The 114,541-nt window shown below is 42.5% G+C and overlaps 5 protein-coding genes across 15 annotated transcripts; 1 reads left to right on the top strand and 4 right to left on the bottom strand.

Annotated features, from left to right (window-relative positions):
• Positions 1–11,028: 11,028 nt before the first annotated feature.
• On the bottom strand, positions 11,029–26,184 carry LOC117667071 (membrane-spanning 4-domains subfamily A member 8-like). Of its 4 annotated transcripts, none has more exons than XM_087881496.1 (7): positions 25,756–26,176; positions 24,201–24,448; positions 23,349–23,471; positions 23,112–23,168; positions 21,659–21,778; positions 16,594–16,707; positions 11,029–13,698 (listed from the first exon to the last, which is right to left on the bottom strand). In XM_087881496.1, the coding sequence occupies exons 2-7, from the start codon at positions 24,414–24,416 to the stop codon at positions 13,585–13,587; spliced, it is 744 nt and encodes a 247-aa protein (XP_087737622.1). In that variant the 5' UTR covers positions 24,417–24,448; positions 25,756–26,176; the 3' UTR covers positions 11,029–13,584. The 4 variants fall into 4 exon arrangements, with proteins under 4 accessions (XP_087737622.1, XP_087737623.1, XP_087737620.1 ...); XM_087881497.1 differs by having other exon boundaries at positions 25,632–26,116; XM_087881494.1 differs by lacking the exon at positions 11,029–13,698 and adding an exon at positions 15,614–16,037 and having other exon boundaries at positions 25,756–26,184.
• A 4,332-nt stretch (positions 26,185–30,516) lies between these two features.
• On the bottom strand, positions 30,517–52,382 carry LOC148116528 (membrane-spanning 4-domains subfamily A member 8-like). Of its 3 annotated transcripts, XM_087881500.1 has the most exons (7): positions 44,863–45,323; positions 43,229–43,476; positions 42,378–42,500; positions 42,142–42,198; positions 36,612–36,746; positions 35,122–35,235; positions 30,517–32,669 (listed from the first exon to the last, which is right to left on the bottom strand). In XM_087881500.1, exons 2-7 carry the CDS (start codon positions 43,442–43,444, stop codon positions 32,556–32,558), a joined length of 759 nt encoding a protein of 252 aa, XP_087737626.1. In that variant the 5' UTR covers positions 43,445–43,476; positions 44,863–45,323; the 3' UTR covers positions 30,517–32,555. The 3 variants fall into 3 exon arrangements, with proteins under 3 accessions (XP_087737626.1, XP_087737628.1, XP_087737627.1); XM_087881502.1 differs by lacking the exons at positions 42,378–42,500; positions 43,229–43,476; positions 44,863–45,323 and adding exons at positions 51,353–51,475; positions 52,167–52,382 and having other exon boundaries at positions 31,864–32,669; XM_087881501.1 differs by lacking the exon at positions 44,863–45,323 and having other exon boundaries at positions 31,864–32,669; positions 43,229–43,568.
• Positions 52,289–73,557, bottom strand: LOC148116527 (membrane-spanning 4-domains subfamily A member 8-like). 3 transcript variants are annotated; one of them, XM_087881505.1, is made up of 7 exons: positions 72,916–72,975; positions 71,417–71,664; positions 70,565–70,687; positions 70,327–70,383; positions 64,881–65,015; positions 63,362–63,475; positions 52,289–52,414 (listed from the first exon to the last, which is right to left on the bottom strand). In XM_087881505.1, exons 2-7 carry the CDS (start codon positions 71,630–71,632, stop codon positions 52,406–52,408), a joined length of 654 nt encoding a protein of 217 aa, XP_087737631.1. In that variant the 5' UTR covers positions 71,633–71,664; positions 72,916–72,975; the 3' UTR covers positions 52,289–52,405. The 3 variants fall into 3 exon arrangements, with proteins under 3 accessions (XP_087737631.1, XP_087737629.1, XP_087737630.1); XM_087881503.1 differs by lacking the exon at positions 52,289–52,414 and adding an exon at positions 58,719–60,887; XM_087881504.1 differs by lacking the exons at positions 52,289–52,414; positions 72,916–72,975 and adding exons at positions 60,354–60,887; positions 73,066–73,557.
• A 3,151-nt stretch (positions 73,558–76,708) lies between these two features.
• Positions 76,709–90,893, bottom strand: LOC148116526 (membrane-spanning 4-domains subfamily A member 8-like). 2 transcript variants are annotated; one of them, XM_087881492.1, is made up of 7 exons: positions 90,612–90,671; positions 89,127–89,374; positions 88,275–88,397; positions 88,037–88,093; positions 81,467–81,601; positions 79,977–80,090; positions 76,709–77,512 (listed from the first exon to the last, which is right to left on the bottom strand). In XM_087881492.1, the coding sequence occupies exons 2-7, from the start codon at positions 89,340–89,342 to the stop codon at positions 77,399–77,401; spliced, it is 759 nt and encodes a 252-aa protein (XP_087737618.1). In that variant the 5' UTR covers positions 89,343–89,374; positions 90,612–90,671; the 3' UTR covers positions 76,709–77,398. The 2 variants fall into 2 exon arrangements, with proteins under 2 accessions (XP_087737618.1, XP_087737619.1); XM_087881493.1 differs by lacking the exon at positions 90,612–90,671 and adding an exon at positions 90,765–90,893 and having other exon boundaries at positions 76,984–77,512.
• Positions 90,551–111,456, top strand: LOC117667066 (membrane-spanning 4-domains subfamily A member 15-like). Of its 3 annotated transcripts, none has more exons than XM_034420236.3 (7): positions 90,551–90,658; positions 99,155–99,396; positions 100,482–100,598; positions 103,861–103,917; positions 104,506–104,634; positions 107,727–107,840; positions 110,806–111,456. In XM_034420236.3, the coding sequence occupies exons 2-7, from the start codon at positions 99,187–99,189 to the stop codon at positions 110,917–110,919; spliced, it is 741 nt and encodes a 246-aa protein (XP_034276127.2). In that variant the 5' UTR covers positions 90,551–90,658; positions 99,155–99,186; the 3' UTR covers positions 110,920–111,456. The 3 variants fall into 3 exon arrangements, with proteins under 3 accessions (XP_034276127.2, XP_034276128.2, XP_034276126.2); XM_034420237.3 differs by lacking the exon at positions 90,551–90,658 and adding an exon at positions 98,198–98,316; XM_034420235.3 differs by lacking the exon at positions 90,551–90,658 and adding an exon at positions 98,310–98,502.
• Positions 111,457–114,541: the final 3,085 nt, after the last annotated feature.

Here is a 114,541-nt window from a genome sequence, read left to right as displayed (position 1 = left end):
AGAGAAAAATAAAGGCAAAAGTGCAGAAAAAAATATAAAAAGTGAAGACAAAAGCTTCCTATTTTTTGTGCAGCAAATATAAACATAATTACAAAATTATCTCTTACTCTATGATTACCAAAAAGGTCACTTTTTCTACTATGTATTTTTCTTCTAATTATGAAAAAGTCTAGTCAAAAGTTCATTTTAGGAGCCCTGATGGCACAGTGGTTAAAGTTCAGAATCGCAGATAAACTCTGTCCACAGTCCGGAGTTTGATCTTAGAGGGGCTCAAGGTTAATTCAGCCTTCTATCCTTCTAGGGGTCAGTAGAATGAAGACCCAGATTGTTGGGGGCAATATGCAGATAATGCTTCAACATTGTAAACTACCCAAAGAATACTGTAAATCACTAAAGGGTGGTTTATTTATTTAGCATATGGCTGGTCACACACAATATTAAAACACTTCATTTTTACAGGTTAAAACAATTAGAACAATTAAAAAAAAAGTAGTAAGAAAACCTAAGAGGAAAAACAGAAATAACATTTCAGAGTTTAATGTCGAGTTTGGAGATCCAGTCAGTAGCTGTCGTTGTTACACAGAGGAAGTCCCTAAAATCTCCTGGATAGCTTCTGTTAGAGCAGTGGGTCTCAACCTTCCTAATGCCATGACCCTTTAATACAGTTCCTCATGATGTGGTGACCCCCAACCATAAAATTATTCCTAAGACCATTGAAAATATGTGTTTTCCGATGGTCTTAGGCGACCCCTGTGAAAGGGTTGTTCGACCCCCAAAGGGGTCCCGACCCACAGGTTGAGAACCACTGTGTTAGAGCATTCCCTCACTATATGTTGGATAGTCTGTGGGGGGGGGGCGCAATCACATTGTGCTGAAGGTGTCTTTTGGCACACACCCCATGAGTCGTTCTAATTCTATTGTATGTCACCCATATGTGTCGGGGTGGATTAAATCCTGGAGGTATACTATTAGGATTAATATGCTCAGAAATATCTTGGGGGGGGGGGAATAGCTACTCCACGCTTCTATCCACTTTTGTGTGGTGTTCTGATGATTGGCCAGCAGCTTAAGCGCTGTCAAGAATGGTGGATTTCTTGACTTTAATCGGCATCTTAAGAGATCAGGAATGTAGCCATGAATGGGTAGAGAGGAATTTAACAGGATCTTATTATGCTCCCGAATGAGAGCTTATTGTCATCGTAAGTGCGGGGGAGGTATGTGACTAAGAACTGGTAGCCAGTAACTAGGTGTAGATTTTATGCACCCAGTAATTAGCCTCATCGTATGGTTAAGTTGAACATCAATAAGTCCTGTATGTGAGTTGTTTATCCATACAGGTGCGCAGTATTCCGCTGCAGAGTAGCAAAGCCCGAGGGCTGCACATCGAAGAGTTGGGGCTGAAGCTCCCCAAGTTCTTCCGTATAATTTTTGTAGAATGTTATTTCTGCTGTTGACCTTGGCAGCCACATTCTGAATATGTTTTTTAAAAGACAGAGTCCTGTCTAAGGTGACCCCAGGTATTTTGGTGTTGCCTCATATGGGAGCAGTTTGTTGTTTAGGTATGCATTGAGTCCTTTTTTTGCCAATTTGTTGTTAAGGTGAAAACATGATGTAACTGTTTTACTTATGCTTGGGATTAACCTCCATTGGTGGAAGTAGGTGCTCAAAGTTGTAAGGTTGGCTGTAAGTACGCCTTCTGTAGCTTCGATGTCCTTGTGGCTATATGCTAATGCCAGGTCATCAGCATAAGAGAACTTTGTTGATAGCGTGGGTGGTATATTGGAAATATATAAATTAAATAGAGATGGGGCCAGCACGGAGCCCTGAGGGAGTCCGTTATTCAGGTGTCTTTGCTTACTGATTTGGTCACCCATGATGACTTGAAAGGTCCTTGCTGAAAGCATGTTATTTATTAGGCAGCCCATAGTCCTACATGAGACAGCGTGGAGGAATTTATGTAATAGGCCCTCCCTCCATACTGTATCGTATGCTGCTGTGAGATCCACAATTACAACAGATGTTTTCCAAAAGGGTAGTATATAAGCCTAAATACTATTCTTAATGCTATTTTTTCTGTTTCATGCAAAATTTCTGAGAGGTTTCCAGTCTGTCCAGTCTTTTCTCTAATCAAGGAAGTCAATTTAGCCTTGTCTGCAAGTTCCATCATTTTCACCAACCATTCCTCTATTTTTTTTTTTTTGTAAAGAATTTTTTATTTTTTTTCCAACATAAACATAAAAAATAATTTTTTTTTCAAGAACGAAGTCTTGGTCCGGTCACAAACGGGTACACTATTTTAACAAATGAAAAACAATCAATTTTAACATAAATTCCAACATCTTAATAAATGTTTCTATTATCTCATCATACATCCTAATCTCCTACTAAGGCAAAACTCCTTTTTATATTCAATTATAAATTCAATTATAAATCAAAATTCAATACCGCTTTATCTAAATTTTTTATCCCTTGCTCCTTTTAGCATCAACATTAAACACAAAGACAATCAATTCTATTAATCTATATACTTACCTTACAATTTTATCACCACAAATCTTAATTTCCAAGTGTATACAACTCAATTCTTATTTCAATTTTAATCAAAAAATTTTATTTTTCTCGTTTTCTAAACCCAATCTATCCTATCATGTTCTTAATCTTTTACACAGAAATCTCAAAATTTACCATTTCATTTTTAATTATTACCCAACATTTTCTTTTTCACCCCTTATTAATAATTATTCTTCAATATATTCTCCTTCTCCTCCTCCATTACTCCACCTATTATTTGGCTGATTTCCAGCATAGCATATTTTGGCTGAGTTTTCAGTATATTATCCTCCTTAACTCCCCCTTTTATTTGGCTGATTACCAGCATTTTCCATTGTTTTGGCTGATTTCCAGCATATTTTGTTTTGGCTGATTAACAGCATTCTCCTCCTCAACTCCACCTATTATTTGGCTGATTTCCAGCATTTCATTATTTGGCTGATTTCTCAGCATATTCTCCTCCATTAACTCCAACTTCTATTCTACTAACAGAATGGTCCAGAATGCGGCCGCGCGGGTGGTTATGGGCGCAACTCGTTGTGCCCGCGTGACACCCCTCCTGCGCGAGCTGCACTGGCTCCCAGTGATCTTCCGGGTGCGATTCAAGGTGTTGGTTACCACCTTTAAAGCACTCCATGGCATAGGACCCGGGTACCTTCGAGACCGTCTTCTGCCACCAATAGCCTCCCACCGACCAGTCCGCTCCCACAGAGAGGGTCTCCTCAGGGTGCCATCAGCCAAGTTATGTCAGCTGGCGACACCCAGGGGGAGGGCCTTCTCTGTGGGAGCCCCAGCCCTGTGGAATGAACTGCCCCCGGAAATACGCAAGATCTCCGACCTCCGGGTGTTTCGTTGCGCATTGAAGACCCTGTTGTTCCGCCAGGCCGGGCTATCGACATGATAATTTTAAATTGGGGTATTTTAAATTTTTGGGGTTTTAAATCGGCCAAATCTATTTAATTATTTTAATTTTTAATTATTGTTGTGTCTTGTGTTTTTAAATTGGCTGTACACCGCCCTGAGTCCTTCGGGAGAAGGGCGGTATAGAAATAAAATTATTTATTTATTTATTTATTTTATATTAAAAATTTCTTTTTCCATGTTATCTATTAATCCACTATTTCCAACTATACTCTTCCAGGGTGTTTCCCCATTTATTTCTTAATATTAATCATTCTCAACATATATTAAATGCAATCATAATGATAACTTCCATTTGTGTACCTTAATACATAATCAAAAATCATTAACAATTAATCATAGTTATCATCCACGACTTTGTTATCAAATTAAAACTAAGCATGTTACAAGTTATGCTTTTATGAACATATCACTTTTATTTTATTTTATTTTATTTTATTTCAAATTTATATACTGCACCTTCTCCCAAGGGACTCAGGGCAGTGTACAGCCAGATAAAAACATACAATACAAACATTAAGAACAATTAAAAGAGTATATATTAATTTGGCCCCAGTTTAAAATGACAAACCAGTTAAAAATTTAAAATTTAAAAATATGTTAAGCCAGCCCGGCTTGATGAAAAAAGAAAGTTTTAAGGGCACGGCGGAAGGCACCAAGGTCTTGGATTCTCCTTATCTCAGGGGGCAGCTGGTTCCATAGGGTAGGTGCCCCCACAGAGAAGGCCCTCCCCCTGGGGGTCACCAGCCTACATTGTTTGGCTGATGGCACCCCAAGGAGGCCCTTTCTGTGGGAGCGCACGGGTTGATGGGAGGTTGTCGGTAACAGCAGGCGGTCTCGAAGATAACTAGGTCCTATGCCATGGAGCGCTTTAAAGGTGGTAACCAACACCTTGAAGCGCACCCGGAAGACCACTGGGAGCCAGTGCAGCTCGCGCAGGAGTGGTGTTATGTGGGAGTGCCATGCAGCTCCCGTAATTACCCACGCGGCTGCATTCTGGACCAGTTGGAGCCTCCGGGTGCTCTTCAAGGGGAGCCCCATGTAGAGAGCATTGCAGTAGTCCAGGCGAGAGGTGACGAGGGCATGAGTGACTGTGCACATGGAATCCCGATCAAGAAAGGGTCGCAACTGGCGAATCAGGCGAACCTGACAAAAGGTCCCCCTGGCTACAGCCATCAGATGTTCCTCCAAGGACAGCTGCATATCCAGGAGGACTCCCAGATTGCGCGCCCTCTCCGAGGTGATAACATATCACTTTTAGTCACCTTAGCTTCCCATTTCTATTTTTATAATATTTCTATCTTTGTTTACCATAAACACTTCTTGTTTTTATTTAAAGCTCATTTAAATTTTGAAGCATTTAAACAATTAAACATTCAAACATTGCTATTTAATTTATCTATTTTGCTTTTTCTTTACCTTATCTGTCCATATATATTTCAATTCAAAGTCAATACTTCCACGCTTAAAACTCTGCATATCCTTTTGATTCCATTATAAAGTCTATTTCCAGTAAAACATCAGTTTCTCAATTTCTGGTCCTGCGCCAAGACTTCTGTTGCTGCACTAGTTAGTTAAAAGTTTATTAAACATTGTATTTCTTCTTTCTTTGCAAAGCCATCAAACGACAGAATACGAATCTCCAAAGTTCAAAAAGCCATAGTTCTTTTCAAGGTAATCCACAATATGTAACAAGTCAAATAGGTTTTTTTCAGAAAAAAAAAACAAGTTTCTACAATCAATACTTTCACTTAGTCACTTAGTCACAGCTTCAATCGCCATTTTGAAGCATTTATGTAGCAATCTGTTTGACCTCTTTGTCTGGCTTTTAAAGGTGGCAAATCCTTAATTTCACTTTTCTCTTTTCAAGTTCATTTCAGTTTTAGCAAAACAGTTCAAATATCCAGCTCTATTTAGTTAATAAGCAATTCCCTCCAATTGAATAGTGGTGAAATAAGATTCTTAAAGGGTTTAAAACTTCTTTCCCTTCTTTTTCCCCAAAATCTTCAAGCCCCTCAGATCTTCAGCCGCTAGTAAGGCTGGGGGTCTTATTTGTAAATGTCCTCATTAACGCATTGTTCTCGCCTGGGCTGGTGTCACTCACCTGGCTCCGAAGCACTTCGTCCTTTCTTCCTTCCTCCTGCACCATTCCTCTATTGTGGCTTATGTTAAACCTTTCCACTTTTGAGCATATTATAATCTCCCTGCAACAGTCATATATAAAAACAAAATTCCCTGACTTCTTTCTCCCTGTCTGTCCGCTCATCCTGAAGAAAAGCATCTGGTTTTAATTGTATCTCAGTATTAAAAAATCTTCTGAATTTGTGTGGCATGGAGACATCAGGAAGTTGATAAAAGTTTCCTTATGGTTTCTAATCCTCCTTCCAGTGGTGAAATCCAAATTTTTTTACTACCGGTTCTGTGGGTGTGGCTTGGTGGGCATGGCAGGGGAAGGATACTGCAAAATCTCCATTCCCACCCCACTCCAGGAGGATATTGCAAAATCTCCATTCCCACCCCACTCTGGGACCAGCCATAGGTGATATTTGCCGGTTCTCTGAACTGCTCAAAATTTCTGCTACCGGTTCCCCAGAACCTGTCAGAACCTGCTGGATTTCACCCCTGCCTCCTTCCCTATAACTTGTCCTCTCAATTCATCTTCTAGGAGAGGAAGGATACTTGAGAAATAAATATTTTTTAGCCAACCTAGTTTCCCAGAGCAAATAAGATGCCTATTGGACCTTTTCACTTCCTAGTCCAAATCTGCCTCCTCAGAAGATCACAAATTTACACCATTAAATTATAATTGAAATATCTACAAATTAATGAAAAAAATAAAGGCCATAATCATGCAGGAAGCTGAAAACTTGTGAGATCACATGAGACCACTGAAAGGGATTAGACTGGAAGTGTTGCGGTGAGACAGTCGGGGAATTCGCGGGCTCTGATGAACTCCGCGATAACCCGGGCTGACGAATCGCTGCTGAGGGGTCTTTGGAGCAGAACCGTCCTGTAGGGACGGCGAAGAAGGAGAGGCACCTCAGAAGACCAAGAGGAACAGGCAAATTCCTCGAAGGTCAGAGGAAACTCTCTATTATTCGGCGGCGGGGGACAGCAGCCATTGCGGCTGTCACGAAGCTGGGGTAACCGGACTAAGCATTGAGCAGGAGTGATGAATTGAATGGAGTTTTTTGAAGCTGGGTGAGTAACAGCCAACCCATGACTGAAACAACAATAAGGAAAATTTTTTTTAACTTTAAGACCCCTAGCAATAAAACAGCGGCTAATGAGCAGGGGAGGGGGGAGAGAAGATTTTGAAGCATAATCTTAAAGGGACAAACACCCAATGGAAAATTGACTTTTGAACAAAATTATTTGGAAATAATTTTGAAAATTTTAAATAACTAGAGAAATTTCCCCAAGATTGGTTAAAGGATCGGAAAGAAATAAATAGATCCTTTTTTTCCCCTTTCATTTTTGAATTTCAAGAAAAACAAAAGAGAATGGACAATAAGCCCTATAACAGAAGTGTTGTATAAATAAAAGGAAAAAAGGAAAAAAGAAGTGAGAAGAGCTGTTTAAATTTGGACTGGACTATAAAACTGATTTGATATTTTTAAAGCTAAAAAGAAAAAGAGAAGCTAAGTAAGATTGTTAATGTAGATTGAAACAAAATGGATATTTGTTAGACAATCAGAAATTGTGGATTGCAGAGAGACACCTTCAGGAGTAAAAAGGAATATTGCAACTTGGTCTTTGCTTTGGAAAATTGTGAACTTTACAGATAACAGCTATGAGAACTTTTGGGAAGGATTTCTTTGTCTGCAAGTGGCTTGACTTTGGGGGGAAAATGAATACAATGGAATTTTTAAAATAGGAATAATATTAACTCAAAAAGAATAAAATGGCGCAGGAAATTAGAGAAATGATTAAATCAATGTACTTGTCATGGAAAATGGAAATAAGAGAAATAACTACAATGTTACACAGAGGATTAAAATCTGAGGACACAAAAACTGAGATGGAACATACGCAAGCGGACAAGGAAATGAAGATGGAGAAGCAAGACATAGAGGCTGAAAATAAAGAAGATAAAGACAATGTGATTAAATATGAAGAAGTAACTGAACATGTGGATAGTAATAATAAAAAGGAGGTTTTTAGAGATTACATTGGGGTTAACAATGAAAAAAATAAAGAGGATGGAAAGAGACAAATAAGGAAGGGAGGATGGAACAGAAAGAATATAAAAAACTTAAATGATTACACTGGGATTTACAGTGAAAAGATAAGAGAAAAAGGGTGGAAAATAACAGGAAATATAGGGCAAAATAGAAGAGTTCAAGACTTTGAAATACGAAATGATAATACTGGGATAAATAGTGGGATAAACAGTGGTGAAACAAAAAAAAGAGAAAAGAGAGGGGGAACAACGGGAAATATAGGGCAAAACAGGAGAGATCAGGATTTTAAGGCACAAAAGGGAAAAAGGAGAAAGGGAAAGGGAAAAATAAAAAGGGAAAGGGAAAAAAGGAAAGAAATGAAAGAGGAATATGATGTATATGACTAGAATTGAAATATTGAATTGTAGTAAGAAATAATGTTAAATCATGATGGTGAGAATGAATTGAAAAATAATTGGCATAATAATTGAAATGTTTTTAATGGTTTATGGTGGTGTGTGTACAAACGATTAAGTGATGATTTGGAATAATACAGGGGAAAAGCTTTATGATTAGAGGATAATAGAATATTTTTAAATTCAACTAAGGTTTTTTTCCCTTCTGGTTCATATATAAATGAAAAAGATATCTATATAATCAATTGATTTATATTAAAAAGTTGGAATGTATTAGTTAAGGAAATGTATGTTATAAAATAAGTGTGTTTATTATTAATATAAGAATTAAATAACTGTAACACCACATAATTAATTAATTTGATGATATAAAAATTAGATGATAATGGGAAGGGGTTTAATATAGAATAGGGAAAATGGAATTTGGTCAAAATTAGAGATGAAAATGAAGGGTAATATTGGTACAAAATAGATGAAAATAAATGTTATGGCAAAAAAGGAGGTATAGAAATTTAATTTCAGTTGAAAGGACTAAAACTTGTTTAAATTTGTTAACCGGCTGAATACTCTGTTCAGCAAAAATACATTATATGTTTGTGTGTGTGTTTGTGTAAAAAATTTAAAAAAAACTTTACAAAAAAAAAAGAAATCTCATTAGAGTTGGCAAACTCAAAAGGTATCAGCCTTTTTAACAATAAAACACATTTTTAAAAAATCAATTTCATTTTCATTTTAGAAGTCATAATTGAAATTTTAGTGTGGATAAATGCCCAGATGTGATCTGTCCCTGCATTAGAAGCTATCAATGGAAGGTAACATTAACATAGATGGTCAGAGGGTCATAGTTTTCACTAAGCTGTCTTTCAAGTTGAACGAATGAACCAGCTTACTTCATAGGGACCTATCCTGAGCATGTTTCACATCCTTTCCTCCAGTCAGGGAGATGGTTTAAAGGTATGCTGATAGATTTGCTCCCTCTGCATAGCTGCTCTGTACTTGGAGCTGCCCTAACAGTATATGCAGGGAAAAATTCTCAATTGTTCCCTCTAAACTAGGTGCTTGGAGGAAGAGGAGGAGGAGGAGGAGGAGGAGGAGGAGGAGGAGGAGGAGGAGGAGGAGGAGGAGGAGGAGGAGGAGGAGGAGGAGGAGGAGGGTTTTGAAAGAGGGCTGGAGTGGCTGATTTAGCTATCGTTCAACCTTAGTGATCTTGGAATAACCAGCCTGTCCATCCATTGCAAAAACCAATGGCCCATCAGGCAGATCCCTTCATGGAGTGCTGTGTCTACAGAGGTCCGGCTCTACTATTTTTTCTGACTCTAACAGAAAGACCACTGAGGAGAAACCTGGTCACAAGGAATGCCTCACAGGGTGACTTGCTTATTGGGCCTTTCCCCCCCTATCCAGAGCTGTCATTTTAGAGAGGGCTTAATGTATCACTAGTACAGCCTCATGAGTTATAAAGAAAGCAGTAAAGAATAACCTTCCTAGAGTGACCTGCCTGTCAGTGAGACAGAAACGAAGCCAACCCACAGAGCAACTGGTCTGCTGGAAAACTAAAACTGATCTACTGGGAGGTGGCTCTCCACCAGTTCTGGTTTTGCTTTGCTACAGTCTTGGTGGGGCTGCTCTTCCTCTGGGATCATGTCTGTCCAGCATCACAACCCCAGATGCCCCTGGAGGGAAGTCAGCAGCCATCCTATCAGTGAAGCAATGCAAATTATGCCTATAACAAGGGCCATGTTAACATGATTTCCGCATTGAAAGCCAATGGTAGCTGCCCTCAGCTATGGACTGGAAATGAGAGGGAGGCTCTATCACGCAGATGAGTCCTTAAAGAATGATTTCAAGAAGCCTTTGAGGCAAAGTCAGGAGACTGTGTGGATGTGCTCATTCTCTCATTAAGCAATCTCATTGTGCTCAGGGTGAGATAGAGGGTCTTCCAGGACTCAAGCTACAGGCAGTCCTCATTTAACAAGGGTTCAGTGTTACACCAGTGACAGAAAAGCAACTAAGCCTCACATTTATGGCTTTTAATGGTCGGCAAAGCAAAGGAAAGCTGAAGAACATAAACACAATAGTGGTTTCACTTGGAAACCACTTTGCTTAATGATCGACAATTCCAAGTGTGGGCGCCGAACAAAGACTCTCGGTATAACTACATTACTATTAAACCTCTGAGTCTAACTCAATAAGTATAGTTTCAGTAGGTGCTCTTTATGTTGCTGTCTATGGGGTCTATAGAGTTAAACTCGTCAAGCAAAATGTTTGAACTTTATCTTTATTTAGCAAATTTCTCTCTTGCTCAGAAGATTCACCCTGCACCATTATACTACAAGGGGAAAAGCTATCCAAATATTTTGACACCGAAGCAAAGCACCAAGTTGTATCTGTGATACAAGCCTCATATCCTAGGACCAAAGCTTTAGAAAATCTTACTGGAAGCCTTGAGTATCAGTTTTTGTCTTCTTCCAATCCCCCGTCTTCTTCCATCCGCTTTATTGTACTACAGGGTGGGGTGGTACTAGTTAAGATATAGGTTATTACCTCTATCCCTATTCAAGCACATTGAGGAATCAACATAAATCATCCTCTCAGAAAGTGTCATCCAGAGATCCTCCACAGAGGATCTTTTAGACAACATAAGTGCATCCCAGAAGTGGTCTTGAATCTCTCTGCCTTTTGTAATTTAAATCTGGGAAAGCTGAGCTGAAAGAGAATAATAAGTCTGGCTCAGGGTGAAATCCTCCCGGTTCAGACCGGATCGCCTGATCCTGTAGCGATGGCAGGTGGTTCGGGGAACCGGTAACAAAAATCCCTGCCCTCCCTCCATTGCCCAAGCTGAGCTGAAAGCGAATAATAAGTCCGGCTCCAAGGGTTGATTTCTCCAAAGAAAATGGGCTGGGACTCCTATAGGAGTAGGAGTAGGAGTAGGAGTAGGGACAGGGACAGGGACAGGGACAGGGACAGGGACAAGGATAGAACAGAACAGAACAGAATTCTTTATTGGCCAAGTGTGATTGACACACAAGGAATTTGTCTCCGGTGCATAAGCTCTCAGTGTACATACAAGCAAGAAGTGATAAATCATGATCATAATCATAAAATACATTCATCGTAAATCATAAGATACAACACTCAGTGATAGTCATAGGATACTAAATAAGCAATCAACACAAATCATACTAGGATACTAAATAATGTAATTAATATGATACAAGCAACAAAGTTATAGATATAAAAATATAAAATACCATGTCCCCCGAAAATAAGTGTGCACCTAATATAAGCCTTACCCCTAAAATAAGCCCTAGTGAAAGGTTGTATGTGGCTAGGATAGGAGGCAGTGAGTACGTGCGGGCTGACGTGTCTGGCAGCAGTCGCAGCCCACACAGCACAAATCAGTTGATTATTTGTCCAAGCAGCAGGTGAAGGAAGAGGCGGGGGGGGACACGTGACCTGCATGTGCCGTGTGGTCTGCAACAGTTGGTGAGCTGGATCAGCGGGTGGCTGTGGGAGGCTCATCTTTGCATCTGTGGGCTTGCCTGTGCCCCACATGGCTCATAGGATCCTCTGCCTTTCACCCTACACCTCTCTTGCTGCCAGTACCTTTACACAAGATGAGCCTCCCATGGCCCGCGCCAACCTGACTCTTGGCTTCCCCACAGCCCAAGCGCTGGATCTGGATCATCTGCCTCCCCCCGCAACGCCTCTGCCTCTGTCTGCTGCTTGGACAGGGAATCAACTCACCTGTGCTGCGCAGGGTGCGCAGCCCCAAAGTATGCTAAGGGACTGGTGGGCTGCAGCTGCTGCCAGATACCATTGGTCCCTGCACACCTGCTGCCTCTTGTGTGCACACTAAAGGCGCTGATCACTCTGAAATTGTATTTCCCCAGAAAATAAGCCCTAATACTTATTTTGGAGCCTGCCAAAATATAAGACCGGGTCTTATTTTGGGGAAAATACAATAGGTAATAGGAAAGATGAGCAGGATAATAGTAATAAGCCCTACTAGGTAGTTTGACAGTGTTGTGGGAAATAGTTGTTTAGCAGAGTGATGGCATGGGGGAAAAACTATCCTTGTGTCTAGTTGTTTTGGCATACAATGCCCTACAAGATTGTTCCAGCTGCATCACAAAGCTAGTTGTTCAACTTCCCATCTGTATGCAGATTCATCCAAGAAAGGAAGTAAGAGTGACATCATTTCAACTGAGCTAGATTATATGCAGGATACTGCCTATCAACTTAAACCTCAAAAACTGTGCAAATGTACATTTTGTGCATCTATAAAATCATTGCAGAAGTCAAACTTTTCACCATGTAATTATGGATAAGGAAGCCATGAATCTTCCCTGCATTCCAATTGAGTGTCTTGAGGCATATACAGTAGAAGGGATGGGCAACTCTGGCACCTTTAGGAACTGCAGACTTCAACTCCAAGAATACCTGAATCAGCCCTGTAAGCTCAGGAGTCGAAGTCCACAGGTAGCAAAGGGATCATAGTTGCCCATCCCCTAAATATACCTTCCCTAAAAGTATGAATGGCTTTGATTTTGAAATTGCATGTTTACACAACTGTAAACTCTTCAAGGATACAGCTAATGAATGTCTTTACAGCTTCCCCTGTTGAAGATGGGATGATAGTAAAAAAAAAAACAAAAAATGGCAATTTGCATGGAATCTGTGTTTTTCATCAGCTTCTGCGCCCTAACAATACGGAATACTGTAGTTATATGCAACTTCTTCTGTTTTGGGATCATAGTCATTATGCAACCACTATTACAGGTAGTTCTCAACTTACAACTGGTCATTTAGTGACCATTCAAAGTTACAACAGACTTGAAAAAAGTCACAGGTAGCAGCCTCCCCATGGTCATGGGATCAAAACTGAAGATGCTTGGCAACCAGCATGTATGTATGTATGACAGCATGCCACAGTGGGGGATTATTATTTATGACCTTCCCAGTTGGCTTTTAAAAAGTCAATGTGGGAAACCAGATTCACTTAAGGACCACATGAGTCACTGAACAACCAGTGTTAATTCACTTAACAGCAATGGCAAAAAAGGTGATAAATCAGGCACAATTCCCTTAACTGCCTCGCTTAGCAATGGATCTTCTGGTCCAAATTGTAGTCGTAAGTCAAGAACTACCAGTATTTTTCAATTAGGTTTTAATTTTAGTAGCTGTTTTTCTTTTCTGCAGCATCAGATTTCCTATTTAATTCCATATTTGTCATAAAAAACAAACATCATCCAGAGTATAAAGAAGAGAGTGATAAACAGCCTCCATCATCCACTGCAGGGAGTGTACTTCCTCATGAATATGCCGATGAATTCTTGTTTCTAGGGAAGTGTTATAACTATTAAGTAAAATCAAAGAACTTTTAAATTTGTCACCATTTAATTTGGTGTTTAAAGATTGAAATTGAAAAATAAACAAGCAAGCTGGACAAAATAAAGTAATATGAAATGCCATTGCTGTTCCTGAAACCTCTGTTGCAACCCTTCTCATATTTCCTTCCTGGTGCTCTTGTTTTACTGAGATTTGGTAATAACGTTATCGTAAGTCGGTGGAGGAGGAGGAGGATTTGGTTCAGCTGCAACTTCTCCACCTCCGATGACTTGGTAAGGCACAAAAAGCACCGTTGGCTGTAATAGAAAATAATAGTCAATACAAAATATACTCAGGGACGCATCTGTTACTCTAGGTGGGAGGACTAGATTCTCCAGTTGTGTGTGTTTTAACTGTGATGCTGGCAGTCTCACCAACAGGCTGAAATCCTTGATAGCTCAAAGTCCTGATAGAGAATTCTTTAAAACTATAAATTAAGAGGCAAATGATGGGCATTTAAGTAACTTTTCCTGATCAAATCTGCCAGCTTTATGCCCACATTCAGAGAATGTCTGCTCAGGATCTCCCACCTACCAAGAGGTGTGACAGGAAGCTCCTCCCACCACCCACCCCAGTCAGTGTTCCCTGTGTGGAATAGATGCCCTTCTGAAATAAAGATGGAATCAACTGAGATGGCCCTCTGGAAAGTGGTAATGACCTGGCTTCTCCTGAGGACCTTTGGAGACTGATTTTATTTTGGGCCTTAGTTTTTATTGCAGTTATATATTAGTTATATTTTAAGTTTCTGTATTCGTACTGTTGTAAATCTTCTAGAGTCCTGCTTAATTGAGGAACATAAAGAAATAAATAATATTCTCGTGATTTATTCACAAATGCTCTCAGAGTATTAATTTATTTTAACAATTTCAAGGCCCGAAGAAGATGCATTTCCCTCCAGGGGAGGTTATTTTTTTATTTCTAAAATGGCTTCAATTGACAGTTCCTGTGAACTGATGCAGGTATCGATAAAGAAAAAATTTTGGAGCTCAGGGTTGAAATAAGGGGACCTTGATTGGTTATTTTTTTGCAGATGTTTTATTACCCAACTAATAAAACTGATGATGTTAGCTAGTTTGAGTAATGAAACATCTGCAAGAAAACAAGCAAGCTAGAGAGCACCATGGACCCTAAGACAGGTATCTCTGTATGCTGACTTAGCTGCTTGCAATACAGTAGTGGCCAAAATTGTGGAAACCTTTTGGGAAAAGTATATTTTCTAAAACTAGCTAATAACACCACATTTTTGGGGGGGAGTAGTACCATAAAATTATATATCAATGGAAAAATAATTTAATCAAGAATGTAATGCAATAACCTTTATGAAGGATCTGCTACAGTATTAGAATAGCAGTTACGGTATAAAAAAAAAGTGAAATATAGAGATTTACAAAAAATATCACCATAGAAATAATGAGATATATAAAAATTATCACATCAGTTGATACTTAGTTGGGTAACCTTTAGCATGAATTATGGCCTTATAATGTCTTCCCATGGAGTGAACCAAGTCTTTTAGTTCTGCAGCTGTTAATGTTGAATTATTTCTTCCATTAACTGGGTTTTATTGCTGGGTCGCTTCTGACTAACAAGTTTCTTTAGTTGGCTCCAGTGGTGAAATGTAAAATTTGTTACTACCAGTTCTGTGGGCGTGGCTCGGTGGTGGTGGTGGTGGTGGTGGTGGTAATGCGACTGGGTGGGCGTGGCCAACTTTTTTTTTCTACTTTTTTTTTCTACTGAAGAGATTGTAAAAAAAAATGCTTTTAAAAGGTTCTGACAATCCCATCTGAGTTGCCTGATTGTCAGAGGCTTTTGTTTTCTTTTAAAAGCATTTTTTTTTTGCATTTTAAAAAAAATGCTTTTAAAAGACACTGATGATGCCAGCTGATCTGCACAATCATCAGAGGCTTTTTTTTTTACTTTTAAAAGCATTTTTTCAGCTCAGCTGGGCATGTGGGGGGACAGGGATTTTTGCTACCGGTTCTCCGAATCACCTACCGCCATTGCTACCGGATCGGGTGATCTGGTCCGAACCAGGAGCATTTCACCCCTAGTCAGCTCCATAGCTTTTCAATTGGGATAAGGTCTGGGCTATTTCCAGGCCATTCTAGCAATGGAATAGGATTCTCTTGAAACTCCAAAAAAAAGTGGTGTTATTAGCCATCAAACCTCAAAAATACACTTTTCCCAAAAGGGTTCCATAGTTTTGGCCACTACTGTATTTTTAGAGTTCTTCTGTTTTGTCAGGTCCAATCATATTTACCCCCTTCAGTCTTTCTTCTGTCCCATTTTCTCCCTCTCAAATTAATCTAAAGCATTTCTGAAAGTTTGAGAGTATGTTTGTTATTGGTACAAAGGACTGTCTAACAAGGGACAGACGTGGCTTTCTGACCCACCACAAAACAGGAGCCTGGTGGTGCCCTGAGTCTCCAGAGAAGGGCAGCATATAAATCAAACTAATAAATAAATAAATAAATAAAACTTGCCAATGCAGAATGTAGGTACGTGGATGGTAATTCAATTGTTTCCAACTGATTTTTTTCAAAGGCTTTCGTAGTGCTGACAGAACCTCTTTATTACCAGATCTATATATGGAGATCTTAGGTAGCAAAAGGTGGTCATGTATTCAGTTGTTTGAGAATTAACAATAATGTTATTTTTTTAAAAAAATGAAAAACACCTATTTTTTTAAAAAAAATGATAGCATTGAGAGAAAATGTAATCAAGTGACAGAGACTTTAAATTAATGTAGTCACACTACTAAAGTAACAATATTTAGAACCGAGCCCTCGAACATGGAGACATCAACTTCTGCATCACTGAATTATAAAGAGACCACACAAACTGTGTTATATTCATGACATTCACTCTCTAGCAAAACAGAAGCTGGGAAAAATTCACATCATCCAATTATTCATATGCAGAAGCAAATAAATCACAGGATGTTAGATCACAATTGAAACCTCTCCTAGTTATAAAGGTTACTGGGTAAACCGAGTAGCTAATCTCACCTATTATTCAGGGTAATAGCAAAGAAACAAGCAAAAGGTCAGGTTGGGTGGAGCGCAAATATAAAGAACAAAAATGGACAATCTTCTTTACATTCTTTAACAATGAGAACTGCTAAAGCTATTATCAAAGTATCAAATATTTACCTGGGCATCACTACGGCAAGTGGCCTGGCAGCCGAAATGAGCCAATGAAACAGCGATGCAAAATTCCAGCAGGCTCAACAACAACAGCACAATGGCGAAGCCATAACCGACACTCTGTAGAGTAGGAAGACAAGTGGAAATATAGTTGTATTCTGAGAAATTAATGTAATGGTATCTATTTTATTTTATTGAATGAGTTACAGTCACACCATTAAAAGGGACTCCCAGCTGCTTCCTTGTGAAACATTGGGAGGAACAACTGTATTGGGAAAAACAACGACACTGTACAGGTAATCCTCGACTTAGAACCACAATTGGGACCATATTTTTGTTCTGTCCCCGTACCACGCACACACCCACACAGACGGCCCGGAGTTAATAAGCCACACGACAAAACTCTTTGATGATAAAGCTGGCAGCAACCCAGTGGCTAGCTGCCAATTCAGACTTTACTCACACAAAACGAAGATTAGCCTGCCAGCATTCCGATAAAACAGGCAGAGTTTTCAACAATACCAGAATTAATCCAAATGCAGTCCGATAAAGCAGGCAAAGTCCAGTAACGCAGAAATCATAGATTAGTTCTAGTTTTTGCTCGTCACAAACTGAACTGGCCACCACACCCACATTTATATCCTGTGGGGTGTGGTCCAGTGACTCAGCTAATCTCTGCCATGCCTTCCCCTCTGCTGTGCACACGCTTCTCCCTGTGCCTCTGGTGAGGGTCCAGCCAGCACTTATCTTCCTCATCACTGTCCACCTGTGGCTGCGGGGACGTGCTTGGCTCTGAGCCTATCGTTTGGCCTTCCGTGTCCTCCAGAGGCATTGCCAGAGAGGAGGGTCCTGGAGAGGGAGGCCTTGCCAACTCCTCCTCCTCACTCTCAGAGTCTGCATCTGTCGATAGCCCAGGCTCAGGCAACGGAGCCACAACAATTTTCCACTGCTAAACAAAGTGATTGTTAAGTGAGTCGTTGCGTAATTTTACCTTTTCTGCCACTGTTGTTAAGCAAATAGGTGCAGTTAAGAGAATCATATGGTTGTTAAGTGAATCCACCTTCCCCACCCCCACTGTCTTTGCTGATCAGAAGCTGGCTGGGAAAGTCGCAAAGGGGATGCTGCAACTGTCCTAAATAAATTGTTCGTGTGACTGTGGGGATGCTGCAAAGGTCGTAAAAGCAAGGAGTGGTCATAGCTTTGAGTGCCACTGAAACTCTGAATGGTCACTAAATGAATCGTTGTTCATTCAGTTGAAGACTGCCTGTACAGCCTGTGTGATATGAGAAAACCGCATCAGGGAACATTAGTAGCGTCTCTTATGTTTTGCAGCGTTCTAAGGGGAAATTCCAGATATCACTGAGAATCAAGTGGGGATCAGCCTTATTTCAGATTCAATAAGATCGATGATCTTATTTCAGATCAATAAATTAAATCATTGCACAGTAGCAGGTATTTCATTGTTTCTTCTTTATGCACCACAAAATGCTATTCATGTAGGATGAAGCAAAGAAGAACAATTCAATTCTCAGTCTAAATCACGGGATTTAAACTCAAGGCTTGTGGGCCAGATCCAGCCCACGGGATGCTTAGATCTGGCCTGTGGGACTGCCCTGGAAACAACAAAGGATTGGCTCACAGTGCCTCTGCCAGCAAAATGGAGCTCACGCGAGCTGTGTGAGGCCCTCCCAAGCTCTGTTTTCAATGGTGCAGGGTTGCAGGAGGCTCTAGCAGCCAAAAACGGAGCTTGGGAGCCCATTTTCATTGGCAGAGCACTCAGGCTATCAGAGGCACCTCCCAACATGAGTGACATCGAGTTGACTATCCCCACCCTGGCCATGTCCAGCCTGGCTCCCTGAGGTCAAACACAATACTGATGCAGCCCTCAATGAAATTGAGTTTGACACCTCTGGACTGAATCATTAGTTTTACCAATGCAGAAATTCACAGCTCTCCTAACAAAACCGGCTAAAGGATATTGATCATGCTAGACAGTGATGTAGTGTTAGCAGAAAAAAATCAGATTGGATTCCTTGGAGGAATGTGGGAGTTGGAGGCCTTAGGTCAGATAATGGGAAGGACATCCCATAGTACTGTCAAAAGTTACCTCCAAGCTATGTAGGCCATAGTATGATAAACATTACTTTATCATTCTTATTCTTACGTTCTAAGCATATTTAACCCATAATCTTTCCTAATTCTAGGTTCTTTGGCATTCTGCTGGCCACATACCCAGTGATCACTCTAGCTTTGCATGTCAGTGAAAGATGCTTTCTTTTGCTTACCTCCAATTCCTCTGCTTCATTATTTAAAGGGACATGTTCCCCACAACAAGGTGTTCAGGTTAGGATGACCCAAACACATTAGAACATTTTGGGTGTATGTTCTCCTAAATTACCCCAAGAGTCACAAGGGACAGAACCCACAGCAGTGAAAGCAAACTAATTCATTCTGCACCTGCACATTTTCCTTATTTGGGAAATATACCATCTCTGTTCCTGTCCCCCTGGACCGCTTATAATCATTCAGATAAAATCTGATTTGCACTTTTTGCTTTGGAGGAGCCTTGTTTCCAAACTGGTGTGCGTAATTTATCCTTCAGTCAACACCATCAATAATGAAAGTATCAAATCCCTAGTCCCTATTGCCAGTCCCTTTCCTGCCCAATGTTGCTTTGGAAGAGCCCTGTTTCAATGTGTGGTATTTCCTGAATCTAATCAACTGAGTCAAAGTACTATGTGTGTAATTTTTCCTTGAGTAAACATCAAACATAATGAAGGCATCAAATCCCTAGTCCCTATTGCCAGTCCCTTTCCTGCCCATTGTTGGACCTGTTCTGATTTACTCTTGAATGCTATTGCCCTGGCTTCTAAAAACCCCACCTGTTACAGACTGGTTTTCTCCTCTGACTTTGCTGCCATCCATTTTCAGCATATCATCAGTCAATAAGGAAAACATCCATCAGGGTACTACAACAGAAATGGGGTATCTGCTTTACCTTCCTTCCGCCCTCAATTTGGGCATCTCTCAAATTAGATTTAAGGTAAAATAAAGATACATATGAAAAGATATTGCGTATTAATAGCCCAAACACTACTAATTTTCTGAAAAGAGGAAAGCAGCTCATGAGTCAATTAGATGTATCTTGCAAGGTAGAAGAGCTGAAACACACAAGATGAAGCCACCGTTTCTGCCAGGGATGAGCAGAGAGATTAAACCATACTACAAATAGATTTATTTTACTTATTTATCAAATGTTGATACCGCCCACCTCACTGTCAAAGTAAATAGATGCAATTTGCTTGCCCTCCATTTTCCAATAGGAAATTTAGAGGGTCTGTTTTCCTGCTGCCTGGAGAGAAGTAATGGAGGAGAGAGTCTAGGGAGATTCTCAGTCATCTAGGTCATGGTTGTCCTAAAGGTGCTTTTTCAAGAGGCAACTGGACTTTCTTGTTTTCCTGTGGAGACATTTTGCTTCTCATCTAAGAAGCTTCTTCAGCTCTGACTGGATGGTGGGGAATGGAAGGATTTATACTCCTTGCAGACAGCTGGTCATTTGCATCCTTTTAGAGAGTTGTTGAGGCCACCATCAGGTCACAGGGAAAGTCCAGTTGCCTCTTGAAAAAGCACATTTGGGATGATGGAGGAGAGAGGAGATGGATAGCAAACCTCAAGAAACAAAGCGCTGAAGGGAGAAGGAGAAGGAAATAGTTAAGACAGAGGCTGGCTAGTCCAAAGAGGAAAAGCAACAGGCTTCCCCACTATCATAACATATCCATTCTTGGTCACCTGAGATTTTCTCCAAGATAAGGGGGGAAGGGAAATAGATTTTATACACCTTGAGGCTGTGGTTGGATGGGCTCAGAATAAGAGGAGAGGAAAAGACTAGTTTTATACTAGTGCATCTAATGATGACTTAAGGCTTGGAGTCTTACTCATGGGCTGAGACAAGGTAAAGATAACCTCACGGGAAAATTGGGGAAATTGGCATCGACAGAGTATGGTTAAGGACAGCAACGTGATTCAGAATCAGCCAGTCTAACGTATAGCAACAGCAATAGCACTTAGACTTATATACCGCTTCATAGTGCTTTTACAACCCACTCTAAGCGGTTTACAGAGTCAGCATATTGCCCCCAACAATCTGGGTCCTCATTTTATCTACCTCGGAAGGATGGAAGGCTGAGTCAACCTTGAGCCAGTGAGATTCGATCTGCTGAACTGCAGCTAATAGTCAGCTGAAGTAAGTTGCAGTACTGTACTCTAACCACTGCACCTCTTATATTGTTTCCCTCATCAATAAGGATGCGGCAAAATCTATTTTATTTACCCAACTTCTTTCCAATCATCTGTCAGACTGAAAAGGAGAAAAGCCTTGGATGTGATACTTTTATCATATAACCCTAATAAGAAAGCAAAGGACAGCACTTTACAAAATGCTAAAAATTCAAGCCATTGATCCCAGGTATCGGTGTGGTTCTAAACTGTCCACACTTCAGAACTTACCTAAATTTCTATTTTCTAAAACTGGGTGGAAAATGCAAAGAAGGGATGAGGAGGTGGGGGTGGCAGGAAAACCTGGTATCGATTTCAACATGTGCAGCTGTATTCTATGCTATATAGAATTCTCAAGCATTCCTTTGTGTTGTGTGAGCACCCAAGCCCTACTGTAAAACAACCAAATGTTTACAGGGACATAGTCAAACGATATGTCTAAAACACATTTACCATTTAAAAAATAATCTATCCCCCTACCCATCCAAAAAACCCCAAAACAAAACAAAAATTGGAGAAGAAAGAAGAAATCTACAAAGTCCTACACACTTTTTACCTCTATGACCAGAAGATTGCTTGCCCTTGTTTAACACACACACACACACACACACACACACACACACACACACACACACACAGTCAAATGAAATAGAACAACTCTCTTTGGGACTGAGACTTATTCAAGGAAAAGATTTCAACCAAAAGCCAACGGTCTGGGATATCTCAGCTACACACATAATCTCCTTCTGGATTCTGCGCGTGAAGCCAAAATTTAAGAACAGAGTGGTTTCCTTACGATTGTAACTGTAGGGTTATATACAGGAATAGCGTTGGTGATCATCTCGCCCAAGTACAGGATAACACCAACTGATGCCATTATAGCACTTGTGATGTTCATTCCTACACTGGATTTCACCTGAAACAGCAATACAGCAGAAAGAGAGAAATTAGTTACAGTGTCAGCATAAATCTTATTAAATACAAAGCATAAAAATAATTAGCCCCAAATATAGAATTCAATCTGTGTGTGTGTTTAATGACACATAACCAGTCTGTGGTGAAACCAGACAACATCCACGGAGATCATAGGAATCAAACAGCAGCAATAACAGAGTTTTCCACAATGGAAAGGCAACTGCCACAATTCATTTGAGGGCTTTTCTGTCAAATCCCTTCTTTCTCTTTCTCTTTCTAGATGTCAGCCTCCATCGAAGGCCAGGTGGGTAACAGTGACAGGAAAACTGGTAAGGATTATTCATCCTTAACATTTTGGTTAAAGAAATCCCACAGTTTATTCCAGGACATGACAAACTCTAAGCATTAAATGTTAACCTATGCAACATTACAGAGAGGCAACAAGAGAGGTGGGAATAGAGAAACCCTTGGAGCCAGTAGTGAGAGTACTAAAAATTTAAAAATTCCTCTTTTTTCAGTTCATTCCTTTCAGGAATGTCGTGTTTTTCCATTAAGATGGATGTTTTTCTTCTCTTGAATTCACAGAGTGTTCCTTTACAGGACAAAAACATTTCTATGTTGCTATCAATACACTTTAAACCAAAGAGAGACAGAGGAAAAGAATGCAATGCAGGAGGGCTACCATCAGCTCTCTCTTTGATTCCCAGAGGGATTCCCACACATGTTCCATACTTTTACTCCTAATACACCGGCTTCTTTCTAATGTTGCTTTCAGGTAGGAATACTTCTGAAACTGGACCCCATCAAGATGGAGGAGGAGGAGAAGGAGGGGGTGGCATGTGGGAGGTTTGGTTCAAGACTAGAAAACTCAAGAAGACACTTTTGCTCAGGACTAGCACCATTACTATTATTTATATTACTACTAATTACTATTACTAGTAGTAACTAGGAAAGCTCTGGCAGAACAAACACCCACATCATGGTCATTGACTCTCTCTGGCTTCTCTTGTTTTTGCAATGGTACTATTAGGACCTGCAGTGTTGCAGGTTGCACATCAGGAAAGGAACTTGGCAAGAAGCCCATCACAAAATGGGGACCAGGGGAGGCTCTAATTCTGGATGGTTCAACATTCTCTACTGTTGGGGTAGGCAAAGCTTGGAAGCAAAAGTTGATCAAAGAAGGAAGTAGGTGGGGCTTTTGAGTTTGCTTCTATTCTCAAATGTTGATTTAAGACTGAGCAGTATCTGAAGACAATAGAAAATATAAAGAGTGCTAATGAGTGATTATGAAGAAACAGCAGAAAAGAAATTAAAATGCTATACAGCTTTCTCACCAAAGCACGATTTGGACGGTTCGCAACTGATACACACAGTGATCCAGAAGAAATGAACTATGAAAAAAGAAACAGAAAACTATTTTTGTCTACTGGAAATATCAACAAAAAAAATATCAGAAAAATCTGGCACCCATGAGAAGCCAGGAAGATTTCCATGCAAACAGGACTTTTATATGTATGCCGTAATCATTAATACCATGGTGCATGGCTGAATAGGAATTTGCATATACTTACAAATATCCCTCCCCAAAAGGGGTAACCTCCAAATCCAGACAAGGTAATACACTTAGCAGAAAGGAGACAAAATGAGATAACCCCAAAGCCAATGTGGATCAGCCCAATCACGATCTGAATGGCCTAAGGAAGGAAAACACACAAAATAAGATGAATTGATTATCTTAATTTGAGCAAGAGAAACATTCTAATTTGTTAGCACCCCAGGAAAAGCATCACTTTCTATCCATCTTTGAAAGGTCCTTCAAAGGAGTTGGGAGTTTCTAAGCTTGCAGTGCAGGTGTTGACCCAAGGCCTGGTTTCCTATGGTGACAAATCCAAATGGGGAGAAGGGAAAGATTGGGACACCATTGTCACTATGGACCGGACATTTACTACAGATTATGATCTAGTTTGACCCTCCGTGGGACTGCTTTTGTCAGGAAGGAGGTCTGTAAGAATATCATGATGGGCCTTTGAGAGAAAACTGACACCTCTTACTACAGGTTCATCTGCAGGAGGAAGTTGATCACAGTCATAAGCACAAAGTGACTTCAACCAGCTTGGGCTTGAGCCAATCCGTGACCAGGTTCTTCTGGAGAAATGCCCAACAGTTGCACTTCTCAGAGGGAAGGGAGAAAAAGAGATCTGGCTGAAACCTTGGCTGAGCTCCACTTTCTCAGTTAAAGAGCAAAGCAAAAGAATGCATATATTTTATAGAAACACAAATGAATCTACCAGGAAGAACAGAGGTTTCTGGAGTATATTCCCGAACCAAGCAAAGTTCCAGGACTTCAACATGGGGCTCTCAGGTCTCTACATAGCTCTAAAACCTTAATGGATTCAAACAGGCACAGAGCAATGCATGCGTACCCCAAGCACTTTGGGTTCAGCCTTGAGGAATCTCTCCAAAGGACCCTTTTGTGGGACTTGCTGAGGAGCACTGGTGGGAATTCCAAGTTGCTGAGTTCCATACATAGGATATGGAATTGCTCCAGATGCCTGAGGAACAACACTGGGCAATCCAGGGGTTGTTTGGATCATGTTTGCTCCATTAGAGGGGAGGAAAAGTGTGGTTTCACTGGCCATTCTTGCTGGAAGTGTTGCCACAACTAAATTACCTGCAAACAAACAAGTGAGGAAAAGTTAATGTCTTAACATCAAGGAGGCAGATTCTGGGTCTTAATCTCACTTTGTGAGATAACATTTGCCTGCTGTAAAACTGAAGAAGATTGCCAGAAGGCTTCAGGGAGCACAGTAGTAAAAACATACAACTTTCTCAGGGATAGAAATCCTTCCTTTCCCCACCATTCAGCCACAACCAAAGAATCTTCTTGGTTGAGAAGCAAAACATTTTCAAGGAAAAAACCCCAAATACTCCAGTTGCCTTTTGGGACAACCATTATCCTAGAGCAGGGGTAGGCAACTGTGGCCCTTTTACAACCTGTGGACTTCAACTCCCAGAATTCCTGAGCAAGCTGGCTCAGGAATTCTGGGAGTCAAAGTCCACAGGTTGTAAAAGGGCCACAGTTGCCCACCCCTGCCCTAGGCCTAGAGGGTTGAGAATCTCCATAGATATCAGCGAGAAAAGGTTAATCAGAAAAATGGAGAACATGCTTATATTAGCTTTTTCAAGGCAAAAGGTCTCTTTCTCATCTTAGTATCACCTCAGATCCACCAAGCCAAATGTCATTTCTCATTTGGGCATGGTTTTATTGTACTTGCTGGATGATCATGCTGATTGACACCTTCCAGCAAGTACATTCTGATTTGGAGATAAGTTACTGGGAAGGACACAAGAGTCGGGACCTGTATCCCACCTTTGCTTCATTGATGTGGGGAGGTTTCTTATCAGAACACAACTGGACCACCGCCTGAGTTTTCTAACAAAATTCCCGACAACCCCAGAAAGCAGTGAAGCGATTCAGTAAAGTCCCAACTGCCATCGACCTCTAATAAGGCTCCGGATTTTTAAAACTCTGACCAAAGGGCCCGAATCAATCCCACCAGTTAGAATTTGTACAGACTTTAAGAGGAAGCTACTTCCTTCTTGAGCTGTATTAATTGGAAATCATTGGAAGTTTACATGGCGCCTTTGCGCGTATTGGGCACTTCCATCACGGCAAGATTGACTGCAAGCTCTTTCCTGGCCGCTAATTCTCCCCTGAAATCCTCCCATCTAGAAGACCTGCGGTGGCTGAGAAGACCGCGATGGATGGATGGTTGCAGGGGAGAACCGGCAGGCACAGGATGGTCCAAATATAATTCCATATTATTTTTTAAAAGTAACCAGAAACTACTCACGACAACCGCTCAAGACGAAGTATACGGAAGCCCAGGAAAAACCTTAACTGGAAGCCCAGGAAGTACCTTAACTGAAACTAGTGGAGGGTGGGGTTCCCCCGACTACTAAAAGATTTACTCATACCTTAATCAAGGACTCTTGACCGTTTCACTGTAGCAACAAAACTCTCCAAATTTATAATGTCCTGTTATTTCAAGGCTAAAAAGAATCACTGAACTCAACCTCATCCCTCGGCGTCTCTTTCGCTTCCCTCTTTCTCCCAAAGTACGCAAGTCCCGCGCTTGGAGGGGCTCATTTTCAACCCCTCGGAGGCTTCCACAATCTTTGCAGGAATCGCCAGAAATAAAAAGAAGGGGACGCGCACTGCGATCACAGCCTCCCACTCCGTCACCCCCCCGCCCCCCAGCTCTTTAAGTAGTCCTCGTCCAGCGGAGGATTTCCCTCCCCCTTTCCCTCCACCCGCGCTCTCTGTAGCTTTCGGGTTGCTCTTTTTAGCGCTTCAACAGGCAAAACCACAACGGCCTGAAGGGGAGGCTGGAGGGATTGAATCCCAGCCTCCGATTGCGCTCCTTGCGAAACTCTCCCTGGAAACCACAGAGGCCGCTGAAACATCTGGACCGCATCGTTTAGCCAATAAGCAGATGCCAGAGGGAAATCCTCTCTGTGTAGAGGCAAAGTTAGGATGGGTAAATCTATTATGTTTCCTTTTGCACTTAAACTGAACACTTGCTTGGGGGGTGTCCAGAACAGGTCGCTTCAATGCCTATAATAGTGTTTTGGAAGGGAAGATGCTTGTGATCTCCTTCCCCTTCCATGAGCTAAGCCAGGGGTGAAATCCAGCAGGTTCTGACAACTTCTGGAGAACCGGTAGTGGAAATTTTGAGTAGTTCGGAGAACCGGCAAATGCCACCTCTGCCTGGCCCCAGAGTGGGGTGGGAATGGAGATTTTGCAATATCCTTCCCCTGCCACACCCACCAAGCCGCACCCACCAAGCCAAACCACGTCCACCAAGCCATGCCCACAGAACTAGTAATAAAAAAAAAATTAGATTTCACCGCTGAGCTAAGGGATTCCCATATGTCATCTTTTCAAAAAGCAGCTTGCTGTTATCTCTTTAGATCTCTTCTAGATCTCTTCTAGATCTCTTCTAGATGCCAAGATAATTTCCCTATATTATGATATTGGCTTTTCAGTCTTTAGTTCAATTCCTAGCAGTTCATTGCAAGGGGAAATTAGACAGGTATTTCAATCAATGGGATGATAATCAGATGTGAGTGTGGCAGGTCCTGTTAGCTGACAGACTATAATTCTGAATTTAAGAAAAAGCTAGAGAAAACCCAAAATGTTTTGGGTGAAATAAAAATATGAGTCAAATAATTACCTAGAGAACATAAATCTGTCAAGAAATTAAGATTTTATAGTAGCAGTTATCTATGTTAACCATAAGAGAACTGGAAACAGACATTTTCAATTTGTGAATAAACCAAGGAAATGGTTATTTTATAAACTGCAAAGAGACAAGAAAATTTGAAATACAAGAGGGAGATAATGTATTGATGAACAATGTGGCTATATAAAAAATTATCAATATTTAATTTATATAAAGGACATATTGCATTGGAGGAAACAACTGAGTATCAGAAATACTAATACAGAGTAAAGAAAACAAAGAGAAAAATAAACGCAAAAGTGCAGAAAGAAAAGATAAAAAGAGAAGACAAAAGCTTCCTATTTTCTCTGCAGCAAATATAAACATAATTTCAAAATTATCTCTTACTCTATGATTACAAAAAAGGTCACTTTTTTCTACTATTTATTTTTCTTCTAATTTTCAAAAAGTCTAGTCACAAGTTCATTTTATGAGCCCTGATGGCACAGTGGTTAAAGTTCAGTATCACAGAGAAACTCTGCCCACAGTCTGAAGGTTGATTCAGCCTTCCATCCTTCTAGGGGTCAGTAGAATGAGGACCCAGATTGTTGGGGGCAATATGCACATAATGCTTCAACATTGTAAACCACCCAAAGAATACTGTAAAATACTAAAGGGTGGTATATAAGCCTAAATACTATTATTAATTCTATTTTTTCTGTTTCATGCAAAATTTCTAAAAGGTTTCCAGTCAGTCCAGTCTTTTCTCTAATCAAGGAAGTCAATTTAGCCTTATCTGCAAGTTCCATCATTTTCACCAACCATTTCTCAATCGTTGGTTATGTTAAACCTTCCCACTTTTGAGCGTTTTGTAATCTCCCTGCAACTATCATATATAAAAACAAAGTTCCCTGACTTCTTTTTCACTGTCTATACGCCCATCCTGAAAAAAAGCATTTGGTTTTAATTGTACCTCAGTATTTAAAAATCTTCTGAATTTGTGTGGCATGGAGGCATCAGGAAGATGATAAAAGTTTCCTTATGGTTTCTAATCCTCTTTCCCTATAACTTGTCCTCTCAATTCATCTTCTAGGAGAGGAAGGATACTTGAGAAATAAATATTTTTTAGCCAACCTAGTTTCCCAGAGCAAATAAGATGTCTTTTGGACCTTTTCACTTCCTAGTCCAAATCTGCCTCCTCTGGAAATAATAACCCTTACACCATTACATTATAATCGAAATGTGTACAAATTAATGGGTGGGAAAATAAAGGCCATAATCATGCAGGGAAATTTCATTTTCATTTTAGAAGCCACAATTGACATTTTAGTGTGGATAAATGCCCAGATGTGATCTGTCGCTGCATTAGAAGCTATCAATGGAAGCTAACATTAACATAGATGGTAAGAAGGTCATAGTTTTCACTAAACTCTCATTCAAGCTGAGTAACTGAACCAGCTTACTTCATAGGGACTTATCCTGAGCATGTTTCACATCCTTTCCTCCAGTTGGAGAGATGGTTCAAAGGTATGCTGATAGGATTTTCTCCCTCTGCATAGCTGCTCTCTACTTGGAGCTGCCCTAAAAGTATATTGCAGAGGAATATGGAAAGCTTGCTAAAAAATCAATAAGAATTGGTAGACTAAAATGAATGAGAGATGATGGGTCTAGTCTATTCCTCTAGTCTAGGAATAGACTACGCACCAATATAAGATATGTGTAATTAAAATTTAGAATAGAGGTAGGAATTAGAAAGAGGAAAAATATTGTTATGTATACTTCTATATGTTTTAAAATTAATATGTAAAGGGAAGGATCAGAAGCTGAAAAATGTATTGTATACCCTCAAATAATATTATTAAGGTTATTTTGGCTATTAGCATTGAGTAAGATAAAATAATATTGAATAACCAAATGATGAGGGATTATGCACAAGGTGGAGTAAATATTATAACATAAACAACTTTAATTGTATACTTATAATGTCACAATGGCAGAAATTAGATAGGGGGAAATATTACGATGAATGTTGTTATCTGCCATGTTAAAATCAGCAGGTACATGAAAGGAGAAGAAGTTGAAAGATGACTGTACTCTGTATAATATGATTAGAAAGATGGGAGTATGATTAATGTAGGTGATCACAATTGTTAATTATATTATTGTTGTTGGGTATCAGAACCAATACCCAGAAGCCATACTGCTCATGTATTTAATATCCATGCACATTTAAAAATAAGAAAAAACCTTAATTAAAAAAGAGTTCACAATTACACCAATGATGGAAAAGCAACCAAGCCTCACATTTACGGCCGTTAAGGGTCGGTAAAGCAAAGGAAAGCTGAAGAACATAAACACAATAGTGGTTTCACTTGGAAACCACTTTGCTTAATGATTGACAATTCCAAGTGTGGCTGCCAAAGAAAGACTCTCGGTATAACTACATTGCTATTAAACCTCTGAGTCTAACTCAGTAAGTATAGTTTTAGTAGGTGCTCTTTATGTTGCTGTCTATGGGGCCTATAAACTCATCAAGCAAAATGTTTGAACTTTATCTTTATTTAGCAAATTTCTCTCTTGCTCAGAAGATTCACCCTGCACCATTATACTACAAGGGGAAAAGCTATCCAAATATTTTGACACCGAAGCAAAGCACCAAGTTGTATCTGTGATACAAGCCTCATATCCTAGGACCAAAGCTTTAGAAAATCTTACTGGAAGCCTTGAGTATCAGTTTTTGTCTTCTTCCAATCCCCCGTCTTCTTCCATCCGCTTTATTGTACTACAGGGTGGGGTGGCACTGGTTAAGATATAGGTTCTTACCTCTATCCCTATTCAAGCACATTGAGGAATCAACATAAATCATCCTCTCGGAAAGTGTCATCCACAGAGATCCTCCACAGAGGATCTTTTAGACAACATAAGTGCATCCCAGAAGTGGTCTTGAATCTCTCTGCCTTTTGTAATTTAAATCTGGGAAAGCTGAGCTGAAAGAGAATAATAAGTCTGGCTCAGGGTGAAATCCTCCCGATTCAGACCAGATCGCCTGATCCTGTAGCAATGGCAGGTGGTTCGGGGAACCGGTAACAAAAATCCCTGCCCTCCCTCCATTGCCCAGCTGAGCCGCGCAATCATCAGAGGCTTTTTTTTTATTTTTAAAAGCATTTTTTCTACAACCTCTTCAGCCGAAAAAAATGCTTTTAAAAGTTTTTTAAAAAGCCTCTGCTGATCACGTGGCTCAGTTGGGATCGTCAGAGGCTTTTAAAAGCATTTTTTCTACAACCTTTTCGGCCGAAGAGGTTGTAGAAAAAATGGTTTTAAAAGTTAAAAAAAAAATTGGTCACGCCCACCCAGTCACATCCCCCCCACCAACCAAGCCATCTCCATAGAACCGGTAGTAACAAATTTTACATTTCACCACTGGTCTGGCTCCAATGGTTTATTTGTCCAAAGAAAAGGGGCGGGACTCCAGTTGAATTAGGAATAGAACAAAACAGCCCAGCACAGAACAACAGAAAAGAATAGAATTTTTTATTGGCCAAGTCTGATTGGACACACAAGGAATTTGTCTCTGGTGCATAAGCTCTCATTGTACATACACACAAGAAGTGATAAATCATGATCATAATCATAAAATACGTTCATCGTAAATCATAAGATACTTATGATTCTAAGTATCCTATACTTATAGGATACTAAATAAGCAATCAACACAAATCAAACTAGGATACTAAATAAAACAATGTAATTAATATAATTAATTTAAGATACAATATATAAGATAAAATAATGATAAAAAATTGTGGATGGCTGCTGCTATGGAACTCTTCAAAAACTCTGTGCAAGGCATAAGGCTGCAATCAGTTGCAGAAGCGGCTGGAGCAGTCACCATAAGACAGCTGTATGCGTAGATGGGATGTCCTGCTGTGACCCTTCAGTAAGTTTGTGCAAGGCGCATGGGGCGCATCATTCGGCCTCCTGCTGTTTTTGTGGCTGCAATCATCTGCAGAAGGAGCCACGCTTGCTGGAGGCAGCGGCCGGAGCAGCCTCACGGAGGCAGCTGTATGCATGGATGGGATGGCTTGCTGCGACCATTCGGTAAGCCGCTTCAGAGGATATGGGACAGATCACCCCCACCTCATACTGGTACATGGGGAAAAAAATTAAGACATGCCCTGAAAAATAAGGCCTAGCGCTTCTTTCGGAGCGCAAAAAAGAAAATATGACCGGGTTTTATTTTTGGGGAAACATGCTATGTTGTCTAGTATGAGGTGGTAGAATAGGAGGGCTTCTCCTAAAATTTAGTATCATTTCTACAAGTTTGAGGCTAGTTGTTCAACTTCCCATCTGTATGCAGATTCATCAAAGAAAGGAAGTAAGAGTGAGATCAGTTCAACTGAGCTAGATTATATGCAGGATACTGCCTATCAATTTAAACCTCAAAAACTGTGCAAATGTACATTTTGTACACCTGTAAAATCATTGCAGGAGTCAAAATTTTCACCATACTGTATAATTATGGATAAGGAAGCCATGAATCTTCCCTGCATTCCAATTGAGTCTCTTGGAGCATATACAGTACCAGGGATGGGCAACTCTGGCACCTTTAGGAACTGCAGACTTCAACTCCAAGAATACCTGAATCAGCCCTGCAGGCTCAGGAGTCAGAATCCACAGGTAGCAAAGGGATCATAGTTGCCCACATCTTAAATATACCCTCCCTAAAAGTATGAATGGCTTTGATTTTGAAAGTGGATGTTTACACAACTGTAAACCCTTCAAGGATACAGCTAATGAATGTGTTTACAGCTTCCCATGTTGGAGATGGGATGATAGTAAAATAAAAAATAAAAAATAGCAATTTGCATGGAATCTATGTTTTCATCAGCTTAAGTGCCCTAACAATATGGAATATTTTAGTTATATGCAAACTTCTTCTGTTTTGAGATCACAGTGATTGTGCAACTACTATTACAGGTAGTTCTCAATTTACAACTGGTCATTTAGTGACCATTCAAATTCACAACAGACTTGAAAAAAAGTCACAGGTAGCAGCCTCCCCATGGTCATGGGATCAAAACTGAAGATGCTTGGCAACCAGCATGTATGTATGTATGACAGCATGCTACGGTGGGGGATTATTATTTATGACCTTCCCAGTTGGCTTTTTAAAAGTCAATGTGGGAAACCAGATTCATTTAAGGACCACATGAGTCACTGAACAACCAGAACAATTCACTTAACAACGATGGCAAAAAAGGCCATAAATAAGGCACAATTACCTTAAGTGCCTCGCTTAGCAATGGATCTTCTGGTCCAAATTGCAGTCGTAAATCAAGAACTACCTGTATTGTATCAATTACATGTTTTAATTTTAGTAGCTGTTTTTCTTCACAGTCATTATGAAATCACTATTACAGGTAGTTCTCAACTTATAACTGGTTATTTAACCATTCAAAGTTACAACAGACTTTTAAAAAATGGTCATGGGATTGCTTCTCCTGAAACCTCTGTTGCCAACCATTTTCAGATTTTCTTCCTTGTGTTCTTGTTTTACTGAGATTTGGTAACCATGTTATCGTAAGTCGGTGGTGAAGGAGGAGGATTTGGTTCATCTGCGACTTCTTCACCTCCGATGACTTGGTAAGGCACAAGAAGCACCGTTGGCTGTAACAGAAAAGAATAATTAATACAAAAAAATACGCAGGGACACATCTGTTACTCTAGGTGGGAGGAATAGATTCTCCAGTTGTGTGTTTTTAACTGTGATGCTGGCAGTCTCACCAACAGGCTGAAATCCTTGATAGCTCAAAGTCCTGATAGAGAATTCTTTAAAACTATAAATTAACAGGCAAATGGTGGGCATTTAAGTAACTTTGGCTGATCAAATCTGCCAGCTTTATGCCAACATTCAGAGAATGTCTGCTCAGGATCTCCCTCCTACCAATCAACAGGTCCGACAGGAAAACAAACCCCTCCACCCCACCCCACTGAGTGTTCCCTGTATGGAATAGATGACCTTCTGAAATAAAGTTGGTACCAACTGAGATGGTCCTCTGGAAAGTGGTGAGTGGTAAGAGAAGTCAACTGGCTTCTTCTGAGGACCTTTGAGGACTGGTTTTATTTTGTACTTTAGTTTTTATTGCAGTTTTACATTGCTTATATTTTATGTTTCTGTATTCATATTGTTGCAAATCTAGGGTCTAGTTTAATTGAGGACCAAATAAATAAACAAACAAACAAACTTATGATTTATTCACAAATGCTCTCAGATTATTAACTTATTTCAACAATTTCAAGGCCCGAAGAAGATGCATTTCCCTCCAGAGGAGGTTATTTTTTTTGGTTTCTATAATGGATTCAATCGGCAGTGCTATGAACTGATACAGGTAACAATAAAGAAAAATTTTTGGAGCTCAGGGCTGAAATAAGGGGACCTTGATTGAAATAAGGGGATCCTGAGCTTGGTTGTTTTTTCGCAGATGTTTTATTACCCAACTAATAAAACTGGTGGTGTTACCTAGTTTGAGTAATGAAACATCTGCGAGAAAAGAACCAAAGTAGAGAGCACCATGGACCCCAAGAGAGGCATCTCTGTATGCTGGTTTAGCTGCTTACAATATTTTTAGAGTTCTTCTGTTTTGTCAGGTCCAATCATATTTACCCCCTTCAGTCTTTCTTCTGTCCCATTTTCTCCCTCTCAAATTAATCTAAAGCCGTGATGGTGAACCTGTGGCATGCATGCCAGAGGTGGCGCACAGAGCCCTGGTGAGCATGTGCACCGGCCAGCTAGTCTTTGCGAGTGCTGGAGCACCGGAAACCCAAAGATCAGTTGGTCGGTGCACATGCATGCGTCAGCCACCTGGTCTTTGGGTTTCCGACACGCACATGAGTGCTGGCCAGCGGGTCTTCGTGCGTGCCAGAGCCAGCTGGTCTTCGGGTCTCTGGAACTGTGGCGCACACGCGTGCCTGCACACACACACAAGCACATTCTGGTTTGGGCACTCAGCGCAGAAAAGGTTTGCCATCCCTGATCTAAAGCATTTCTGAAAGGTTGAGAGTATGTTTCTCATTGGTACAAAAGGAAGCTAATCGTCATTTCTGCCGAACAAGGGACGGGCATGGCTTTCCCACCCATCACCAAACTTGCCAATTCAGAATGTGGGTACGTGGTTGGTAATTCAATTGTTTCCAATGGATTTTTTCAAAGGCCTTTATAATAGTGCTGTTAGAATCTCTTTATTATCACATCTATATTTGGAGACCTTAGGCAGCATATGGTAGTCATGTATTCAGCTGTTGTCTGAGGTTTAAAAATAATGTTATTTTTAAAAAAATGGTAGCATTGTGGGAAAATGTGATCAAGTGACAGATACTTTAAATTAATGTAGTTACACACTAAAGTAACAATATTTAGAATTGAGTTCTCGAAAATGGAGACATCAACTTCTGCATCACTGAATTATAAAGAGACTACACAAACTGTGTTATATTCATGACATTCACTCTCTAGCCAAACAGAAGCTGGGAAAAATTTCCATCTTATTATTTATTTATTTATTTATTTATTTATTTTATTGGTTTGATTTATATGCCGCCCTTTTCCGGAGACTCAAGGCGGCTTACAATGCATTAAGCAATAGCCTTCATACTTTTGTATATACCTGCTTAGTAGGGCCTTCGCCCCCCCCAAAAGTGGTGTACTTTTTTACACAAAGTCAGCTTATTGCCCCCACAAACCGGCTCCTCATTTTACCTACCTCGAAAGTATGGAAGGCTGAGTCAACCTTGAGCCTGGTGAGATTTGAACTTTCAATAATTGCAGGCAGCTGGTGTTACTTAACAGTGCATTAGTCTGCTGCGCCACCAAGGCTCTTATTAATCATATGCAGAAGCAAATCACAGGGTGTTGGATCAGAATTCAAACCTCTCCTAGTTATAAAGCTTATTGGGTACCCTGAGTAGCCAATCTCACCTACTGGTCAGGGTAATAGCAAAGAAACAAGCAAAAGGTCAGGTTAGGTGAAGTGCAAATATAAAGAAGAAAAGTGGACAATCTTCTTTACATTCTTTAACAATGAGAACTGCTAAAGCTAGTATCAAAGTATCAAATAGTTACCTGGTCATCCCTACAGCAAGTTGCCTGGCAGCCGAAATGAGCCAGTGAAACAGCGATGCAAAATTCCAGCAGGCTGAACAAGAGCAACACACTGGAGAGGCCATAACCAACACTCTGTAGACATGTGGAAAGATAGCTTTAATCTGCTGGGAAATTAATGCAATGGTATGTATTTTATTTTACTGAATGTGCTAAACCATTAAAAGGGACTCTCAGCTGCTTCCTTGAGAAACACTGGGAGGAACAATTGTATTGGGAAAAACAAAGACACTGTACAGGTAGTCCTCGATTTAGAACCACAATTGGGACGAGATTTTCCACTGCTAAAGAAAGTGATTGTTAACTGAGTCATGAGTAATTCTACCTTTTCTGCCACTGTTGATAAGCAAATCAGTGCAGTTAAGAGACTCATACGGTTGTTAAGTGAATCCACCTTCCCCAACCCCGCTGCCTTTGCTGATCAGAAGCTGGCTGGGAAAATCGCAAAGGGGATGCTGCAACTGTCCTAAATAAATTGCTAGTAGCCAACTCCCCCAATTTTGATCATGTGACTCTGGGGACGCTGCAACGGTTGTAAATGCAAGGAGCGGTCATAATTTTTTTTGAGTGCCATTAAAACATTGGTCAGTAAATATATAATTGTAAATTGAATAATTGTAAATTAATTGTAAAGACTACCTGTACAGCCTTTGTGATCTGAGAAAAATGCATCAGGGAACATTAGCATCTCTTATGTTTTACAATATTCTAAAGGGAAGTATTCTCACTGTTGAAATAATTAGATGTAATTTGCTTGCCGTCCATTTCCCAATAGGAAACATAGAGGGCCTGTTTTCCTGCTGCCTGGAGAGAAGTAATGGAGGAGAGAGTCTAGGGAGATTCTCAGTCATCCAGGCCATGGTTGTCCCAAAGGTGCTTTTCCAAGACACAACTGGACTTCCTTGTTTTCCTGTGGAGAAGTTTCGCTTCTCATCCAAGAAGCTTCTTCAGCTCTGACTGGATGGTGGGGAATGGAAGGATTTATACTCCTTGCAGACAGCTGGTCATTTGCATCCTTTTAGACAGCTGTTGAGGCCACCATCTAGTCAGAGCACTCTTTGTTTTTCACTACCTAAGCCCTACTGTAAAACAACCATTTTTTTACACTGTACAGAGACAGTGTCAAATAATATGTATAAAACACATTTAGACATACTTTTTTAAAAAAAAACCCTCCCCACCAAATAAATAAACTGGAAAAGAAAGAAGAAATTTACAAAGTCCTACTCACTTTGTACCTCAATGACCAGAAGATTGATTCCCCTGATTGAACAAATATATTTTAAAAAGCATTCAAATGAAATAGCACTTGTGTTTTTGTGACTTAGACCTATTGAAGAAAAGATTTTCAAACAAAGCTCAAAGGATTTGGGGTATATTTCCTGTATATATATTCTCCTTTAGAATTCTGCACATGAAGCCAAAATTTAAGACCAGATTGTTTTACTTACAAGTAAACTATCATTGTCATATCGATGGTAATTTCTTATAAAACCACGATTGAAGATCAGCTCACATAGGTACAGGATGATACCAGTTAATGCCATTACAGCACTTGTGATGTTCAGTCCTACACTAGATTTCACCTGAAACAGCAATACACCAGAAAGAGAGAAATTACAGTTACGGTGTCACTATGTTACAGCATAGGTTTATGCAAAGCATTAAAACAATTAGCTAGTAAAAACAGTGACAAAATTCAATCTATGTGGGTGCTTAATGCCACATAACCAGTGGTGGGATTCTGCCGGTTCTAGGGGGTTCGGCCGAACCCTTTGTTAAATTGCTGGCTCGCCCCGCCCCTTGCCCCGCCCCTGCGCACTACTATTTATTGCCAATAAATGGGGCGAGCGAGCCAGCAATTTAACAAACGGTTCGGTGTTCTTTTGCAATTTTTTTTTTTAGATTGCTGGCTCACCCGCCCCTCACCCTGCCCCACCACTATTTATTGGCCAGGCAGCACACCGAACCGTTAGTTAAATTGCTGGCCCACCTGGCGCCCACCCCTCACCCCGCCCCGCCACTATTTATTAGCCTCCCTCGCTGTGTTGCAAAGCTTGCCTTTGTGACACACCGAGGCATAGCTTCTTTTCGTCTTTGGCTCCTCTCAACCACGTGGCCCAGCCTGCTTTCCTACCTTTGCCCGCGGCGGCCTCTCACTCTGTTCCCGAACACCCACCTCGGACTGCCCCGACCGCTCCAGCAGCAGAACAGGCAAGTACAGCCGAGTGCTGCCCTCGGGGAAGCGGGGCTGGGAAAGGTGGTCGACCTGTGGCCACCCGGCTACCGGCCACAGCCTACCCTTTTTAAAAATGTAGGAGCAGAATCTTGGTGAACTGGACAGGATAATAAAATTATATTTTGGCTTTTTTTTGATTCGTGATCTCCATGGTGGGGGTAACCAGCAAGGCGCTTGGGTGGAGGTAGCCCCACCCAAGCCTCGTTGGCCACGCCGGCTACCCCCACCATCCACCCAAGCGCCTCGCCGGCTACCCCCACCCAAGCACCTCACCGTTTACCTCCAAGCAAGCGCCTCACCATTTACCTCCACCCAAGCGCCTTGCCGTTTACCTCCACCCAAGCGTGTCGCCGCCTACCCCCACAAAAGCGCCTTGCCGTTTACCTCCAAGCAAGAGCCTCGCCGGCTACCCCCACCCAAGTGCCTCGCCGTTTACCTCCAAGCAAGCGCCTTGCCGTTTACCTCCACCCAAGCGCCTCGCCGGCTACGTCCACCCAAGCGCCTCACCATTTACCTCCACCCAAGGTAAACGGGTGGACGGTGGGGGTAGCCGGCGAGGTGCTTGGTTGGAGGAAGCCGGTGAGGCGCTTGGGTGGGGGTAGCTGGCGAGGCGCTTGGGTGGGGGATAGCCGGCGAGGTGCTTGGGTGGGGGTAGCCATTAAGGCGCTTGGGTGAGAAAGCTGGCGAGGCACTCAGGTGGGGGTAGCCGACAAGGCGCTTGGGTGGACGGTGGGGGTAGCCGGCGAGGCGCTCGGGTGGGGGTAGCCGGCGAGGCGCTTGGGTGGACGGTGGGGGTAGCCGGCGAGGCGCTTGGGTGGATGGTGGAGGAAGCCTGCGAGGCGCTTGGTTGGAGGCTTCCTCCACCCAAGTGCCTCACTGGCTTCCTCCACCCAAGCCTCGTTGGCCATGCGGCCGCCAGCTACCCTACCCCATCCAGTCGCGGAGGGGCCGATCGAACGCTTCTCCTGGGTCTTCTCAGCAAATTCTAATGCTGCCGAGAGCAGCTCCCGAAAAAACTTACTGGCCGGTCCTGATTGGACGGCACGTGACGTTGAGGCTAAGCTCCGAGTATGGGTCAAAGTGAAGTCGTGCAGGTGCGTGTCTTGCTGTGGTCGTGGGGAGGTTGCTCCCCTGTCACGGGTGGTGCCAGTGCCAAGCACCAAACTCCCGGACCCCCTCGGGAAAGGAAGGGTCGTCGGCAGAAGCAGAGACTCGGCAAGGCAGAAGGGGCGGTGTTGGCAACTTGTTGCACACTCTTAACACTGTTGTGGTAATGTTGGCATTATATAGTTGTATACTGAGAACTGATCATAGCTAGATTGAAGAAAAAAAGACATAACACTATTCCCTGTTTTGTCAGACACTAAAAGGCGTTTTCTACCTGTTGCCCATTTTGTTACCTAAAATATTGCCAGATATGTTCTGAAGAAGCTATTTGTAAGCTCCAGAGTTTTCTGTAAAAGCAAGGTTACCATGTTACCTATTCTTCTGAACAAATATTTTTCAAGGATAAACTTGGTAGGAATACATTCCACAGACAATATGCTTTTAAAAGCAAGACTGAGCTTGCGATGAACGTGTGGTTGATTTCCATTGCTTTAAATTATTCTACTTTTAGAGTATGTGGCAGTATTCTAAAAAATGGTGGATCTACCCCTTTTTTTCTGCAGTTTATTTAAACCAAATTTACTGTCATCATAAGAGCTGCACTGTAGAACAGCTTCAATGCATTCCAGAACCTCTGGTTGCAGAGCTGTTCCATTGGAACAGCTGAATAGGGCAGATATACTGTATGGATTAAGTTAAAAGGCGGGATGAGTTTTTTGTTACTCTGAAAAGGGGCTACCAGATGTCTACTGTTAAAAAGGACATTTTGAACAATAAGGGGACACTATTTACAAATTATTTTTAACTTTACTCACATGAGAACTTGAAACATTTTGCAAATCCTCACAGATACTCTATAGAGATGGTGCTTCAGGCACAAACAACAGAAGAGCTTATTTTCTTTCAATACAGAATACATCATAAAAGTAAGCAAGGAAAGGTGAATATACAGGCAATCCTTGATTTACAACCAGCATTGGGACCATAATGTCCATGACTAAGCATTGTGGTTGTTAAGTTTGTAGCACCTGATTTTATGACTTTTTTTGCAGAAGTTGTTAAATAAATCACCATGGTCATTAAGCAAATCTGGCTTCTCCTATTGACTTTGCTTGCCAGAGGTCTCCTGGGAAGGTTGTAAGTGAATTCACATTCTTCAATGCCGTCATAACTTTAAATGGTCATTAAATGAATGGTCATAAGTTGAGTACTTGAATAAGGTGCATAAGAAAACTGCATGGGGCAGCCATGTAAAAATGTATCTGCCTAATGTGGACATCATAATTATCCAAACTTCATTTTGTGAAAAAACCCTTTAGATCTTCAATAATGGACTGTAATAAAAAGATAATTTTCCATTGGCCTTGGGGGAAAATATGGAAAATCGGAGATAAAAATCAGCTACAGTAAAACTGGTTTTTTTGGAGTAGGAATTAGCTTACTGCTATGATATCAGAAAATCTAATGTAAAAGTCACAGAGCTGACAATAGCTACATTTCCTCTTAAACAGTTTTCCATTACTATTCTGCTATTGCTGAGTAAGTAGCGGCTTGGTGGAACAAGGCCTTATCTGCCAGGAACAACATTTATGCTCCACACCCTGCCCTTTGAGCCATTCCTGTTTCAATGACAACTATGTTCAGACTCATGACTAGAATAGATACTATTTGGGCCAATTTTCCCTCTAGGTTGAGTGTTTAAAGTTGCAGACCCCTGACCTACCCCACCCCATTGCTTCACCTTGCAGCCAGCCCTGTAGGCCTGCGCCCACCTCCCACCTGGGCAGCAACAGCCTACCTATCCTGGTTATATCACCTTGCCCTGCAGCAGGTCCAAACGCCCACCTCGGACTGCCTCCAACTGCTCCAGCAGCAGAAAAGGTAAACACAGCCAGGTGCCCCCTTGTTTAATTTTAAATTTATTTATTTATTTTATAAAACTGGTGTAGCTATGTATAGTTTTGATTCATATTGTAAAACTTGTATAGTTTTGAATAAATAGTTTTTATTCATATTGTAAAACTTGTATGGTTTTGAATAAATAGTTTTTATTCATATTGTAAAACTTGAATGGTTTGTATAGTTTTTCATTCATATTGTAAAACTCGTAACAAAATCTAGTTCTGTGTACTTCTTATTCTTAAGTATTAAATACTTATGAATAAACAACCTTTTGGTATATCTTTTTTATATTTAAAACAGTAATTGGGGAAAAGAAATGATGTCGAGTTGGCCACGCCCACCCAGTCACATGGCCACCTAGCCACGCCCGCCCAGTCACATGATCACTTAGCCACACCCACCCAGTCACATAGTCACTTAACCACACCCACCCAGTCACATGGTCACTTAACCACACCCACCCAGTCACATGGTCACTTAGCCACGCCCACAAAGCCTGTTGTTAAATTATTTGAATCCCACCACTGCACATAACCAGTCTGTGGTGGAACCAGACAACATCCACAAAGATCATAGGAATCAAACAGCAGCAATAACAGAGTTTTCCACAATGGAAAGGCAACTGCCACAATTCATTTGAGGGCTTTTCTGTCAAATCCCTTCTTTCTCTTTCTAGATGTCAGCCTCCATCGAAGGCCAGGTGGGTAACAGTGACAGGAAAACTGGTAAGGATTATTCATCCTTAACATTTTGGTTAAAGAAATCCCACAGTTTATTCCAGGACATGACAAACTCTAAGCATTAAATGTTAACCTATGCAACATTACAGAGAGGCAACAAGAGAGGTGGGAATAGAGAAACCCTTGGAGCCAGTAGTGAGAGTACTAAAAATTTAAAAATTCCTCTCTTTTCAGTTCATTCCTTTCAGGAATGTCGTGTTTTTCCATTAAGATGGATGTTTTTCTTCTCTTGAATTCACAGAATGTTCCTTTACAGGACAAAAACATTTCTATGTTGCTATGAATACACTTTAAACCAAAGAGAGACAGAGGGAAAGAATGCAATGCAGGAGGGCTACCATCAGCTCTCTCTTTGATTCCCAGAGGGATTCCCACACGTATTCCATACTTTTACTCCTAATACACTGGCTTCTTTCTAATGTTGCTTTCAGGTAGGAATACTTCTGAAACTGGACCCCGTCAAGATGGAGGAGGAGAAGGAGAAGGAGGCGGCGGCATGTGGGAGGTTTGGTTCAAGACTAGAGAACTCAAGAAGACACTTTTGCTCAGGACTAGCACCATTACTATTATTTATATTACTACTAATTACTATTACTAGTAGTAACTAGGAAAGCTCTGGCAGAACAAACACCCACATCATGGTCATTGACTCTCTCTGGCTTCTCTCGTTTTTGCAATGGTACTAATAGGACCTGCAGTGTTGCAGGTTGCACATCAGGAAGGGAACTTGGCAAGAAGCCCATCACAAAATGGGGACCAGGGGAGGCTCTAATTCTGGATGGTTCAACATTCTCTACTGTTGGGGTAGGCAAAGCTTGGAAGCAAAAGTTGATCAAAGAAGGAAGTAGGTGGGGCTTTTGAGTTTGCTTCTATTCTCAAATGTTGATTTAAGACTGAGCAGTATCTGAAGACAATAGAAAATATAAAGAGTGCTAATGAGTGATTATGAAGAAACAGCAGAAAAGAAATTAAAATGCTATACAGCTTTCTCACCAAAGCACGATTTGGACGGTTCGCAGCTGATACACACAGTGATCCAGAAGAAATGAACTATGAAAAAAGAAACAAAAATATTTTTGTCTACTGGAAATATCAATGAAAAAAAATATCAGAAAAATCTGGCACCCATGAGAAGCCAGGAAGATTCCCATGCAAACAGGACTTTTATATGTATGCCGTAATCATTAATACCATGGTGCATGGCTGAATAGGAATTTCCATATACTTACAACTATTCCTCCCCAAAAGGGGTAACCTCCAATTCCAGACAAGGTAATATACTTAGCAGAAAGGAGACAAAATGAGATAGCCCCAAAGCCAATGTGGATCAGCCCAATCACGATCTGAATGGCCTAAGGAAGGAAAACACACAAAATAAGACGAATTGATTATCTTAATTTGAGCAAGAGAAATATTCTAATTTGTTAGCACCCCAGGAAAAGCATCACTTTCTATCCATCTTTGAAAGGTCCTTCAAAGGAGTTGGGAGTTTCTAAGCTTGCAGTGCAGGTGTTGACCCAAGGCCTGGTTTCTTATGGTGACAAATCCAAATGGGGAGAAGGGAAAGATTGAGACACCATTGTCACTATGGACTGGACATTTACTACAGATTATGATCTAGTTTGACCCTCAGTGGGACTGCTTTTGTCAGGAAGGAGGTCTGTAAGAATATCATGATGGGCCTTTAAGAGAAAACTGACCCTCTTACTACAGACTCCTCTACAGGAGGAAGTTAATCATGGTCATAAGCACAAAGTGACTTCAACCAGCTTGGGCTGGAGCCAATCCATGACCAGGTTCTTCTGGAGAAATGCCCAACAGTTGCACTTCTCAGAGGGAAGGGAGAAAAAGAGATCTGGCTGAAACCTTGGCTGAGCTCCACTTTCTCAGTTAAAGAGCAAAGCAAAAGAATGCATATATTTTGTAGAAACACAAATGAATCTACCAGGAAGAACAGAGGTTTCTGGAGTATATTCTCGAACCAAGCAAAGTTCCAGGACTTCAACATGGGGCTCTCAGGTCTCCACATAGCTCTAAAACCTTAATGGAGTCAAACAGGCACAGAGCAATGCATGCGTACCCCAAGCACTTTGGGCTCAGCATTGAAGAACCTCTCCAAAGGACCCTTTTGTGGGACTTGCTGAGGAGCACTGGTGGGAATTCCAAGTTGCTGAGTTCCATACTGAGGATATGGAGTTGCTCTAGATGCCTGAGGAGCAATACTGGGAAATCCAGGAGTTGTTTGGATCATGTTTGCTCCATTAGAGGGGAGGAAAAGTGTGGTTTCACTGGCCATTCTTGCTGGAAGTGTTGCCACAACTAAGTTACCTGCAAACAAACAAGTGAGGAAAAGTTAATGTCTTAACATCAAGGAGGCAGATTCTGGTCCTTAATCTCACTTTGTGAGATAACATTTGCCTGCTGTAAAACTGAAGAAGATTGCCAGAAGGCTTCAGGGAGCACAGTAGTAAAAACATACAACTTTCTCAGGGATAGAAATCCTTCCTTTCCCCACCATTCAGCCACAACCAAAGAATCTTCTTGGTTGAGAAGCAAAACATTTTCAAGGAAAAAACCCCAAATACTCCAGTTGCCTTTTGGGACAACCATTACCCTAGAGCAGGGGTAGGCAACTGTGGCCCTTTTACAACCTGTGGACTTCAACTCCCAGAATTCCTGAGCAAGCTGGCTCAGGAATTCTGGGAGTCAAAGTCCACAGGTTGTAAAAGGGCCACAGTTGCCCACCCCTGCCCTAGGCCTAGAGGGTTGAGCATCTCCATAGATATCAGCGAGAAAAGGTTAATCAGAAAAATGGAGAACATGCTTATATTAGCTTTTTCAAGGCAAAAGGTCTCTTTCTCATCTTAGTATCACCTCAGATCCACCAAGCCAAATGTCATTTCTCATTTGGGCATGGTTTTATTGTACTTGCTGGATGATCATGCTGATTGACACCTTCCAGCAAGTACATTCTGATTTGGAGATAAGTTACTGGGAAGGACACAAGAGTCGGGATCTGTATCCCACCTTTGCTTCATTGATGTGGGGAGGTTTCTTATCAGAACACAACTGGACCACCGCCTGAGTTTTCTAACAAAATTCCCGACAACCCCAGAAAGCAGTGAAGCGATTCAGTAAAGTCCCAACTGCCATCGACCTCTAATAAGGCTCCGGATTTCTAAAACTCTGACCAAAGGGCCCGAATCAATCCCACCAGTTAGAATTTGTACAGACTTTAAGAGGAAGCTACTTCCTTCTTGAGCTGTATTAATGGAAAGTCAACGTTAAGCGAAAACTGACCCATCCACCCTCCTCTTTAAACGGTGAACTTCAAATACTGAATCATTGTAAGTTTACACGGCGCCTTTGCGCGTATTGGGCACTTCCACCACGGCAAACTTCCCTGTCCGCTAATTCTCCCCTGAGATCCTCCCGTCTAGAAGACTTGCAGTGGCTGAGAAGACCGCGGGTGGATGGCTGCAGGGGACAACCGGCAGGCACGGGACGGTCCACATATTAATTCCATATTAATTTTTAAAAAATTAACGAGAAACTACTCACGACAACCGCTCAAGACGAAGCACACGGAAGCCTCAGGAAAAACGAAAGTAAGATAACAGGGAAAAGTGGTGGGCGGAGTTCCGCTGTCTACTAAAAGGAGGGATTTACTCAGAGCTTAATCGAGGACTCCAGGAAAAAAAACATCTTTCTTACCTTTTAATTGTTGCAATAAATAACAGTTTGGGGTCAGGAACTTTCTGCTTGTTCAGAGATGAGAGGGAAACTGTCCAAGTTTATAAAGTCCTGTCATTCCCAGACTAAAACGAATGACTGAACTCAACCTCCTCCCTCGGCGTCTCTTTTGCTTCTCTCTTTCTCCCAAAGTACGCAAGTCCCGCGCTTGGAGGGGCTCATTTTCAACCCCTCGGAGGCTTCCCCAATCTTTGCAGGAATCGCCAGAAATAAAAAGAAGGGGACGCGCATTGCGATCACAGCCTCTCCATGTCCCCCCCCCACCCCCGTAAGTAGCCCTCGTCCAGCGGAGGATTCTTTTCCCCTCCTTTCCCTCCACCGGCGCTCTCTGTAGCTTTCGGGTTGCTCTTTTTTGCGCTTGAACAGGCAAAGCCGCAGCGGCCTGAAGGGGAGGCTGGAGGGATTGAATCCCAGCCTCCGATTGCGCTCCTTGCGAAACTCTCCCTGGAAACCACAGAGGCCGCCGAAACATCTGGACCGCATCGTTTAGCCAATAAATAGATGCCAAATCAAATCCTCTCTGTGTAGTGGCAAAGTTAGGATGGGTAAATCTATTACGTTTCCTTTTGCACTGATTTAAACTGAACATTTGCTTTTTGGGGTTGACGCCTCCCTACTATACATTTCTGCTCTATTGGAGAGTCCCCCCACTTCTTTCACGATGTATGTTACACGGGAGCGCCCTCTGGAGTCTTGAGCCTCCTATTGCTATTTGGTATTGGCCTGTTCTACGGACGTCTATAGGGGTGTGGAGGGCAGGTCGCTTCAATGTTATAATCAGTGTTTTAGAGGGGGAGACGGCTTGTGACCTCCCTCCCCCTCCATGAGCTACGCTATTCCCAGATGTCATCTTTTTAAAAAGCAGCTTGCCGTTATCTCTTTTAGATCTCTTTTAGATCTCTTCTAGATGCCAAGATAACTTCCCTATATTATGATTGGCTTTGCAGTCTTTAATTCAATTCCTAGCAATTCATTTCAAGGGGAAATTAGACAGGTGTTTCAATCTATGGGATAATAATCAGCTGCGAGTGTGGCAGGTCCAGTTAGCTGACACACTATAACAATAGCACTTAGACTTATATGCTGCTTTACAGTGCTTTCCAGCCCTCTCTAAGCGGTTTACAGAGTCAGCATATTGCCCCCAACAATCTGGGTCCTCATTTTACCCATCCCGGAAGGACGGAAGGCGGAGTCAACCTTAGCCTGGTGAGATTTGAACTGCCAAATTGCAGGCAGCTGGCAGTCAGCATAAGTAGTTTGCAGTACTGGTCACCAACCAGTACTGGCACACCCAGGTGAAGGAGCTGCTCCGGGATGACCAAAGGGCCACTCCTGTGACTAGAGCTCTGAAATATGGGACTGGCCAGGCAGCTCATGGTGGGTCTGGAAATCTCCACCATAGAGGGAGGAATGTGCAACTTGCAACTTTGTAGGAGGTGCAATGTGCAAGGATTAGCGCAGCCCCTGCTGGCCATAACAAGGTAATGGTGCTTTTGCGGCAAGGGGGAGTTTGCAGCGCAGGTGGGCCAAAGCATCCAGTGTCGGCAATCCAAAGCTCTTTTGTCCCCCTGCTGTGGCTTCCTGTCAGCTGAACCAACCACTGACTAGTCCCACGCCTCACCCTCCCCTCCCACTCACTCCTCACCTGGTCTGAGAAGGGAAGGGCGGGGGATGGAGATTTGCTCCATATTCCAGAGTGGGAGTGAAGCTTCATCTCTTATTGGATCTTGCGGGTATTTCTTCCGGCCCTTGTTGGTGCTGCACAACTGGGAGATGCACGACTTCCTCTCCACTCCAAGACACTGGCTGGCCCGTAAGATGAGAGAGAGAGAGAAAGAGAGAGAGAGAGAGAGAGAGAGAGAGAGAGAGAGAGAGAGAGAGAGAGATTCAGAGAGATATGAGAGTTATAGAGAGAGAGTTACAGAGAGAGGAGAGAGGAGAGAGAGATGAGAGAGATGAGAGAAAGAGGAGAGAGTGATACAGATGGATACAGAGAGATGAGAGATACTGAGAGAGAGATGTCAACTAGGGTGGCATGTGTTTCTCTGGTATGGGAGAAATACGGCACATTGATATTTCTAAAGACATTATGTAAGAAATACACTGTTATCAGTGTGGGACAAAATTAAACAACAAAACTATAGGGAAATACCAGTATGGGTCTTCACCTTAGAAGCAAATCTTATAAATATGAAAAAAATTGTTTCTTATAAAGATATATTAAATGAGAATGGTGAATTGAAAACCAGATTAGAACTAAAAAACCAAGGGGTGGAATTAGAGTGCTGGTCGAACCCGCAGATACAATCGTGTTATGTGAAAGATGTGAAAACATGGGGTTTTTATAGAGAACTAACAACATTGGACAAGATATTAGTGGGGACTGATGACGAATTGGTCAGGATATTAGACAATTATCTATTAAATTATAAAATGGAAGAAGAACAAGTTAAAGAAACGATGATAGTATGGGCCAAAAACTTTAGATATAATATAGATTTGGATAAAAGGCAGAAGGTTTGGGATAGAAACCGGAAATTGACATTGGCTACATCATATAAGGAAAACCTCTATAAAATGTTCTATAGGTGGCATCTGCCCCTGGCAAGATTGGCTAAAATGTTTAACAATATGTCCCCAAACTGTTGGAAATGTAAACAAATACTTGGCACATATTACCACATGTGGTAGACTTGCATAAAGGCAAGGAAATTTTGGACACAAATCCATACATGGCTAGAAAAAATGATCAGACAACGTATAGATTTTAAGCCAGAATTGTTTCTGTTAGGCATTATATCAGATGGTTATGACAAAGGGACAATATATCTAATATTACATCTCTTGACCGCAGCAAGAATTTATATGCGCAGCAGTGGAAGAATGAAAACACCCCTTCAGAGGATGAGACGATAAGGAAGATATTACATTGTGTGGAAATGGATAGACTAACGCTAAAAATAAAAGATAAAGGAGATACAGAATACTATTCAACATGGAATAGATTCTATCAATGATTAGAAACACGAGGTAGAAGTTGGAATGCAAAAGAATCAGGTTAGGTGGACATGGAAAGAGATATTATTTTTAATTATCGATATAGGAATGTATTAGGATGATAGATAAGTTGACATACTAGAATATGATGGTCAGAAACTATTGTACAACACTAGCACTGTTTAAAATAGTATATATGTTATTCTGTTTTTTACTTTTGTTTTATGGTAAGTGGAATGCCAGGACAATTATACTGTAGTCAATATATTCATATGTAAATAATAAAAATATATCTAAAAAAAAAGAATTGGCTAGTCTAGAGAAATGAAGATGAAATTCAAATATTTTGGCCACCTAATGAAAAGGACGGACTCACTGGAGAAGAGCCTAATGCTGGGAACGATTGAGGGCAAAAGAAGGGGATGGCAGAGAATGAGATGGCTGGATGGAGTCACTGAAGCAGTCGGCATGAGCTTAAATGGACTCGGGGCGGATGGTAGAGGACAGGAAGGTCTGGAGGAGCGTTGTCCATGGGGTTGCGATGGGCTGGACATGACTTCATGATTAAAAACAAGTTTAGAGAAAAGAAGGACTAGGGTGACATAATAGCAGAATTCCAGTATTTGTGAGGTTGCCACAAAAAGGATGGGGTCAATTTATTTTCCAAAGCACCAAAAGGGAGGACAAGAAACAATGGGTGGAAACTAATCAAGGAGAGAAGCAACCTGGAATTAAGGAGAAACTTCCTAGCAGTGAGGGCGATTAACCAGTGGAAAAGCTTGCCTTCAGAAGTTGTAAGTGTATGTTAAGATTTACCATTGATTTCTCTCTGCCTCTCCTTTATTTGCATTGTTATCCTGACATGGCACTGTCTTTTCAAATACATTGCTCAAAAAAATAAAGGGAACACTTAAACAACACAATGTAACTCCAAGTCAATCACACTTCTGTGAAATCAAACTGTCCATTAGGTAGCAATGATGATTGACAATCAATTTCACATGCTGTTGTGCAAATGTAATAGACAACAGGTGGAAAGCGTAGACAGTTAGCAAGACATCCCCAATAAAGGAGTGGTTCTGCAGGCGGTGACCACAGACCACTTCTCAGTTCCTATGCTTTCTGGCTGATGGTTTGGTCACTTTTGAATGCTGGCGGTGCTGTCACTCTAGTGGTAGCATGAGACGGAGTTTACAACCCACACAAGTGGCTCAGGTAGTGCAGCTCATCCAGGACGGCACATCAATGCGAGCTGTGGCAAGAAGGTTTGCTGTGTCTGTCAGCGTAGTGTCCAGAGCATGGAGGCGCTACCAGGAGACAGGCCAGTATATCAGGAGACATGGAGGAGGCCGTAGGAGGGCAACAACCCAGCATCAGGACCGCTACCTCCGCCTTTGTGCAAGGACGGACAGGAGGAGCACTGCCAGAGCCCTGCAAAATGACCTCCAGCGGGCCACAAATGTGCATGTGGCTGCTCAAACGGTCAGAAACAGACTCCATGAGGGTGATATGTGGTGGGGGTTGTGCTTACAGTCCAACACCATGCAGGACGTTTGGCATTTGCCAGAGAACACCAAGATTGGCAACTTCGCCACTGGCGCCCTGTGCTCTTCACAGATGAAAGCAGGTTCGCACTGAGCACATGTGACAGAAGTGACAGGGTCTGGAGACGCCGTGGAGAACGTTCTGCTGCCTGCAACATCCTCCAGCATGACTGGTTTGGCAATGGGTCAGTAATGGTGTGGGGTGGCATTTCTTTGGGGGGCTGCACAGCCCTCCATGTGCTTGCCAGAGGTAGCCTGACTGCCATTAGGTACCGAGATGAGATCCTCAGACCCCTTGTGAGACCATATGCTGGTGCGGTTGGCCCTGGGTTCCTCCTAATGCACGACAATGCTAGACCTCATGTGGCTGGAGTGTGACAGCAGTTCCTGCAAGATGAAGGCATTGATGCTATGGACTGGCCCGCCCGTTCCCCAGACCTGAATCCAATTGGGCACATCTGGGACATCATGTCTCACTCCATCCACCAACGCCACGTTGCACCACAGACTGTCCAGGAGTTGGGGGATGCTTTAGTCCAGGTGTGAGGAGATCCCTCAGGAGACCATCCACCACCTCATCAGGAGCATGCCCAGGCGTTGTAGGGAGGTCATACAGGCACGTGGAGGCCACACACTACTGAGCCTCATTTTGACTTGTTTTAAGGACATTACATCAAAGTTGGATCAGCCTGTAGTGTTTTTTTCCATTTTAATTTTGAGTGTAACTCCAAATCCAGACCTCCATGGGTTGATAAATTTGATTTCCATTGATAATTGTTGTGTGATTTTGTTGTCAGCACATCCAACTATGTAATGAACAAAGTATTTACTATGAATATTTCATTCATTCAGATCTAGGATGTCTTATTTTTGTGTTCCCTTTATTTTTTTGAGCAGTGTATAAAAATACAAAAAAAAAGAAGTTGTAGGTGCTTCGTCACTGGAGATTTTAAAGAAAAAAACTGGAACTTGTCTGACATGGTATAGGGTCTCCTGTTTGAGCAGGGGGTTGGACTAGAAGACCTCCAAGGTCCCTTCCAGTTCTATTCTAATTAAAGAGAAGCAGCTTCCTCTTAAGGGATGTAAAAATCCCAATTATGTTCTTAATTTGGGCTATTGGATCAAGGTTTAGAAATCCGGAGGGCCGCTAGATGTCCATAGCATTTGGGACTTTGCTGTATCACTTCTTTCTGGGGTTCTCCATATTTATTTATTTTTTAAACCAGGCTGATGCTCTAGTTGTGTTCTGATAAGAAACCTCACCACATCCGAGAAACAAAGCTGGAATACAGATCCCTGCTCTGTAAACAATGAAAAGAAAAACAAATGATTGTAGCCCACTGGAAATAAAAGGGGGAAATTATCAGAAAATGACCTAAGCATAGTCCATAAAATTATCTGCCACAATGTCCTACCTGTCAATGACTACTTATGCTTCAACCACAACAATACACGAGCACACAATAGATACAAACTTAAGGTAAACCCTTCCGAACTCAATTGCAGAAAATATGACTTCAGTAACATAGCGGTCAATGCCTGGAATGCACTACCTGACGCCTTCTTTCCCAAACCCCCAAAACTTTAACTTTAGACTGTCTACTGTTGACTTCACCCCATTCCTAAGAGGTCTGTAAGGGGTGTGCATAAGTGCACCAGCATGCCTACCGTCCCTGTTCTAATGTTACTCTTTTACTCTTACTCTTTTCATGTATTCAAATTATGTTTATACTTTTACCTGTTATCTTATATATGCTTGACAAATAAAAATAAAGAAAATAAAAATAAATAAATAAAACCTGGCACTCAGGAGAAGGCAGACAGGCTCCAATGCAAACAGGACTTTTATAGGTATTCTTTAGCCATTACTACCATGGTACATGACTCAACAAAAATGTGCACATACTTACCAATATCCCTCCCCAAAAGGGGTAACCTCCAATTGCAGACAAGGGAAGATAGGAAGAAGGAAGGAGACAAAACGAGACAGCCCCAAAGCCAATGTGAGTCAGACCAATCATGATTTGGACGGCCTATGGGAGGAAAACACACAAAATAAGACAGCTTCATTCACTGAATCTGAGAAAGACAAACATGCTAATTTGTTAGCAACCCAGGAAAGGCATCACTTTCTATCCATCTTTGAAAGGTCCTTCAAAGGTCTTGGGGCTTTTAAAGCTTCCAGTGCAGTTGTTGACCAAGGCCTGGTTTCCTATGGTTAAAAACTCAAATGGGAGAAGGGACAGTTTGAGACACCATTGTCACTATGTACCAGGCGTTTGCTCCAGATTATGATCTAGATTCTGAGTGATCTACAGTGGCACCGCTCTTGTCAGGAAGAAGGACTGCAAGAATATCACGATGGGCCTTGGAGAGAGGAATGTCATTTCTCTCACTACAGACTCCTTGGCAGGAACTTAATCACTGTCATAAGCACAAAGAGACTTCAACTGACTTGGGCTGCAGCCAATCTACGACCAGGTTCTTCTGGAGAAATGCCCAACAGTTGCACTTCTCAGAGGGAAGGAAGAAAAAGAAACTTCATATCGGAGTCAGAATTTTTTGTAGAAACACAAAAGAAACTACCAGGAATAAAAGAGGTTTCTAGAGTATATTCCAGAGCCAGACAATAGCCAAACTAACTTCCTTAACTTCAACATGGAGCTCACAGGTCTTTATATAACCAATAAAATCTTAATGGACTTCAAAGCAACGCATGCGTACCCCAAGCACTTTGGGCTCAGCATTGAAGAATCTCTCCGAAGGACCCTTTTGTGGGACTTGTTGAGGAGCACTGGTGGGAATTTGAAGTTGCTGAGCTCCATACTGAGGATATGGAGTTGCTCCAGATGCCTGAAGAGCAACACTGGGCAATCCAGGGGCTGTTTGGATCATGTTTGCTCCATTAGAGGGAATGAGAACTATGGTTCCACTGGCCATTCTTGCTGGAAGTGTTGCCACAGCTAAATTACCTGCAAACAAAAAGAGCCTTGGTAGTACAGGGGTTTAAGGCACCCTGTTATTAAGCTGGTTATTAAGACCAGCTGCCTGCAATTATTGCAGGGTTCGAATCTTGCCAAGGCTCAAGGTTGACTCAGCCTTCCATCCTTTCTAAGGTAGGTAAATTGAGGACCCAGTTGTGGGGGCAATAAGCTGACTTTGTATAAATATACAAAAGGATGAAGGCTATTGCTGAGCACATTGTAAGCCGCCCTGAGTCTTCGGAGAAGGGCGGCATATAAATCAAATTAAAAAACAAAACAAAAAAACAAACAAGTGAGGAAAAGTTAATGTCTTAACATCAAGGAGGCAGATTCTGATCCTTCTCCTTAATCTCACTTTGTGAAATAATATTTGCATGCAATAAAACTGAAGAAGATTGTCAGAAGGGTTCAGGGAGCAGGGTAGTAAAAACATACAACTTTCTCTGGGATAAAAATCTTTCCTTTCCCAACAGTTCAGCCAGAACTAAAGAAGTTTCTTTGTTGAGAAGTGAAATGTTTTCAAGGGAAGAAAACCCAAAAAACTCCAGGTGCCTTTTGAAAAGCTCGTTTGGGACAACCATGACCTGAAGGATTGAGAATCTCCACAGATATTAGGGAGAAAAGATTAATCAGAACATGGAGAACATGCTTATATTTAATTTTTCAATGCAAAAAGTGTCTTTCTCATCTTAGCACCACCTCAGATCCACCCAGCTAAATAGCATTTTTCATTTGGGCAAAGTTTTATTGTACTTGCCCTCCTGTCCTGTTACTGGCAGATGGATCTAAAGGCAATCAGGCATGGATGAGCATATGATTGCCACCTATTCATACCCAAGTTCATACCCATTTGGACAGAACAAGTTACTCTGAAGGACACAATAACAGGGACCTGTATCCCTCCTTTGCTTCATTGATGTGGGGAGGTTTCTTATCAAAACACAACTGGACCACCAGCCTGAGTTTTCTAACAAAACTCAGGACAACCCCAGAAAGCAGTGAAGCGATTCAGTAAAGTCCTAACTGCCATCGACCTCTAATAAGGCTCCGGATTTCTAAAACTCTGACCAAAGGGCCCGAATCAATCCCACCAGTTAGAATTTGTACAGACTTTAAGAGGAAGCTACTTCCTTCTTGAGCTGTATTAATTGGAAATCATTGGAAGTTTACATGGCGCCTTTGCGCGTATTGGGCACTTCCATCACGGCAAGATTGACTGCAAGCTCTTTCCTGGCCGCTAATTCTCCCCTGAAATCCTCCCATCTAGAAGACCTGCGGTGGCTGAGAAGACCGCGATGGATGGATGGTTGCAGGGGAGAACCGGCAGGCACAGGATGGTCCAAATATAATTCCATATTATTTTTTAAAAGTAACCAGAAACTACTCACGACAACCGCTCAAGACGAAGTATACGGAAGCCCAGGAAAAACCTTAACTGGAAGCCCAGGAAGCACCTTAACTGAAACTAGTGGAGGGTGGGGTTCCCCCGACTACTAAAAGATTTACTCATACCTTAATCAAGGACTCTTGACCGTTTCACTGTAGCAACAAAACTCTCCAAATTTATAATGTCCTGTTATTTCAAGGCTAAAAAGAATCACTGAACTCAACCTCATCCCTCGGCGTCTCTTTCGCTTCCCTCTTTCTCCCAAAGTACGCAAGTCCCGCGCTTGGAGGGGCTCATTTTCAACCCCTCGGAGACTTCCACAATCTTTGCAGGAATCGCCAGAAATAAAAAGAAGGGGACGCGCACTGCGATCACAGCCTCCCACTCCGTCACCCCCCCGCCCCCCAGCTCTTTAAGTAGTCCTCGTCCAGCGGAGGATTTCCCTCCCCCTTTCCCTCCACCGGCGCTCTCTGTAGCTTTCGGGTTGCTCTTTTTAGCGCTTCAACAGGCAAAACCACAACGGTGTGAAGGGGAGGCTGGAGGGATTGAATCCCAGCCTCCGATTGCGCTCCCTGCGAAACTCTCCCTGGAAACCTCAGAGGCCGCCGAAACATCTGGACCGCATCGTTTAGCCAATAAGCAGATGCCAGAGGGAAATCCTCTCTGTGTAGAGGCAAAGTTAGGATGGGTAAATCTATTCTGTTTCCTTTGCACTTAAACTGAACACTTGCTTGGGGGTGTGGAGAACAGGTCGCTTCAATGCCTATAATAGTGTTTTGGAAGGGAAGATGCTTGTGATCTCCTTCCCCTTCCATGAGCTAAGCCAGGGGTGAAATCCAGCAGGTTCTGACAACTTCTGGAGAACCGGTAGTGGAAATTTTGAGTAGTTCGGAGAACCGGCAAATGCCACCTCTGCCTGGCCCCAGAGTGGGGTGGGAATGGAGATTTTGCAATATCCTTCCCCTGCCACACCCACCAAGCCGCACCCACCAAGCCAAACCACGTCCACCAAGCCATGCCCACAGAACCGGTAATAAAAAAAAAAAATAGATTTCACCGTTGAGCTAAGGTATTCCCAGATGTCATCTTTTCAAAAAGCAGCTTGCTGTTATCTCTTTAGATCTCTTCTAGATCTCTTCTAGATGCCAAGATAATTTCCCTATATTATGATATTGGCTTTTCAGTCCTTAGTTCAATTCCTAGCAGTTCATTTCAAGGGGAAATTAGACAGGTATTTCAATCAATGGGACGATAATCAGATGTGAGTGTGGCAGGTCCTGTTAGCTGACAGACTATAATTCTGAATTTAAGAAAAAGCTAGAGAAAACCCAAAATGTTTTGGGTGAAATAAAAATATGAGTTAAATAATTCACTAGAGAACATAAATCTGTCAAGAAATTAAGATTTTATAGTAGCAGTTATCTATGTTAACCATAAGAGAACTGGAAACGGACATTTTCAATTTGTGAATAAACCAAGGAAATGGTTATCTTATAAGCTGCAAAGAGACAAGAAAATTTGAAATACAAGAGGGAGATAATGTATTGATGAACAATGTGGCTATATAAAAAATTATCAATATTTAATTTATATAAAGGACATATTGCATTGGAGGAAACAACTGAGTATCAGAAATATTAATACAGAGTAAAGAAAACAAAGAGAAAAATAAACGCAAAAGTGCAGAAAGAAAAAATAAAAAGAGAAGACAAAAGCTTCCTATTTTCTCTGCAGCAAAAATAAACATAATTTCAAAATTATCTCTTACTCTATGATTACAAAAAAGGTCACTTTTTTCTACTATGTATTTTTCTTCTAATTTTCAAAAAGTCTAGTCACAAGTTCATTTTATGAGCCCTGATGGCACAGTGGTTAAAGTTCAGTATCACAGAGAAACTCTGCCCACAGTCTGAAGGTTGATTCAGCCTTCCATCCTTCTAGGGGTCAGTAGAATGAGGACCCAGATTGTTGGGGGCAATATGCACATAATGCTTCAACATTGTAAACCATCCAAAGAATACTGTAAAACACTAAAGGGTGGTATATAAGGCTAAATACTATTATTAATTCTATTTTTTCTGTTTCATGCAAAATTTCTAAGAGGTTTCCAGTCAGTCCAGTCTTTTCTCTAATCAAGGAAGTCAATTTAGCCTTATCTGCAAGTTCCATCATTTTCACCAACCATTTCTCAATCGTTGGTTATGTTAAACCTTCCCACTTTTGAGCGTTTTGTAATCCCCCTGCAACTATCATATATAAAAACAAAGTTCCTTGACTTCTTTTTCACTGCCTATACGCCCATCCTGAAGAAAAGTATCCGGTTTTAATTGTACCTCAGTATTTAAAAATCTTCTGAATTTGTGTGGCATGGAGGCATCAGGAAAATGATAAAAGTTTCCTTATGGTTTCTAATCCTCCTTCCCTATAACTTGTCCTCTCAATTCATCTTCTAGGAGAGGAAGGATACTTGAGAAATAAATATTTTTTAGCCAACCTAGTTTTCCAGAGCAAATAAGATGTCTTTTGGACCTTTTCACTTCCTAGTCCAAATCTGCCTCCTCTGGAAATAATAACCCTTACACCATTACATTATAATCGAAATGTGTACAAATTAATGGGTGGGAAAATAAAGGCCATAATCATGCAGGGAGATTTCATTTTCATTTTAGAAGCCACAATTGACATTTTAGTGTGGAGAAATGCCCAGATGTCATCTGTCGCTGCATTAGAAGCTATCAATGGAAGCTAACATTAACATAGATGGTAAGAGGGTCATAGTTTTCACTAAACTCTCATTCAAGCTGAGTAACTGAACCAGCTTACTTCATAGGGACTTATCCTGAGCATGTTTCACATCCTTTCCTCCAGTTGGAGAGATGGTTCAAAGGTATGCTGATAGGATTTTCTCCCTCTGCATAGCTGCTCTCTACTTGGAGCTGCCCTAAAAGTATATTGCAGAGGAATATACTTGGAGCTGCCCTAAAAGTATATTGCAGAGGAATATGGAAAGCTTGCTAAAAAATCAATAAGAATTGGTAGACTAAAATGAATGAGAGATGATGGGTCTAGTCTATTCCTCTAGTCTAGGAATAGACTACGCACCAATATAAGATATGTGTAATTAAAATTTAGAATAGAGGTAGGAATTAGAAAGAGGAAAAATATTGTTATGTATACTTCTGTATGTTTTAAAATTAATATGTAAAGGGAAGGATCAGAAGCTGAAAAATGTATTGTATACCCTCAAATAATATGATTAAGGTTATTTTGGCTATTAGCATTGAGTAAGATAAAATAATATTGAATAACCAAATGATGAGGGATTATGCACAAGGTGGAGTAAATATTATAACGTCAACAACTTTAATTGTATACTTATAATGTCACAATGGCAGAAATTAGATAGGGGGAAATATTACGATGAATGTTGTTATCTGCCATGTTAAAATCAGCAGGTACATAAAAGGAGAAGAAGTTGAAAGATGACTGTATTCTGTATAATATGATTAGAAAGATGGGAGTATGATTAATGTAGGTGATCACAATTGTTAATTTTATTATTGTTGTTGGATATCAGAACCAATACCCAAAAGCCATACTGCTCATGTATTTAATATCCATGCACATTTAAAAATAAAAAAAAAAACCTTAATTAAAAGAGTTCACAATTACACCAATGATGGAAAAGCAACCAAGCCTCACATTTACGGCCTTTAAGGGTCGGTAAAGCAAAGGAAAGCTGAAGAACATAAACACAATAGTGGTTGCACTTGGAAACCACTTTGCTTAATGATTGACAGTTCCAAGTGTGGCTGCCAAAGAAAGACTCTCGGTATAACTACATTGCTATTAAACCTCTGAGTCTAACTCAGTAAGTATAGTTTTAGTAGGTGCTCTTTATGTTGCTGTCTATGGGGTCTATAAACTCATCAAGCAAAATGTTTGAACTTTATCTTTATTTAGCAAATTTCTCTCTTGCTCAGAAGATTCACCCTGCACCATTATACTACAAGGGGAAAAGCTATCCAAATATTTTGACACCGAAGCAAAGCACCAAGTTGTATCTGTGATACAAGCCTCATATCCTAGGACCAAAGCTTTAGAAAATCTTACTGGAAGCCTTGAGTATCAGTTTTTGTCTTCTTCCAATCCCGCGTCTTCTTCCATCCGCTTTATTGTACTACAGGGTGGGGTGGCACTAGTTAAGATATAGGTTATTACCTCTATCCCTATTCAAGCACATTGAGGAATCAACATAAATCATCCTCTCGGAAAGTGTCATCCACAGAGATCCTCCACAGAGGATCTTTTAGACAACATAAGTGCATCCCAGAAGTGGTCTTGAATCTCTCTGCCTTTTGTAATTTAAATCTGGGAAAGCTGAGCTGAAAGAGAATAATAAGTCTGGCTCAGGGTGAAATCCTCCCGGTTCAGACCAGATTGCCTGATCCTGTAGCGATGGCAGGTGGTTCGGGGAACCAGTAACAAAAATCCCTGCCCTCCCTCCATTGCCCAGCTGAGCCGCGCAATCATCAGAGGCTTTTTTTTTATTTTTAAAAGCATTTTTTCTACAACCTCTTTGGCCGAAAAAATGCTTTTAAAAGTTTTTTTAAAAGCCTCTGCTGATCACGTGGCTCAGTTGGGATCGTCAGAGGCTTTTAAAAGCATTTTTTCTACAACCTTTTCGGGCGAAGAGGTTGTAGAAAAATGGTTTTAAAAGTTAAAAAAAAAATGGTCACGCCCACCCAGTCACATCCCCCCCACCAACCAAGCCATCCCCACAGAACCAGTAGTAACAAATTTTACATTTCACCACTGGTCTGGGTCCAATGGTTTATTTGTCCAAAGAAAAGGGGCGGGACTCCAGTTGAATTAGGAATAGAACAAAACAGCCCAGCACAGAACAACAGAACAGAATAGAATTTTTTATTGGCCAAGTGTGATTGGACACACAAGGAATTTGTCTCTGGTGCATAAGCTCTCATTGTACATACACACAAGAAGTGATAAATCATGATCATAATCATAAAATACGTTCATCGTAAATCATAAGATACTTATGATTCTAAGTATCCTATACTTATAGGATACTAAATAAGCAATCAACACAAATCAAACTAGGATACTAAATAAAACAATGTAATTAATATAATTAATTTAAGATACAATATATAAGATAAAATAATGATAAAAAATTGTGGATGGCTGCTGCTATGGAACTCTTCAAAAACTCTGTGCAAGGCATAAGGCTGCAATCAGTTGCAGAAGCGGCTGGAGCAGTCACCATAAGACAGCTGTATGCGTAGATGGGATGTCCTGCTGTGACCCTTCAGTAAGTTTGTGCAAGGCGCATGGGGCGCATCATTCGGCCTCCTGCTGTTTTTGTGGCTGCAATCATCTGCAGAAGGAGCCACGCTTGCTGGAGGCAGCGGCCGGAGCAGCCTCACGGAGGCAGCTGTATGCATGGATGGGATGGCTTGCTGCGACCATTCGGTAAGCCGCTTCAGAGGATATGGGACAGATCACCCCCACCTCATACTGGTACATGGGCAAAAAAATTAAGACATGCCCTGAAAAATAAGGCCTAGTGCTTCTTTCGGAGCGCAAAAGAAAATATGACCGGGTTTTATTTTTGGGGAAACATGCTATGTTGTCTAGTATGAGGTGGTAGAATAGGAGGGCTTCTCCCAAAATCTAGTATCATTTATACAAGTTTGAGTGTATTCGGTTCAAGATTGTTCGGGCTGCACCACAAGGCTAGTTGTTCAACTTCCCATCTGTATGCAGATTCATCAAAGAAAGGAAGTAAGAGTGAGATCAGTTCAACTGAGCTAGATTATATGCAGGATACTGCCTATCAATTTAAACCTCAAAAACTGTGCAAATGTACATTTTGTACACCTGTAAAATCATTGCAGGAGTCAAAATTTTCACCATTTTCAAATTTTCTCTGCATTCCAATTGAGTCTCTTGGAGCATATACAGTACCAGGGATGGGCAACTCTGGCACCTTTAGGAACTGCAGACTTCAACTCCAAGAATACCTGAATCAGCCCTGCAGGCTCAGGAGTCAAAATCCACAGGTAGCAAAGGGATCATAGTTGCCCACATCTTAAATATACCCTCCCTAAAAGTATGAATGGCTTTGATTTTGAAAGTGGATGTTTACACAACTGTAAACTCTTCAAGGATACAGCTAATGAATGTGTTTACAGCTTCCCATGTTGGAGATGGGATGATAGTAAAATAAAAAAATAAAAAATAGCAATTTGCATGGAATCTATGTTTTCATCAGCTTAAGTGCCCTAACAATATGGAATATTTTAGTTATATGCAAACTTCTTCTGTTTTGAGATCACAGTGATTGTGCAACTACTATTACAGGTAGTTCTCAATTTACAACTGGTCATTTAGTAACCATTCAAATTCACAACAGACTTGAAAAAAAGTCACAGGTAGCAGCCTCCCCATGGTCATGGGATCAAAACTGAAGATGCTTGGCAACCAGCATGTATGTATGTATGACAGCATGCTACGGTGGGGGATTATTATTTATGACCTTCCCAGTTGGCTTTTTAAAAGTCAATGTGGGAAACCAGACTCATTTAAGGACCACATGAGTCACTGAACAACCAGAACAATTCACTTAACAACAATGGCAAAAAAGGCCATAAATAAGGCACAATTCCCTTAACTGCCTCGCTTAGCAATGGATCTTCTGGTCCAAATTGCAGTCGTAAGTCAAGAACTACCTGTATTGTATCAATTACATGTTTTAATTTTAGTAGCTGTTTTTCTTCACAGTCATTATGAAATCACTATTACAGGTAGTTCTCAACTTACAACTGGTTATTTAACCATTCAAAGTTACAACAGACTTTTAAAAAATGGTCATGGGATTGCTTTTCCTGAAACCTCTGTTGCCAACCATTTTCAGATTTTCTTCCTTGTGTTCTTGTTTTACTGAGATTTGGTAACCATGTTATCGTAAGTCGGTGGTGAAGGAGGAGGATTTGGTTCATCTGCGACTTCTTCACCTCCGATGACTTGGTAAGGCACAAGAAGCACCGTTGGCTGTAACAGAAAAGAATAATTAATACAAAAAAATACTCAGGGACGCATCTGTTACTCTAGGTGGGAGGAATAGATTCTCCAGTTGTGTGTTTTTAACTGTGATGCTGGCAGTCTCACCAACAGGCTGAAATCCTTGATAGCTCAAAGTCGTGATAGAGAATTCTTTAAAACTATAAATTAACAGGCAAATGGTGGGCATTTAAGTAACTTTGGCTGATCAAATCTACCAGCTTTATGCCAACATTCAGAGAATGTCTGCTCAGGATCTCCCTCCTACCAATCAACAGGTCCGACAGGAAAACAAACCCCTCCACCCCACCCCAGTGAGTGTTCTCTATATGGAATAGATGACCTTCTGAAATAAAGTTGGTACCAACTGAGATGGTCCTCTGGAAAGTGGTGAGTGGTAAGAGAAGTCAACTGGCTTCTTCTGAGGACCTTTGAGGACTGGTTTTATTTTGTACTTTAGTTTTTATTGCAGTTTTATATTGCTTATATTTTACGTTTCTGTATTCATATTGTTGCAAATCTAGGATCTAGTTTAATTGAGGACCAAATAAATAAATAAACAAACTTATGATTTATTCACAAATGCTCTCAGATTATTAACTTATTTTAACAATTTCAAGGCCCGAAGAAGATGCATTTCCCTCCAGGGGAGGTTACTTTTTTGGTTTCTATAATGGATTCAATCGGCAGTGCTATGAACTGATACAGGTAACGATAAAGAAAAAATTTTGGAGCTCAGGGCTGAAATAAGGGGACCTTGATTGAAATAAAGGGATCCTGAGCTTGGTTGTTTTTTCGCAGATGTTTTATTACCCAACTAATAAAACTGGTGATGTTACCTAGTTTGAGTAATGAAACATCTGCGAGAAAAGAACCCAGGTAGAGAGCACCATGGACCCCAAGACAGGCATCTCTGTATGCTGATTTAGCTGCTTACAATATTTTTAGAGTTCTTCTGTTTTGTCAGGTCCAATCATATTTACCCCCTTCAGTCTTTCTTCTGTCCCATTTTCACCCTCTCAAATTAATCGAAAGCCGTGATGGTGAACCTGTGGCATGCATGCCAGAGGTGGCACAGAGAGCCCTGGCGAGCATGTGCACCGGCCAGCTAGTCTTTGCGAGTGCTGGAGCACCGGAAACCCAAAGATCAGTTGGTCGGTGCACATGCATGCGTCAGCCACCTGGTCTTTGGGTTTCCAACACGCACATGAGTGCTGGCCAGCAGGTCTTCGTGCGTGCCAGAGCCAGCTGGTCTTCGGGTCTCTGGAACTGTGGCGCACACGCGTGCCTGCACACACACACAAGCACATTCTGGTTTGGGCACTCAGCGCAGAAAAGGTTTGCCATCCCTGATCTAAAGCATTTCTGAAAGGTTGAGAGTATGTTTCTCATTGGTACAAAAGGAAGCTAATTGTCATTTCTGCCGAACAAGGGACGGGCATGGCTTTCCCACCCATCACCAAACTTGCCAATTCAGAATGTAGGTACGTGGTTGGTAATTCAATTGTTTCCAATGGATTTTTTTTCAAAGGCCTTTATAATAGTGCTGTTAGAATCTCTTTGTTATCACATCTATATTTGGAGACCTTAGGCAGCATATGGTAGTCATGTATTCAGCTGTTGTCTGAGGTTTAAAAATAATGTTATTTTTAAAAAAATGGTAGCATTGTGGGAAAATGTGATCAAGTGACAGAGACTTTAAATTAATGTAGTTACACACTAAAGTAACAATATTTAGAATTGAGTTCTCGAAAATGGAGACATCAACTTCTGCATCACTGAATTATAAAGAGACCACACAAACTGTGTTATATTCATGACATTCACTCTCTAGCAAAACAGAAACTGGGAAAAATTTCCATCTTATTTATTTATTTATTTATTTATTGATTGATTGATTGATTGATTGATTGATTGATTGATTGGTTTGATTTATATGCCGCCCTTTTCCGGAGACTCAAGGCGGCTTACAATGCATTAAGCAATAGCTTTCATACTTTTGTATATACCTGCTTAGTAGGGCTTTCGCCCCCCTCCCAAAGCGGTGTTCTTTTTTACACAAAGTCAGCTTATTGCCCCCACAAACCGGGTCCTCATTTTACCTACCTCGAAAGGATGGAAGGCTGAGTCAACCTTGAGCTTGGTGAGATTTGAACTTGCAGTAATTGCAGGCAGCTGGTGTTACTTAACAGTGCATTAGTCTGCTGCGCCACCAAGGCTCTTATTATTCAAATGCAGAAGCAAATCACAGGGTGTTGGATCAGAATTCAAACCTCTCCTAGTTATAAAGCTTATTGGGTACCCTGAGTAGCCAATCTCACCTACTGTTCAGGGTAATAGCAAAGAAACAAGCAAAAGGTCAGGTTAGGTGAAGTGCAAATATAAAGAAGAAAAGTGGACAATCTTCTTTACATTCTTTAGCAATGAGAACTGCTAAAGCTATTATCAAAGTATCAAATAGTTACCTGGTCATCCCTACAGCAAGTTGCCTGGCAGCCGAAATGAGCCAGTGAAACAGCAATGCAAAATTCCAGCAGGCTGAACAAGAGCAACACACTGGAGAGGCCATAACCGACACTCTGTAGACATGTGGAAAGATAGCTTTAATCTGCTGGGAAATTAATGCAATGGTATGTATTTTATTTTACTGAATGTGCTAAACCATTAAAAGGGACTCTCAGCTGCTTCCTTGAGAAACACTGGGAGGAACAATTGTATTGGGAAAAGCAAAGACACTGTACAGGTAATCCTCGATTTAGAACTACAATTGGGACCAGATTTTCCACTGCTAAAGAAAGTGATTGTTAACTGAGTCATGACTAATTCTACCTTTTCTGCCACTGTTGATAAGCAAATCGGTGCAGTTAAGAGACTCATACGGTTGTTAAGTGAATCCACCTTCCCCAACCCCGCTGCCTTTGCTGATCAGAAGCTGGCTGGGAAAGTCGCAAAGGGGATGCTGCAACTGTCCTAAATAAATTGCTAGTAGCCAACTCCCCCAATTTTGATCATGTGACTCTGGGGACGCTGCAATGGTCATAAATGCAAGGAGCGGTCATAATTTTTTTTGAGTGCCATTAAAAAATTGGTCAGTAAATATATAATTGTAAATTGAATAATTGTAAATTAATTGTAAAGACTACCTGTACAGCCTTTGTGATCTGAGAAAAATGCATCAGGGAACATTAGCATCTCTTATGTTTTGCAATATTCTAAAGGTAAGTATTCTCACTGTTGAAATAAATAGATGTAATTTGCTTGCCGTCCATTTCCCAATAGGAAACATAGAGGGCCTGTTTTCCTGCTGCCTGGAGAGAAGTAATGGAGGAGAGAGTCTAGGGAGATTCTCAGTCATCCAGGTCATGGGTGTCCCAAAGGTGCTTTTCAAGAGACAACTGGACTTTCTTGTTTTCCTGTTGAGACATTTCACTTCTCATCTAAGATGTGGAGAAGTTTCACCTCTTTTCCAAGAAGCTTCTTCAGCTCTGACTGGATGGTGGGGAATGGAAGGATTTATACTCCTTGCAGACAGCTGGTCATTTGCATCCTTTTAGACAGTTGTTGAGGCCACCATCTAGTCAGAGCACTCTCCTTTGTTTTTCACTTTCTAAGCCCTACTGTAAAACAATCAATTTTTTACACTGTACAGAGACAGTGTCAAATAATATGTATAAAACACATTTAGACATATTTTTTTAAAAAAACCCTCCCCACCAAATAAATAAACTGGAAAAGAAAGAAGAAATCTACAAAGTCCTACTCACTTTGTACCTCAATCACCAGAAGATTGATTCTGCTGATTGAACAAATATATTTTAAAAAGCATTCAAATGAAATAGCACTTGTGTTTTTGTGACTTAGACCTATTGAAGAAAAGATTTTCAAACAAAGCTCAAAGGATTTGGGGTATATTTCCTGTATATATATTCTCCTTTAGAATTCTGCACATGAAGCCAAAATTTAAGACCAGATTGTTTTACTTACAAGTAAACTATCATTGTCATATCGATGGTAATTTCTTATAAAAGCACGATTGAAGATCAGCTCACATAGGTACAGGATGATACCAGTTAATGCCATTACAGCACTTGTGATGTTCAGTCCTACACTAGATTTCACCTGAAACAGCAATACACCAGAAAGAGAGAAATTACAGTTACGGTGTCACTATGTTACAGCATAGGTTTATGCAAAACATTAAAACAATTAGCTAGTAAAAACAGTGACAAAATTCAATCTATGTGGGTGCTTAATGCCACATAACCAGTGGTGGGATTCTGCCGGTTCTAGGGGGTTCGGCCGAACCCTTTGTTAAATTGCTGGCTCGCCCCGCCCCTTGCCCCGCCCCTCCGCACTACTATTTATTGCCAATAAATGGGGCGAGCGAGCCAGCAATTTTACAAACGGTTCGGTGTTTTTTTGCAATTTATTGGCCCCGCAGCACACCGGACCGTTTCTTAAATTGCTGGCCCACCCGGCGCCCACCCCTCACCCCGCCCCACCACTATTTATTAGCCTCCCTCACTGTGTCGCAAAGCTTGCCTTTGTGACACACCGAGGCATAGCTTTTTTTCGTCTTTGGCTCCTCTCAACCACATGGCCCAGCCTGCTTTCCTACCTTTGCCCGCAGCGGCCTCTCACTCTGTTCCCGAACACCCACCTCAGACTGCCCCGACCACTCCAGCAGCAGAACAGGCAAGTACAGCCGAGTGCTGCCCTCGGGGAAGTGGGGCTGGGAAAGGTGGTCGACCTGTGGCCACCCGGCTACCGGCCACAGCCTACCCTTTTTAAAAATGTAGGAGCAGAATCTTGGTGAACTGGACAGGATAATAAAATTATATTTTGGCTTTTTTTTGATTCGTGATCTCCATGGTGGGGGTAACCAGCGAGGCGCTTGGGTGGAGGTAGCCCCACCCAAGCCTCGTTGGCCACACCGGCTACCCCACCATCCACCCAAGCGCCTCGCCGGCTATCCCCACCCAAGCACCTCACCGTTTACCTCCAAGCAAGCGCCTCACCGTTTACCTTCACCCAAGCGCCTCGCCGGCTACGTCCCCCCAAGTGCCTCGCCGTTTACCTCCACCCAAGCGCCTTGCCGTTTACCTCCACCCAAGCGTGTCGCCGCCTACCCCCACAAAAGCGCCTTGCCGTTTACCTCCAAGCAAGAGCCTCGCCGGCTACCCCCACCCAAGTGCCTCGCCGTTTACCTCCAAGCAAGCGCCTTGCCGTTTACCTCCACCCAAGCGCCTCGCTGGCTACGTCCACCCAAGCACCTCACCATTTACCTCCACCCAAGGTAAATGGGTGGACGGTGGGGGTAGCCGGCGAGGCACTTGGGGGGACGGTGGGGGTAGCTGGCGAGGTGCTTGGTTGGAGGAAGCCGGTGAGGCGCTTGGGTGGGGGTAGCCATTAAGGCGCTTGGGTGGAGAAAGCTGGCGAGGCACTCGGGTGGGGGTAGCCATTAAGGTGCTTGGGTGGAGGAAGCCGGCGAGGCACTTGGGTGGACAGCGGGGGTAGCCGGTGAGGCGTTTGGGTGGACGGTGGGGGTAGCCGGCGAGGCGCTCGGGTGGGGGTAGCTGGCGAGGCGCTTGGGTGGACGGTGGGGGTAGCCGGCGAGGCGCTTGGGTGGATGGTGGAGGAAGCCTCCAACCAAGTGCCTCACTGGCTTCCTCCACCCAAGCCTCATTGGCCATGCGGCCGCCGGCTACCCTACCCCATCCAGTCGCGGAGGGGCCGATCGAACGCTTCTCCTGGGTCTTCTCAGCAAATTCTAATGCTGCCGAGAGCAGCTACCGAAAAAACTTACTGGCCGGTCCTGATTGGACGGCACGTGACGTTGAGGCTAAGCTCCGGGTATGGGTCAAAGTGAAGTCGTGCAGGTGCGTGTCTTGCTGTGGTCGTGGGGAGGTTGCTCCCCTGTCACGGGTGGTGCCAGTGCCAAGCACCAAACTCCCGGACCCCCTCGGGAAAGGAAGGGTCGTCGGCAGAAGCAGAGACTCGGCAAGGCAGAAGGGGCGGTGTTGGCAACTTGTTGCACACTCTTAACACTGTTGTGGTAATGTTGGCATTATATAGTTGTATACTGAGAACTGATCTACTGATTTACCTAAAATATGGCCAGATATGTTCTGAAGAAGCTATTTGTAAGCTCCAGAGTTTTCTGTAAAAGCAAGGTTACCATGTTACCTATTCTTCTGAACAAATATCTTTCAAGGATAAACTTGGTAGGAATACATTCCACAGACAATATGCTTTTAAAAGCAAGACTGAGCTTGCGATGAATGTGTGGTTGATTTCCATTGCTTTAAATTATTCTAATTTTAGAGTATGTGGCAGTATTCTAAAAAATGGTGGATCTGCCCCTTTTTTTCTGCAGTTTATTTAAACCAAATTTACTGTCATCATAAGAGCTGCACTGTAGAACAGCTTCAATGCATTCCAGAACCTCTGGTTGCAGAGCTGTTCCATTGGAACAGCTGAATAGGGCAGATATACTGTATGGATTAAGTTAAAAGGCGGGATGAGTTTTTTGTTACTCTGAAAAGGGGCTACCAGATGTCTACTGTTAAAAAGGACATTTTGAACAATAAGGGGACACTATTTACAAATTGTTTTTAACTTTACTCACATGAGAACTTGAAGCATTTTGCAAATCCTCACAGATACTCTATAGAGATGGTGCTTCAGGCACAAACAACACAAGAGCTTATTTTCTTTCAATACAGAATACATCATAAAAGTAAGCAAGGAAAGATGAATATACAGTCAATCCTTGATTTACAACCAGCATTGGGACTATAATGTCTATGACTAAGCATTGTGGTTGTTAAGTTTGTTGCACCTGATTTTATGACTTTTTTTGCAGAAGTTGTTAAATAAATCACCATGGTCATTAAGCAAATCTGGCTTCTCCTATTGACTTTGCTTGCCAGAGGTCTCCTGGGAAGGTTGTAAGTGAATTCACATTCTTCAATGCCATCAGAACTTTAAATGGTCATTAAATGAATGGTCATAAGTTGAGTACTTGAATAAGGTGCATAAGAAAACTGCATGGGGCAGCCATGTAAAAATGTATCTGCCTAATGTGGACATCATAATTATCCAGACTTCATTTTGTGAAAAAACCCTTTAGATCTTCAATAATGGACTGTAATAAAAAGATAATTTTCCATTGGCCTTGAGGGAAAATATGGAAAATCGGAGATAAAAATCAGCTACGGTAAAACTGGTTTTTTTGGAGTAGGAATTAGCTTACTGCTATGATATCAGAAAATCTAATGTAAAAGTCACAGAGCTGACAATAGCTACATTTCCTCTTAAACAGTTTTCCATTACTATTCTGCTATTGCTGAGTAAGTAGCGGCTTGGTGGAACGAGGCCTTATCTGCCAGGAACATTTATGCTCCACACCCTGCCCTTTGAGCCATTCCTGTTTCAATGACAACTATGTTCAAACTCGTGACTAGAATAGATACTATTTGGGCCAATTTTCCCTCTAGGTTGAGTGTTTAAAGTTGCAGACCCCTGACCTACCCCACCCCATTGCTTCACCTTGCAGCCAGCCCTGTAGGCCTGCGCCCACCTCCCACCTGGGCAGCAACAGCCTACCTATCCTGGTTATATCACCTTGCCCTGCAGCCGGCCCAAATGCCCACCTCGGACTGCCTCCAACTGCTCCAGCAGCAGAAAAGGTAAACACAGCCAGGTGCCCCCTTGTTTAATTTTAAATTTATTTATTTATTTTATAAAACTTGTGTAGCTATGTATAGTTTTTATTCATATTGTAAAACTTGTATAGTTTTGAATAAATAGTTTTTATTCATATTGTAAAACTTGAATGGTTTTGAATAAATAGTTTTTATTCATATTGTAAAACTTGTATGGTTTGTATAGTTTTTCATTCATATTGTAAAACTCGTAACAAAATCTAGTTCTGTGTACTTCTTATTCTTAAGTATTAAATACTTATGAATAAACAACCTTTTGGTATATCTTTTTTATATTTAAAACAGTAATTGGGGAAAAGAAATGATGTCGAGTTGGCCACGCCCACCGTCACATGGGCACCTAGTCACACCCACCTAGTCACATGGCCACCTAGCCACGCCTGCCCAATCACATGGCCAGCTAGCCACACCCACCCAGTCACATGGTCACTTAGCCACGCCCACTTAGCCACGCCCACAGAACCTGTTGTTAAATTATTTGAATCCTACCACTGCACATAACCAGTCTGTGGTGAAACCAGACAACATCCACGGAGATCATAGGAATCAAACAGCAGCAATAACAGAGTTTTCCACAATGGAAAGGCAACTGCCACAATTCATTTGAGGGCTTTTCTGTCAAATCCCTTCTTTCTCTTTCTCTTTCTAGATGTCAACCTCCATCGAAGGCCAGGTGGGTAACAGTGACAGGAAAACTGGTAAGGATTATTCATCCTTAACATTTTGGTTAAAGAAATCCCACAGTTTATTCCAGGACATGACAAACTCTAAGCATTAAATGTTAACCTATGCAACATTACAGAGAGGCAACAAGAGAGGTGGGAATAGAGAAACCCTTGGAGCCAGTAGTGAGAGTACTAAAAATTTAAAAATTCCTCTATTTTCAGTTCATTCCTTTCAGGAATGTCGTGTTTTTCCATTAAGATGGATGTTTTTCTTCTCTTGAATTCACAGAGTGTTCCTTTACAGGACAAAAACATTTCTATGTTGCTATGAATACACTTTAAACCAAAGAGAGACAGAGGAAAAGAATGCAATGCAGGAGGGCTACCATCAGCTCTCTCTTTGATTCCCAGAGGGATTCCCACACATGTTCCATACTTTTACTCCTAATACACTGGCTTCTTTCTAATGTTGCTTTCAGGTAGGAATACTTCTGAAACTGGACCCCGTCAAGATGGAGGAGGAGGAGAAGGAGGGGGCGGCATGTGGGAGGTTTGGTTCAAGACTAGAGAACTCAAGAAGACACTTTTGCTCAGGACTCGCACCATTACTATTATTTATATTACTACTAATTACTATTACTAGTAGTAACTAGGAAAGCTCTGGCAGAACAAACACCCACATCATGGTCATTGACTCTCTCTGGCTTCTCTTGTTTTTGCAATGGTACTATTAGGACCTGCAGTGTTGCAGGTTGCACATCAGGAAAGGAACTTGGCAAGAAGCCCATCACAAAATGGGGACCAGGGGAGGCTCTAATTCTGGATGGTTCAACATTCTCTACTGTTGGGGTAGGCAAAGCTTGGAAGCAAAAGTTGATCAAAGAAGGAAGTAGGTGGGGCTTTTGAGTTTTCTTCTATTCTCAAATGTTGATTTAAGACTGAGCAGTATCTGAAGACAATAGAAAATATAAAGAGTGCTAATGAGTGATTATGAAGAAACAGTATAAAAGAAATTAAAATGCTATACAGCTTTCTCACCAAAGCACGATTTGGACGGTTCGCAACTGATACACACAGTGATCCAGAAGAAATGAACTATGAAAAAAGAAACAGAAAAATATTTTTGTCTACTGGAAATATCAATGAAAAAAAATATCAGAAAAATCTGGCACCCATGAGAAGCCAGGAAGACTCCTATGCAAACAGGACTTTTATATGTATGCCGTAATCATTAATACTATGGTGCATGGCTGAATAGGAATTTGCATATACTTACAACTATTCCTCCCCAAAAGGGGTAACCTAAAAATCCAGAAAAGGTAATATACTTAGCAGAAAGAAGACAAAATGAGATAGCCCCAAAGCCAATGTGGATCAGCCCAATCACGATCTGAATGGCCTAAGGAAGGAAAACACACAAAATAAGACAAATTGATTATCTTAATTTGAGCAAGAGAAACATTCTAATTTGTTAGCACCCCAGGAAAAGCATCACTTTCTATCCATCTTTGAAAGGTCCTTCAAAGGAGTTGGGAGTTTCTAAGCTTGCAGTGCAGGTGTTGACCCAAGGCCTGGTTTCCTATGGTGACAAATCCAAATGGGGAGAAGGGAAAGATTGGGACACCATTGTCACTATGGACCGGACATTTACTACAGATTATGATCTAGTTTGACCCTCCGTGGGACTGCTTTTGCCAGGAAGGAGGTCTGTAAGAATATCATGATGGGCCTTTGAGAGAAAAATGACACCTCTTACTACAGGTTCATCTGCAGGAGGAAGTTGATCACAGTCATAAGCACAAAGTGACTTCAACCAGCTTGGGCTTGAGCCAATCCGTGACCAGGTTCTTCTGGAGAAATGCCCAACAGTTGCACTTCTCAGAGGGAAGGGAGAAAAAGAGATCTGGCTGAAACCTTGGCTGAGCTCCACTTTCTCAGTTAAAGAGCAAAGCAAAAGAATGCATAGATTTTATAGAAACACAAATGAATCTACCAGGAAGAACAGAGGTTTCTGGAGTATATTCCCGAACCAAGCAAAGTTCCAGGACTTCAACATGGGGCTCTCAGGTCTCTACATAGCTCTAAAACCTTAATGGATTCAAACAGGCACAGAGCAATGCATGCGTACCCCAAGCACTTTGGGCTCAGCATTGAAGAACCTCTCCAAAGGACCCTTTTGTGGGACTTGCTGAGGAGCACTGGTGGGAATTCCAAGTTGCTGAGTTCCATACTGAGGATACGGAATTGCTCCAGATGCCTGAGGAGCAATACTGGGAAATCCAGGGGTTGTTTGGATCATGTTTGCTCCATTAGAGGGGAGGAAAAGTGTGGTTTCACTGGCCATTCTTGCTGGAAGTGTTGCCACAACTAAATTACCTGCAAACAAACAAGTGAGGAAAAGTTAATGTCTTAACATCAAGGAGGTAGATTCTGGTCCTTCTCCTTAATCTCACTTTATGAGATAACATTTGCCTGCTGTAAAACTGAAGAAGATTGCCAGAAGGCTTCAGGGAGCACAGTAGTAAAAACATACAACTTTCTCAGGGATAGAAATCCTTCCTTTCCCCACCATTCAGCCACAACCAAAGAATCTTCTTGGTTGAGAAGCAAAACATTTTCAAGGAAAAAACCCCAAATACTCCAGTTGCCTTTTGGGACAACCATTACCCTAGAGCAGGGGTAGGCAACTGTGGCCCTTTTACAACCTGTGGACTTCAACTCCCAGAATTCCTGAGCAAGCTGGCTCAGGAATTCTGGGAGTCAAAGTCCACAGGTTGTAAAAGGGCCACAGTTGCCCACCCCTGCCCTAGGCCTAGAGGGTTGAGCATCTCCATAGATATCAGCGAGAAAAGGTTAATCAGAACATGGAGAACATGCTTATATTAGCTTTTTCAAGGCAAAAGGTCTCTTTCTCATCTTAGTATCACCTCAGATCCACCAAGCCAAATGTCATTTCTCATTTGGGCATGGTTTTATTGTACTTGCTGGATGATCATGCTGATTGACACCTTCCAGCAAGTACATTCTGATTTGGAGATAAGTTACTGGGAAGGACACAAGAGTCGGGATCTGTATCCCACCTTTGCTTCATTGATGTGGGGAGGTTTCTTATCAGAACACAACTGGACCACCAGCCTGAGTTTTCTAACAAAATTCCCGACAACATCAGAAAGCAGTGAAGCGATTCAGTAAAGTCCCAACTGCCATCGACCTCTAATAAGGCTCCGGATTTCTAAAACTCTGACCAAAGGGCCCGAATTAATCCCACCAGTTAGAATTTGTACAGACTTTAAGAGGAAGCTACTTCCTTCTTGAGCTGTATTAATTGGAAGTCAACGTTAAGCGAAAACTGACCCATCCACCCTCCTCTTTAAACGGTGAACTTCAAATACTGAATCATTGTAAGTTTACACGGCGCCTTTGCGCGTATGGGGCACTTCCACCACGGCAAACTTCCCTGTCCGCTAATTCTCCCCTGAGATCCTCCCGTCTAGAAGACCTGCGGTGGCTGCGTGGCTGAGAAGACCGCGGATGGATGGCTGCAGGGGAGAACCGGCAGGCACGGGATGGGCCACATATTCATTCCATATTATTATTATTATTTTAAAGTAATCAGAAACTACTCACGACAACCGCTCAAGACGAAGCACACGGAAGCCTCAGGAAAAACGAAAGTAAGATAACAGGGAAAAGTGGTGGGCGGAGTTCCGCTGTCTACTAAAAGGAGGGATTTACTCAGAGCTTAATCGAGGACTCCAGGAAAAAAAACTTTCTTACCCTTTTAATTGTTGCAATAAATAATAGTTTGGGGTCAGGAACCTTCTGTTTCTTCAGAGATGAGAGGGAAACTGTCCAAGTTTATAAAGTCCTGTCATTCCCAGACTAAAACGAATGACTGAACTCAACCTCATCCCTCGGCGTCTCTTTCGCTTCCCTCTTTCTCCCAAAGTACACAAGTCCCGCGCTTGGAGGGGCTCATTTTCAACCCCTCGGAGGCTTCCACAATCTTTGCAGGAATCGCCAGAAATAAAAAGAAGGCGACGCGCGTTGCGATCACAGCCTCTCCATGTCCCCCCCCCCACCCCCAGCTCTTTAAGTAGCCCTCGTCCAGCGGAGGATTCTTTTCCCCTCCTTTCCCTCCACCGGCGCTCTCTGTAGCTTTCGGGTTGCTCTTTTTTGCGCTCGAACAGGCAAAGCCGCAGCTGCCTGAAGGGGAGGCTGGAGGGACTCGATCCCAGCCTCCGATTGCGCTCCTTGCGAAACTCTCCCTGGAAACCACAGAGGCCGCTGAAACATCTGGACCGCATCGTTTAGCCAATAAGCAGATGCCAAAGGCAAATCCTCTCTGTGTAGAGGCAAAGTTAGGATGGGTAAATCTATTACGTTTCCTTTTGCACTGATTTAAACTGAACATTTGCTTTTTGGGGTTGACGCCTCCCTACTATACATTTCTGCTCTATTGGAGAGTCCCCCCACTTCTTTCACGATGTATGTTACACGGGAGCGCCCTCTGGAGTCTTGAGCCTCCTATTGCTATTTGGTATTGGCCTGTTCTACGGACGTCTATAGGGGTGTGGAGGGCAGGTCGCTTCAATGTTATAATCAGTGTTTTAGAGGGGGAGACGGCTTGTGACCTCCCTCCCCCTCCATGAGCTACGCTATTCCCAGATGTCATCTTTTTAAAAAGCAGCTTGCCGTTATCTCTTTTAGATCTCTTTTAGATCTCTTCTAGATGCCAAGATAACTTCCCTATATTATGATTGGCTTTGCAGTCTTTAATTCAATTCCTAGCAATTCATTTCAAGGGGAAATTAGACAGGTGTTTCAATCTATGGGATAATAATCAGCTGCGAGTGTGGCAGGTCCAGTTAGCTGACACACTATAGCAATAGCACTTAGACTTATATACCGCTTTACAGTGCTTTCCAGCCCTAAGCGGTTTACAGAGTCAGCATATTGCCCCCAACAATCTGGGTCCTCATTTTACCCACCCCGGAAGGATGGAAGGCACAGTCAACCTTGAGCCTGGTGAGATTTGAACTGCCAAATTGCAGGCAGCTGGCAGTCAGCATAAGTAGTTTGCAGTACTGGTCACCAACCAGTACTGGCACACCCAGGTGAAGGAGCTGCTCCGGGATGACCAATGGGCCACTCCTGTGACTAGAGCTCTGAAATATGGGACCGGCCAGGCATCTTATGGTGGGGCTGGAAATCTTCACCATAGAGGGAGGAATGTGCAACTTGCAACTTTGTAGGAGGTGCAATGTGCAAGGAGTAGTGCAGCCCCGGCTGGCTGTAATGAGGTAATGGTGCTGTTGCAGCAAGGGGGCTGTTTGCAGCGCAGGTGGGCCAAAGCATCCAGTGTCGGCAATCCACGGCTTTTTTGTCCCCCTGCTGTGGCTTCCTGTCAGCTGAACCAACCACTGGATAGTCCCACGCCTCACTCTCCCCTCCCACTCACTCCTCACCTGGTCTGAGAAGGGAAGGGAGGGGAATGGAGATTTGCTCCATATTCCAGAGCCGGAGTGAAGCTTCATCTCTTATTGGATTTTGCGGGCGTTTCTTCCGGCCCTTGTTGGTGCTGCGCAACTGGGAGATGCACGACTTCTTCTCCACTCCAAGACACTGGCTGGCCCTTGAGTTGAGAGAGAGAGAGAGAAAGAGAGAGGGGGGGGGAGAGGGAGAGAGGAGAAAGAGATGAGAAAGAGAGATTCAGAGAGAGATGAGAGTTATAGAGAGAGAATTACAGAGAGAGGAGAGAGAGAGAGATGAGAGAATGAGAGATGAGAGAAAGAGGAGGAGAGAGATACAGATGGATACAGAGAGATGAGTGATACAGAGAGAGATGAGAGAGATGTCTCTCCTCTCTCTCTGTAACTCTTTCTCTTTCTCATCTCTCTCTCATCTCTCTTTCTCTCTCATTTCTCTCTGTATCTCTCTCTGTATCTCTCTCATCTCTTTCTCCTCCCTCTCTCATCTCTCTTTCTCTTTCTCTCTCATCTCGCGGGCCAGCCAGTGTCTTGGGGCAGAGAGGAAGTTGCACATCTCCCAGTCGTGCAGCACCAACAAGTGCCAGAAGAATCCAGCAAGAGATGAAGCTTCACTCCCGCTCTGAAATATGGAGTGAATCTCCATCCCCCACTCTTCCCTTATCAGGCCAGGTGAGGAGTGGGAGGGGAGGGTGATTGGCGGGACTAGCCACTGGTGGATTCAGCCAACAGGAAGCCATAGCAGGTGGATGAAAGAGCCAAAGATTGCTGACACCTGTTGATTCGGCCTGTCTGCATCACAGCACTTCCTGTAAAGTTGCAAGTTGCACCTTCCTCCCTCTACGGTGGAGTTTTCTAGCCCCACCATGAGCTGCCTGGCTGGTCCCATATTTCAGAGCTCTAGTCACAGGACTGGCCCATTGGTCATCCTGGAAGAGCTCCTTCACCTGGGTGTGCCACGGATCACCAAAATTTTCTTGCAGACCACCACCAGTTGGTGACCTCTGTTCCAGAGCTGTAGTTACAGGACTGGCCATTGGTCATGGCAGAGCAGCTTGGACATGCTGCAGACCACCAAAATTTTCTTGTGGACCACTGGTTGGTGACCTCTGTCTTGGAGGAATCATTAGAATCAGGCCCGAGACTCATAGAGAAATTAGAGGAATATGGAGAGGTTGCTGGATATGGGACAGATCACCCCCACCTCATACTGGTACATGGGGAAAAGACATGCCCTGAAAATAAGGCCTAGCACTTCTTTCTGAGCGCAAAAGAAAATATGACCGGGTTTTATTTTTGGGGAAACATGCTATGTTGTCTAGTATGAGGTGGTAGAATAGGAGGGCTTCTCCTAAAATTTAGTATCATTTCTACAAGTTTGAGTGTATTCGGTTCAAGATTGTTCGGGCTGCACCACAAGGCTAGTTGTTCAACTTCCCATCTGTATGCAGATTCATCAAAGAAAGGAAGTAAGAGTGAGATCAGTTCAACTGAGCTAGATTATATGCAGGATACTGCCTATCAATTTAAACCTCAAAAACTGTGCAAATGTACATTTTGTACACCTGTAAAATCATTGCAGGAGTCAAAATTTTCACCATTTTCAAATTTTCTCTGCATTCCAATTGAGTCTCTTGGAGCATATACAGTACCAGGGATGGGCAACTCTGGCACCTTTAGGAACTGCAGACTTCAACTCCAAGAATACCTGAATCAGCCCTGCAGGCTCAGGAGTCAAAATCCACAGGTAGCAAAGGGATCATAGTTGCCCACATCTTAAATATACCCTCCCTAAAAGTATGAATGGCTTTGATTTTGAAAGTGGATGTTTACACAACTGTAAACCCTTCAAGGATACAGCTAATGAATGTGTTTACAGCTTCCCATGTTGGAGATGGATGATAGTAAAATAAAAAAATAAAAAATAGCAATTTGCATGGAATCTGTTTTCATCAGCTTAAGTGCCCTAACAATATGGAATATTTTAGTTATATGCAAACTTCTTCTGTTTTGAGATCACAGTGATTGTGCAACTACTATTACAGGTAGTTCTCAATTTACAACTGGTCATTTAGTAACCATTCAAATTCACAACAGACTTGAAAAAAAGTCACAGGTAGCAGCCTCCCCATGGTCATGGGATCAAAACTGAAGATGCTTGGCAACCAGCATGTATGTATGTATGACAGCATGCTACGGTGGGGGATTATTATTTATGACCTTCCCAGTTGGCTTTTTAAAAGTCAATGTGGGAAACCAGATTCATTTAAGGACCACATGAGTCACTGAACAACCAGAACAATTCACTTAACAACAATGGCAAAAAAGGCCATAAATAAGGCACAATTACCTTAAGTGCCTCGCTTAGCAATGGATCTTCTGGTCCAAATTGCAGTCGTAAGTCAAGAACTACCTGTATTGTATCAATTACATGTTTTAATTTTAGTAGCTGTTTTTCTTCACAGTCATTATGAAATCACTATTACAGGTAGTTCTCAACTTACAACTAGTTATTTAACCATTCAAAGTTGCAACAGACTTTTAAAAAATGGTCATGGGATTGCTTCTCCTGAAACCTCTGTTGCCAACCATTTTCAGATTTTCTTCCTTGTGTTCTTGTTTTACTGAGATTTGGTAACCATGTTATCGTAAGTCGGTGGTGAAGGAGGAGGATTTGGTTCATCTGCGACTTCTTCACCTCCGATGACTTGGTAAGGCACAAGAAGCACCGTTGGCTGTAACAGAAAAGAATAATTAATACAAAAAAATACGCAGGGACACATCTGTTACTCTAGGTGGGAGGAATAGATTCTCCAGTTGTGTGTTTTTAACTCTGATGCTGGCAGTCTCACCAACAGGCTGAAATCCTTGATAGCTCAAAGTCCTGATAGAGAATTCTTTAAAACTATAAATTAACAGGCAAATGGTGGGCATTTAAGTAACTTTTCCTGATCAAATCTGCCAGCTTTATGCCAACATTCAGAGAATGTCTGCTCAGGATCTCCCACCTACCAATCAACAGGTCTGACAGGAAAACAAACCCCTCCACCCCACCCCACTGAGTGTTCCCTGTATGGAATAGATGCCCTTCTGAAATAAAGTTGGTACCAACTGAGATGGTCCTCTGGAAAGTGGTGAGTGGTAAGAGAAGTCAACTGGCTTCTTCTGAGGACCTCTGAGGACTGGTTTTATTTTGTACTTTAGTTTTTATTGCAGTTTTATATTGCTTATATTTTACGTTTCTGTATTCATATTGTTGCAAATCTAGGGTCTAGTTTAATTGAGGACCAAATAAATAAACAAACAAACAAACTTATGATTTATTCACAAATGCTCTCTGATTATTAACTTATTTTAACAATTTCAAGGCCCGAAGAAGATGCATTTCCCTCCAGGGGAAGTTACTTTTTTGGTTTCTATAATGGATTCAATCAGCAGTGCTATGAACTGATACAGGTAACGATAAAGAAAAATTTTTGGAGCTCAGGGCTGAAATAAGGGGACCTTGATTGAAATAAGGGGATCCTGAGCTTGGTTGTTTTTTCGCAGATGTTTTATTACCCAACTAATAAAACTGGTGATGTTACCTAGTTTGAGTAATGAAACATCTGCAAGAAACTAACTAAGGTAGAGAGCACCATGGACCCCAAGACAGGCATCTCTGTATGCTGGTTTAGCTGCCTACAATATTTTTAGAGTTCTTCTGTTTTGTCAGGCCCAATCATATTTACCCCTTTCAGTCTTTCTTCTGTCCCATTTTCTCCCTCTCAAATTAATCGAAAGCCGTGATGGTGAACCTGTGGCATGCATGCCAGAGGTGGCACAGAGAGCCCTGGTGAGCATGTGCACCGGCCAGCTAGTCTTTGCGAGTGCTGGAGCACCGGAAACCCAAAGACCAGTTGGTCGGTGCACATGCATGCGCCAGCCACCTGGTCTTTGGGTTTCCAACACGCACATGAGTGCTGGCCAGCTGGTCTTCGGGTCTCTGGAACTGTGGCGCACACGCGTGCCTGCACGCACACACAAGCACATTCTGGTTTGGGCACTCAGCGCAGAAAAGGTTTGCCATCCCTGATCTAAAGCATTTCTGAAAGGTTGAGAGTATGTTTCTCATTGGTACAAAAGGAAGCTAATTGTCATTTCTGCCGAACAAGGGACGGGCATGGCTTTCCCACCCATCACCAAACTTGCCAATTCAGAATGTAGGTACGTGGTTGGTAATTCAATTGTTTCCAATGGATTTTTTTTCAAAGGCCTTTATAATAGTGCTGTTAGAATCTCTTTATTATCACATCTATATTTGGAGACCTTAGGCAGCATATGGTAGTCATGTATTCAGCTGTTGTCTGAGGTTTAAAAATAATGTTATTTTTTTAAAAATGGTAGCATTGTGGGAAAATGTGATCAAGTGACAGATACTTTAAATTAATGTAGTTACACACTAAAGTAACAATATTTAGAATTGAGTTCTCGAAAATGGAGACATCAACTTCTGCATCACTGAATTATAAAGAGACTACACAAACTGTGTTATATTCATGACATTCACTCTCTAGCCAAACAGAAGCTGGGAAAAATTTCCATCTTATTTATTTATTTATTTATTTATTTATTTATTTATTTATTTATTTATTTATTTATTTATTTATTTGTTTGTTTGTTTGATTTATATGCCGCCCTTTTCCGGAGACTCAAGGCGGCTTACAATGCATTAAGCAATAGCCTTCATACTTTTGTATATACCTGCTTAGTAGGGCTTTCGCCCCCCTCCCAAAGCGGTGTTCTTTTTTACACAAAGTCAGCTTATTGCCCCCACAAACCGGGTCCTCATTTTACCTACCTCGAAAGGATGGAAGGCTGAGTCAACCTTGAGCCTGGTGAGATTTGAACTTGCAGTAATTGCAGGCAGCTGGTGTTACTTAACAGTGCATTAGTCTGCTGCGCCACCAAGGCTCTTATTAATCATATGCAGAAGCAAATCACAGGGTGTTGGATCAGAATTCAAACCTCTCCTAGTTATAAAGCTTATTGGGTACCCTGAGTAGCCAATCTCACCTACTGTTCAGGGTAATAGCAAAGAAACAACCAAAAGGTCAGGTTAGGTGAAGTGCAAATATAAAGAAGAAAAGTGGACAATCTTCTTTACATTCTTTAACAATGAGAACTGCTAAAGCTAGTATCAAAGTATCAAATAGTTACCTGGTCATCCCTACAGCAAGTTGCCTGGCAGCCGAAATGAGCCAGTGAAACAGCGATGCAAAATTCCAGCAGGCTGAACAAGAGCAACACACTGGAGAGGCCATAACCAACACTCTGTAGACATGTGGAAAGATAGCTTTAATCTGCTGAGAAATTAATGCAATGGTATGTATTTTATTTTACTGAATGTGCTAAACCATTAAAAGGGACTCTCAGCTGCTTCCTTGAGAAACACTGGGAGGAACAATTGTATTGGGAAAAACAAAGACACTGTACAGGTAATCCTCGATTTAGAATCACAATTGGGACGAGATTTTCCACTGCTAAAGAAAGTGATTGTTAACTGAGTCATGAGTAATTCTACCTTTTCTGCCACTGTTGTTAAGCAAATCGGTGCAGTTAAGAGACTCATACGGTTGTTAAGTGAATCCACCTTCCCCAATCCCGCTGCCTTTGCTGATCAGAAGCTGGCTGGGAAAATCGCAAAGGGGATGCTGCAACTGTCCTAAATAAATTGCTAGTAGCCAACTCCCCCAATTTTGATCATGTGACTCTGGGGACGCTGCAACGGTCGTAAATGCAAGGAGCGGTCATAATTTTTGAGTGCCATTAAAACATTGGTCAGTAAATATATAATTGTAAATTGAATAATTGTAAATTAATTGTAAAGACTACCTGTACAGCCTTTGTGATCTGAGAAAAATGCATCAGGGAACATTAGCATCTCTTATGTTTTGCAATATTCTAAAGGGAAGTATTCTCACTGTTGAAATAAATAGATGTAATTTGCTTGCTGTCCATTTCCCAATAGGAAACATAGAGGGCCTGTTTTCCTGCTGCCTGGAGAGAAGTAATAGAGGAGAGAGTCTAGGGAGATTCTCAGTCATCCAGGCCATGGTTGTCCCAAAGGTGCTTTTCCAAGACACAACTGGACTTTCTTGTTTTCCTGTGGAGAAGTTTCACCTCTTTTCCAAGAAGCTTCTTCAGCTCTGACTGGATGGTGGGGAATGGAAGGATTTATACTCCTTGCAGACAGCTGGTCATTTGCATCCTTTTAGACAGTTGTTGAGGCCACCATCTAGTCAGAGCACTCTCCTTTGTTTTTCACTTCCTAAACCCTACTGTAAAACAATCAATTTTTTACACTGTACAGAGACAGTGTCAAATAATATGTATAAAACACATTTAGACATATTTTTTTTAAAAAAAACCCTCCCCACCAAATAAATAAACTGGAAAAGAAAGAAGAAATCTACAAAGTCCTACTCACTTTGTACCTCAATGACCAGAAGATTGATTCCCCTGATTGAACAAATATATTTTAAAAAGCATTCAAATGAAATAGCACTTGTGTTTTTGTGACTTAGACCTATTGAAGAAAAGATTTTCAAACAAAGCTCAAAGGATTTGGGGTATATTTCCTGTATATATATTCTCCTTTAGAATTCTGCACATGAAGCCAAAATTTAAGACCAGATTGTTTTACTTACAAGTAAACTATCATTGTCATATCGATGGTAATTTCTTATAAAAGCACGATTGAAGATCAGCTCACATAGGTACAGGATGATACCAGTTAATGCCATTACAGCACTTGTGATGTTCAGTCCTACACTAGATTTCACCTGAAACAGCAATACACCAGAAAGAGAGAAATTACAGTTACGGTGTCACTATGTTACAGCATAGGTTTATGCAAAGCATTAAAACAATTAGCTAGTAAAAACAGTGACAAAATTCAATCTATGTGGGTGCTTAATGCCACATAACCAGTGGTGGGATTCTGCCGGTTCTAGGGGGTTCGGCCGAACCCTTTGTTAAATTGCTGGCTCGCCCCGCCCCTTGCCCCGCCCCTGCGCACTACTATTTATTGCCAATAAATGGGGCGAGCGAGCCAGCAATTTAACAAACGGTTCGGTGTTTTTTTGCAATTTATTGGCCCCGCAACACACCGGACCGTTTTTTAAATTGCTGGCTCGCCCACCCCTCACCCCGCCCCACCACTATTTATTGGCCAGGCAGCACACCGAACCGTTTCTTAAATTGCTGGCCCGCCCGGCACCCACCCCTCACCCCGCCCCACCACTATTTATTAGCCTCCCTCGCTGTGTTGCAAAGCAGCAGAACAGGCAAGTACAGCCGAGTGCTGCCCTCGGGGAAGCGGGGCTGGGAAAGGTGGTTGACCTGCGGCCGCCCGGCTACCGGCCGCGGCCTACCCTTTTTAAAAATGTAAGAGCAGAATCTTGGTGAACTGGACAGGATAATAAAATTATATTTTGGCTTTTTTTTGATTCGTGATCTCCATGGTGGGGGTAACCAGCGAGGCACTTGGGTGGAGGTAGCCCCACCCAAGCCTCGTTGGCCACGCCGGCTACCCCCGCCGGCTACCCAAGCGCCTCGCCGGCTACCCTCGCCCAAGTGCCTCGCCGTTTACCTCCAAGCAAGCGCCTCGCTGTTTACCTTCACCCAAGCGCCTCGCTGTTTACCTTCACCCAAGCGCCTCGCCGGCTACCCCAACCCAAGCGCCTCGCCGGCTACCCCAACCCAAGCGCCTCGCCGGCTTCCTCCACCCAAGCGCCTCGCTGGCTACCCCCACCCAAGCACCTCACCATTTACCTCCAAGCAAGCGCCTCGCCGTTTACCTTCACCCAAGCGCCTCGTCGGCTACGTCCACCCAAGCGCCTTGCCGTTTACCTCCACCCAAGCGTGTTGCCGCCTACCCCCACACAAGCGCCTTGCCGTTTACCTCCAAGCAAGAGCCTCGCCGGCTACCCATACCCAAGCGCCTCGCCGTTTACCTCCAAGCAAGCGCCTCGCCGTTTACCTTCACCCAAGCACCTCGCCAGCTACGTCCATCCAAGCGCCTCACCGTTTACCTCCACCCAAGCGTGTCGCTGGCTACCCCCACCCAAGGACCTCGCCGTTTACCTCCAAGCAAGCGCCTCGCTGTTTACCTCCACCCAAGCGCCTCGCCGGCTACGTCCACCCAAGCGCCTCACCGTTTACCTCCACCCAAGGTAAACGGGTGGACGGTGGGGGTAGCCGGCGAGGTGCTTGGTTGGAGGAAGCCGGCGAGGCGCTTGGGTGGGGGTAGCCGGCGAGGTGCTTGGGTGGAGGAAGCCGGCGAGGCACTTGGGTGGACGGTGGGGGTAGCCGGCGAGGTGCTTGGTTGGAGGAAGCCAGCGAGGCGCTTGGGTTGGGGTAGCCGGCGAGGTGCTTGGGTGAGGGTAGCCGTTGAGGCGCTTGGGTGGAAAAAGCCGGCGAGGCACTCGGGTGGGGGTAGCCGGTGAGGCGCTTGGGTGGAGGAAGCCGGCGAGGCACTTGGGTGGACGGTGGGGGTAGCCGGCGAGGCGCTTGGTTGGAGGAAGCCGGTGAGGTGCTTGGGTGGGGGTAGCCAGTGAGGCGCTTGGGTGGAGAAAGCCGGCGAGGCACTCGGGTGGGGGTAGCCGGCGAGGCGCTTGGGTGGAGGAAGCCGGCGAGGCACTTGGGTGGACGGTGGGGGTAGCCAGCGAGGCGCTTGGTTGGAGGAAGCCGGCGAGGTGCTTGGGTGGGGGTAGCCAGTGAGGCGCTTGGGTGGAGAAAGCCGGCGAGCCACTCGGGTGGGGGTAGCCGGCGAGGCGCTTGGGTGGAGGAAGCCGGCGAGGCGCTTGGGTGGACGGCGGGGGAAGCCGGCGAGGCGCTTGGGTGGACGGCGGGGGAAGCCGGCGAGGCGCTTGGGTGGACGGTGGGGGAAGCCGGCGAGGCACTTGGGTGGACAGTGGGGGTAGCCGGCGAGGTGCTCGGGTGGGGGTAGCCGGCGAGGCGCTTGGGTGGACGGTGGGGGTAGCCGGCGAGGCGCTTGGGTGGACGGTGGAAGAAGCCTGCGAGGCGCTTGGTTGGAGGCTTCCTCCACCCAAGTGCCTCGCTGGCTTCCTCCACCCAAGCCTCGTTGGCCATGTGGCCGCCAGCTACCCTACCCCATCCACTCGTGGAGGGGCCGATCGAACGCTTCTCCTGGGTCTTCGTAGCAAATTCTAATGCCGCCGAGAGCAGCTCCCGAAAAAACTTACTGGCCGGTCCTGATTGGACGGCACGTGACGTTGAGGCTAAGCTCCGGGTATGGGTCAAAGTGAAGTCCAAGAGCCTTGGTAGTACAGGGGTTTAAGGCACCCTGTTATTAAGCTGGTTATTAAGACCAGCTGCCTGCAATTACTGCAGGGTTCGAATCTTGCCAAGGCTCAAGGTTGACTCAGCCTTCCACCCTTTCTAAGGTAGGTGAAATGAGAACCCAGTTTGTGGGGGCAATAAGCTGACTTTGTATAAATATACAAAAGGATGAAGGCTATTGCTGAGCACATTGTAAGCCGCCCTGAGTCTTCGGAGAAGGGCGGCATATAAATCAAATTAAAAAAAAAAAGTCGTGCAGGTGCGTGTCTTGCTGTGGTTGTGGGGAGGTTGCTCCCCTGTCACGGGTGGTGCCAGTGCCAAGCACCAAACTCCCGGACCCCCTCGGGAAAGGAAGGGTCGTCGGCAGAAGCAGAGACTCGGCAAGGCAGAAGGGGCGGTGTTGGCAACTTGTTGCACACTCTTAACTCTGTTGTGGTAATGTTGGCATTATATAGTTGTATATTGAGAACTGATCATAGCTAGATTGAAGAAAAAAAGACATAACACTATTCCCTGTTTTGTCAGACACTAAAAGGCGTTTTCTACCTGTTGCCCATTTTGTTACCTAAAATATTGCCAGATATGTTCTGAAGAAGCTATTTGTAAGCTCCAGAGTTTTCTGTAAAAGCAAGGTTACCATGTTACCTATTCTTCTGAACAAATATCTTTCAAGGATAAACTTGGTAGGAATACATTCCACAGACAATATGCTTTTAAAAGCAAGACTGAGCTTGCGATGAATGTGTGGTTGATTTCCATTGCTTTAAATTATTCTAATTTTAGAGTATGTGGCAGTATTCTAAAAAATGGTGGATCTGCCCCTTTTTTTCTGCAGTTTATTTAAACCAAATTTACTGTTATCATAAGAGCTGCACTGTAGAACAGCTTCAATGCATTCCAGAACCTCTGGTTGCAGAGCTGTTCCATTGGAACAGCTGAATAGGGCAGATATACTGTATGGATTAAGTTAAAAGGCGGGATGAGTTTTTTGTTACTCTGAAAAGGGGCTACCAGATGACTCCTGAGTTTTGTCTACTGTTAAAAAGGACATTTTGAACAATAAGGGGACACTATTTACAAATTGTTTTTAACTTTACTCACATGAGAACTTGAAGCATTTTGCAAATCCTCACAGATACTCTATAGAGATGGTGCTTCAGGCACAAACAACACAAGAGCTTATTTTCTTTCAATACAAAATACATCATAAAAGTAAGCAAGGAAAGGTGAATATACAGTCAATCCTTGATTTACAACCAGCATTGGGACCATAATGTCTATGACTAAGCATTGTGGTTGTTAAGTTTGTTGAACCTGATTTTATGACTTTTTTTGCAGAAGTTGTTAAATAAATCACCATGGTCATTAAGCAAATCTGGCTTCTCCTATTGACTTTGCTTGCCAGAGATCTCCTGGGAAGGTTGTAAGTGAATTCACATTCTTCAATGCCATCAGAACTTTAAATGGTCATTAAATGAATGGTCATAAGTTGAGTACTTGAATAAGGTGCATAAGAAAACTGCATGGGGCAGCCATGTAAAAATGTATCTGCCTAATGTGGACATCATAATTATCCAGACTTCATTTTGTGAAAAAACCCTTTAGATCTTCAATAATGGACTGTAATAAAAAGATAATTTTCCATTGGCCTTGGGGGAAAATATGGAAAATCGGAGATAAAAATCAGCTACAGTAAAACTGGTTTTTTTGGAGTAGGAATTAGCTTACTGCTATGATATCAGAAAATCTAATGTAAAAGTCACAGAGCTGACAATAGCTACATTTCCTCTTAAACAGTTTTCCATTACTATTCTGCTATTGCTGAGTAAGTAGCGGCTTGGTGAAACGAGGCCTTATCTGCCAGGAACAACATTTATGCTCCACACCCTGCCCTTTGAGCCATTCCTGTTTCAATGACAACTATGTTCAAACTCATGACTAGAATAGATACTATTTGGGCCAATTTTCCCTCTAGGTTGAGTGTTTAAAGTTGCAGACCCCTGACCTACCCCACCCCATTGCTTCACCTTGCAGCCAGCCCTGTAGGCCTGCGCCCACCTCCCACCTGGGCAGCAACAGCCTACCTATCCTGGTTATATCACCTTGCCCTGCAGCAGGTCCAAACGCCCACCTCGGACTGCCTCCAACTGCTTCAGCAGCAGAAAAGGTAAACACAGTCAGGTGCCCCCTTGTTTAATTTTAAATTTATTTATTTTATAAAACTTGTGTAGCTACGTATAGTTTTTATTCATATTGTAAAACTTGTATAGTTTTGAATAAATAGTTTTTATTCATATTGTAAAACTTGAATGGTTTTGAATAAATAGTTTTTATTCATATTGTAAAACTTGAATGGTTTGTATAGTTTTTCATTCATATTGTAAAACTCGTAACAAAATCTAGTTCTGTGTACTTCTTATTCTTAAGTATTAAATACTTATGAATAAACAACCTTTTGGTATATCTTTTTTATATTTAAAACAGTAATTGGGGAAAAGAAATGATGTCGAGTTGGCCACGCCCACCCAGTCACATGGGCACCTAGCCACACCTACCCAGTCACATGGCCACCTAGCCATGCCCACCCAGTCACATGGTCACTTAGCCACACCCACCCAGTCACATGGTCACTTAGCCACGCCCACTTAGCCACGCCCACAGAACCTGTTGTTAAATTATTTGAATCCCACCACTGCACATAACCAGTCTGTGGTGAAACCAGACAACATCCACGGAGATCATAGGAATCAAACAGCAGCAATAACAGGGTTTTCCACAATGGAAAGGCAACTGCCACAATTCATTTGAGGGCTTTTCTAACGCTATCAAATCCCTTCTTTCTGTTTCTCTTTCTAGATGTCAGCCTCCATCGAAGGCCAGGTGGGTAACAGTGACAGGAAAACTGGTAAGGATTATTCATCCTTAACATTTTGGTTAAAGAAATCCCACAGTTTATTCCAGGACATGACAAACTCTAAGCATTAAATGTTAACCTATGCAACATTACAGAGAGGCAACAAGAGAGGTGGGAATAGAGAAACCCTTGGAGCCAGTAGTGAGAGTACTAAAAATTTAAAAATTCCTCTTTTTTCAGTTCATTCCTTACAGGAATGTCGTGTTTTTCCATTAAGATGGATGTTTTTCTTCTCTTGAATTCACAGAGTGTTCCTTTACAAGACAAAAACATTTCTATGTTGCTATGAATACACTTTAAACCAAAGAGAGACAGAGGGAAAGAATGCAATGCAGGAGGGCTACCATCAGCTCTCTCTTTGATTCCCAGAGGGATTCCCACACATGTTCCATACTTTTACTCCTAATACACTGGCTCCTTTCTAATGTTGCTTTCAGGTAGGAATACTTCTGAAACTGGACCCCGTCAAGATGGAGGAGGAGGAGGAGAAGGAGGAGGCGGCATGTGGGAGGTTTGGTTCAAGACTAGAGAACTCAAGAAGACACTTTTGCTCAGGACTAGCACCATTACTATTATTTATATTACTACTAATTATTATTACTAGTAGTAACTAGGAAAGCTCTGGCAGAACAAACACCCATATCACGGTCATTGGCTTCTCTCTGGCTTCTCTTGTTTTTGCAATGGTACTATTAGGACCTGCAGTGTTGCAGGTTGCACATCAGGAAAGGAACTTGGCAAGAAGCCCATCACAAAATGGGGACCAGGGGAGGCTCTAATTCTGGATGGTTCAACATTCTCTACTGTTGGGGTAGGCAAAGCTTGGAAGCAAAAGTTGATCAAAGAAGGAAGTAGGTGGGGCTTTTGAGTTTGCTTCTATTCTCAAATGTTGATTTAAGACTGAGCAGTATCTGAAGACAATAGAAAATATAAAGAGTGCTAATGAGTGAGTATGAAGAAACAGCATAAAAGAAATTAAAATGCTATACAGCTTTCTCACCAAAGCACAATTTGGACGGTTCGCAACTGATACACACAGTGATCCAGAAGAAATGAACTATGAAAAAAGAAACAGAAAAATATTTTTGTCTACTAGAAATATCAATGAAAAAAAAAATCAGAAAAATCTGGCACCCATGAGAAGCCAGGAAGATTCCCATGCAAACAGGACTTTTATATGTATGCCGTAATCATTAATACCATGGTGCATGGCTGAATAGGAATTTGCATATACTTACAACTATTCCTCCCCAAAAGGGGTAACCTAAAAATCCAGAAAAGGTAATATACTTAGCAGAAAGGAGACAAAATGAGATAGCCCCAAAGCCAATGTGGATCAGCCCAATCACGATCTGAATGGCCTAAGGAAGGAAAACACACAAAATAAGACGAATTGATTATCTTAATTTGAGCAAGAGAAACATTCTAATTTGTTAGCACCCCAGGAAAAGCATCACTTTCTATCCATCTTTGAAAGGTCCTTCAAAGGAGTTGGGAGTTTCTAAGCTTGCAGTGCAGGTGTTGACCCAAGGCCTGGTTTCCTATGGTGACAAATCCAAATGGGGAGAAGGGAAAGATTGGGACACCATTGTCACTATGGACTGGACATTTACTACAGATTATGATCTAGTTTGACCCTCAGTGGGACTGCTTTTGTCAGGAAGGAGGTCTGTAAGAATATCATGATGGGCCTTTGAGAGAAAACTGACACCTCTTACTACAGACTCCTCTGCAGGAGGAAGTTGATCATGGTCATAAGCACAAAGTGACTTCAACCAGCTTGGGCTGGAGCCAATCCGTGACCAGGTTCTTCTGGAGAAATGCCCAACAGTTGCACTTCTCAGAGGGAAGGGAGAAAAAGAGATCTGGCTGAAACCTTGGCTGAGCTCCACTTTCTCAGTTAAAGAGCAAAGCAAAAGAATGCATATATTTTGTAGAAACACAAATGAATCTACCAGGAAGAACAGAGGTTTCTGGAATATATTCCCGAACCAAGCAAAGTTCCAGGACTTCAACATGGGGCTCTCAGGTCTCTACATAGCTCTAAAACCTTAATGGATTCAAACAGGCACAGAGCAATGCATGCGTACCCCAAGCACTTTGGGCTCAGCATTGAAGAACCTCTCCAAAGGACCCTTTTGTGGGACTTGCTGAGGAGCACTGGTGGGAATTCCAAGTTGCTGAGTTCCATACATAGGATATGGAATTGCTCCAGATGCCTGAGGAGCAATACTGGGCAATCCGGGGGTTGTTTGGATCATGTTTGCTCCATTAGAGGGGAGGAAAAGTGTGGTTTCACTGGCCATTCTTGCTGGAAGTGTTGCCACAACTAAATTACCTGCAAACAAACAAGTGAGGAAAAGTTAATGTCTTAACATCAAGGAGGTAGATTCTGATCCTTCTCCTTAATCTCACTTTGTGAGATAACATTTGCCTGCTGTAAAACTGAAGAAGATTGCCAGAAGGCTTCAGGGAGCACAGTAGTAAAAACATACAATTTTCTCAGGGATAGAAATCCTTCCTTTCCCCACCATTCAGCCACAACCAAAGAATCTTCTTGGTTGAGAAGCAAAACATTTTCAAGGAAAAAACCCCAAATACTCCAGTTGCCTTTTGGGACAACCATTACCCTAGAGCAGGGGTAGGCAACTGTGGCCCTTTTACAACCTGTGGACTTCAACTCCCAGAATTCCTGAGCAAGCTGGCTCAGGAATTCTGGGAGTCAAAGTCCACAGGTTGTAAAAGGGCCACAGTTGCCCACCCCTGCCCTAGGCCTAGAGGGTTGAGCATCTCCATAGATATCAGCGAGAAAAGGTTAATCAGAACATGGAGAACATGCTTATATTAGCTTTTTCAAGGCAAAAGGTCTCTTTCTCATCTTAGTATCACCTCAGATCCACCAAGCCAAATGTCATTTCTCATTTGGGCATGGTTTTATTGTACTTGCTGGATGATCATGCTGATTGACACCTTCCAGCAAGTACATTCTGATTTGGAGATAAGTTACTGGGAAGGACACAAGAGTCGGGATCTGTATCCCACCTTTGCTTCATTGATGTGGGGAGGTTTCTTATCAGAACACAACTGGACCACCGCCTGAGTTTTCTAACAAAATTCCCGACAACCCCAGAAAGCAGTGAAGCGATTCAGTAAAGTCCCAACTGCCATCGACCTCTAATAAGGCTCCGGATTTCTAAAACTCTGACCAAAGGGCCCGAATCAATCCCACCAGTTAGAATTTGTACAGACTTTAAGAGGAAGCTACTTCCTTCTTGAGCTGTATTAATTGGAAGTCAACGTTAAGCGAAAACTGACCCATCCACCCTCCTCTTTAAACGGTGAACTTCAAATACTGAATCATTGTAAGTTTACACGGCGCCTTTGCGCGTATTGGGCACTTCCATCACGGCAAACTTCCCTGTCCGCTAATTCTCCCCTGAGATCCTCCCGTCTAGAAGACTTGCAGTGGCTGAGAAGACCGCGATGGATGGCTGCAGGGGACAACCGGCAGGCACGGGACGGTCCACATATTAATTCCATATTAATTTTTAAAAAATTAACGAGAAACTACTCACGACAACCGCTCAAGACGAAGCACACGGAAGCCTCAGGAAAAACGAAAGTAAGATAACAGGGAAAAGTGGTGGGCGGAGTTCCGCTGTCTACTAAAAGGAGGGATTTACTCAGAGCTTAATCGAGGACTCGAGGAAAAAAATCTTCTTTCTTACCTTTTAATTGTTGCAATAAATAACAGTTTGGGGTCAGGAACTTTCTGCTTGTTCAGAGATGAGAGGGAAACTGTCCAAGTTTATAAAGTCCTGTCATTCCCAGACTAAAACGAATGACTGAACTCAACCTCATCCCTCGGCGTCTCCTTCGCTTCCCTCTTTCTCCCAAAGTACGCAAGTCCCGCGCTTGGAGGGGCTCATTTTCAACCCCTCGGAGGCTTCCCCAATCTTTGCAGGAATCGCCAGAAATAAAAAGAAGGGGACGCGCATTGCGATCACAGCCTCTCCATGTCCCCCCCCCCACCCCCGTAAGTAGCCCTCGTCCAGCGGAGGATTCTTTTCCCCTCCTTTCCCTCCACCGGCGCTCTCTGTAGCTTTCGGGTTGCTCTTTTTTGCGCTTGAACAGGCAAAGCCGCAGCGGCCTGAAGGGGAGGCTGGAGGGATTGAATCCCAGCCTCCGATTGCGCTCCTTGCGAAACTCTCCCTGGAAACCACAGAGGCCGCCGAAACATCTGGACCGCATCGTTTAGCCAATAAATAGATGCCAAATCAAATCCTCTCTGTGTAGTGGCAAAGTTAGGATGGGTAAATCTATTACGTTTCCTTTTGCACTGATTTAAACTGAACATTTGCTTTTTGGGGTTGACGCCTCCCTACTATACATTTCTGCTCTATTGGAGAGTCCCCCCACTTCTTTCACGATGTATGTTACACGGGAGCGCCCTCTGGAGTCTTGAGCCTCCTATTGCTATTTTGTATTGGCCTGTTCTACGGACGTCTATAGGGGTGTGGAGGGCAGGTCGCTTCAATGTTATAATCAGTGTTTTAGAGGGGGAGACGGCTTGTGACCTCCCTCCCCCTCCATGAGCTACGCTATTCCCAGATGTCATCTTTTTAAAAAGCAGCTTGCCGTTATCTCTTTTAGATCTCTTTTAGATCTCTTCTAGATGCCAAGATAACTTCCCTATATTATGATTGGCTTTGCAGTCTTTAATTCAATTCCTAGCAATTCATTTCAAGGGGAAATTAGACAGGTGTTTCAATCTATGGGATAATAATCAGCTGCGAGTGTGGCAGGTCCAGTTAGCTGACACACTATAGCAATAGCACTTAGACTTATATACCGCTTTCCAGTGCTTTCCAGCCCTAAGCGGTTTACAGAGTCAGCATATTGCCCCCAACAATCTGGGTCCTCATTTTACCCACCCCGGAAGGATGGAAGGCACAGTCAACCTTGAGCCTGGTGAGATTTGAACTGCCAAATTGCAGGCAGCTGGCAGTCAGCATAAGTAGTTTGCAGTACTGGTCACCAACCAGTACTGGCACACCCAGGTGAAGGAGCTGCTCCGGGATGACCAATGGGCCACTCCTGTGACTAGAGCTCTGAAATATGGGACCGGCCAGGCAGCTCATGGTGGGTCAGGAAATCTCCACCATAGAGGGAGGAATGTGCAACTTGCAACTTTGTAGGAGGTGCAATGTGCAAGGATTAGCGCAGCCCCCGCTGGCCATAACAAGGTAATGGTGCTGTTGCGGCAAGGGGGAGTTTGCAGCGCAGGTGGACCAAAGCATCCAGTGTCGGCAATCCAAAGCTCTTTTGTCCTCCTGCTGTGGCTTCCTGTCAGCTGAACCAACCACTGACTAGTCCCACGCCTCACCCTCCCCTCCCACTCACTCCTCACCTGGTCTGAGAAGGGAAGGGCGGGGAATGGAGATTTGCTCCATATTCCAGAGTGGGAGTGAAGCTTCATCTCTTATTGGATCTTGTGGGTGTTTCTTCCGGCCCTTGTTGGTGCTGCACAACTGGGAGATGCACGACTTCCTCTCCACTCCAAGACACTGGCTGGCCCGTGAGATGAGAGAGAGAGAAAGAGAAAGAGAGAGAGAGAGAGAGAGACAAGAAAGAGAGATTCAGAGAGATTTGAGAGTTATAGAGAGAGAGTTACAGAGAGAGGAGAGAGGAGAGAGGAGAGAGAGATGAGAGAATGAGAGATGAGAGAAAGAGGAGAGAGAGAGGAGAGAGTAATACAGATGGATACAGAGAGATGAGAGATACTGAGAGAGAGATGTCTCTCCTCTCTCCTCTCTCTCTGTAACTTTCTTTCTCTTTCTCATCTCTCTTTCTCTCTCTCTCATCTCTCTCGGTATCTCTCTCTCTTTCCCTCTCATCTCTTTCTCCTCCCTCTCTCATCTCTCTTTCTCTCTCTTTCTCTTTCTCTCTCTCATCTCATGGGCCAGCCAGTGTCTTGGGGCAGAGAGGAAGTTGCACGTCTCCCAGTCGCGCAACACCAACAAGCGCCAGAAGAAACACCTGTGAGATCCAGCAAGAGATGAAGCTTCACTCCTGCTCTGAAATATGGAGCAAATCTCCATTCCCCGCCCTTCCCTTATCAGGCCAGGTGAGGAGTGAGTGGGAGGGGAGGGCAATTGGCGGGACTAGCCAGTGGTGGGTTCAGCCAACAGGAAGCCACAGCAGGTGGATGAAAGAGCCAAAGATTGCTGACACCCATTGCTTTGGCCCGCCTGCACCGCAGCACCTCCTGTAAAGTTGCAAGTTGCACGGTGGAGTTGCACTCCCTCTACGGTGGAGTTTTCCAGCCCCACCATGAGCTGCCTGGCTGGTCCCATATTTCAGAACTCTAGTCACAGGACTGGCCCATTGGTCATCCTGGAAGAGCTCCTTCACCTGGGTGTGCCGCGGATCACCAAAATTTTCTTGCAGACCACCAGTTGGTGACCTCTGTTCCGGAGCTCTAGTCACAGGACTGGCCATTGGTCATGGTAGAGCAGCTCGGATGTGCTGCAGACCACCAAAATTTTCTTGTGGACCACTGGTTGGTGACCTCTGTCTTGGAGGAATCATTAGAATCAAGCCCGAGACTCATAGAGAAATTAGAGGAATATGGAGAGGTTGCTGGATTAAAAATAAATAAGGAAAAACCAAAATGATAGTTAAAAATCTTCCAAACAGAGGGATGAATTAATAAAGAAAATGAAAATCCAGATAGTGAAAAAAGTGAAATAGGAATATATCTAACAGCAAGATGTACAACAATTAAAGAGGACAGTTATACAAAATTAATGCATCAAATTAAGCTGGATATGGAGAGATGGAAAAGCTTGCAACTTTCTATGATGGGTAAAATACCCACAATAAAGATGAACATACTGCCGAAGATACTTTTTTTATTCCAAACAATAGCAACAAAACTAGAGAAAAAAAATATTTTGATGAGTTAAATAAAATAATGTTGAAATTCATTTAGGAAGGAAAAAACCGAGAATAAAACTGAAACTAAGGCAAGACTGGGAATTGTATTACCAAGGAGCTGCACTCACGTGGGTGAAAGAGTGGATAACTTTGAGGCATAGAAGACTATTATTATTGGAGGGTCATGACCTTCAACTAGGGTGGCTTGTGTTTCTCTGGTATGGGAGAAATACGGCACATTGATATTTCTAAAGACATTATGTTTAGAAATACACTGTTATCAGTGTGGGACAAAATTAAACAACAAAACTATAGGGAAATACCAGTATGGGTCTTCACCTTAGAAGCAAATCTTATAAATATGAAAAAAAATTGTTTCTTATAAAGATATATTAAATGAGAATGGTGAATTGAAAACCAGATTAGAACTAAAAAACCAAGGGGTGGAATTAGAGTGGTGGTCGTACCTGCAGATACAATCGTGTTATGTGAAAGATGTGAAAACATGGGGGTTTTATAGAGAACTAACAACATTGGACAAGATATTAGTGGGAAATGATGACGAATTGGTCAGGATATTAGACAATTATCTATTAAATTATAAAATGGAAGAAGAACAAGTTAAAGAAACGATGATAGTATGGGCCAAAAACTTTGGATATAATATAGATTTGGATAAAAGGCAGAAGCTTTGGGATAGAAACCGGAAACTGACATTGGCTACATCATATAAGGAAAACCTCTATAAAATATTCTATAGGTGGCATCCGCCCCTGGCAAGATTGGCTAATGATCAGACAACGTATAGATTTTAAGCCAGAATTGTTTCTGTTAGGCATTATATCAGATGGTTATGACAAAGGGACAATATATCTAATATTACATCTCTTGACCGCAGCAAGAATTTATATGCGCAGCAGTGGAAGAATGAAAACACCCCTTCAGAGGATGAGACGATAAGGAAGATATTACACTGTGTGGAAATGGATAGACTAACGCTAAAAATAAAAGATAAAGGAGATACAGAATACTATTCAACATGGAATAGATTCTATTAATGGTTAGAAACACGAGGTAAAAGTTGGAATGCGAAAGTATCAGGTTAGGTGGACATGGAAAGAGATATTATTTTTAATATCGATATAGGAATGTATTAGAATGATAGATAAGTTGACATACTAGAATATGATGGTCAGAAACTATTGTACAACACTAGCACTGTTGTTCTGTTTTTTACTTTTGTTTTATGGTAAGTGAAATGCCAGAACAATTACACTGTAGTCAATATATTCATATGTAAATAATAAAAATATATCTAAAAAAAAAAAAAGAATTGGCTAGTCTAGAGAAATGAAGATGAAATTCAAATATTTTGGCCACCTAATGAGAAGGACGGACTCACTGGAGAAGAGCCTAATGCTGGGAACGATTGAGGGCAAAAGAAGGGGACGGCAGAGAATGAGGTGGCTGGATGGAGTCACTGAAGCAGTCGGCATGAGCTTAAATGGACTCGGGGCGGATGGTAGAGGACAGGAAGGCCTGGAGGAGCGTTGTCCATGGGGTTGCGATGGGCTGGACATGACTCCATGACTAAAAACAAGTTTAGAGAAAAGAAGGACTAGGGGGACATAATAGCAGAATTCCAGTATTTGAGAGGTTGCCACAAAAAGGATGGGGTCAATTTATTTTCCAAAGCACCAAAAGGGAGGACAAGAAACAATGGGTGGAAACTAATCAAGGAGAGAAGCAACCTGGAATTAAGGAGAAACTTCCTAGCAGTGAGGGCGATTAACCAGTGGAAAAACTTGCCTTCAGAAGTTGTAAGTGTATGTTAAGATTTACCATTGATTTCTCTCTGCCTCTCCTTTATTTGCATTGTTATCCTGACATGGCACTGTCTTTTCAAATACACTGCTCAAAAAAAAATAAAGGGAACACTTAAACAACACAATGTAACTCCAAGTCAATCACACTTCTGTGAAATCAAACTGTCCATTAGGTAGCAATGCTGATTGACAATCAATTTCACATGCTGTTGTGCAAATGTAATAGGCAACAGGTGGAAAGCGTAGGCAGTTAGCAAGACATCCCCAATAAAGGAGTGGTTCTGCAGGCGGTGACCACAGACCACTTCTCAGTTCCTATGCTTTCTGGCTGATGGTTTGGTCACTTTTGAATGCTGGCGGTGCTGTCACTCTAGTGGTAGCATGAGACGGAGTTTACAACCCACACAAGTGGCTCAGGTAGTGCAGCTCATCCAGGACGGCACATCAATGCGAGCTGTGGCAAGAAGGTTTGCTGTGTCTGTCAGCGTAGTGTCCAGAGCATGGAGGCGCTACCAGGAGACAGGCCAGTATATCAGGAGACATGGAGGAGGCCGTAGGAGGGCAACAACCCAGCATCAGGACCGCTACCTCCGCCTTTGTGCAAGGAGGGACAGGAGGAGCACTGCCAGAGCCCTGCAAAATGACCTCCAGCGGGCCACAAATGTGCATGTGGCTGCTCAAACAGTCAGAAACAGACTCCATGAGGGTGGTATGAGGGCCCAACGTCCACAGGTGGGGGTTGGGCTTACAGTCCAACACCATGCAGGACGTTTGGCATTTGCCAGAGAACACCAAGATTGGCAACTTCGCCACTGGTGCCCTGTGCTCTTCACAGATGAAAGCAGGTTCGCACTGAGCACATGTGACAGAAGTGACAGGGTCTGGAGACGCCGTGGAGAACGTTCTGCTGCCTGCAACATCCTCCAGCATGACTGGTTTGGCAATGGGTCAGTAATGGTGTGGGGTGGCATTTCTTTGGGGGGCTGCACAGCCCTCCATGTGCTTGCCAGAGGTAGCCTGACTGCCATTAGGTACCGAGATGAGATCCTCAGACCCCTTGTGAGACTATATGCTGGTGCGGTTGGCCCTGGGTTTCTCCTAATGCACGACAATGCTAGACCTCATGTGGCTGGAGTGTGACAGCAGTTCCTGCAAGATGAAGGCATTGATGCTATGGACTGGCCCGCCCGTTCCCCAGACCTGAATCCAATTGGGCACATCTGGGACATCATGTCTCACTCCATCCACCAACGCCACGTTGCACCACAGACTGTCCAGGAGTTGGGGGATGCTTTAGTCCAGGTGTGAGGAGATCCCTCAGGAGACCATCCACCACCTCATCAGGAGCATGCCCAGGCGTTGTAGGGAGGTCATACAGGCACGTGGAGGCCACACACACTACTGAGCCTCATTTTGACTTGTTTTAAGGACATTACATCAAAGTTGGATCAGCCTGTAGTGTTTTTTTCCACTTTAATTTTGAGTGTAACTCCAAATCCAGACCTCCATGGGTTGATAAATTTGATTTCCATTGATAATTGTTGTGTGATTTTGTTGTCAGCACATCCAACTATGTAATGAACAAAGTATTTACTATGAATATTTCATTCATTCAGATCTAGGATGTCTTATTTTTGTGTTCCCTTTATTTTTTTGAGCAGTGTATAAAAATACAAAAAAAAGAAGAAGTTGTAGGTGCTTCGTCAGTGGAGATTTTAAAGAAAAAAACTGGAACTTGTCTGACATGGTATAGGGTCTCCTGTTTGAGCAGGGGGTTGGACTAGAAGACCCCCAGTCCCTTCCAGTTCTATTCTAATTAAAGAGAAGCAGCTTCCTTTTAAGGGATGTAAAAATCCCAATTATGTTCTTAATTTGGGCTATTGGATCAAGGTTTAGAAATCCGGAGGGCCGCTAGATGTCCATAGCATTTGGGACTTTGCTGTATCACTTCTTTCTGGGGTTCTCCATATTTATTTATTTTTTAAACCAGGCTGATGCTCTAGTTGTGTTCTGATAAGAAACCTCACCGCATCCGAGAAACAAAGCTGGAATACAGATCCCTGCTCTCATGTCCTTCACAATAACTGGTTCTGTCCAAATCAGTATGAGCTAGCTGGAAGATGGCAATCAACATGATCTTCCATGCCCCATGCCTTTAGATCCAACTGCCACTAACAGGACAGGAGGGACATTACAATAAAACTTTGTCCACGTGGAGAGATTCCATTTAGCTGGGTGGATCTGAGATGGCGCTAGGATTTAAAAGAGCCATTTTGCATGGGAATGGAAGCAAAAAGACAGCCCTTCTCCTTCTTCATGGTTAACTTTTTCTTCCTGAGAAACCTGTGTGCTTCCTGATCCCTTCTGGCAATCTTCCGCTGTTGGAAGGGAATGTTCTCTCACACAGCGGGATGAAGGGAACAGCGGTTCGCCGCCTGCCGGATCCAAGGGTTCCGGGATGCCAAGAAGGCGGAGAGATCGCCCAGAAATTTGAGAGGAAGGGGCGGTAGAGAGGGTGAAAAGTTTAAAAGGGGAGGATTTGACGGGAAAAGAGGAAGGAAGGAAAAGGAGGGAGAGAACTGAGGGGAAGGAGAGAAGCGAAAGTGAAACGGGGGGGGGAAAAAAAGAGAGATACGGGAGCGGCCACGGAGAAGAATAGGGGCGCAGGAAGAGCTGCCGGGACGATCAGAGAAAGAGAAAGGCAAGCGGGGAAATAGTAGCTGAAACAAAACCGGGATAGAGCGGGGGTGGGGAGGGGGGAGAGGCCGGGAAAGCATAGGACCGGGATAGGAGAAGAGAGAGAATAGCGAGAGGGGGAGAAGGGCTTATCTGCTTGTACTATCACCGATCTCACCGCCTGGCCCATGCTTTGGTGGGGCTGCATGAGAGCTCAGCGAGGCAAGTGAGGGGGAGACAGTGGAGCCAAGAGAGCCGGAGCAATGTAGGCCAGCTGAGCTGGGCCAGAAAGCGATCAGCTGAGTGGCGGCCACGAAAGAGCTGAGGCTGGAGTGGGAGAATGGGCGACCGGGAGCTTGGTTGCTGAGCGAGGAGGACGACTTGGTGGGAGGAGAGAGGCGAGCACAATAGGCCGGCAGCCGACGGGGCTAAGACAGTGGGAGAGCCCGAGTGCCTGGAGAAAGGGCCAGAGGGGACTTTTCGGGAATGGAGCTACACATGATTTAACTTTTCCTTCCTGAGAAAGTTGTGTGTACTTAACTATTCTCCTTCCTGAACCCTTCTGGCAATCTTCTGCAATTGGAATGTTATCTCATAAAGTGAGATTAAAGAGAAGGACCAGATTTTTGCCTCCTTTATGTTAAGTCATGAGCATTTCCTCACTTGTTTGTTTGCAGGCAATTTAGCTGTGGTAATACTTCCAGTAAGAATGGCCAGTGGAAATGTAATTCCCTCTAATGGAACATGCATAATCCAGACATCCCAGGGGTTCCCCGGTGTTGCTGTTCAGGTATCTGGAGCAATACCAAATCTTCAGTACAGAGCTCAGCAACTTGGAACTTTCACCAGTGCTCCTCAACAAGGTCCCCAGAAAGGCCCTTTGGAGAGATTCCTCAATGCTGAGATGAAAGTACTTGGGGTAAGCATGTTCACAATGTACCTCTTTGAAGTCCATTAAGGTTTTACTGCTATGTAGAGACCTGAGAGCCCCACTGTTGGATCAGGAATCTAATAATTTAAATGAAAGTCTTGAGGGAACCTATGTGCACAGTTAGCTCAGCAGGTCTTCAGGGTCCTGCAAAGTCCCCCAGGAGACACCCAACATCCCTGAGGGAGCACCCAATCTCCTTGGAATGGAAAACCAAGGGAGGTGGCTGACTGTTTCTGTACTTCTTTGTCTTATCTATAGAGTGCCACTTTTCTGGGTGATGAAGTAAACAATGTAGTAAGCATATAAATATGAGTGTCACAGTGTGTTCAGGGTACCCTCCTCAAATGAGAGGAGGGGCATCTTTATTAAGCTGAATAAACACGTAAAGCTTATGGAGGCAAATACTGAGACTCTTGTCTTTATTATACCGAGCCTCACCTGAAAACCAGCAAAACACCATGCTGTGAACTTCTTGGCTTGGCTATTGTTCTTCCTGGTAGTTTCTTTTGCGTTTGCAGAAAAAATCTGATTCAGATATGCATTTCTTTGCTTGGGAAAGTGAAGCTCAGCCATTATTTCAGCCAGATATCTTTTTCTCCCTTCCCTCTGAGAAGTACAGCTGTTGGGCATTTCTCCAGAAGAACCTCATCATGGATTGGCTATAGCTAAAGCCAGGTGAAGTCACTTAGTGCTTATGACTATGCTTAACTTCTTCCTGCAGGGGAGTCTGTAGTGAGAGAAGTGATATTCCTCTCTCAAAGGCCCATCTTGACCTTCTTCCTGACAAGAGCAGTCCCACTATAGGTCAAACAAGATCATCATCTGGAGTAAATGTCCAGCACATAGTGACAATGGTGTCTCAAACTGTCCCTTCTCCCCATTTGGATTTTTCACCATAGGAAACCAGGCCTTGGGTCAACATCTGCACTGGAAGCTTAAAAGCCCCAACACTTTGAAGGACCTTAGGTTGATAGAAAGCGATGCCTTTCCTGGGGTGCTAACAAATTGGAATGTTTGTCTCTCCTGGATTCAGAGAGTTAACTTGTCTTATTTTGTGTGTTTTCCTTCCATAGACCGTCCAAATCATGATTGGGTTGATGCACATTGGCTTTGCGGCTGTCGCAATTTGTCTTGCTCTCGCAGGCTACATTGCCTGGTCTGCAGGTTATTCCATTTGGGGAGGGATCTTAGTAAGTATGTGTGAATTCCTGTTCAGTCATTCACTATGGAATTAATGGCCAAGAGCACCTATCAAAGTCCTATCTGCCCTGCAGTATCCTGATTTCCTCATGTTTGTGAGTCCCTCCTTGTGAAGTGGGGTCATGGGGCACAGATGGGCTTGCTGGTTACGTACCTGGCTCCCTGCCACGTGGCGGTGGCCCTGCCTGAACTGCTCAACGTTATAGCCGCGGTGGCAGTTGATACCCCTAGGCTTATGGTTATGGGGGATTTTAACCTGCCATCCGTTGGTGAGGCATCTGAGATGGCTCGGGAGTTCATGGCTTCCATGATGGCCATGGACCTGACCCAGTTAGTTCATGGCCCTACTCACACGGGGGGAAACACGCTGGACCTGGTTTTTGTCTCTGGTCAGTGGTTGAGTGATCTTGAGATAGGGGATATAGTGATCGAGCCCTTGTCATGGTCAGATCACTCCCTCCTTCGCTTTGACCTTCGAACCACCACACCCCGCTGCAGGGAGGCGGAACCGATGAGGTGGTTCCGCTCCAGGCGCCTGATGGATCCGGATAGGTTCCAGACGGAGCTTGGGCCATTTCCTGAGGCTCTGGCTCACGGCTCGACTGAAGACCTAGTGGCCGCCTGGGATAGGGCGGCTGCTGGAGCTTTTGACCGGGTTGTGCCTTTGCAGCCTCTGATCCGGCACCAGTCTCAGACCGGAGATGAAGCGCCGGAAAAGATGCCTGAAGGGCCAGCCGTTCTGAATCCGACTGAACACTGGTAAGGTCTTATATTAAGACCTACCTGGTGGCGATAACAGCGGCAAAATATAATTATTTTTCTGGACCAGTTGGAGCCTCCGGGTACTTTTCAAGGGGAGCCCCATGTAGAGAGCATTGCAGTAGTCCAGTCGGGAAGTGACAAGGGCGTGAGTGACTGTGCGCAAGGCGTCGCGATCCAGAAAGGGCCGCAACTGGCGGATAAGGCGAACCTGATGAAAAGCCCCCCTGGCCACGGCCGTCATATGTTCTTCTAAAGACAGCCGTGCATCCAGGAGGACGCCCAGATTGCGGGCCCTCTCTGTGGGGGGCAAAGACTCACCCCCAATAGTCAGCAATGGCACCAGCTGACTATATCGCGACGCCGGGAACCACAGCCACTTGGTCTTGGAGGGGTTGAGTCTGAGCCTATTTCTCCCCATCCAGACCCGCACGGCCTCCAGGCAGCGAGACATCACATCAAGGGCATCGTTGGGGTGGTCTGGGGTGGAGATGTACAGCTGAGTATCATCAGCGTACAGATGGACTCTCACCCCAAAACCATGGATGATCTCACCCAGCGGCTTCACATAAATGTTGAACAGAAGGGGCGAGAGGACCGACCCCTGCGGCACTCCCCATGCAAGGCACCTCGAAGTTGACCTCTGCCCCCCTGTCAACACGAACTGCAAGCGGTCGGAGAGGAAGGAGGAGAACCACCACAAAACGGTGCCCCCTATTCCTAACCCCCTCAACCGCTGCAGCATGATACCATGGTTGATGGTATCAAAAGCCGCTGAGAGATCTAACAGGACCAGGACAGAGGAGCTTCCCTCCTGCGCGAGGTGCACTGGCTCCCGGGGGTCTTTCGGGTGCGCTTCAAGGTTCTGGATACCACCTTTAGAGCGCTCCATGGTTTAGGACTTGGGTACCTACAAGACCGCTTTCTGCCACCAATAGTCTCTCACTGACCAGTACGCTCCCATAGAGAGGGTCTTCCCAGAGTGCCGTCGGTCAAACAATGTCAACTGGCGGCCCCCAGGGGGAGAGCCTTCTCTGTGGAGGCACCTGCCATCTGAACGAGCTCACCCCGGAGATACGGAGGATCCCGGATCTGCGCACTTTCCACTGCACCCTCAAAACATTCCTATTTCAGCAGGCTGGTCTGGCCTAACCTCCCTTTTTAATTGCTTTTAAATTGGTTTTATAATTGGGGTGTTTTAAATCTGGCCAAAGTATTTAATGTATTTTAAATTGTTTTTAACGTTTGTATTATGTATATTTTATTTTTTTGGCTGTTCACTGCCCTGAGTCCTTCGGGAGTAGGGCGGTATATAAATTTAATTATAAATAAATAAATAAATAAATATAAATGTTTCATTTATATCCCGAGGGAGAGCATTATGAGAGATGGACTCCAAGGAGACTTTTTTTAAAAAACCACCTGATTAACAGATGAGAACTCATTACTGTCCCACATTAGAAGAATATAATAAGCTCCAATATATCACTTAAATAAATTAGGAAAGCATATTAACAAATCTGAAGAAAGAAATAGAAATCAAAAGGCCTCTTTTGTAGAGGAAGAGGAAGGGAAATAAAAAAGCTATATTTTGGAAAAGTAGAGATTAGATTTACTTTAAAAAACAAGCTGCAGAAATATTGAGGTCTCTTATCTCAATGGAAGCTGAAACTATTTTTTTGTATGGAATCCTAACAACCAGCTCCAAAAATTTCCTCACTTCATTCCAGCCTTCCACAAAGGATTCATTGTGCTCATCTCCATTGGACTGTTTTGGAGTTTTGCCTCCCCCCCCCCCACTTTTCTCCTTGACATAGTTCCTGGAGTATTTGGGCTCCCTGCCCAACCTGTTGAGAGTGGCTGGTGCATTTAAGACAAAGAGTGCCATTTGCTATGGGTTTGCTACAAGTTCCTGACATCCAAGCTCTTTTCCCTATAAGTCTTAAACTCTTGATGCACGTCTGTTTTTGCAGGGGTTGGGGGGGATATTTATTAATATTCTAGGCTGCCCAATCCAAAACAATTCAGGCTGACTTCAGAAAATTAAAATGATAATCATATTTAAAATAATATATTGTTGTAAAAAGACTATTTATTTATTTATTGGTTTGATTTATATACCGCCCTTCTCCGGAGACTCAGGGCGGCTTACAATGTGTTAAGCAATAGCCGTTATACTTTTGTATATACCTGCTTAGTAGGGCTTTCGGGCCCCCCTAAGCGGTGTTCTTTTTTATACAAAGTCAACTTATTGCCCCCACAATCCGGGTCCTCATTTTACCTACCTCAGAAGGATGGAAGGCTGAGTCAACCTTGAGCCTGGTGAGATTTGAACTCGCAGTAATTGCAGGCAGCTGGCAGCTAAGTGCTACTTAACAGCACTTTTAGTCCGCTGCGCCACCAAGGCTCTTTTCCATGGGTCCCAGATTTTTCTGATGTTTTTTCCTTTGATATTTCCAGTGGACTATAATCATTTTTTTATTCTTTTTTCAGTTCATTTCTTCTGGATCACTATGTGTATCAGCTGCGAAGAATGAAAACCGTAGTTTGGTGAGAAAGCTATAAGGCTTTTTAATGTTTTTTATGCTATTTCTTTGTAAGCACTCGTGATGCTTTATATTGTGTATGGTCTTCAAATACTACTTAGTCTTAAACCAACATTTGGGAAAGAAAAGCAAATACAAAAATTATACCACTTTCCTTCTTTGATCAACTTTCGCTTCCAGGCCTTGCTTCCTGAAAGTTCTATGTCAGCAATAGAGAATTTTCAACCACCCAGAATTAGAAGCTCCCCGGTTCCCCTTTTTGCAATGGGCTTCTTCCCAAATTCCCTTCCTGATGTGCAATCTGTCAGTAGCATGACAGAAATGAGAGAAGCCTGAAAGTGCCAATGACCATGAAGTCACTTCTTGTTTTACCAGAGCATCCTTAGTTGCTACCAGAAATAATGCTAGTCCTGAGGAACTGCATGTTGTCTGGTTTCACTACTGATGGATAATGCACCATTAAACACATACATAGAGTTTATTATTGGTTTTACCATAGTTGGTTGTAAATTTCTTTATGGTTTGTATTTAATAAGACCTTTGCTTTTGTTTCCATTTTACTTCCCACTGGTATATTGCTCTTTTCTTTCAGGTGAAATGCTGTGTAGGAATGAACATTACAAGTGCCATAATTGCATTAATTGGTATTCTGCAGTATATATTTGAGATGGCCACGATTAATAGTTTTTCTTTAAATTCCAATTCAGAGGATTGGGCAAAAGTAAGTAAACCAATCTGCTCTAGAATTTTGGCTTCGTATGTAGAATCCAGAAGGATATTTATGTACACAATAGATATATCACAGGGTTAGGCAGGGATCATGTGTGGTTTGGATTAAATAAAGAACTGGAGTCCAGATTTGCAGGCATGAGGTTTCTTATGGAACTTTCCACAATTCCAAAGGCCTGCTAAGGCCTGAACTTTCCTTCTGTCATTTCTACCTAAGAATCTTTTGACTGTCTATCAGAATCTGGAATCAACACCAGGCCCATTGAATTTGGTTTGAAATTTTTTTTTTTTAATTTGATTTATATGCCGCCCTTCTCCGGAGACTCAGGGCAGCTTACAATGCATTAAGCAATAGCCTTCATACTTTTTGTATATTTATACAAAGTCAGCTTATTGCCCCTACAAACTGGGTCCTCAATTTACCTACCTTAGAAAGGATGGAAGGCTGAGTCAACTTTGAGCCTGGTGAGATTCGAACTTACAATAATTGCAGACAGCTAATCACAATGCTATCAGTCTGCTGAGCCACCAGGCCCTTGTATTTTCCTAAAATACATCTCAGTCCCAAAGACACAAGTGCTACAGGTAGTCCTCAACTTACAACAGTTTGTTTAGTGACCAAACGTACAATAGCAGGGGGAAAAAAGTGACTTATGACCGTTTTTCACCGTTGCAGCATCCCAAGCGTCACGTGATCAAAACTCAGTTGCTTGTCAACTGACTCATATTTATGACAGTTGCAGTGTCCCAAAAGGTGTGATCACCTTTTGCAGCCTGACAAGCAAAGTCTTTGGGGAAACCAGATTCACTTAACAACCGGGTTACTAACTTAACAACTGCAGTGATTTACTTGACAACTGCAAGAAAGGTCATAAAATGGGGCAAAATTCACTTAACAAATGTCTCAATTACGAATGGAAATGTTGGCCTCAATTGTGGTCGTATGTGGTCATAAGTCAAGGACTACCTGAATTTCATTTGAAGGCTGATTTTTATAGTAATGATTATTAAAACTCAACAATCCAAAAAAATTAATGCAAAGTAAGAAAAATATAAAAAGAAAAAAATGAACAGCGCAAAGGAAAAATGAAAAAAAGAAAAATTCATAAATGACTTCTCCTTTAAGTCAAGTACAATTTCAATAACCTATTAATAACATTATATTCACTGAAATTTCAACCAAGTTCTCTTCTTTCCCAATTTATCTCTTATTTACGAACAAATTATAAAGCCTCATCCTTCAATATTAATCAGCAAAAGTCCAGTGAAGAGTTACCAGAAATAATACGGTATCTATTTTAACCTTAAACAACCTTCATTGTTGTTTATTTTCTTTATGAAGTAACATAATTTTCTCCAAAAGCAAGCAAACAAACTTTTCCCCATATCTTATTTATAAATAAATCTTTAAAACCTTACCATTCAAAATTTAATTAAGACCTATCAGAAGCAACAACATACAAAATTTTGGTCTTTAATCCCTTCAGATAACATCCCACAAGTTAATTTTTCATCATTTTTTTCTTCTCTTAGAAACTCTAATTTTTGTAAAATTAACATGTGGAAAAAATAAGCACAGTGTAATGTCTTTCAATTTTAACATAATTTTTCCTTTTCTCTAAAAAACAAACAAAAGGAGCTGGCAGCACACCCTTGTTAGCGGGTATGCTCCCAGCTCCTTTTAAAGAGGTACTGGTAAAATCCCTCCTCAAGAAGTCATCGCTGGACTCCACGGTTCTGGGCAATTTTCGTTCAGTCTAGAGAAGGCTTTGCAATCCAGATGATCCTGGAGGAAACAGATTATCTGGACTCTTTTCAATCAAATTTCAGGCCTGGAATTAGGACCGAAACAATATTGTTTCCACTAAAGAATGATCTCTGACGGGACCAGGATGAAGTGGTGCATCCATCCTTGCTCTTCCTGACTCTCAATATAGTATATTTCGATACTATTGGCTGTGGTATCCTTTTGGGCTGTCATATGGAGTTGGGGGTGGGCAACACAGTCCTTTGCTGGTCCACCTCCTTCCTTCAAGGTCAGTCCTAGTCAGTCCCAATTGATGTTAATAAGAAGCAAGGGGTCCACAGATACTGCTTGGTGGGATGGTACAGGACTCAGTGCTTTTTCTGCTCCTTTTTAACACCTACATGAAACTGCTGAGTAAGCAGTTTCGTCCATCACCATGTGATGAGGTATCACAAGTATGCTGATGATACCCAGTTATACATCTCTGGCCTAGGTGAACTGAGGAATGCTGTGGACATTCTTTTATGGTGCCTGGAGGCTGTGTGGCCTTCCAGGATTTCAACAGTTCAACACTGGTAAGATTTTCTCCTTAAAATCTGGATCCTAAATTCCCAATGCACTCAGCCAAACTTGTAAAGCTGAATTTGATTTGTCCCTTCTTTATTCTGATGGATCCCACATATTTAATAGTTACATGGCAGGCAGAATTATCCTGGGTTTTGGCATGTTAGATGGAGTTACTGACATTGGGAAAACCAAATGGGTAAGTTAAATTTGGTTTGCTTGTTTTCACATATTTCCTAGGAATGAAAAAAAACAACAACAACCTTAGATCTTTGTTTATACACCAGTGGCTTCCCCTATCAGTTTTGGGTTAAGTTGTTGTTTACTTATTGTTGTTTGTCTGTGTTGGCAGTTTTTGAATTAGCTTTGAATTTTTGCATCTATAAAACTAATGAGTTAGAATGTATGTTGGATTGTTCTTATCTGCTTTGTCCCACATGAACAACTTTTTATGGTGCATAACAGAGTAAAAAGGTTCAGGTGAAGTGTGTGCCCTTGTGCAAATATTTGATTTTATACATGGATCTGATCCCTGTTTGATTCTCTGGGGTATATTTGAGATTATCCAAAACATAGTAATACTACAATATTCCCTGATCTGGTTTTCTCATAATATCAGAGATTGCATACTGTCCCTGTTTTTCCTGATACAATGGTTCCTCCCAGTGTTTTCAAGGAAGCAGCTGGGAGTCCCTTTTAATGGTGTAGCACATAGATGGATTTATTTCCCAGCAAATCACAATCTTTCCATATGTGTCCTCCCTACTCTACAGAATGTTGGCATTTGCCTCTCCAGCGTGCTGTTCTTGTTCAGATTGCTGGAATTTGTCATCACTGTTTCACTTGCACATTTTGGATGCCAGGCAACTTGCTGTGGTAATAACCCCGTAAGTATTTGATCCTTTTTGATAATAACTTTAGCTATTATATCTGGACCAGGTGGGTAGATTTGATCAGAGAAAGGTGATTAAGTATGTCAGAGTGTTTACAGCATGACTACTATTTTGAGGCAACCCAGGAGCAAAATACAGGACACAGAGGTTTTGTCTTTACAAACAGTGTTTTGTATACAAGTTATATGCGGTATATATACATAGATGTGGTAAGCACATACCAGGCAATCAGTCAGTCTTCAACTCTACACGGAGAACTACAATGCAGGTACACAAGGAAAGAGTGATACAAGGGTGGGTGGGGCGCCCTCTAATGGCCTCCCTTATATAGACAGCTTCTTAAAGGGCAATAACCCTGCTGACTCATCCTCAGTCTTAAAGGGCTGGTCAGCTTTAAATCCTCATTACCCTGACACGCCTCCCATTTAAAGTTGAACAGCTGAATGCCTTAATATATTCATGATGCTCTCTATTTCCATTATGTCTCCAGCTTCAGTTCCTACCCTCATTGCCTCAAACGCTACTAATACCATTACTACTATTGCTGCTGGAACTACTTCTAAATCCGTTATCTACTGACTCTGTACACTCTGTCTCATTAATCTCTATTACATCCTATTTACCATCTCTTGGCTGGATACCTTTACTTTCTCTTTTCACTAGCTCAATTTCCTCAGTTTGGTTTATCTGCCTGCCTATCATTCTCTTTATCTTCGGCTTCCTCCATTTATCTCATTGTTCCTTAGGCACTAACCATGATCCTATCTCTTAGTATTTACAAGGTTCATTATGAATACCACCTATTCTAACCCCACCAGCTTTGAACCTCTCAGGAAGTAAACCTTTATTAAACCCTCCAGGTCTCCTAGGTATACCTCTGTTTGTTTGACTTGGGTTTTTCTTACTCACAGAATACACCCTGTATTTTTCCTCCTTACAAACAGTGCAATCTAAATACACATTGCGTTTCTTTATCTTAAGCCTCTCAGCTAGGTCTGGCATCTTCTTCAGTACGTTGAAACTTACATGTCCCAGTTGCCTATGTAACAAATATACGCAATTGTCATGTGTGGGAGCATTCATAAGTGCATGTGCACAACTATTCTCCTGCCTTCCTAGAACATACAGGCTTCTTAACCCCTCGTGCACGTATCCTTCCACCTTTCCCGATGGAGTACTGCCCTCCTGCAAACAGTATTTCATAACCCTGCCTGTCTAACCTTGATATACTTAACAGATTATGGTCTAATGTAGGTACATATAGGACATTGTACAATGTTTCTCCTATCTCAGGAACATACACGTTACCTTCCCCTTTTACAGCAGCTCTTTGACCATTAGCCAGACTAATCCATGTTTGCATAGTTGATCTCAAACCAGAAAACGCTTGTGGATTATTAGCAATATGCTGGCTCGCCCCACTGTCCAACACCCAAGTGTTCCTGGTGTTTTGAAATGCTGTCACTGCTAGGAAAAACGACGCTGGAGGACCGTTCCTCATATGTTGAGTAGTCCTGCACCTTTGTCTCTCGCTGATCCTCTTTCTCCTCTCAGGGCAGCATCTCTGGAGATGTTCTGTAGAACCACACATGTAGTATCTCTTCACTGTGTAAACTGTCTCAACTGCTCTGCCCACATCCTGGACTGTTGCAGATGCTGGTCTGTGCTGAGCGTTCTCTCCCCCCTTTCATGGTCGCCTCTCCAGTCGTTTCTGCTCCTCCTCCAACAATCGACCAATCAAATATGCCATGGTTAAATCCTGCTCTTGCATGGACTCTAGACTAGTCACAAGAATGTCCCATGAACTGTCCAAGGAACTGAGCACCACATACACCTTGTGCACTTCAGTAAACATCATTCCTCTGTCCTCTAACTCAAGGAATGTCTTTCTCATAGCCTGCAGATGTGTGGACATGCTCTCCTCCAGCTTCAGTTGTGCTTTATACAGTCTCCTGGCCAGCAACACTTTACTGCCCACAGTCTCTCTAACATACACACTGCGCAATGCTTCCCAGCACTCTTTTGCAGACTGGAGACCCCTCATGTGTATCAGCTGACTGTCCTCTAAAGCCAGAATTATGCTGGCTAATGCCTTTTCATTTCTTCTCTGGTCCCCATCATCCAGGACTGCTGGTGGATTAGTAACTATCATGCACAACTCCTCCCTCTGCAGGTAAATCTCCATCTTCACATTCCAGGAGAGATAGTTTGTCTCATTTAGCCGAGACACCAAGAAACCTCTTCCCATTATGCTGACGGAGGCCATGCTGCCTGCTTTCTTTCACAAGCCACTAACCACTATCAAACCACGTTGCACAACCCCTCTGGCTCTGGTGCAAGCTCACACTGGGTTTTTCTTCTCTCTGGTCTCTCTCGTCACTCTGGCCTTCTCTCTGGACTGGGCCCATAACCTGTCAGAATGTTTACAGCATGACTACTATTTTGAGACAACCCAGGAGCAAAATACAGGACACAGAGGTTTTGTCTTTACAAACAGTGGTTTATATACAAGTTATATACAGTATATATACATACACATGGTAAACACATGCCAGGCAAGCAATCAGTCTTCAACTCTACATGGAGAACTACAATGCAGGTACATAAGGAGAGAGAGAGATGTCCTCTAATGGCCTCCCTTATATAGACAGCTTCTTAAAGGGCAATAACCCTGCTAACTTATCCTCATTCTTAAAGGGCCAGCCAGCTTTAAATCATCATTACCCTAACAAAATGGCCAGGCATAAGTCATTTGGATGTTAATTTCTGCCTTTAAAGACTTCTCTATCAGAGCTTATAACTCTTGAAGGTTTCAGAGGATGAGGCCCCAGGTTATTTTAGGCAAGCACAGTGCTAGAAGTAAAAATACACAACTGGAGAAGCTATTCCCCTACCTGGAGAAAGATGTCCCCAAGACACAGTCAGTATTTTTATATATAACTATTATTTTCTGTTGCAGGCAGCCATGGGGTTTATACCTTATCAAGTAGTCAGCGGAGATGCACTACTCCCAACTGAACCAAATTCTTCCTTTCCACCAACCTATAATGATGTGGTTGCCAAGCCAGAGTAAGAAAAAGCAACAAGCCCAGGAAGGAATTGTGAGAAGTGGTCATAGAGGTCCACCAGAGGTCATAGAAGAAGCAATTCATATTATATTGTGTTGCTGTTGTTTTATTCTCTAGCTTATTTTTTCAATTACAGCCTTTAAGCATCACATTAAATAGTGGAAAGTTTTAAAAGTTTTTAAAAATAATAGTTATAAGAAAGAAGCAAGAATTTTTGATGATGCGCACATTTTATTAGTCCTTTGTTAATATTCTGGATTGCATTTCCTTTTTCTGATGACTGTTGTATTATGAAGGAGGCCTGATGTTACAGAAATGAAACAAAAAAAAATAATCACCAAGCAAAATTGAAACACAAGTAATTGGTAAACAAGTCATTGGCAATAGCAATGTTAATATCAGTTACATACAGTAATTACTCTGTACAGTAATTACTCTGATCCCAAAGAGATTAGTTTGCATACATTTAAAGTCAAGTCTGTAGAGTGTTTGATACTGTTGTTTCCTATATATATACAATAAAGCTGAATTAGTACTGCTAATGGAGTGTCTGCATGAAATTGCCTGCTTACTAATTCAAATAATGCCCCAACTGCAGGTTCAACTCTCCTTCTTCCAAAGAAAACCTGTTAGCTGTAAATATTGGCAAGTCCTTTAGCCTGGTGATTCTTGCCAAAACAGAGTTGGTGCCAGAAAGGCAGATTAAAATAGCTCTTTTTGTGTCCATAAGTAGAGAGGGCGTCTCACTGATTCCTTCAGCCAAAAGAGGAGCAGCTTAAAAAGCTGGGCAATTGCTTTATATATAGTTTAAACTTATTGGCTTTGGAGTGAGTTCTTTTATTGGTTATTGTCATTTTGACACATGTCTGTCTAGTAGCTTTAGCATGTAACTCGCAAACTCCCGGATTTTCCTAGTATGATTTTGTTGATGCTCATCTAAATATTCAGAACATGGTTTGCATATTATGAGTTTCAAAGTCACTAAAGTTCAAGTCCGGTGTCCTTGGCAGCTTTGAACCTGTTCTTATCTGGCTATACATTCTTCATTCATAGCTTGCTTTGTTGCTTCAAGAACTAAAAACATTAACTACCTAGTCCCAAAGGTGCTTTTTCAGGAGGCAACTGGACTTTCTTGTTTTTCTTTGAAGACCAAGAAGCTTTGACTGGATGATGGGGAGTGGAAGGATTTATATTCCTTGCAGACAGCTGGTCTTTTGCATTCTTTTAGAGAGTCATTGAGGCCACTTGGACGTTTATCTGTGCCCTCAGGGTCACCTGAGTAGTGCAAATGGGTGTGGAGCCTTCTTGGCTGCAGGATGTTTTCTGCTCTGTGTCCCTTCACTGTTGAAGGCAGGCACAGGCTGTTGGGGATGAGTCTGTTGTCTGCATCCAGCTGTTTGCAAGGAGTATAAATCCTTCCATTCTCCACCATCCAGTCAGAGCTAAAGAAACTTCATTGATGACAAGCAAAATGTCTTCAAAGAAAAAGAAAAAACCCAAGAAAGTCCAGTTGCCTGCTGAAAAAGCACCTTTGGGACAACCATGACCAATGATTGAGAATCATCCACAGTCATCAACAAAAACACCCAAATAGATCAAGTTATGTTAAGCACACAATAGATCTTCATTATTAACTTGTCCCCATCAGGTGCCTTGCTGTTACCCTTAAGTCAAGGTGATTTGTGTGTAAAAAACACTGATCCCAAAATATACTGCTCAAAAAAATAAAGGGAACACAAGCAGAAGACATCCAAGATCTGAATGAATGAAATAGCTTTATTAAATATTTGTTCTTTACATACGGTAGTTTATACACTGCTCAAACAACTAAAGGGAACACAAAACTACTGTATGTTACGAACAAAGTATTTTATAAGGCTATTTCATTCATTCAGATCTCAGATGTCTTCTGCTTGTGTTCCTTTTATTTTTTTGAGCAGTGTATATATTCTTGATGGATCCTGACAATCTAACATACAACATAAGGACTGCAACAACCACTATGTAGGACAAACAGGCAGAAGACTGGCAGAATGCATCCATGAACACCAACTGGCATTCAGAAGACCTGATGAAAATTCTTTAATTTCGCAACAAACAGACAGATTTAACCATAGTTTCAACTGGGGAAATGTGACAATCCTAGACCAGGCCAAGTCCAAATATGCCAGGGAATTTCTAGAAGCCTGGCACTCTGACAAATCAGCCATCAATAGAGACACATAGGCATTAACAACCTCTATAGACTATGCAAAAGAGACAATCAACCAGCCCCAAAGAGAATGAAAAGACTCCAGCACCTCTCCATCAGTAATCAGCACCCTGATCAGCATAGATTAACTGCAAGGTCACCTTCAGACCAACAATCAAATAAACAATAACCCAATCAAGAAACTGCCAAAGAGCCATCAGTAAACAGCCCAACCAAAGAATCTCTAAGATCACCCACATCAGAATATAAACTGACAGCAAACAACATTCCTTACTAGCACTGATGTTATCTAGTTAGGGTAATGAAACATCTACAAGAAAACAAGCAAGTTAGAGAGCACCAAGGATATCCCTCAGATCAAGTTATGTTAAACACACAATAGATCTTCATGATTAACTTGATCCCACAAGGTGAGAAGATGGCATTTTCTCTCAGACTCGGTGCAAGACACACACCCACCCATGGCAAGTCACATTCATGAGTAGTAGGTCAAGTATTGGACATGTCCCAGTACAACACTAAGTTTTTAAGAAGACCATTTGTCTTAAATGGTATAGAGTTTCCTGCCTGAGCAGGGTGTTGGATTAGAAGACCTCCAAGGTCCCTTCCAATGCTGTCATTCTGTATTAACAAAGCCCAGAACATCTCTATAAATATTTCAAAGGTTTGTCTTCAATTGATGGCCCATCAAAAGTTGAATTGTGTGTTTATTTTGATATTGAATAAATTCAACCCCCACTTCAAGCAAGTATCCTGTGCTCCTTTACCCAGCCATGGAATGAACCAGAAATTTATTTAACCCAATCATAGGCAAATTAACAACATAGATTAATGTATCAGAATACTAATCTACCCACCTCCAATTTTCAAGAGAAAATCCATTTTAAAATTAAATCTCAACTATAGTTCTAGTATCTGTTGATTGGGAAGATTTTATGAATCAAGTCAGCAGCAATAAGACAAAGTAGATTTTGGTATGCCAGTGACACAAGGTACACACTGGAACATTCATAGAGTTGATTGTCAAGATAGCAAGTGCATTTTTGAGATAAGGGATTCCCTTATCTTTATTGATAAAGATTTATTGACAAATCTTGCTTGAACAAATAATTAAATCATTCAGGTTAAGTGTAACAAGATTTGCATATTTGCATATTAAAATTACGAAGCAAAACATTTAATTTAGGAAATTTAATTTTATACTCTTTCCTTCTCAAATGGAAGTATTCCATTGTACTTTTTTAAGGATTATTCCTATAAACTATATTTTAAAAGTAATTAAATATTAAAATATTGAACTATTATTCTTTGGACTGACTTAATGACATACATTCCAGATGCTTATTAAGATAATCTGGTGCTCAAATTGGGTTGAATGGGAATCAATGAGACAATTGCTTTTTGACAAGCTTCCC

This window comes from Pantherophis guttatus, chromosome 1 (assembly GCF_059756535.1).
Source record: "Pantherophis guttatus breed Tessera chromosome 1, ASM5975653v1, whole genome shotgun sequence".
NCBI classification, from domain to species: Eukaryota; Metazoa; Chordata; class Lepidosauria; order Squamata; family Colubridae; genus Pantherophis; species Pantherophis guttatus.
This window is presented reverse-complemented; position numbering and strand designations above follow the sequence as displayed.

Excerpts from the sequence above, each read along its gene's own strand:
- LOC148116527 (XM_087881504.1), bottom strand. The coding sequence starts at position 71,632 with ATGGCCAGTGAAACCACACTTTTCCTCCCCTCTAATGGAGCAAACATG. Across the intron at positions 70,688-71,416 it reads CTGAGCCCAAAGTGCTTGGG|GCCATTCAGATCGTGATTGG; the intron begins GTACGCATGCAT and ends TTCCTTCCTTAG. Across the intron at positions 65,016-70,326 it reads ACCGTCCAAATCGTGCTTTG|GTGAAATCTAGTGTAGGACT; the intron begins GTGAGAAAGCTG and ends TTGCTGTTTCAG.
- LOC117667066 (XM_034420236.3), top strand. The coding sequence starts at position 99,187 with ATGGCCAGTGGAAATGTAATTCCCTCTAATGGAACATGCATAATCCAG. Across the intron at positions 99,397-100,481 it reads CTGAGATGAAAGTACTTGGG|ACCGTCCAAATCATGATTGG; the intron begins GTAAGCATGTTC and ends TTCCTTCCATAG. Across the intron at positions 104,635-107,726 it reads ATTCAGAGGATTGGGCAAAA|AATGTTGGCATTTGCCTCTC; the intron begins GTAAGTAAACCA and ends CCTACTCTACAG.
- LOC148116528 (XM_087881502.1), bottom strand. The coding sequence starts at position 52,382 with ATGGCCAGTGGAACCATAGTTCTCATTCCCTCTAATGGAGCAAACATG. Across the intron at positions 35,236-36,611 it reads ATGACAATGATAGTTTACTT|AGTGTTGGTTATGGCCTCTC; the intron begins GTAAGTAAAACA and ends ACATGTCTACAG. Across the intron at positions 32,670-35,121 it reads CTTGCTGTAGGGATGACCAG|CCAACGGTGCTTCTTGTGCC; the intron begins GTAACTATTTGA and ends TTTCTGTTACAG.
- LOC117667071 (XM_087881494.1), bottom strand. The coding sequence starts at position 24,416 with ATGGCCAGTGAAACCACACTTTTCCTCCCCTCTAATGGAGCAAACATG. Across the intron at positions 23,472-24,200 it reads CTGAACCCAAAGTGCTTGGG|GCCATTCAGATCGTGATTGG; the intron begins GTACGCATGCAT and ends TTCCTTCCTTAG. Across the intron at positions 16,038-16,593 it reads CTTGCCGTAGTGATGCCCAG|ATCTCCATATATAGATCTGG; the intron begins GTAAATATTTGA and ends TTGCTACCTAAG.
- LOC148116526 (XM_087881493.1), bottom strand. The coding sequence starts at position 89,342 with ATGGCCAGTGAAACCACACTTTTCCTCCCCTCTAATGGAGCAAACATG. Across the intron at positions 88,094-88,274 it reads CCTTTTGGGGAGGAATAGTT|TTCATTTCTTCTGGATCACT; the intron begins GTAAGTATATGC and ends CTTTTTTCATAG. Across the intron at positions 81,602-88,036 it reads ACCGTCCAAATTGTGCTTTG|GTGAAATCTAGTGTAGGACT; the intron begins GTGAGAAAGCTG and ends TTGCTGTTTCAG.